The sequence below is a fragment of the Danio aesculapii genome, chromosome 24 (genome assembly GCF_903798145.1).
Source record: "Danio aesculapii chromosome 24, fDanAes4.1, whole genome shotgun sequence".
Lineage (NCBI taxonomy): Eukaryota > Metazoa > Chordata > Actinopteri > Cypriniformes > Danionidae > Danio > Danio aesculapii.
Window position 1 is genome coordinate 38,602,666 of NC_079458.1, and position 126,625 is coordinate 38,729,290.

Sequence of the window (126,625 nt, forward strand, 5' to 3'; positions counted from 1 at the left end):
CGAATGAAGCACAAGAACGTACGTGACCCTGGATGACGTCACACGCAAAATCACTGGGCTGAAAGGTTTTGAGTTAATGAAACTTTAAAGAGACATTTTGTATAAATTAAACACAGCAAAATCGTTCACCTTACTTGAAAGATTTAATTTTTACAAACTCAAAAATAAGAAAAAGTTCTAAATACTCATCTAGGTTAATTAAGATTAACGAATTTTAATGATTTAAGTTAATACAACTCAGTTCAATTAATTAGTTACAGCATTAGGGTTTACAGTGTAGCGATAGAAGCTAAAGATGGAGACCAATTTGATTCTCCCTAGCACATCCTGAATGAATCCCAGACACCTTCTGATGAAGCAGCCCGCGGCGTGGAGCTGCGATCAGTCTCATCTTGCCCTGACTGGCCACATCGTCACCACCGTCCGGGATGAAGAGACTTTTTATTTCTGTCCAGGCCCTGTAACATAAAAGCAGATTTATATTTATATACAGCGTGGGAAATAAGTATTGAACATGTCATGTTTTTTTTTTCCTGGGAATAATATTTCTGAAGGAGCTGATGACATGGAATTGAACCAGATTTTGGTAAAAACCCAAACAAAACAAACATAAAACTAAACAAAGATAATCTGAAAAATTAGTTTAACAATAGAACGACACAAGAAGAAAGTACTGAACTGCTGAAATGTATTTAATACTTTATATAAAAGGCTTTTTTGGTCATGGCAGCTTAAAGACGCTTCTCATATGGAGAATGAAGTCACATGCATTGCTCAGGTGTGATTTCAACTGAGTGTAAAAACCTTGATGGTTCTGTGGGTCTCGTATATCAAATCTGATCTTTATTTTGTATTTTCAATTGGATTCAAGTGAAGTGATTGGCTAGGCCATTCTACAGCTTTATTTTCTTTCTCTGAAAGCATTTGAGAGTTTCGTTGGCTGAGTTTCGTTTGGATCATTGTCTTGCCGAAATGTCCAACCTGGTTTCATCATCATCATCCTTATAATGTAGATCAGAGGTGTCCAAAGTAAGGCCCGCGGGCCAAATTTGGCCCATGGTAACCTTTGGTTTGGCCAACCATCCCATCTGTAAAAATATCATGATCTAATCTTAGTTTATTTGTTTAATTGAGGAGCTACAAAAAATGAATATTTTTAGACAGGACCATGCACAATAGATAGAGGACAATGCACAAGACAACAGTGAGCAAATCAAGGCAAAAGCTGAAGCAGCTCGACTAGTGAATTCAGCATTGGACTCCATTTGGTTATAACTGGGATTATTTATGTTTTTACTATAATAAGTTCATCATAAAATATTAAAAAATATACTCCATCATTATTTAATATGTTTTAAAGCAAAGTTTTCTAGTTATTTTCAAATATTAGCCAATAAATTAGAAAATTTCCCATGGCAAATTTAATGTAATACGACCTATAACCCTCATTCAAGTTTAGTTTTTGTACCTTTATAAGAACAATTTTGGGCACCCCTGATGTAGATGCTGGACTTAAGCAGCTGATGTTCATTTACACTGAGGAAGAGCAGAGGGTTGCTGAAGAACTACTGAGAGATTTCTGCTGCTGTCTGGGCTTTTACTGCCTTTCTACACCTCTCTTTCTTCATGTGTTCAATACTTTTCCCTTTGTCATTTAATTTTATTACACAGAACTCTTAATCAGCTAACTAATTAGTTTTGTTTTCTTTGCATAAATGGATTTCTTTGGTTGTTACCAACATCCAGTGAAATCTTCAAGTCAACAGCACCTTTAGAAATATGTTTTCTGACAAAAACGGTGTCGTGTTCAATACTCATTTCCCCTGCCAAATCACCATCATGGATGCGTCACTGGAATTGCTCAGTCACACTTCAAGTGAGATCAAATTTTAATACTTGTTTAAACTCCTATCCCGACCGATTAGTCTTTTGCAGTCATTCTGTTACACTGAAAAGCTTTTATGATAAATCTAGCAAAGTTTTTTCTTCTTCTTCTTGGAAGAAGAGTGGAACGCTGCACGTGTGATGCTGACATGATCATGAGTGTTTGCAAAGAGATTATGAGCTAACACTGATATTCGCTGACGCTAAAGAGACTTTAGGAGAAGTTAAAAACGTGCTTTGGGATTTCTCGTCATGCAGAAGATCTCAGTGCAGATGACAAACTTGACGTTTAACAGTGATCGCTTTTGTTTGTGTATTTTTTTCTTCATGTTCCCCACATAAAATGTACCTTTAATAACTTGTAATATCTGAAATACTTTTTTCTTATGTCATTTTTTAGAAGTGTGTTAAAAAGTATGTTTTTTTTTTGTGATGAATAGCTTAATGTTCAGCATCATTACTTCAGTGTACGTATTTGTTGTTTAAAATATCTACTATTATTATTATTATTATTATTTTTATTTTTTTTATTGTGTATTTCTTAAATTGACTGATTTAATAATTTTTTGAATAAAAGCATCTTCCGTGTTTCCTCTAGGATTTTTTCCTGCTGTGGCGGCAGACCTTTTTTACACAGATCTACCATCTACCTGTGGCATTATTTTGTATGACAAATGTCGTGAGCGCAGTATTAGAAGTCGAGATCGCATTTATGTAATAGCCTTTGAGCATTTGGATCTCTTTGCTTGCGCGCCAATTTTTTCTGCTCGTGCACACACAACTTATTGCACACGCCCCCTCAAATATAAGCCACTTTAGGAGCGCGCAGATCTTCTTGTGCGCTCTCAAATAAAATGTTTTGAATGAGAAGCTGTAATGTAGCCATGGTGGGATGAATCTTGGCGTGGCGGCCCGCCATGGAGGAATGAATGTAGCGGAAACCATGAGCTTTAATAGACATTATTATTAAAATTTTTATTCTTGAAAATAACCAGCTTTTCTTACTTGACTTTTCTTTTATTAGGCGTTAGAGTAAAATCTAATTTTTATTTGATTCTATGAATGTCAGATCACATTTATTACCAAATTTCAAATTAAAGTTTTAATTATTTAAGCATTTTTTTTCCAAAAAAATTTATAAAATAAAAAAAACAATAAATAATAATAATAATAATAATAATGCATTTTCTTTAAAGGCACCTTTCTTGACACTCAAGGTCACCTCACAAGACAGCAAGGACAGTCAATTAATTACAAAATACTCGTTGAAGATAGATTCTGTAAGTTATTTTAAATTTATAACAAGTGCTGGTATTGCTGAATATCTCATGGCTATCAGCCAATCAGATTCGAGAACCAGACATAACTGTTGTGTGTGTGTGTGTGTGTGTATATATATATATATATATATATATATACATGACCAAATTTAAAATGTTAAGGTCCGTGCACACCGAGACGTTTTTTTGCTCGCGTTTTCTGTCGACGTTTAACGCCTTGTGAATAAATAAGAGCCGTCGTGCACATCAACGCGCAAAACGCCAGGCGTAAAAGCGTTATTTTTAAAGAAAAGCCTCATGCTCATTTTTTTTTTTGTTTTGACGCGCCACGTCAAAACCTTCTCCTCCAATCAGATGGGCACTTTTGTTCATGTGCATGGAGCTGCTGAAGTAAACAGTAAACAGCACTTGGAGGCGCTCAAGCGCAAAACTGCGAGCGTACATTGAAGAAGATGCCTAGAGACGATATGAACGTGGAGCTGCTTATTGCTCTGTGAACAATAAGACTTGAACCATGCATGCTTGTTCGAGTTACTAGTAACTTTAACAACAAGCATGTGAACTTCCTCTCTTCCTCTTCTTCTGTGTTAAGCCGGGTGTTAGAAGCTTAAAGTTGTGTAGCGCCATCTAACGCCAGTGAAAATCGCTTGAGTTTGAATTCGGAGAAACGTCTTGTAAAACGCCGACGATAAAAGCAAACGAAAAGTGTCCCGGTGTGTACGAGCCTTAAAATTGTTTAATATATGCCATAAATCTCACTGACCACAAACATTTGAACAGATATTTGATTGTTTTTCTGCAGAATCTGCCTCATAACCACCTTTGTAACCTCTGTGCTTTTGCCAGACTTCAGTCCCAGCCGTTCCTCTGACACATAATGCCAATAAGCACAAAAGCTGATCTCGTAACGTTAATTTAATCTGGTGTTGGACGGGTTGTCTGTGCCCACAGCTGTTGTGGCGGGCGATTAGGATTGGTGCCCGCGGACAGTGGCGTTAGCAGCAGCTAGTATGCTAAACCTCTGTCTCTGGCATGGAAAAGAGAAACACATGTAAAGCAGATGGCCGCTGCACTATGTCTGCTGTTGGTGCTAATCGGGTGCTAAATATCACTCCGTCTGCTCACTCAGCCTGATCACAGAACCTGTATTTGCTTGCTGTGTCGGCCTGTATTGGTATGGAGAAGTTAATTTCAGCTTGTTTTTACTACTACAATTGTTGTTGTTTTTAAACTGAATGCGTTATAGATTTTATTTTCATTTTTTCCCGAAAGTTGCTTTATTTATATATTGCCAAAATGATCAAATAGGTCATTTTGCTTATGTACTTAATTTACTCATAATTAATTAATATTCACTTTGCTTGTATGTATTTTTACTATTTTAAGTATTGTTGTTGTTGAGCATAGTATTATGTGAATTTAATAATTAATTAATTAATTAATTAATTTATTTATTTATTTATTTATCAACTTGTTAAATATATATAAACATATTTATTCTTTATTTAAAGGTGCTGTATGTAAGTTTTCAACTCTTGTAAAGCATACAGATATCGTAATATGTTTGCAAATATTTAAGAAACATGCTAAGTGAACACTCTTTTTTATCTGGAAAACAATGCTGTAAATGTGAGTTACGTGCAGGAATGCTATCATTGTTTTGGTTCTTTTAACCCGCCCAATGCCAGTTTAGCCTATTATATTTCAGCACCCCAGGTTGCCTTGATGGAAAACAGAGTATTTGATTCATTTAGTCATAAAGGCTTTCAGAACATGCGTCCGTGACCGAAAGGCAACCTCCGGTGGACAGTTGCAGCCTTAAAATGAGATGCAGGTTCAGAGTTCCACATAAGGTGGTTATTAATTAGCAAATAATATAAATATTACGAACGTAAATTGGGTTAGCAGGTTACGTTGTAACTCTGTGTCCTAACAGCACGCTACGTGATGAGATTTACAGTGATACGCAATTTGGCTGTTTGCACCAAACAAATCACGGCAGAAATTTAAATACAGCCATTCAGAAGCACAGAATAGTGCATATTAATACATATTAAACCTCTTTATTGTCATTAAATGTAGATGCTGAATCACTGATATGTGTTGGCTTGCACTGAAGTTCCATTTTAAACAGTTTATTTTGTTGTCAAGATCTGAGGTGAACTATCTGCTGCTGCTTTCAGTAGTTTGGCAATAAATATCATGTAAAATGGCATTCAAACTCACATTATTAGCATTTAAGACTGAATAAAGGAAAGAAAAAAAATAAAGAAAGAAAGAAAAAAAGAAACATTTAGAAAGTAAGAAAAAATAAAACAAGCAAAGATAGAATAAGAGAAAGAATGAATGAATGAATGAAGAAATACATAGATGGATAGATAGATAGACAGACAGACAGGCAGGCAGACAGACAGATAGATAGATTAAACAGTTTGAAAAAGTATAGATAGATAGATAGATAGATAGATAGATAGATAGATAGATAGATAGATAGATAGATAGATAGATAGATAGATACATAGATTCATAGATAGATACATAGATTCATAGATAGATACATAGATTCATAGATAGATACATAGATAGATAGATAGATAGATAATGATGGACAGACGGAAAGAAAGAAAGAATGAATGAATGATAGATGATGGATAGACAGACAGAAAGAATGAATGAATGAGAAAGAAAGAAAGAATTTATAAGATATATCCTTGGTTGTCCTCAAAAGGAGATTTTGTTGCATTTAGCAAAATTTTAGGGTCCAATTAATCTCCAGACTTTAACTAAGTACACCAACACACACACACACACACACACACACACACACACACACACTCACACATCTGTGGTTAGCACACAAAAGGTGTCTTTCCCAGTCTCCAGCTGAGCGGTCTGACAGAAATCCGTTTGCTAGCGTGATGGCGAGACAATACGACCTCCCTCATTTGCCACTTCACCAGTGTTTAATCGCTGATCTCCTGCGCAGAAAGAGTGATTGAAAGAAAGGCAGAAGAGAGAGAGAGAGATAAAGAGAGTCAGTGATTTCCCCACTGCCATTCTGAATGGAGTCTCCAGCGTCTCGTCTGACCTGCCGGTTATGAGGGCCGTGGGGAGATGTGATTGCCTCATTACCTCTGCTTCGCTCCTCTTCTGCATTTACAGCGTTTCTCTGCTCTTCTGTCTGCTCACAACACGCCATTCCTTCACTTCTGACCTGACACCGCCTGCTTTATGTGCTTTAAAGTAGTGTCAGATATACTCAGAGTAGTATAGAAGTGTCAGATATACATATTTAGAAAGAGCGAGTAGTATCAGATGTATATGCACTCAAAAAGTAGTTTTGCTTCTTGTTCAAAGTACTTATTTACTTTGACAGCATCCATGAATTTTTTGTAACTCTTGGAATTTTTACCGTGTGGCTACCTGCCACAAAACATGGTTCACAAGATGGCGGCAAACAATCAAAAACGCTAGCTGACAGAAACGAAACCGGCTGAGTGAAGCTGGAGTATCAACTAACCTGCGTATTATTCAATTGCAAGCTGACAGAAACGAAAACAGCTGATGGAGTATACACTAACATGCGCATTATTCAGACACAAGATGGCGCCAAACAGTCAAAACCACAAAGCTGACAGAAACGAAAACAGCTGATGGAGTATACACTAACCTGCCCAATATTCAGACACAAGATGGCGCCAAACAGTCAAAAACACAAAGCTGACAGAAACGAAAACAGCTGATGGAGTATATACTAACCTGCGCAATATTAAGACACAAGATGGCGCCAAACAGTCAAAAACACAAAGCTGATAGAAATGAAAACAGCTGATGGAGTATACACTAACCTGTACATTATTCAGTTACAAGATGGCGGCAAACAATCAAAAACGCAACGCTGACAGAAACGAAAACAACTCATGGAGTATACACTAACTATATACTAAAAGCTTCTTGTTACTTTTTTATATACTTTCTCTACTAACAACTATTAATTTATTTGCTAGCATTTCTGAACAGAAACGTATAAATATTAACATTTTAAATGAATGTTAAATAAAGTTTCAGTCGCTGGAAGAAGGGGGAAAATTACAGGATTTAGTCATTATTCAGTGACAAGATGGCACCAAACAGTCAAATCGCAAAGCTGACAGAAACGAAAACAGCTGATAGAGTATACACTAACCTGTGCATTATTCAGTCACAAGATGATGCCAAACAGTCAAATCGCAAAGCTGAAAGAAACGAAAACAGCTGATGGAGTATACACTAACCTGCGCATTATTCAGTCACAAGATGGTGCAAAACAGTCAAACACGCAAAGCTGACAGAAACTAAAACAGCTGATGGAGTATACACTAACTTGCACATTATTCAGTCACAAGATGACCCCAAACAGGCAAAAATGCAAGGCTGACAGGAACTAAATCGTCTAAGTTAAGCATATACTAACCTACGTATTCATTCACAAGACAGCACCAAACAGTCAAAATAGTCAAAAACTGCAGCGTGACAGACAAGCAGATACATATGAACGCAAGTATGTAAGTATATGCATATGTATTCGCTGACGGTCAAGGGGATTCGAAGTTCCTGGATGAGCCTGCGTTATTTAGCGGTTGTTATCTTGGACTAGCATACTTTGGAATGTCGCGACTGACCAATCAGAATCAAGTTGTGTAATATTCACTTGCAACAACCTGTAAAACTAATAAAATGTCATTCTCTTAAACTGTTTCCATTACCATTTATCGACAACAAAAGACTAAATGAAAACTTTAAGACCCAAATTAGAATATATGGCCTTTAGAATAACTTCTAAATGGTATTTAAGTGTTATAATCGGGGATCACCTAAAATCAAAGCAAATAACACGACCACAGAACGGGGAACCACAAACCAAACCGACAATTTAGTGAACCGTCCCACCCCTACATGATCCTTTACTTAGTTTGTAGGAATGCGTTGAATAATATACTAGTTTTTGTGTTGTTTGTTTCAACTGCTGGAATCTGTGAATCGTGACAGTTGTAGTTTCAGAGAGAATAATGATTCATCTTTCCTCAACATGGCAGCAGTAATGGATTGGTTTTTAGAGCTCCAGCTAGTTGCTCATTTGTTTGTATCCACCGACAGGCGAGTCAAAGCGCTTGAGGGTGTCGTGACAAAACATCCAGCGGTGACAACTGACTGAGCAAGAGGCCGCTTATTGTGTCTGGCTGATGTGTGCTGCTCGTCTTTTGTTTCTGTTATTGATCCTTTCCCTTAGTTACTATCAGAACCCTTACTAAATACGTTTCCTCATATTTCACTGTGTTCATAAATGCATCTGTTGGGCATTCTGTTGACATCTGGGCCTTTCTACTAAATGATACTTTTCAAAATGCTACTACTTTTATACTAGGGGAACGTTTACTCTGCCATTGTCATCTTAAAATGTAAATAAAGTACTCGCTTTGGCTGTTCACAAATGTCAAATGTCAAAAAATGCCCAATCAATAGTAAAAATGTGGTGTATAAATATGACCAGGTATATTGTTTATCTGATCACGAGTGGTTAGTCGTGATCCGTTACTGTTTCCACCTCACTGTAAAAAACGAATTAGTTCTGATTACTTAAAACGTTTGTTGTAACTAGTTACCTCATAAAATTTAAGTACATGTAACGCTCGAATATATAATATAATATAATATAATATAATATAATATAATATAATATAATATAATATAATATAATTAATAATATCAAATATAATATATACACTTCTGCTACTTGTTCAAGCTACTTAATTAGAACGAGCTGAAACAACACAGGGTGGCACGGTGGCTGAGTGGTTAACACTGTCGCCTCACAGCAAGAAGGTTGCTGGTTGAAGTCGCAGCTGGGTCAGTTGGCATTTCTGTGTGGAGTTTGCATGTTCTCCCCGTATTGGTGTGGGTTTCCTTGGGGTGCTCCAGTTTCCCCCACAATCCAAAGACATATAAGTGAATTGGATGGACTAAATTGGTTGTAGTGTATGAGTGTGTGTGTGTGAATGAGTGTGTATGGGTGTTTCCCAGTACTGGGTTGTGGCTGGAAGGGCATTCCCTGTGTAAAACATATGATGGAATAGTTGGTGGTTCATTCCGCTGTGCCGACCACTGATAAATCAGGGACTAAGCTGAAGGAAAATGAATGAATGAAACAACAAAAGTCTTCAGATTTTTTGGGGGACAACTTAATTCTTTTATATTTAATCCACTTAAATGTCTAAAAGAAATTAAGTTGTAACTTAATCTATTTGTGTTGGCAGGGACAGACTATTACCGAATATTAACCGAATATTAACCGTTAACCAGTCAGATTAATATTGACTTATTATTTAATTAAAAAAAAATGAATTGATCTCTATTTTGTGTGTGACACATTAAATACTGCATTTTAAATTAGGCTCTACTGATTTATTTTAACATGTGAACAACAGCATACAGAACATTAATTCAGAACATCTTCACGCATCTGCGTTTCCAACAACATAAGAACAAAATAAATAAAAAGAATAAAATAAAGAGGCCTGTCCTTTATTTTAATAACATTAGAATTTTTTACGGATATAGACAGATTTTACAACATATGATAGAAAATTTATAAAAGATCTTTATGATTAATATAGGCTTCTTGGCATTGGTCTGCGGCCCCTAATTCCCCGTGGCCCTAAGTGGCTGCTTACCTCGCTTATTGGTTAAGTCTGCCTCTGTGTGTTGGGACAACATGAATGAATTGCATGAACCCAGCATTTTTAACAGTGTAATATAAAATGTACATGCATAACTCACTGGAAATACATGCTTCAGTATATTTTTTTGCGATACATAAATCCATTGCTCCAGGTGTCTTTTGTTGCAAGTTTCAGTTGGCAAATCCACAAGAGGGCGCTGTCTATGTTATAGGTAATCTGAAACACAGTGGTCCCTCGCTATAACGCGGTTCACCTTTCGCAGCCTTGCAGTTTCGCTGATTTTTTCAGTGTAATTTGATATGCTTTTTTACAGCGCATTGTGTTCTGCGTCCTGATTCGTGCATTGTGTTCTCTGTCCTGATTGGCTGTGGACTATTGCCAATCAATCATGCCATGTCTCCTGTACAGTTCTTCTTCCTAGAAGTGGAAGATGCTAACCATCGCACAAAAAGTTGGATTTCTGACCATGCTAAAGAAAGGTAGAAAAGTGTTTGAAGGGCACCTATGGTAAAAAATCTACTTTTCAAGCTGTTTGGACAGACATATGTGCATGTATGGTGTATAGACTGTCATATTGGGGTGATATAAGCACACCCAGTGCTTTTTTTTTCAATTTAACAACATAAAAAACGGTGGACCAATTGGAGCTGTTTTCAAATCGACCGCTACTTGACGTAGGAGAGCGGTCCCCCCCCCCCACCAATATTGATTGACAGGCGCGTCATCATATCCTCAGTTTGTTGATTCACCTCCGCCATTTTCAGCGTGAGTTGAAGCAATATCACTAAAGGAACACGCTTGCTCTATTTTTAGATGCAAGGCTCATTGGGCTCAACACAAGATCAATATTCTCCACATTATCGCTCTAATCGGAATTATTGGTTGTATCTTTAGGTAGGTTTGCAAACATGTGTACTTCCCATTGAGTCTACCTTATACTTCAGCCGTTTGCATTTCTCGCGATCCCAGAAGCGCCCTGTGATCTTAACTAGCATGCGTTTTAGAATTCTAAACATCGGTTTCTATCAGGGTACACTCAAGTCGATGGCTGGGCGCCGCGGACCGCTGCAGAAACCTATGTTTAGAATTCAAAAATGCGTGGCGCGACGATTCGGGACACTTCATGTTTCTGCTGCGCCACAGAGAGTGTCTGGTGTGCCGTGTCACGGCTTTGAGCGGCGCATCCGGTGCCTCAGTCAAAGTTCATTCAGTGTGCGTGGTTATTAGTTTCTGTGTACAAGCTCGGCACTTGAAACTAGCACACAGTTGGCTGTAAAACTGTACAAAGACACAAATGATTTTGTATTCTCTGCTTGGTCTGTGTCAGAGTCGTACATGTATGACTGAATGGTGATCCTCTCTCTCCTTCTCCGTCTGCCTGTCAGACTCTGTTGCAAACGCAGAGCGGGTGAGCTCATGGCCCCGCCCCCTTGTTACGGTGGCGGGAAGCCGAAACTTATTTACATATGAAGCAACACACCCATAAATCAGCGAACTGTGGACACGCCCCCAACATGACACTTTTTTAACACATTATAATAAACAAATCTGAATTGTGTTTTAAACTGAACCTAAACTGGCACACTCAGAAGAACCATAATATATAAAATCATAAAAAAGAAGTAAACTATGTTCCCTTTAAACAAGGGAGAAAAGTGTGTGAATGTTAATTGAATGTTAAATGCCTGTCTGAGAAAAGTGTATAAAGTGTGTAGTAAAGGGTTTTACAGCCTTTAAATATCTATAATGATTGTAAAAAATAAAGTGGACTACTTCACGGATTTCACCTATTGCGTGTTATTTTTAGAACGTAACTCCTGCAAATAACGAAGGACCACTGCACATTAATCAGGAGACACTTTTTTGTACATTTCAGATGCACTTTCTTCTTGTACGCGTATAAGACAATGAGGGGCTTGTCATACAGATCACCTATAGCGAGCCGCTGATCTAAACCCAACCAATAGTGTTTTCAAAACTAAAAGTAAGGGGAAAGTGCACTAAAAGTAGTTTGACCTTAATTTTACATTGCTTTTATCTCTTTTGTTGAACCAGACTCAAACCCTATATTCATTTGTTGGAGTTACGCAAAGAACTGCACTGAAATGATATTTCTTTTATCAACATTATGTCTATGTAAGTATCATTAGTGTCAAAAGGAACAGAAGTTATTTGTTTTATTCTGCCCCCTAGTCTTCATTTTACCTAGGAACTGCCGTCAAACATGTTAAAGATGTCAGTTTCACAAAAATAATGTAGGCTAAAGCACATATTTTCCATTTTTTTTGTTCCTTTGTTGTTGGTGCTCATATTTGTCATGGATCCAGATTCTGTCACTCCACCCTTTAAAGTAGCTGTGTATTCTGTCTAAATTTAGTAGTACGCCTTACCCTTTTCTCGTTTGTGAGATGAACCGGCTTCGCATGTAATTTCCTGTAGGCCTCGGATGATCCTTGGTGTTGCGTCAAGCGTGTAACCTTCATTGGCTCTGAGCCTGTTAGATACCGCTGAACTTGGAGAGACCTCAACATCAGTATGAGTGTCTGTCTCAGCACTTTTCGTGATTGGTTGATGACAGTGATAGCACCTCCCATCACTTATTCATGCCCTCTGCTCCTCGGCCATCATTCAGGAAGTGACACACAGGAAGCGCACAATGCAGCTACCGTATCTGCTGCGCTGACATTCAGCACTTGGGTTTGTGCTATATGTGACCTATAAATCCTCACACTCTTCTGATGGGTGGAAAAGAGAGAGAGAGAATCTCTTGACCACTACTGCTCGGGAAAGCAAAATAATTGGATTCCTGCTCCTTATCACACTCAACACATTACGAGTTGTCAAAATTCCCCGCTGCCAGGGTTTGGTCACGTTTCAGTCAAGCAAGAGGGATTTCATATGGCTGGCTGATAGGTGAGGCTGTTTTAGATTGTGTTATTGCCAGTCATCGGGGGCGGTGGGGGCGTCCGACACGTGCCTTAAACTCTCACGTGATGACTTTTCACCAAGCCATTATTCTGTTACCGTATTGACTTCGTCTTTTTTTTGTACTTAGTGAAGTTTTCAAACTAATTTCGAGAGGAGCACGTGATATGATTGACTGCAGCTGGCCACTCATCTACATTCACTAGTTAGCCAATCAGATTAACCCCAACTCACTATAAGTAGCCTAGCTAGAACTACTCTCTTATCTTCGTTTTCCGAAGAAACCCCCCATCCACCCCTTCTCCTCCTTTCTTCCTTTACCACGGGGAGCTCTCGAGTACCACCTGATCTCGTACTCCCCTCATATGCTCTATGGACCAGGCGGGAGCCCTGGGCTCACCTATCTCCGAGCTCAGGGTTCTCTCCCGGGACAGCATGCCAAACCTGCTAACAGTTGTTAAACAATATCTAAGTGTGAACTCTTGAATGTGATTTTGTCTAGGGTGCCACAGTGGCTCAGTGGTTAATCACTGTCACCTCACAGAAAGAAAGTTGCTGGTTCAAGTCAGAGCTGGGTCAGTTGGCATTTCTGTGTGGAGTTTGCATGTTCTCCCTGTGTTGGCGTGGGTTTCCTTCAGAGACTCCGGTTTTCCCTACAAAGACTTGCGCTATAGGTGAATTGGATGAACTAAATTGGCTGTAGTGTATGAGTGTGTGTGAAAGAGTGTGTATGGGTGTTGCCCAGTACTGGATTGCGGCTGGAAGGGCATCCACTGCATAAAACATACGCCGAATTAGTTGGCTGTTCATTCCATTGTGGCGACCTCTGAAATAGAGACTAAACCGAAGGAAAATGAATGTTTTTGTCTAGTTTTTAGTCCAAATATCTAAAAATTCTTGAATCGAGAAGCATTTACTTGACAAGTATAAAGTATTGTCTTTGTTTTTATAAATAATTAGTGCTGGGCAAAGTTTAACGTGATTATTCGCATCCAAAATAAAAGTTTGTTTTGATATAAGATATGTGTGTACTGTGTATATTTATTATTTATATATAAATACAAGTATTTTTAAATCATCTTTTAAAACTTTCTTTTTTATGGTAGCTTTTATTTGATTTTATTGGACCTTTATAGGATTTTTAGATATTATTATTATTATTATTTTATGTGTTTTTAGTTATTTTTAATTATAATTTTTTTTCTTTCATCCTTGTGTCTTTTACTGCTACACATTTTATGTCTGTAAAGTGCCTTGAGGTGCTCCTTTTAAAGGCGCTATGTAAAAATAGTTTGTTATTATTTATTCCACAAAATTCCTTCATGTTGTCCTAACACAAATCGATTAAGTAAACTTGACTTGAATATAAAACAATTAAGTTGTCCCCCGAAAAAATCAAGAATTGTGTCAATTCAGCTCATTTAAAAATAGTAGTTTGAACAAGCAGCAAAACGAATTTTGAAGTGTATTTGAGAATGTTATTCTTTTATATTTTATTATTTATATTTTTAGTATTTGTGTATTTTTATCTCTCTATATATACACATTTAAACATCTATGCAACAAAAGTGTTTAATAGTTTTGCTTTTATATATATGTATAATTGTGTTTTATATAATAAACACACATATCAAGCACGTAACTTATACACAAACCTAACTTTTATTTTGGATGCGATAATCACAATTTAGCTTTGCTTAGTACTAGAAATAATATATCAAATATTAATAATTAACATAAAAAAATATATAAAAATTAATATTTTTTATTAAAACAATCTAAATAATCAGCCAATTGGGCGAGCAAAGTAATCTTGTTTTCACTTTGAAATACAGTTACCTTATTGGCAGATTATTTTGCTTGTTTTAAGGAAAAACTCACTTAGTTTTGACATATTATTTTTTAAATTCAATTCAATTCATATCATGTTTATTTCTATAACGCTTTTACAATGTAGATTGTGTCAAAACAGCTTAACATAGAAGATCTAGTAAAGTCCAGATTTCTGAGATGAAGATCAGTTTAGTTCAGTTCAGTGTGGTTTAATTTTCAATGTTGAAAGTCCAAACAATGAAGAGCAAATCAATCCAGCGCAGCTCCACAAGTCCCAGCCAAGCAAGCCAGTGGCGACAGTGGTAAGGAACAGACTTCACCAATTAATGAAGTGAAGAAAAAAAAAAAGAAGCTGCAGGTGTGAGTCGGTCACTGGCAGGTGTTCAGACTGGCCCACAGGATCAAAGCAGACACTCGTCTGTCACTGGGGTCTTTCAGGAATCAGTGTCATGCTCACACAGCATCAGCTCAGGGTACGGCCTGGTCCAGGATTATGGATACCTTGACATAATTTCTTCACAGGTCTAGGATCGCATCAAGGACGCTGCATAATCTCTAGGGCCCTCAGGATGAGTATCCCCAGGTGGAAATAGAGAATAAAGAAAATAAAAACAACACACTTTTTTTACTTGTCTAGAAAATGCTTCTTGATTTGAAAATGCTTCTTTATTCTTGATATTTGGACTAGAAACCAGACAAAAACGAAAAGCTTTTTTTTCTGCAGTGGTGGCACTCTCTTTTATTTGAGTGGTTTCACTTCCTTCCGCTTACAGTAAGTGCTGGAATTGTTTTTGACTCTTCGCTATGATATGGAATAGACAGCAAACCGTTTCCGAAGCGTGCAAACAGATCCTCGTAAGCATGTGATTGAAAACCTGGCCACAAGATGATGAAGTAGGTTTTTCGAGATGTGTTTGCGGCTGGACTGACAAGCGAGTTTGTTTTCTGTGTTTTTCATGTCTCTCAGATTGTCTGCACATGGCTGGTGCTCCCAGATGCCAGTGACATTTTTAAGAATATTTATAATATTATTTTAAATTATCTCCTGTTTTAGTAACATATGGTACCTAGATATATAGACCCCTCAGGTGCCTCTTTACATTGACTTGAGTTGCAAGAGCCTATCTTTGTTTCTAAGATAATCGGGCCCCTAGGGGTCTCGAAGAGCTCCCATGTGCTAACATTATTCAGGTGTCTAGAAATGCCCATACACGTCAAAATGACTCGCCTCCAATTTTCTATAATATTTTAGAGGATATCTAAGCTTTGGATCCCATTGTGCCTCTGTACATATGCATCTTAAAAAAGAGCTAGTTTCTGAATTTCTGTCTACTGCCCTCGTGCCGAAATAACATCACCCACAAGATTTAAAATAAATAAAACACTGGTGCCTGGCTTGGTTTGGGACCTCAAGGAGCCTCTGAACCCTACCCTCGAGCAAGAGATCTCACTCCCTTATGCCTACATTAATCAGGTGCCGAGATATGGCAGGAGCAATATTTCTTTACACTAACATCAAATTAGCCACCTCCAAGTTTGTATAATATTCTTCTAGGTCTATGGCCCCAAGGTGCCTCTGTGTCAAAATGACTCAGCCCCAGGTTTCTTTATTTTGGTGCCTAGCGAGGGTTGAGGCCCCAAGGTGACTCTGTACACTACCCTTGGTCAAAAGCACTCGCTTTCATGTTTCAACAAAAATCAGGGGCTTAGATATGGTTGGGGATCCATAGAGGATCTCTGCAGACTGCTCTAATGGCAAATGAGATGTGCTACATGTACATACACAGACATGTACAGAGAAACATTTGTGTAATGTTAATAGCGATTTCATTATTTTATTGTCATTCATAAGTTTTTTTTAGGTTTAGTTTCTTTATTAATCTGGGTTCTCCACAGTGGAATGAACCGACAACTTATCCAGCATATGTTTTACGCAGCGGATGCCCTTCCAGCCACAAGCCAACACTGGGAAACACCCATACACACTCTTTCACATTCACACACTACGGCCAATTTAGTTTATTCAATTCAGCTATACAGCATGTCTTTGGACTGAGGGGGAAACCGGAGCACGCGAACATGGAGAGAACATGCAAACTCCACACAGAAATGCCCACTGACCCAGCCAGGGGTCGAACCAGCGACCTTCTTGCTGTGAGGCGATCGTGCTACCCACTGCGTCACCGTGACACCATTATTCCATTTTATTTGATTAATTTATTCTGTTTTTTTATTGCCAATTTTAACAAAACCAATATAACCCTTTGACCTTTTAATGTTTTGAAACATGGAATTTATTTTCTTAATTCAAATCAGCATAAACCGAAAGCTGTTTTTTTGTTTTGTTTTGTTTGTTTGTTTTGGGTTACATTTTTCATATTGTGGCTTAGTTCCAATAGAAACAGAATGTTAAATGAGAAAACAGTGGACTTGTTTTTTTGTTCTTTTTTACTGCGAGCTGATTGGATGTAGTAAAGTAGGTATTTCCTTCAGATAGATTGGTGGAAGGGTTTGGGGAGAGTTATTACAACCTAACAGACTCCACCTCCTCAACATTTCTGTTTGTTGTTAAAACTGACAGTTGGAGGAGCGTGGTTAAGTATGTTAGCCACACCCAATACTTCAGACAGACGTAAATTTAACTAAAAACAAACAGAAAGTCCATTTTCAGATTTTAATTTCAGATTGCAAGGACAAACCATTTTTTGTCTTAAAGGGCACTTATTTGACCTATTTTTAAGATTTAATATAAGTCTTTTGTGTCTTCAGAATGTCTCTGTAAAGTTTCAGCTCAAAAAACCCATCAGATTATTTATTAGATCTTTTTAAATCTGAGAAATTTGAGCTTTTAAGTCATTGTAGACGTTTATGTTGCCTGTGCCTTTAACATAAATGAGCTAGTTCTTCCCACCTACCATTCCCACTTGTGTCAGAGATCTGTTTGTATTGCTCTGGTGCGTGTAGCCTTCACTTAGATAAACAGCACAGTGACAGACAAGAGTGAAGCAGATCTCCTTTTCTACAGTAAGAACTTTCTCAATGGTTATTGGCTATATTTGTTGTGGAGTTAATTCAAGCCTTTCTGCAACGACGAGTCACTCACAGTGTCATTACAAAGTTTGCATGTTTAGCTTTGCACTGTTTTTGCACAGTAAATGTGACAGGATACACTTTAAATCCGCTGCTCTATGGATATCCGTTATGTTAATATACAATATAAACCTGATTTAAGTTCACAAACCGAGATTGAAGCGACGTCTTTTATTAGTGTACCGACACTATTTACAGTCTTTATTGTAAGCATGTCTGTTTTAAAAACGTTTCAAACTCTTTCTTGAGCTGCAGATGATCACAGAGAGCTGAACAGATCTTTTAATCCCATTTGCTTTGTGCACGTCCTGTCTTGTTGATATGATTATACGTGTTACTAAGGTAAGACAATTTAATATGCAGCTGGCAATCAAATCGGTGGGCGAGGAAAATCACACTCCTACATCACATTGCGGTGGGCCTCAAAATGGGAGGGGTTTGGATCCTATTTTAACGTCAGGAATGTTTGATGAATGATGTTTATATCACCCCAATATGATTATGGACACACTATACCTACGCACAATTCTGTCCAAACAGCATAGGTGCCCCTTTAATGACATGCACAGATGAATTGTTCACCCCAAATTTAGTAATGCGAGCTAACAAATTAAGCATAGTACATTTAACAAGTTAGAAATCCACAAGTTAATTTGCTTTGTTTCCTGGACAGATGTTCTATTTTGACTTCAGGTCCTCTAAACTAGGTCAAAATGCAAAATAGTTTAATCAGAAATTGCCAGTCTGAAGTAGTCAGAGGCAGAAAAAAATGGCGAGCAGGCTCCTGTTTCACATCTTTGTTTCTATTGTCCTTATTTTTTACTTTCTACTCATTTTACTTGTCAGCCTATTAACATTACTGATCATTAAGAGATGCTGGGAAAAGGTGGGAAGTAATTATTAGTCCAGGAGCTTTGTCAGCCACAGTCTGGGTTGAGCCCAGGAGAGTCGCTAATAAGAAACTGCTTTGTTAACAACACACTTGTGGATCTGGAAGAAAACACAGCTTTGGTTTATCAGGATCAGAAATTACGTTGCTACTGTTTGCCATATATTTCAGCTCATACAAGTCACGTTAAATCTTTGTGCTGTTCTTTAATGACTTTTCTTTTGTTTTCTTTGTTTTATCTTTTAGAGAGAATGAACATGTTGTCTGCATTGATCGCCCCCTTCAAGTACATGACCCCGGTGGCCAACGGCACAGAAGACGAGGACACACTGAGTCAGTATACAGCAAACTCTTTTCTATTTTTAAGTTTTTATATATGGATGATTTACAATATCTACTTAAGAGTTGAAGGCAGACAGAACATTTCAGTCTTTTTTTGCTGACAATTTAGGCTTGCATCCATGTGTTGAAGTTTATTTTCACAGATGAATTTCATTTGGTTCCATCACAACACAGTTGGGGTGTGAAATAGAGGCTTTAATGTGTGATCAGACTTTCACACTCTAAAATCTCATAACCGTCTGCTCTCCGGCATTACAAAACAGCGCCTCCTTTGCATTGTATATGGGAGAGACGATTTGTACCCACTTTAAGTATGGACTCCAAGCCAATTTTGTGGGAGATTATGGAGTGATTTGCTAGATAATGCCCCATTTTAGAGGATTTGTCCTCAGATTTTTGCAACAGTTAAGTAAGGCCGGCTTTGTCGTACGGAAACTGTTAGGAGCAGCTGCTTTGGGGATGGAAATGAGAGTTTATTAACTAGTATATGAACTTACAGGCTTTTCATCATAGGCAGAACAGAGTAGAAGAGGTCTCTGACTTTTTTTTTGGCAAAATTACCTCTTTAATAATACAAAATTTCTGCTTTCAACATAGGCACCAGCAGTGCTGAGGTCAAGGAGAACCGTAACACAGGAAATCTGGAGGATTGCGCCATTGTTACATCAGACTGTCAGACACTTTTCTTCACGGATTCACCCAGGGATGGGGCTTCTGGCCTCAAAAGAAAGCGGCCTTTGGAGGAGGACAATAACGGACACTTGCGCAAGTTGCGGCTGTACTGCAAGAAACTTGCATGGTCTGATGCACCAAAGAATGCTCTGGTCCAGTTAAACGAGCTGAGACCGGGCCTACAGTATCGGATGGTCTCTCAAACAGGACCGGTCCACGCACCACTCTTTTCCATCGCAGTAGAAGTCAACGGACTCACATTCGAGGGTACTGGTCCAACAAAGAAGAAGGCTAAGATGAAAGCCGCCGAGATGGCCCTCAAATCATTCATCCAGTTCCCCAATGCCTCGCAAGCTCATTTGGCAATGGGGGGCTTGAGCAGCCCCACAGCCGACTTCACCTCAGACCAGTCCGACTTCCCGGACACTCTTTTTAAAGGTTTCGAGCCTGACGGCTGCCGCTCTGCTGAGAACGAGTTGTTATCTAGTGCTCTCCGATTGCGCCACACATTGGACTTGATGGTGGTACAGGCCAGGCAAGAAGACCCCTGCGTTCCACCGGTTCCAGTTTCCCCGCCCCAGCCTAGCCCAGTCGTCCTGCTCAATGACCTGCGGCCTGGCCTGCGATACGCCTGCTTGTCAGAGCGCGCCCAGGGCAAGCGGGCACACCGCAGCTTCATCATGGCAGTTCGAGTGGATGGCAGGATATTCGAGGGCTCGGGTCGCAGTAAGAAGCAGGCAAAGAGGCAGGCGGCCGTGTGCGCCCTGCAGGCACTCTTCAACTTCAGGCTGGCACCTGAGGCGAGAGCGGGACACCGGCCCAGTAGGATCAAATGCCCTCATTTGCCCCAGGTGAGTATTCCGGTCCAGCTGCTGGCAGGCCACCCGCTCCATACGGCGGGCCTTAATAACCAAAGCAGCGGGAACACGGGCATACAGAACAGCCAGCCAAGACTTAATTAAGAGGGAGGAGATAATGTTTGGGGAGGCATGGGGCAGTGCAGATGGATTATGGGGGAGAGGACAGAGCAAAAGGTGGAAGCATTTTATGTTAGCACACAGGCTTTAACATTTGCTTTGGGCAGGACAGGACGGCATATCTAGTGTAAACACACACATGCGTGTGTACTTAGGAAAGCAGAGGTAAACAGAATCTATTCACAGATCTATTCAGACGGAAAAAGGATGTAAATGAGGCAAATTATCATTCGGGAACCTCTGACTCCAGAGAGAAAGTCGATGCGGCAACAAATGCTTTTTTTCTTCTTCTTCTTTTCACTTTGGATGTGTTTATAGAGCTAAATTGCAAAAGTATTGTTATTTTGCACAATCTCTAGTTTCCTCATGTATGACATGGCAGTGTCTATAAACATTAATTCAATCTGTTGCCCAAAGGAGATTGAAAAAAGCACAGAGCAAATCGACAAACAATCCTCAGACCCATTCTTTTGTTATTTAGTCAAATATGTAAATAGCAATCAGACTAGGGAAATGGTGTTTATTTTTTTCCTCGTAGAGAACTCTAAAGTATTTTCGGGCCCTTGTGTGTCCAGATGGAGTCGAAATTTAATCAGCATGGAGAGAGAGTTATCAGTCATTTATTACGTTTATTTGAATGGTGTAATTAATTAATTAGTTAATTAATGAAATGTAGTCAATACACTGAATACCACATAATTAAATCGAAAGGCAAAATGCAGATTAACTTGAAGATGGGATTGTAGCTATTGTATATGTTCCATGGCTTTATTTAGGTTGTTGCATAATATTACATGCCAGTAGAATTGTTCAGGGGTGTGTTTACCAAACAACAATGGAACTCGCGACTGAACTATCATAGTACGATAGTCACAGTACATAGACGTTTGGGGAAAGAACGATGTAGTGACGAGTGTTTCCCAAAACTGTAGTTGCTCTGTCGCAGATCCAGCATTTAAACCACGTTAGTTATAACTTAAAGCATCTGTAACTATGCTCTAAACGGGGTGGAGTAACAACTTTTTTTAAAGAGAAAAAAAAAACTAAAGTTTTGTGCAAATTATATTGCTTTACACGCACCCGCATTTTTAAAATCCAATATTACGCTAGTTTTGGTAAAAACATACATTCATTTTCCATATTAATTGAAATATATGTAAACGGAACATATAGTGCCTATGTTTCCATCACAAATATTATAAATATTGTATTCTTAAACATAAAAGCACTTACAAAAAGCTAACACGTATAATTTTAATAATGTAAATCGTTAATGTTCGTAATTTACAGTAGGCTTTTTATTAGGAAATTAAAACAAACCTACTTAATAATAATAATAACGATAATAATAATTATTATTAGTAGTAGTATTAGTATTTTATTATTATTCATTTATTATTATTATTATTAACTCTCTACTAGCCGGGCTTCCAGCTAATTCTATCAAGCCTCTTCAGCTGCTTCAGAACGCAGCAGCACGAGTGGTCTTTGATGAACCCAAAAGAGCACATGTCACTCCGCTACTCACCCGTTTGCACTGGCTGCCAGTTGCTGCTCGCATCAAATTCAAAGCTCTGATGTTTGCTTACAAAGCGACCTCTGGCTTTGCTCTTTCTTATCTGCTCTCACTTCTGCAGATATATGTGCCCTCCAGAAACTTGAGTTCTGTGAATGAATGTCGCCTCGTTGTTCTATCCCTAAGAGGGAAGAAATCACTTTCCCGAACTCTCGCTTTCAATCTGCCCAATGAATGAACTCCCTAACTACATCAGAACAGCAGAGTCACTTACTGTCTTCAAGAAACGACTAAAAACTTAACTATTTAGTCTCCACTTTCCTTCCTAATCTTAACTGCCTCTCAGGCTATACCACTAACTGTACCCTCTCTCTCTCTCTCAAAAAAAAAAAAAGTACTAATGCTTAGCTTCTTAGACTTTACACACCTGAAACTTGTCTATAGCACGTGTTCACTGCTGCTCTTATAGTTGTGTAAATTGCTTCCTTGTCCTCATTTGTAAGTCGCTTTGGATAAAAGCGTCTGCTAAATGACTAAATGTAAATGTATTAAGTAGGATTTTTTTTTCATTTCTTAATAAATAGCCTACTTTAAATTAAAACAATTAACGTATGCTGTGGTTGTATCGTGGACGAAAATGAAGAGTGAAAGTGTAAATGGGTTGTGGAGTTCTGGAAGAAAGTAGCCTAAAGAGAGTGTGAGAAGGGGGATAGGTAAAATGAGATGAGGGTTCAGACTTCAGAGGTGCTTGTTCCGGCACAAATTAACTTGGGACAAGTTAACACTAATGATATTGGAACGTTCGAAAGGAAAAGGGCATAAGGTGAGTAACTGGGCATAGAACACAGCCAGGAACTATGCTTCTGACTACAGCTCTAGAGGTGTAGTTGCAAGCGTACAAGTTTGCGATGCAGTTCGTTGGAACGATGTATTTGGGAAACGCCAAATCAACGAGCTATGTTTGTAACGACTGAACTTGCGACCTTAGTTAGGTAACGATGGTTTTTGGAAATGCACCCCAGTTTGAGACTCGCCTCTAACATTTTCCTCAAATTATTTACCTTTTGTCATAAGCCAATCATGGTCCTTAACCTCTTAATAATGGAGTTTTGCCTTTCTTAGTTTAAAACATCACGACTCTACAGTTCATTGGGTGGTTTATAACTTACTTGTGTTTTTTTCCCTCAAGTATGTGAATGTATATCTGTGTACTGTATGTGAGCAGCAGCTCTCATTTGTGTGTAAGTGCAAGAGTTTCATGCACTGCATTAGTATTCATCCCCGTTCCTGCACAGAGCCGACAGGGAGAATGTTGTCTTTCCTCTCCTACTACAGCAGCCAAACAACCTGCACATGTTTGCCGGAGAGAAACTTCTCCTTTCTCCTGCTCGCTACGCTCTTTAAAAGGATTTCTAAGAGGATTTGCCTCACTAGTTTAGTTCCAGAAATGCACTTCCTTCTGGAAATTCTTGAAAGTCAGACTATACGGCGTCTGCAGTCGAGTCTCTCAGAAACGATGACGGAAACATGTACATGAAATCAGAAACGATTCTCCTTCTCCATCACAGAATGATCCAGCAGCATCTGGTCAGTGAAACGTGAGTTTGCGCTTGTGTGTGTTTGAGCTTGTATGACGGTTTCTCAGTAGTCTGGAGATCTAAGGGTTGGATGGCGCTCAAACCACTGCCTGTAGGGTGTCTTCCTGTGCCGCAGGGCCCTGCTGATAGCAACCGCTGCCAGCTCTGCCGCTGTCACACTGCTCTCAAGACCCCAGATTTTTCTCTTTCTTTCTGCTTTGCTTTAATGACATTCAGTGCAGCAACTAGTAGTAGCAGCTTTTCTATAGGAACAGAATTTCTGTCTATAACGTGGATATGTGGAAGCATTTCATTTTTAGTTTTTATGCTACGCTATCTCAAGGCAATTCCTAACTTTTTGATTTTGTGCCTAATTCATATGAATTCATCTCATTTGTACAATTTAGATTATACAATTTGCCTTGCCTTGCCTTGCCTTGCCTATGATTTGCTCATCCCTCAGTGATGACTAGGTTTTGGGGTGGGGTTTGGTTCCACGCCTCCTTAAAAAACAAAAAAACTTGTACAATATAGCCACTAAACTGACAAAATGTAAAATAGTTACTATTCCTTGTGAGATCAGCCTATATTTGTGATATTTTAAAGTGTAATTTTAAATAAGAATAACTAATAATAATAATAATACAACATAGACTCGTTCTGAAAATGTCCCCCTATATACAGTTGTTGTTGTATATACACTGTTTGTTTGTTTACCACAGTGAAGGAAGTCCCGCATTTCACTCAGATAAGCCAATTGTCATTCTTTACAGCCCCCTTAGTTCTTTGGGGGAGGGGTCTCTACAGATTTGTGGGTTTGTTATGACAAGTCCTGTCATTTGGCGTCTACTGTGTGCCTGCGTAGATTTTGATCGGAGAAATCACATCACATTATATCCCATCACACAATGTGCACTTTCCTTAAAAGGGACTTTGATGATGATGATGATGATAATAATTATAATAATAATAATAATAATAATAATAATAATAGTAACAATTGAGAAAAATTGACTGATTGATTGATTCTTTTATTTTGTTTCATTTCATTTTGTTTCATCCATTCTTTTATTCATTCATTCATTTTTTGATTTATTCATTCATTAATTCTTTGATTCATTGATTCATTCTTTGATTCATTCATTCGCTCTGATTCATTCATTAATTCGTTCTTTGATTCATTCATTCGTTCTTTGATTTATTCATATATTCTTTGATTCATTCATTTATTCTTTGATTCATTCATTCTTTTTTTATTCATTCATTTATTAATTCTTTGATTCATTGATTCATTCTTTGATGCATTCATTCGTTCTTTGATTCATTCATTTGCTCTTTGATTCATTCATTCATTCGTTCTTTGATTCATTCATTTGCTCTTTAATTCATTCATTCATTTGTTCTTTGATTCATTCATTCGTTCTTTGATTCATTTATTCTTTTTTGATTCATTAATTCATTCTTTGATTCAGTCAGTCTATCAGTCTTTGATTCATTCCTTCGTTCGTTCTTTGATTCATTAATTTATTATTGGATTCATTCATTCATTGCCTCATTCATTTTGATTCATTCATTTGTTCTTTGATTCATTCATTCGCTCAGTCGTTCTTTGATTTATTCAATTATTATTTGATTCATTCATTCTTTCTTTGATTCATTCATTCATTCTTTGATTGATTTATTAATTCAGTCTTTGATTCATTCATTCAGTCAGTCTTTGATTCATTCATTAATTCATTCTTTGATTTATTTGTTCATTCATTCTTTGATTAATTCATTTATTCTTTGATTCATTCATTTATTTTTTCTTTGATTCATTCATTTATTTTTTGATTGATTCATTCATTCTTTAAATTCATCTATTCGCTCTTTTATTCGTTCAGTCAGTCTTTGATTCATTAATTTGTTCTTTGGTTCATTTCTTCTTTGATTCATTCATTTTGATTCATTTATTCATTCTTTGATTCGTTCATTCATTGATTTTTGTTGTGTCTCTGAGGCCTTTTTGTTAATTTAAAATATTTTAATCAAGTAGTCATTCAGTAGAATGTAATGTGTCCAACAGAAAAATTAAGTAGTTTGTTGATAAATGTGAAAATAATGAAATAATGAAATAAAAAATAATTAAAACTAGTTTTCCCTGACCTCTGGTTAGTTTCTGATCCAGAAGCATTACAGGATATTGAGATAAAATGAGATGATGGTTAACCAGGATTTCCAGTGAAACAAATAAGCTTTGGAAGATTAAAATGGAGATGAAGAAAGAGTGCCATAGAGAGAGTGAAATAAGGGTCACCTTTGGAGTGGAATAGAAGGACAGGGAGACTCTGGTGGGTGGCAGGCATTTCTGGCACAGATGGAATATTCTGTAGGAACGGCCGGCTGTAGAACTGTGATGCCCCAGGCAAATATGAACAATAACTTGCAGGCTACCCTTCTCCACCACCTCTTAAATGAAAAATTGAACCGTCATGGAGGCTGCATGCCTTGTTGCTCACATCCCTATGCTTCTTCACATCTCTAAATAATGACACACTTACACACACACACACACACACACACATGCACACTCCCCGCAGGGATTTACCTGCATGCTCTGTGAAAGTCAATATAACATTGAAGAAGTAATATGAGAACCAGGTACGAAGCAAGACTTATTAAGTCAGCCCCAAAAACATCCATCAATCACGGGATCATAATCCCCTAGTGTTTCTCTAACTTCGTTTCCTGCTAAAAAGGACGTGTACAAAGCCATGCCTTGCATCAAGGTTATTTTAGTAAACTATTTGTCAAAAAAAAAATTTTGTTAGCTAAAAAAAATCATAATAAATGCAAACTAAAGCTAACAAGTCACTGAACTTGGCTAATTAACTGGTAACATTTTAGTTTGGGGCACAATTCATGGTGTTAACAAACCATTAACTAAGAAGTTAAGCTCTAAACTACTAATTAGCTGTTTTTTAATAGTTAGTAAGGTAGTTGGGTTTAGGATTAGGGATGCAGCATAAGATCATACATTAACTACTAATGAACAGTTAATATCTTAATAAGAAGCAGCTAATAAGCTAGTAGTTGAGAGCGACATAAACTAAAGTGTTGCCAAATAATTATTAGCAAAAATAAATAACCTTTATCAGAATTAATAAGCATTCATTTAGAGAAACACCTGTAGAGTGTAGAGTAGACCTGTGCTTTTACTGCCAAACACATCACTCAGACACATGATTTTATATATCTATATATATATATCTATATATACATCTATATCTATATATATATATATATATATATATATATATATATATATATATATATATATATATATATATATATATATATATATATATATATATATATATACATCTATATATATATATATATATATATATATATATATATATATATATATATATATATATATATATATATATATATATAGATATATATATATATAGATATGTTTAACTGCATAATACAGTGTTATCTAATATATGAAGAAGATTGTCTGAATTCTTTGTTTCACTATTATTCATTGCATTTGTGTGGTTTTGGATTCATTGTTTGTTCAGTTATTTTGTATTTATTACTAAGAGGTTTGTACAAGAGTCAATGTTAGCAGTGCAAACATTAAACTTTGATATTTTTTTCTAGAATTAGACTTTAACTAACCGAATAAAACCATTAATGAAATGAACTAAAACTAATCTGATATTTACAGAAAAATAAAAATACTAATTTACAAAATGCAAACACTATAATAACCTTGCCTTTCACTATATATAATATCATCACACAAGTAGCAGTGCAATATGGCTGTATATCGGCACTTGTGAGAGGCGTGCATTGTCCCTCCAGTGACGATAAATAGCCATATTGTACTGCTACGATTGGGATATCGCATTTATATAACAGTTTAATGGCATAATCATGTGTATAAAAAAAGGAAAGTAAGCACGGAGAGTCTAAAAATCCTTTTGAATGAAGAACTACTTTCCTCCATTCATTCTCATCTGCAGCTGACATCAGAACAGCAGAAGCCGTTGCTCATTTCACTAACGTTACTTTGATGTTATATGTTTGATATCACATTGAGAACAATGATTCTCTAGCGTAATGTCTAAAGTGATGACAAAACTGGTGATTTTGCTCACATTTTAAGATTATAAGGCTGAACAGTATGAAATGCCATCAGTCTACAGAGATTTCCTAGTGTTTCTGTTGCAATAGGGAGATCACAATGATTACCCAGAAAAATCTAAATGTAAAGCAAACACTAGCAGATTATTGTTCTGTTTGCGATAAGGAAAAATGCTAAACACTTGCAGGCATTTCTACTTTCTTTCTGTTTATCGAACTAGTTTAGAGTATATATATATATATATATATATATATATATATATATATATATATATGTGTGTGAATGTGTATATATGTGTGTATGTGTATATGTATGTATGTATGTATATATATATATGTATGTATGTATGTATATGTGTGTGTGTGTGTGTGTGTGTGTGTGTGTGTGTATATATGTATAAGTGTTATTATTTTGTTTTTAAAAAATTTGATAGTGAGTTTTTTTATTTTTGCTTTTGGGGGAAAAAAGTCTGTTAATGTTTAAACAATATGATTTGTTTTACATATATTTGCAAATTATAATACTAATGATAGAATAATACAATAATAATTACAAATAAAATAAAAATAAAGCATAAAAAAATAAATAAATGAATAAATACTGACCTTCAGTTTTAATCTAAATTAGTTTAATCCTCTTCAATTGAACCATTTCTAGTAGAAAGTATGTCTTGAAAATAATTGATAAAAGGTTGCAAGATTTATTAGAATTTATCTTCCTTTTTTAATGCAGAATCTGATTTGCAGTCACACTTTCATCAAGATATTTTTTTTCTGTTTCTTAGAAGTATAAATGCAGGACAAACTGATTTGGCATCAGAAGTCTGCCCACGTTATATGGTGGAATGATTGCAGTGCATGGTTAGGTTGATTGGCCACTTAATCTCTCAGCGCAGTCACAAATATCTGCAGCGTTGCCAAGTCAACGCACAAACCCTGTTTAGACAGGAAAAAGCCAGAGTCTAAGCAAAAGGGGGCGACGTCGGTGCAACCGCAGGTCCTGACCATGTCACTGCTATAGTTAACCTTATAGACCACAGAGTATTTGACTGAAGAAATTACCACTGAATGCTGCTTGATATCAATCACTGTCTAATCAGGAGTGTGCTGAGACCAGTTATGTGCTTGAATTCTGCAGCCGGCATTTAAAAGGCTTACAGAAATGGAGGAACTAAAGGGAGAGTTTTAAAAGAGGAAAGGGAGATGTGTGTGAAAAGGTGGAGTCAGATAGAGTGTTAGTGGAAATATATCGCAGGGGAGGGGAGATATTGCAGAATGAGTTCAGAATGAGAACAGGTTCATCAACAGAAAGGTGGAGTTGAAGTGGGAGGTCATTGGAAGTAAATGTTAAAGGGATAGTTCAGCCAAAAATGAAGATCTGAGTTGGTTGCTTCTGTTGAGCAGAGGATGTGTTTTACAGTAGCAGGGCTAGAGATGCTCATGAAAACAGATTCACCATTAACCGAAAGCATGTGTTTCATTTTTAATTGATTAATGGTATCAGTAATGATTCATATTTGTAATCACATGTACACACATATTTGTAACTCACGAAATGGTACCACGTGCAACACATACTTTGCCAAAGAACCAAAATGAAAGAAGAATATTGGTCACAGTTTGACACAGACGAGTTGATGCTAATCCAGCGCTGATGCTGATTGTCTCTGTCCTGGATCCGCATCATAAACACTTCTGTTTATTTGCACAACTGGAGAAAGAAGCCGCAAAACAAAACTCTCCAAAATGTGCGCTGCTTTGGAAACAAGCCGGCCACAAATCAGAGCTTCATGTATGCAAATTAATGCAATATCATATGCAAGGAACAAAATTGTAATATGCTCTAGTAGCCTATACTTTACAAAAGTATGTATTTCATCCCATGCAGCACTTGCACATGAACCGTGAGTGAGAGTGAAAATGAAAGCACACAAGCTCTAAGGTAAAACCAGACCCTCAAGACATAATCTTTAAAATAATGGCTTTTATTAAAAATTAGGACAGAGGTTTGTAATATATTTATAAGCATTAATTAAATGCATATTTTGTGTGGAGCGATCGATTTGAGCCTGCTGTTTTTATTTGACAGAGAAAAAAAAAACATATGATTGGAAAAAGACAGCCGATGCCGGTCCTTAAAAAGGATTGAGTCAGTGTTTTCGTTTTGTAATCTAAATTTAAGTCATTTAAGTGAAAAATATCTAGGGCAGGCCTATTTATTTTATTATTTTTATTTAGTTTATTCTGTTTTTCTTTGCTATTGGAAACACTGCAGGTGCGTGAAGATGTCCTGTTGTTATGTTCTGTAATTAATATGTTTGCATGTTAAAATAAATCTGTATTTTTAATAGACACAAAATACACACGTAATCTATTATTATTATTATTATTATTTAATATTAATCTGACCAGTTAACAATTAATATTAGCTTAACGAGTGGCGGTTGGCAGTTGGCAAAGTTAACCGAAATCAGCATCTCAAGCAGGGCCATACTGCAATTTAATTTTACAGTAAAATATCCTTACCCTAACTTCTATAGTATGCTGATTTAGTTACTGCTGACTTCTGAAACTCATATCAGACTCCAGAATAACACCAAGATAACACTTTCCTAATCATAATAGTTTTAATAACTCATTTCTAATAACTGATTATTTTCTCTTTGCCATGATGACAGTACATGATATTTGATTAGATATTTTTAAGACACTAGTATTCAACTTAAAGTGACATTTAAAGTCTTAATTAGGGTAATTAGGCAAGTTAGGGTAATTAGGCCACTCACTTTACAGTGATTATTATACAGTATTATACAACAGTAGTTTGTTCTGGAGTCAATCAAAGAATATTGCTTAAGGGGGCTAATAATGACCTTGAAATGGTTTTAAAATTAATAACAGTTTTTATTCTAGCCTAAATAAAACAAATACGACTTTCTCCAGAAGAAAAAATATTATCGGAAATACTGTGAAAATTTCCTTGCTCTGTTAAACATCATTTGGGAAATACTTGAAAAAGAAAAACAGTTTCACAGGAGGGCGAATAATTCTGACTTCAATTGTATATTGCGCACCAACATCGAAACATGGTCTTTAAGTCTGTTTATATTTTGTCTGGTCTGCTTCTCGTGCCTTTGAGATTTCTCATTGAGAAGCGACAACATGTAGGTGTCTCGTTTCTGCTCCAGCGAATTATGCTGCTCTTTTGATATATGGATTCCGAAAGTATGCACGGACTTTGACTAATCTAGCATGGTAATTTCCCCAGCAGAGTGAATTAAGACTGTTTTCACACACGTGAAGGTGACCTTGTCCACCAGCCTGCCATTCGGTGATTATTTTTGTACTCCTTTCTCTTTCTCTCTCTCTCTCTCTCTGTTTTTAACCCCTTTGACTTAATCACACCAGATATAAACAAGCCTCCAGCAGCCACGAAGCAAAAATCATTAATTAAGACTGCCACAAAAAATTAGAGATGGCAGGATGGTAAGAGAGTGAGAGAGAATACAGATTGCAAAGTGTGAAACAGACATTATGAGCATAATTGATTAACATTATCAGCGTCTCCTAGAGACTCTCCACATCTCAGGCGCCGTTTAGTTATTTTTAAAAATACTGTTAGGAAGGAATATTGGTTAAATATGCCGCCAACACTAGTCTCAAAATAACTCCATTGTCATGGGCAGACTTTAAGCGTATTGATTAAATTCATCAACTTTAGCTGAGTCTGATAGTTGACAATAACAAAGGAATGTTTTACAGAATGGTGTACTCATTTAAAGCTTCAACAGGTAAAAAAAATTGCTCACAGATAGTTTTTGCAAATTTTTTTTTAAATATGAAGGTGACTTGTAGCCATCTTTCTGTGTTTTTGTGTCCTTTCCCACAAAGCAATCTCGTATATGGAAATATTTGCATATTTGGACTATATGCTACATGTATTGTAAAAATAGCCACTTGCATGTTTTTTTTTTACCATTGGAATTATTAATATGTACATACATGTTTAAATATATTAGTTATCAGTTTATATGGGTGCTCATATATGGCTATATGTCTAATACATTTTAATTATATACATATTTTTATAATTCGAATGGAAGTAAAATATATGTTTGCAATATTTTGAAAGATATGTTGCATATTATATTATATTATATTATATTATATTATATTATATTATATTATATTATATTATATTATATTATATTATATTATATTATATTATATTATATTATATTATAATATATTATATTATATTATGTTATATTATATTATATTATATTATATTATATTATATTATATTATATTATATTATATTATGTTATATTATATTATGTTATATAATATTATATTATATTATATTATTTTATACTATATTATATTATATTATATTATACTATATTAAATTATATTATATTATATTATATTATATTATATTATACTATATTATATTATACTATATTAAATTATATTATATTATATTATATTATATTATATTATATTATACTATATTATACTATATTAAATTATATTATATTAAATTATATTATATTATATTAAATTATATTATATTATATTATATTATATTATATTATATTATATTATATTATATTATATTATATTATATTATATTATATTAAATTATATCATCATAAATTATATTATATTATATTGTATTATATTATATTATACTATATTATATTAAATTATATCATAATATATTATATATTATACTATATTATATTATATTATTTTAATTTATATTATATTATATTATATTATATTATATTATATTATATTATATTATATTATATTATATTATAATTTAATTTAATTTAATTATATTATATTATATTATATTATATTATATTATATTACATTATATTAAATTATATTATATTATATTATATTATATTATATTACTTTATATTATATTATATTATATTATATTATTTTATACTATATTATATTATATTATGCTATATTATATTATATCATATTATATTATATTATTATACTATATTATATTATATTATATTATATTATATTATATTATACTATATTATATTATATTATATTATATTATATTATTTTATACTATATTCTATTATATTATATTATATTATATTATATTATATTATATTATTTTATACTATATTCTATTATATTATACTATATTATATTATATTATATTATATTATATTATTTATATTATTATTATATAACATTATATTCATTAGGGGTGTCAAAAATAATTGTTTCTTCTGTGCACCGCAATGCAGATGCGGACAATTTGGTATCAATTCAGTAATAGATCCTAACCAGTTATTCCATACTGATGTGATTTATCTCATATGCGCTATATTACGGTAGTTTACTATGACGAGGGAGGCGAGCGCGAGTAATTAAAACACTCCAACTACTTATAAAACGCAGAAATTGTGCACGATTCACTGTGTGATTTATCAGTGTTTATCATCAGTGAACAGCACCAGAGCGTTAGAGCCAATCGCAGCCCTTTCTGTTGAGCGCGTGACCAATCACGGGTGAATTTGCTCAACAAGGCTCAGAAAGCGAGCAGGATATGTACATTTGTTTATTTTCTTTAATTGCTCATGTTGTTCTGTGCATGTGCTTGAGTTTTTAAAGGTACAGTTCATATATCTGACTGATTGTATTAAAGGACAAAATTGTATTACAAATAGTTTATAAATATATTTATACTTGTTAATACAAGAATTGTTGTGCTGTGATGTAAAATATAAAATTGTGTATGGAAAGCATCGTCAATCCACTGTGATGCACCGAGATATCGAATTGAACCAAATCGATGACATGATAATCACATCCGAACTGTGAGACCAGTGTAGGTTCACACCTCTAATATATATATATATATATATATATATATATATATATATATATATATATATATATATATATATTAGAATTTTTTTGTTTTTTTTATTATTAATTTATTTATTTATTAAATATATTTATTTATGTACAATTTATTTTACATAAAATATAGAATTTTATATCAATTCCAAATATAAACTTGTATCTCATATATGTAATTTGCATTTCCATGTATGAGTTTTCTATATAGGTTGTGTTGTGTCATAGCAGCTTTACAGTTGGGCGTTTATCCATCATTATTTTTTTTTTCTAAAGCCATTCTTACAAATTTGGTGAATCTGTATTGAAAACACAAAGGGCGTCATGGTGGCGCAATGGGTAGCACGATCACCTCACAGCAAGAAGGTCGCTGGTTTGAGCTATAGGTGAATTGAATAAAGCTAAATTGGCTGTAGTGTATGTGTGTGAAAGAGTGTGTGGGTATTTCCCAGTGTTGGGTTGAGGCTGGAAGGGCCTCTGCTGCATAAAACATGCTGGATAAGTTGGCGGTTTATTCCACTGTGGTGACCCCTGATTAATAAAGGGACTAAGCCGAAGGAAAATGAATGAAAACACAAACTGTAAATGTCTCAACACATTAAACTTGCCTAAATCACATCAGCTTTAAGTGCAGTTTCCACATTTCTTGTGGTTCTATGATATTCTGAAATGGGAGCTCTTTACACATGAAAGGTTATCATCATCATCAGAATGGGCTCATCCATATGCAAAGAATGACCTATGAGACTACTATATCCTTTCCATTCTGTCAGCACAAACACAAGACACTACGCATACAGTTTAACTTTTATAAGCTAGATACACTATTATCTGACAGAAAATATGTATTTTAAAGGTGCCATATGCTGCATTAAATCAATAATTGTTCTCTGAGGGGGAGTGTTAGAGAGTGGAGTCAGAATGAGGGGGAGTGTCAGAGAGTGGAGTCAGAATGAGGGGGAGTGTCAGAGAGTGGAGTCAGAATGAGGGGGAGTTTTAGAGAGTGGAGTCAGAATGAGGGGGAGTGTCCGAGAGTGGGGTCAGAATGAGGTGGAGTATACGAGGGTGGGGTCAGAATTATTGGGAGCATCAGATGGTGGGATCAGAATGATTCGGAGCATTAGAGGGTGGAGTAAGAATGAGGAGTGTTTGAGGGTGAAGTCAGAATGAGGGGGAGTGTCCGAGGGTGGAGTCAGAATGAGGGGGAGTGTCCGAGGGTGGAGTCAGAATGAGGGGGAGTGCCAGAGGGTGGGGTCAGGATGAGGGGGCGTGCCAGAGGGTGGGCTCAAAATGGGGGGGAGTGTTTATGGAATAATTAAGAATGAGTTGGAGCATCAGATGGTGGGGTCAGAATAATTCGGAGCATCAGAGGGTGGAGTCAGAATGAGGAGGAGTGTCCGAGGGTGGATTCAGAATGAGGGGGAGTGCCAGAGGGTGGGGTCAGGATGAGGGGGAGTGTCCGAGGGCGGAGTCAGGATGAGGGGGAGTGCCAGAGGGCGGGGTCAGGATGAGGGGGAGTGCCAGAGGGTGGGGTCAGGATGAGGGGGAGTGCCAGAGGGTGGGGTCAGGATGAGGGAGAGTGCCAGAGGGTGGGGTCAGGATGAGGGAGAGTGCCAGAGGGTGGGGTCAGGATGAGGGAGAGTGCCAGAGGGTGGGGTCAGGATGAGGGAGAGTGCCAGAGGGTGGGGTCAGGATGAGGGAGAGTGCCAGAGGGTGGGGTCAGGATGAGGGGGAGTGCCAGAGGGTGGGGTCAGGATGAGGGGGAGTGCGAGAGGGTAGGGTCAGGATGAAGGGGAGTGCCAGAGGGTGGGGTCAAAATGAAAGGGGTTGTTTATGGAATAATTAAGAATGAGTTGGAGTGTCAGATGGTGGGATCAAGATCAGGGGGCGTGTCAGGGTGGGGCAGAATGAGGGGGAGTGTCAGAGGGTGGAGTCAGAAAGAAAGAAGGGGGTTGTTTATAGTTAAGAATGAAGAGGAGTGTCAAGAGGTGGGATCTGAATTAGTGTTTATGGACTGGTTAAAACTGACAGGAAATGTCAGGGCAGAGTCAGAGTTAAGGGGGAGGTTTATATATATGGTTATATATGTTTATTTATTTTATTATTTATTTAACTGAACAGGACACAGGATTTGAAAAAAAAAATATTGAAGAAGAATTTTGATGTTTATTGTTTGTAAAAACAAAAAAAGGTAAACATCATCTAAAACTAATGAAATATAAAACAGCTTGTGTGATGTTTAATTTGACCTCCTGATGCTTTCAGTGCCATATGGAAAAGCAGCGAGTCTAAAGGTCTGTTTCAGAGTCTGACTCTGCTCATCCACTTCCCTCTTCCCCTGTAATCATCCGGATTGATGACAGTCTTAAACACACACACACACACACACACACACACACTCATCATCTCTCGCACCTGACAGTCTCCTGTGATCAGCGCGCATGCTCATAATCACCTCCCAGCGAGATGCTCACACTTCATTAAAAGCATAATCAACTTCATTACAGTGCCATAGACACTCAGCTAGCTAACGGGCTCCGATAAATCACAGGCGCTGCTTCAGTGTGTGTTTATCTCGCTGAGCCAGGTGGAAGAAATAGCGGCCAGAGGAAACTATCTGAACACATGTGGCCTTTTACACGACCTTATGCCTAGTTAGACTGTATATGTGCTTGTAGGCTACATCCAGTTACCGCTATCCATTAACAATACACATATTGCCAACTGTCCTGTGAGAAATCACCCCCCCTCCCCCAGTTTAAATGTGTGTCCCCTCACTAACCTGAAGCCTTTCTGCTTTTTAGCAAAACTGAATATTTAAGGAGGTCGCTCAGTAACTACAGTAATGGGAGGCTGTGCAGTATAGTTATTCTCCCAGAGATAAGTGATGGTATTAGGAATGAAGTGAAGCAGAATTTTTTGCAGTGGTAAGTAAATTGCACTGATCTTCTGATTGCTTTTATAAAATGAGCTGATGTTCATGAAGTAATTAAATGTATTGTCATTAACATACATCAACCAGTATAATTCTTAGCTACAGTAACTACATTAAAGCCCTTAATATTGAATTGATCGTGCTCACTGATGTATGCGCAGCTTATTATCGCCTCAAACGTTGCTCATTATATTAGATTCATATATGCTTGTTATTGCCAGACACTATTATCATAGTAGCATTCTGTTTTTTTTTTGTTGGTAGTTTAGATTTGTATAGCGGTTTTAGATGCTTTAGACCTTATTTCTGACCCACAAAACCAGGGATGTTTTCTGGCAGTAGCCAAAAACTACATTTATGGGTCAAAATTTGTGATTTTTCTACTCTGCCAAAATCTTTCATTCTTTCATTTCTATTTCGGCTTAGTCCCTTTATTAATCTGGGGTCGCCACAGCAGAATGAACCGCCAACTTATCTAGCATATGTTTTACGCAGCGGATGCCCTTCTAGCTGCAACCCATCAATGGGAAAATGCCAATAATCATTACTGAATATTAAGCAAAGGTCATGAAGATATTTTGTCAGTTGCCTACTGTAAATATAGTTTGATTAGTAAGGTGCATAAAAAAGTCAAGACAACAAATATTTTTATGTTGCTTTAACTTGTTTTAAGGAGTTATTCAGGTTTCAACTAAATTTTATTAGTTATACACAGTTGAACTTAATTTTAACCAGTTTGATTAATGTAAGCTGAGATGACTAGATAATGTGATTCAACAAAAAAAATAAGGCAGCAATATTTGTTTACAGTGTACGCACTACATTTAGACAATGTTATAGTCACGTTCGATTTTGTGAACCCTCAGATTCCGGAATAGAGGTTAAACAATGGATTGGTTAAATAATAAATCAAATATTGTTGTATCCCAGCAAAGTATACGTCTGTGGAAAGCTTATTCATTCAGCTTTCATTGTGATGTAAAAATCTCCATAGATTAAAAGTGACTTTGTTAAACCATAGAATTGAGATCGAACTCCCATAATGCAATTCACAACCATATATATATATATATATATATTTTTTTTTATGTATATATATATATATATATATATATATATATATATATATATATATATATATATATATATATATATATATAATGTTTGTGTGTGTGTGTATATATATATATATATATATATATATATATATATATATAATGTGTGTGTGTATATATATATTATATATATTTTTATATATATATATATATATATATATATAAGTGTATATATATATATATATATATATATATATATATATATATATATATACATACATACATATATACATACATACGTATATATATATATATATATATATATATATATATATATATATATATATATATATATTGCTTTTTATTTATTTATCAGTTGGCAGTTCATTCCGCTGTGGTGACCCCTGATAAATAAGGGACTAAGCCGAAGGTGAATGAATGAATGAATTTAACAGTTATTTTTTACAGTGTAGAGAATAACTGTACATGCACAAAATACGAATTCACCCAACAACTGTAAGAAGGATCACATTAAAACAAATGACCGTTGTTTCCACTCATGCCCAATATTTCACACACACACACACACGCCTTCAGGCTCTGGCCTAACACAAATGCAGTTTGTCTACAGGCTAGAACTGATCTGGCGTCATCGTTTGAGGAATGAGCAGGTAAGGAAACGGACCTAAAAAGACAGGAACTAGAGCGGGCTGGAACTAAAAGACCTTCAGGATTAATTAGGCGTCAGATTGCTTGCGGGGCACAGGCGTTTTCGTGCATGCAGAATGTACTCTCGGCCTGTTGGCTCATAATTCAGCTCTTTCGCATTTCTGGTTCATTTCCTTATTGTGTTTTTCCACAGCTTGTTGATATTTCAGACAGCCCTCCTCAACCCGGCACGAAACAGTCTCAGACTCATAATTGATTGCAGGATTTCTGCAGGTTCAAAGGAGTCAAATTTAAGACCTTTTTAAAACCATTATGAGTAAAGTTTCAGACTTATATAGAGGTCAGCATGATGGTTCGGTGGTCGCCTCACAGCAAGAAGGTCACTGGTTTGAGTGCTGGCTGGGCCAGTTGGCATTTCTGTATGGAGTTTGCATGTTCTCCCTGTGCTGGTGTGGGTTTCCTCCGGGTGCTCCGGTTTCCCCCACAGTCCAAACACGTGCACTATAGGTACTAAGTATTGGGTAAACTAAATTGGCTGTAGTGTGTGGATGAGTGTGTGTGGGTGTTTCCCAGTACTGGGTTGCAGCTGGAAGAGCATCCGCTGTGTAAAACATCCGCTGGATAAGTTGCCGGTTCATTCCGCTGTGGCGACCCCTGATGAATAAAGGAACTAAGCCGAAAGTAAATGAATGGATAGATATTTACATGAACAGAGAACAAAATCCATTTAAATCAGACCTACAACCCAATTATTGTTTTCTTTTTGTGAATTTAGGACTTTTTAGGGCCTAAAATAAATTTTTTGAAATGTAAGACTTATTAGGACCCTGCAGACACCCTGTGATTGTTTCTTTGAGGTTTTTTTTTTCCGCGCTGCGCCTCTGTGCTGGCCGTCAAACTGTATCCGGAACAGATGCAAATGATTGTGCATTAACTTTTGCTGCTGAATTCAGGTCCCATAAGAGCCTTTGACCTCATTCAGTTGTATTTTTAGTTGTGTTCGCAGTCTATCTTCTGCAGCAGCATATCAAAAGCTGTCAGAAAACAGCAGAGGATTAGTCGGTCACCTTTCCACCTCACACATCATGTCATTTCCTGAGGCACAGGAAGTGCTCGTCTTTGAATACCGATTGCCAATATAAGACAGATGGCCGTTATGAGCTTAATCTTCATTCCTGACCAAGAATGACTGCAGTCACTTTAAGAGAACGTCGGGCCGTTGTGACTCACAAAGCTTGGCTTCTATTTGAATTGATGAACTGGGTACAGAAGTTAGCCAGTTAGCGTGGTGCAATGACTCGCGCTTTAAAGTTCTGAAGGAATCTTATATTGTTCATTCATTCATTCATTCATTCATTCAAAAAAAACCCAGAAAAATCCTTTATTCTCACATATCCATGTGCTTATCATGCTTCTGTGGATTCAAAATGAGAAGTGGAAAAATGAAAGTGTAGCAGTCACTACAGAGCAGTGTGTTTGTCTTGTTTTCAAAAAGACTAAACAAATAAATACTTAAAAGCAGAATAGATATATGTGGGTGAAGGATGAATTTTCTTTTTTAAAGCAAGCATCAAAATAATACGTTTATTACATGTTTAAATGTATTTAATTTCCTTCATAGCTTAGAATGTGTTTTATTTATTTATTTATTAGATTGTTTATTTATTTGATGATGATAATAATAATAATAATAATAATAGTTGTTGTTGGTGGTGTTGTCATTATTATTCTTAGTATTCTTCTTATTGTTATTAAAAATAACATTAAAATAATACAAATATTTTTATTATTATTCATTCATTCATATTCCTACGACTTAGTCCTTTTATTCATCAGGGGTCGTCACAGCGGAATGAACCGCCAACTTATCCAGCATATGTTTTACACAGTGGATGCCCAACCAGCCGCAACCCTGTACTGGGAAACACCCATACAGTATCAGAAAGAGCTTTATTGCCAGGTATGTTCAAACATACGAGGAATTTGTTTTGGTAACAGAGCTTCTACAGTGCAACAGGATAACAGAGACAGGACAAAAAACAGATAATAAATATATTTAAAAAAAATAGAAGTAGTGAGTGCAAATATACAGATTGACAAGTGTATGTACGTGTTTATTACTATATACAACGTTATATGTGCAGCTGTTATGTGCAAATGGGCATGTAAAGTGTGTTGTTAAATAAGTGTATATGTGTATAAAAGTGTATGGCAAGTAGTGATGTTGGTTTCGCAATTATTATCATCAAGTGTTCATGAGATGGATTGCCTGAGGGAAGAAACTGTTTCTGTGTTTACACATATCCTATACACATGAGCGCGTGTGTGTGGAGTGTGTATGGAGGTTTCCCCATACTGGGTTGCGGCTGGAAGGGTATCCGCTGGGTAAAACACATGCTGGAATAGTTAGCGGTTCATTCCGCTTTGGTGACCCATGATAAATCAGGGACTAAACCAAAGAAGAATGAATGAATGAAGCGTTGAAGCATGCGTTTAGTGGTTATACTTAATAAAATAAATGTATATTGGTAAATTGACATTACTAAAGCAACTTTATAAATTGTTGTATTCCTGTTAGATGAATAAAATATACAAATGAATGACACGTTTATTGATTTGTTTGTATTAAGCAGGGGCAATCTTGTGAAAATGCTTTAAAATAACAAACACATTGAGCATTTCTTCAAAGTATACCTTATAAAGTCTTGCTTTACAATTCTCATAATATACATAAAGCTGGACGGCACGGTGGCTCAGTGGTTAGCACTGTCGCCTCACAGCAAGAAGGTCACTGGTTCGAGTCCCGGCTAGGTCAATTGACGTTTCTGTGTGGAGTTTGCATGTTCTGCCCGTGTTGGTGTAGATTTCCCCCACAGTCCAAACACATGCGCTATAGGTGAATTGGATGAACTAAATTGGCTGTAGTGTATGAGTGAGTGTGGGAATGTGAGAGTGTATGAGTTCAGGGAGTACTACAGCACACTGTGAGTGTATATTAGAACAATTAGCTCCCTTTTAGGATCTAATGGAGCATGTAGGCACAGAAACTGTTGTTGCTCTGGTTATACCTTTTAATATGTGGTATTAATATGAGTTTTGGTTAGTCGGATCACAAGCACACAGGGGAGAAATGTTTCTACCTACACCTGATATTTTAACCAATCTTTTCTTTTCCACGGTTGTCCACTTTGTTGGCCAGTTTATACTATACTCCATCCCGGACGAGCCCCCGTTTTTTCAGGCCCGAATTCAGCACACAAACACAGATGCAGAGAAAATTAAATACATTACAGCTAAAGGGATATCACTAAAGAGTCTGCATGTGTGTGTGTGTGTGTCTATGGTCTGATTTTTCAATCTACTATTGCTGAAAAACACACAAAAAAACTGAACAATGGGAAGTAATACGGAGAAGTACTTTCATTTCTGCTGTCCATACATAAAAGCCAAACACTGAAGGTTACTTTTTAAGATAAAGACTAATAAGAGAATATTAGGGCTGTGCAAATTGGGGAAAATATCTAATTGCATTTATTTATTTATTTATTTTTTGTAGTCAGGCTTCAGCTAAATATTCTGTATCGTAGCTTCTTACTGCTAAAATGCAGTGAGTGTTAGTTAAAAGGAATTGGAAAGATATTAAATTAATCCAACCTATATTCACATTTGTTTTGAAACATTCAGAAACTACTTTTTAAACACTACTTCATTAAACTGTAGTGAGTTATGACGTTAGTTATTATCACCTGGTGCCTCTGATGCTTGTTTACGTGCTGGTTGTTGTATTTCCTCGTGCTGTTGCGTCAATTCTGCGATTACATGTCTTTGTTCGGGGTCTGTAACTTTGCAAAACATGTCAAAAACACCATAAATGTGTTTATATTTTTATAAGTGTTTAGTGTAATGGCACCTGAATATCAACAAAAGGTACTCTGAACTCATAAGATCATGTTTTTTTTAACGGTTAAACCCCTTCATTGGCTTTAAACATCACATGCATTCTTATTACAGGCTTGGAGTCTCACAGATAAACTTGCTGCATTTACTGTAGACCAAATAAGTCATCTGCGCTATTCATTTTATGAACACATTCATAATAAATTGACTCAAATCTGCTCTAGCGTGCCGTTTTTAGCCCTTTTTGCATTCTAAATAACGTCACGCTATGTATATTGCAGCATTTGCGGTAATCTGGTTTGCCAGCTCCTCGACACATACAGGGAAACTCCATTTCCCTGCGTTTCTAAAATCAGAGCTTCAGTAAATCAAGCACCAGTAAACGCGGCGCTGACAGCCTCAAAAGCTCACCTCCGCTAATGGAGATCACACTAGTGTACGTCCCCCCCATGCAGACAGATAAATGAATAATGACAGCGTGCTTTTTAGTCCAAGGAGAGACCTCCGAGACCTCCGTTCAGCTCCCTCTGCTGGTGCACTTATGAACTTACTTGCAAGGCCATTAGGATGTGTTGGTGCGAGTGGGCATGGAAATCTTTCCCCATGCGTGTCTCAGTGACTGCCATGTCAAATTAGGACTTTTCGATTTTTATACAGCGCCCCCTTAATGACAGACATAACTGTCAGCGCACAGTTCGGGGGCCGAAACACACTGCCTGCTAAAGAATCCCCCTTTTCTTTCTCTATCACCACACACACACACACACACACACAAGGAAAGAGAGCCATTAACCGGAGTTGTAAAACATCCAGTAGAAGCAGAAGTCTCTCCCAGAGCGAGCTGGAGGCTGGGTTAGCGAGGTCTGACCGCGGCAGTTAGCTTTACACATGGGCTAACACCCTGTGATTGTAGGTGTAGCCGCTGGGACTGCAGATCAGGGCTGTAAATCAAAGCATCTGCTGTACAAGCGCGTATTAGGATGCAAAGGTCTAGTCTCATAACAGTGACACACACATCCCTGGGAAGTAGAGAAGTTGCGATACTGTTATTGACTTAGCATGTCGCTACATTGGTGTGGTGTTATTTGGGTGTCTCATACTTATTTTAGCCTCAAATGTTCTCTAATATCGGTATTAACACTGAGATTTTGATTACTCACTTACAATTCCTCACTATGCAGACTGATGTATAGCTGAAGTCAATTTATTAGCCCTGCTATTAATTATTTTCTTTCTTTTTCAAATATTTCCCAAATGATGTTTAACATAGCAAGGGAATTTTCACAGTATTTCCTATAATATTTTTTCTTCTGGAGAAAATCTTATTTGTTTTATTTCAGCGAGAATAAAAGCAGTTTTTATTTTTTAACACCATTTTAAGGTCAATATTATTAGCCCCTTTAAGCAATATTTGTTTTCAATTGTCTACAGAACAAACCACTGTTATACAATAACTTGCCTAGTTAACCTAACTTGCCTAGTTAACCTAATCAACCTAATTAAGCCTTTTAAATGTCACTTTAAGCTGTATAGAAGTGTCTTGAAGAATATCTAGTCTAATATTATGTTCTGTCATCATGGCAAAGATCAAATAAATCAGTTATTAGAAAGGAGTTATTAAAACTATTATGTTGTAATAAATGCACAAGCACAAGAAATTTGTTGAAAAAAATCTCTCTGTTAAAGGTTCAAGACATCCTGGAGTACTTTGTTATTATATTTTAACAGATTTGTGTGTGTTGAGCATCAGTTAAGACACCGTTTTAGCACCTGTCAGTTATAATTATGGTGGAAAATTGATAATTTTGAGCTTTTGTCAGCTATTTTCATCTTTCGGGTTTAAAATGAAAATCGATGAGGTATCGCGAATCTGCTAGTGGAGTGATGACGCCTCGGTTTCTCATTATTATTCATAGCTATCCTATGAGAAGACCCTGCTTCTTAATTATTCATGAGAGCATGTGCTCTCCGAACTGCAGACCTGCAAAGCTGTGACTCAATGACTGGGTGAGACCGCGTCTCTACAGCATGGCTTGTATGTGTTTTTGTCTATGATCCACGAGGTTTGTTGCATGTTTTTGTCCACGATACAATACAGCAAAGCTGTTGTTTTGCAGCAAGCATTTTTGTCGAGAGAGCTGTACAATAATTAAAGAATGGTGGAGTTTGTCTTTTATCAGTTGAGTTTGTTACCATTCAGACACATCGCCTATATCTGTGCTGCCGTGTTCACCTATGTTTAAAATCTACAGATTACCAGCAGGGCAAATGGTTGAAATGGACAGGCCAAGAGACCTGCTGCACTGTTCAACTGTGCCTGCTTTCAGTCCCGGGGATTGAGGAGGAAAGATGTCCTCCTCATCTATAGTGTTTATATAAACATGATAATCTTTATAATGATATAACAAATTGTGGTTATACATTATATGAAATTATGAATAACACATGTAGCAGGACATTACATTACTTCATGTTTATTTCTTTGCATTTTAACTTTGTAAACTCGTGGGTCTCCTAACGGTTTGTGTCTCAGCCAACTGCCAGTTTTCGCTCCCCTCTTTTGCAGGCCATGCCCACTCCTCTGCTCACAGCGCTCCACGCGCATTATGATGCTTTTTTTTAATCTGAGGTAGACTTGAACCGAAAGAGAGAGGGGTTTCATAGCCCTTTAAAAAGAAATTGGGGAAAAATAATAATTCAGGAGTGCTAATACTGTAGCATCTGTTCTGTGTTTTACCACAGTGAGTGGTCAAACTTGCCTGAGTATAATCAAACTGTTTTGGAATTGACCTCTTCTAGTAGGCCTGGGCATGGTTCATTGTGCTGTGCCTGACCACACTGCGCACAGCGATCACACTAGTTAAATGAACCAGACATTGGGGGTCAAACGTGTTCGGGCAGGGTTCAGACTGCCCAGTGTGTGTACACACTTAATGAATTGTGCAGTGTGATTCACAGAGGTTTGGAATAGTCGACCAGGCAACTAAAAACACTGCATTATCCCTGCCAGGGCAATATCTTGAGCAGCACAAGCACAGTCCTGTAGTCTGCCGTTGTGGTTGTTAATACAGCGTGATGTAAACATACCCATCGAATATTTTTCACACACATCAGCACTTTAATGGGATTGCAATCTCACACTAATGTGTTGTAAATCTGCTAATGTATGATGAATTGTATTAACATCTGCTACATGCATACATTGGGGAAATGAGTATTGAACATGTCACCGTTTTTGTCAGAAAACATATTTCTAAAGGTGCTGTTGACTTGAAATGTTCACCGGATGTTAGTAACAACCTATGAAATCCAAATATGCAAAGAAAACAAAACTAAGTAGTTCACAAATGAAGTGCTGTGTAATAAAATGAAATGATGCAGGGGAAATGTATTGAACACATGAAGAAAGGGAGGCGTAGAAAGGCAGTGAAAGCCCAGACAGCAGCTGAAATCTCTCAGTAGTTCTTCAGCAACCCTCTAAATGAATATCAGCTGCTTCAGTACATCTACATTATCAGGATGATGAGGATGAAATCAGGGTGGACATTTCAGCAAGACACTGATCCAAAACACAGCCAAGAAAACTCTCAAATGATTTCAGAGAAAGAAAATCAAGCTGTGGAATGGCCCAGCCAATCACCTGACTCAAATCCAATAGAAATACAAAATAAAACCTTTTATATTAAGTATTAAGTACATTGCAGTAGTTCAGTACTTTCCCTTGCGTCATTTCATTTTTTACACACAGCAAATTTTTCATAATCTTATTGCTTTGTTTTATTTTCATGTTTGTATTGTTTGGGTTTTTACCTAAATCTGGTTCATTTTCATGTCAACAGCTCCTTCAGAAATATTATTCCCAGAAAAAAGCTGTTCAATACTTATTTCCCCCATTGTACACGTAAATGTTCACTAACGTCTCCGGGCTCACAGTGTCTCAGACACAATCTTTTAACCATTCAGGAAAGATGAATTATTGTCTGGCCACCTGAGATTTCAGTATGGAGATAAAGCTTAGGATAATGATATTTCAGGGAGTACTACAGCACACTGTGAGTGTATATTAAGACAATTAGCTCCCTTTTAGGATCTAATGGAGCATGTAGGCAAAGAAACTGTTGTTGCTCTGGTTATACCTTTTAATATGTGGTATTGATATGAGTTTTGGTTAGTCGGATCACAAGCAGACAGGGGAGAAATGTTTCTACTTACACCTGATATTTTAACCAATCTTTTCCACGGTTGTCCACTTTTGGCCAGTTTATACTTGCCTCCATCCCGGGCCTGTGTTCTCTGCGAATTCAGCAAACAAACACAGATGCAGAGAAAATTAAATACATTACGGCTAAAGGGATGTCACTGAAGTGTCTATATGTGGGTGTGTGTGTAGTCTTTTACTGATTTATCTAATATTGCAGAAAACACAGAAAAAAGGGACAATGGAAAATAATACAGAGAAGTACTTTCATTTCTGCTGTCCATACATAAAAGCCAGACATATAGGCAAAAAACTGAAGGTTATTTTTTAAAATAAAGACTAATAAGAGAATATTAGGGCTGTGCAATTCGGGGAAAATATCTAAATGCAATTTTTTTTAAACCGATATTGTGATTTCGATTTGATTCGCGATTTAGTTTTGTAGTCAGGCTTCAGCTCAATGTTTTATATCGAAGCTTCTTACTGCTAAAATGCAGTAAGTGTTAGTCAAAATAAGGAATTGAAAAGATATTAACTCCAACATTTGTTCACATTTTTTTAAACGTTCAGAAATGAAACGTTTTTCTCTAGAGCAAACAGAAGAGAGTTATGATGTTTTTTATTACCTGGTGCCTGTGATGCTTTCTTAGGTGCTGGTTGTTGTATTTCCTCATGCTGTTGCAGCAATTCTGCGACAGCTCTTACAAATTGTTTTTTTTTAATTGGATTTTTCAAAATTAGTTGTATGTACACAGTACTGAGTAGAACATAAACAGTATACATTATTTTAAGGGGAAAAAAAGAGAAAATAGAAAAGAAAAATAAATAAATAGAAATGATAAGATAAAAATTTAAATAAAATAAAGATTAATAAATAAAACTAAATAAATGAAATTAAAAACAGCAGTGTGGTGTAATTCAAAACAATATTTCAATATTGTGGTGTGTACAATTAAGGATAAATAGTAGAATTATAATCAATGCCAAGACAGTTCAAAGGAGTTTCCCACATTTTCTGGAATGATTTGGATTTTCCTTTTAATATATGTCCAATTTTTTCCATCACTATGGTTTCTTTAATCAGGATTATCCAGTCCTTGACAAGAGGGGGTTCTGTCCCGACCCATTTATTCATAATTATTTTCCTCCCCAAAATTACCCGGTTTTGTTTGGTGTCTGTAACTTGAAACCAAAATATTCCCATATTACCGACATGCTGATTTTTTCTGATATGAATTCATCTATTAATGCTTATGAAGCGGCAGACGCCATCATCCCACTGGTCCACGATTTCCTGTTTGTTTTTTATTGTGGGCGTTCCGCATAGTTCGGTTGCACAATTCTGATTGGGCAGAACAAAAGTGAGCTCACTCAATTGGCTAGTAAGACGGTCACACACAAACGGCAGTCATGCATTTGCTCTGAGCGGGGGAAATTATATAATACATAAACACTCGTATCGCAGCCTCTTGCGATTAGCTAATTGCAACGTTTCAAATCACGATTTTGATTAATCGCACAGCCCTAGAGAATACCATGCTTTTATAATTTTGATCTGCAAACCAAGCTTCATACATTGAAGTTCATACAAACGTCAGATGTATGACACTTCATACAACAAAATATAACTCTCATCTGTCTAGTCCACTCAAGGTAAGCTTTAACTCACAATAGTTTTCTGCTAGAACACTTACATAGAAGGCTCGATCACACATCAGTACGTTTTAACCAAATGACTTACTCGAGGCGTTTTGGCTTTACCAATCTCCAACGCACATTTGACATTTCCCTTTGATTCCTTGTTGACTGTTTAGAATTTAAACAGAACACCTGAAGCTATGAATCAAATGTCAGGTGTGGCAGTGTAGTGGAACTATATCAATACCGAATGATATATGGCCTGCCGGAGGGGTTTTTGCAGGGCTAGGATCAGCGCTCAGGAGTGTCCAGATTATTGGACCATGACAGAAAGGGCACCCCAATGTAAAGGTTTGGTGCTCTTGCTGTACCCAAGGGTTAGACAGTGGCATGACTGCTCGCTCCTTTTCCAGCATCTGTAATTGCTGAAATTGTCCTACTTTTTTCAAACATATTTTCTTTTCACTGTCTGGGATTTCAGGCAGGGTTTTGCTAGCAGCCAGGTTTGGCAGCCGATATGGAGGGTCTGTTCAAAGCAAACAGGCTGGGTTTGAAGTGATGTCTGGGATGGTGCGCAGTGCTCTGGCTGGTATCTTCAAGAGACGCAGAAGTGATAGAGTTGTGATGTTTCTGGTTGATGGTCAGAACATTCTCCCTCAAAGATGACAGCAAAATGCTTACTTCACAGGCTTGTTTGAATGCGTCTCATCTCTGGTAGCACACGCAAGGTGCTTGTCGAGGAAATATTTGAAGTACAGCGCATGCTAGTTTTGCCTTTTGGATTTGTTTGGAAGCTATTCTGCTTAACGCCTCATCCCATGCAGATGCGAGCAATGCAATGCTTCAAAGAAGTGACCGTGAGTAATTTTCTGTCTTCCATGTTGAAAACATATTGTTGTGGTGGTGGTAAGGCCATTGGAAACGTAATGCATATTTTTTAATAGGAGCTTAATTGTAAGTATTCCAGTATTTTCTTTAAGAACCACTTTTCCAGCTTCATATCCGATAACTTGGGTGTCGAAAGAAAAATAACTGATTTGAAACTAGGCTTTGTCTCAGCTCTCACGGTGGCTTTATAAAGAGGTATACACTCACCAGCCACTTTATTAGGTACACCTGTCTAACTGCTCGTTAACGGAAATTTCTAATCAGCCAATTACATGGCAGCAACTCAATGCATTTAGGCATGTAGACATGGTCAAGAAGATCTGCTGCAGTTCAAACCGAGTATCAGAATGGGGAAGAAAGACTGATAGAAAGGCAAAAATAACTCAAATAACCACTCGTTACAACAGTGGTATGCAGAAGCGCATCTATGAATGCACAACACGTCCAACCTTGAGGCGGATGGGCTACAGGAGCAGAAGACCACACTGGGTGCCACTCCTGTCAGCTAGGAATAGGAAACCGTGGCTATAAATGCACACAGGCTCTCCAAAATCAGACAGTAGAAGATTGAAAAACGTTGCCTGGTCTGATGAGTCTCGATTTCTGCTGCGACATTCGGATGGTCGGGTCAGAATTTGGTGTCAACAACATGAAAGCATTGATCCATCCTGCCTTGTATCAACGGTTCAGGCTAGTGGTAGTGGTGTAATGGTGTGGGGGACGTTTTCTTGGCACACTTTGGGTCCATTAGTGCCAATTCCATCCCTTTATGACCACAGTGTACCCATCTTCTGATGGCTACTTCCAGCAGGATAACACACACACAGGATAACGTGTCATAAAGCGAAAATCATCTCAGACTGGTTTCTTAAACATGACAATGAGTTCACTTTACTCAAAGGGCCTCCACAGTCACCATAGCTCAATACAATAGGGCACCTTTGAGATGTGGTTGAACGGGAGATTTGCATCATGGATGTGCAGCCGACAAATCTGCAGCAACTACGTTTTGCTATCATGTCAAAATGGACCAAAATCTCAGAGGAATATTTACAGTACCTTGATGAATCTATAGGACAAAGGATTAAGGCAGTTCTGAAGGCAAAAGGGGGTCCAACCCGGGTTACCTAATAAAGTGGCTGGCGAGTGTATGTCGGCACCCTGTATTGTGGGGCCAATAAAAACTGACCATGACTTGCTAGAAGACCAGTCAGATCTCACAAGATTTTATGCTACAAGTTTTTGTTGGGCCATAAATCCAATTAATATGTCCCTTGCTGTCTTTGTTGTTTGTTGTAGTGAAGGGTTTGTCACTGTTCATTTTCTTGCTCCAGCGCTATTAGTCACAGCGTTTTCAGCTCAGGTGATTGGCTAGAATGAAGATTTGAAGATTTCATTTTAAATACTTCTAGGGGCTTCTTGTCCAGCTAAGCAACTGCCATGGTGATGAGTAGTAATGCTAACCAGTAGTGGAAAGAGTACTGAAAAAACATACTCAAGTAAAACTACCATTACTTGCCCAAGAGTGTAGGGCAGGTAGAGTCAAAGTATCTGTTGTAAATATGACTCAATGTTTGAGTGAAAAGTAGCCCTTTTAAAAGTACTTGAGTAGTGAGCATTAACTGTGAAAAGTTGAGGCGTTTTGTACATGTGTGTGAAAACGTAACATTCTGTAGTGCGTTTAGTTATTGTTTAAGGCCATTTCAGTCATCAACAGTAAACATCCTTCATCTTCTCATCAGTGATATGTACAGTCTAATGTGTGTAAAGATTTTGGACATCTTCTTGGACACTTTTAAAGCTTCCAAGCGGTTAGATGCATTTATGAAGCATCCATGTCTTGAGGTTGTTCTGTATGATTTAGTTTCTATGTGCGATTTGATTGGATGGGAATCACAGAACTGATTTATACTCAGCCAATTCCCAATAGATTCCCAATTTATACTCAGCCAATTCTTGTCAATAGACAAGAAAAAATAAAGTAGTGACTGCTGATTGAAGGAACATAGTGAAGTACCAATACGGCTCTAAAAGTGTGCCCGAAAGTACACATTTTTAAAAATACTTAATAGCAAAAATACTTGGTTACAATTCCTGTGGAAAAACTACTCAATTAAAGTAATGTGAGTGTTTGTAATTTGTTACATCACTGACACTAACGTACAGCTTTGTCCCAAGACCATATATCTGTCTCACAATATTTAGCCAGTAGCATTTGCGTAATGTTAGGAATAGTGATGACAGTGTTCTTCGTGGCCTTTCCGTTAGCCGAGCTCTTCATGATCAGGAGTGGATTAATGAGCGACGCATGAACAGCCCTCACGGTCAGACAAGGGTTGTCCTGAGAGCGCTTGTTAAGAGAACATCACACTCTTCTTCTCCTCTCGCCGTCAATCTTTCCTCTCATCTTCCCGTACCTCCTCACTCTCAATCCTTCCATTCACCCCCTCACGAATCTGCTCTAAGGGGTCAGGTCATGTTATGCCTTTCAAGGAGCCTCTTTGCTGTCCTCTTTATTTGATGCATTATGTATAAAGGCCCCGGTGTGTGTTTTACACCCTCCTTGGCATTATTAAGCTATTTTCCCTCTTATCTGCGCCTTTCTATCTTGACACGAGGGTTAATCAGGTGGGATTGATGCTGAGCCTTTAAAACAAGATCACACTTACTGGGGCCTTTGCTTTTGCCACACTTCTACTCTGGAAAATAGGCACCGTTGAATATGGCCTGATTTATTAACAGAGTCCTCATACAAGGAGCTTCTATGTTAGAGTAAGTTTTCTAGAACCTATTGGTGGAAGTAGCTTCTTTTCTGCACGTTCGCACTGCTGGAACTAGGAATGATTTTAGTCCCAGGGTCTAACCTAGCATGATAGGAACTACCATTGAATATGGTCTTATTTATTAACAGAGTACTCACAACAGGAGCTTCAATGTTAGAGTAACTTTTCTAAACCTATTGGTGGAAGTAGCTTCTTTTCTGCATGTTTGTACTGTGGAAATTAGGACTGATTTTAGTTCCTGGGTCTAACCCAGCACAATAGGAACTACCAATAAATATGGCCTTATCTTCCTTAGCTTCTATGTTGGAGTAACTTTTCTAGAACCGTAGGTGGAAGTAGCTTCTTTTTTGCATGTTCGCATTGTAGGAACTAATGATTTAATGATTTTAGCCCCAGGGTCTAGTCTAGCACAATAGGAACTACCATTGAATATGACCTAACTTAACAGAGTTCTCACAAAAGGAGCATCCATATTGAAGTAACTTTTCTAGAACTATTAGTGGAAGCAGCTTTGTTTCTGCATGTTGGCACCGCAGAAACTTGGAATGATTTTGGTCCCAGGGTCTAACCCAGCACAATAGGAACTACCATTGAATATTGCCTTATTTATTAACAGAGTACTCACAAAAGGAGCTTCCATGTTAGAGTAACTTTTCTAAACCTATTGATGGAAGTAGCTCATTTACTGCATGTTTGCACTGCAGGAACTAAGAATGCTTTTGGCCCCAGGGTCTAACTTAGCACAATAGGAACTACCATTAAATATGGAGTTAGTCCTCATAAAAGTAACTTCTATGTTTGAGCAACTTTTCTAGAACTATTGGTGGAAGTAGCTTCTTTTCTGAATGTTAGCACTGTAGGAACTAATGACTTTAGTCCCAGGGTCTAACCCAACACAATAGGAACTAGCATTGACTATGATCTTATTTATTAACAGAGTCCTCATAAAAGGAGCTTCCATGTTGAAGTAACTTTTCTAGATCTATTGGTGGAAGCAGCTTTTTTTCTGCATGTTCGCACAGCGGGAACTAATGATTTTAGTCCCAGGGTCTAACCTAGCACAATAGGAACTACTATTAAATATGGCCTTATTTATTAACACAGTCCTCAGAAAGGAACTTTTATGTTGGAGTAACTTTTCTAGAACTATTGGTGGAAGCAGCTTCTGTTTCCATTGCAGGAACTTAACAATAAGCAACAATTAATAGCAGAATCAACTGATCCCCAACACATTTAATGCATTATTTTACATTGATAATGGACTAATTTTACTACATTAATGGAAAAATTATTAATTAATAAAAAAATTATTAATAAATTAATAAATAATTAAATTAAATAGTTAATAATTAATTAAATTAATAAATAATTACATTAATAATTAATTATTGGCTGTTAAATTTAGCAAGTTTCCATAACTCAAATCTTTAAACTACCCATTGTGAAACTCCTAGATAACCTAGATAGTTACAGTGCAGGCACAGCACCATTGAATTATACAGTAGCACCTCTTGATGCACAGGTTGAATGCACAAGGAGAGAGAATTAAACCCATGCAGAGCAAAACTTCCATGGTGCCGTGATGGTTTTTGGCATGGATTGAATTGATCCTAAAAGCTGCTTTTATATCTGTTTGCTACATCTGTATGATCAGCTGGACAGTTATTGGACTACAACCTAGCTATGCACATGAATGCATCCACACTTACACACTATCCTGAACAACATCTGTTTTATACGGCTGCAGAAGTGCATGATGGGTCCATCTGCAGTATGATTACGGTTCTCACTACATCTGCGTTATGGCCTGGAAATTTCAGCTTGTTTGGTTGTTTATGTGGTAGCTAAATCATTCATGCTAACACTGTTTCAGTTTTTATTTGGTCCAAACTAAGTTCACTTCTGTTACCCCTTTCAGGTTGTCTGGTTTGTGTAAACAAATGCAGATTCATTCTGATGGCACTGCACTGCACGATGTTAGCCCAGATTATTCCTTGCACACAGTTTTGTGTAAATCCCAGAAACACTGGGTTGTGCATGTGCTCATGCAGAAAAACTCTGCTTGCTCATTTGAGTGACAGTTGTTTAGTGTATATTATCAAAGACACAATCCAAGAGACGCACTCATGTGTTTCCAATGCCCATGACTCAGAGAATTTCAGTGTAAAATGTGTTTTGACTGGAAACTATGACTTACAGCCAATATGAGAGCTAATAGCGCACAGAAAACTTGGATTGCAAATTTCTTAAAGGTGCTGTATGTAAGTTTTTGACTCTTCTAAAGCATTAAAATACCATAATATGATATTTAAGATGATCATAATTAGCATTCTTGTTTACCTGAAAAACAATGCTGAAGTCAGATATTCTGCTTTGAAAATGTGCGTTTCCTGCCGGAACAGCTGCCTTTGTTTTGGTCATTTAACCCACCCAATGCCAGTTTAGCTAATTAAATTTCAGTGCCCCGGGTTGTCTTGGTGGAAAACAGGGTATTTCATTCATTCAGTCAGAAGGCTCTCAAAGTGTGCATCCACGACAGAAATGTGACCTCCGGTGGACAGTAGCAGACTCCAAAATGAGACTGATTCAGAGTTCCAAATGAGGTGGTTATTAATTAGCAAATAATAACATTGGGTAAGCAGGTTATATTGTAACCACATGTCCTAACAACACGCTACATGATGAGATACGCAGTGATATGTGATTGTATTGTTTGCACCAGACAAAACATGACAGAAATTTTAAAACAGCAGAAGCTCAGAATAGTGCGCTCACTGCACTCCAACAAAATGGTAAGGTTTATAATCTAATTAATACATATTACACCTCTTAAACATTATTAAATCTACATGCTGAATCACTGATATATGTAGGTTTGCACAGAGTCACAGATCTATTCAATTTCAAACAGTTTATTTGATAAACGATAAGATCTCAGGTGAAATATCTGTAAAATGGCATTCAAACTCAAATTATTAACATTTAACACTGAATAAAGCACATGAGGTGTACCTGAGATAAACATTGTCAGTATATTATGTTGTTCAGCTCTAAGAAATAGAAGCCGTTTCTAAAATATAAATATCAGGTGTTGGTTAGGACAAAAACTCCTTTTAATATAAAAAATATGCTTTCTAACCTTTGCAGTTGCTTGCATTTATATCACAACTTAAATCAGCCTTAAATCAGCCTTTAGGCACAACAGTCAGGCACACTCGTCAATCTGGCAACCTGCGCTTTCATTCGTTTTGAACCAAGTGTGCAATATCTAGTTCAACCACTCGATGTCAAACTTTGCATATTGCTACTATAAATGGTTAGTTTATGCAAATATTAAAGTTCTGTCATCAATTACTCACCTTCGTTTCATTCCGAACAACTCAGACCTTTGTTTGTATTAACAAAATAAATTAATATATTTTAGATGAAATCGGAGAGCTCCCTCATCCTCCTTAAACAGCAAAGTTCTGACTCATTCAAAGTCCCTTAAAATACCCTCCTCAAAAAATACAATATATCTTCAGTTATTCAATTTCACAGTAACAAGATATTTGGAATTCTTTAAATACATACCCTGTACATCAAGATAAACAGTGCTGTAAATGTAAATACAGTGTGTTTGTTGTAATTGATTTACAGTAAGTTACTGGTGACCTGCTGCCAGCGAGTTACTGTCGATTCTACAGGAAAATTGTTAACAGTGTACTTTAGTTCTTACTCTTCATGCTGTTAGATGCTGAAAAAACATCAGCAGTCACTCATTGATGTCTGACTGACTTTGACATCTTTTTCATTCATTTATTTTCCTTCAGCTCAGTCCCTTATTTCTCAGGGGCAGCCACAGCGGAATGAACCGTCAACTATTCCAGGATATGTTTTACATAGTGGATGCCCTTCCAGCCGCAAACCAATACTGGGAAACACTCATTCACACACATTCATACACTACGGCCAATTTAGTTCATCCAATTCACCTATAGCGCATGTGTTTAGACTGGGTGGAAAACCGGAGCACTCGGAGAAAACCCACGCCAACACAGGGAGGAAACTCCACACAGAAATGCCAACTGGCCCAGCCGGAACTCAAACAAGCAACCTTCTTGCTGTGCTAACCACTGAGCCACCTTGCTGCCCTAACATGTTTTTGTTCCTCTCTAATAGACGCCACCTTTCAGTAGTTAGCTTGCATTTTACATTCCATCCTAGAAGTGAGCTTCAATAAAATCAGGCCACTGCTTTATCAGGTCGACTTATTCCTCTATGACCTTTTCTGATAGTGGAGGTCATTTGTTCCGAGCCACAAATTTGTCACGATCCCCGTAGGCTATGGAGTCAGGTGCTTTGTCCATCCCTCAGGTTAGGTGACCCAACTCTCCTTTCTACCGTGGAAGGACCAGAATCAAAAGTATTTTGGGGGAGGGCATTGGGAGTTTTACAACAGACAGATGAGGAGGCATTGTTTTTAACGGCACTGGTGGCCCAGCCAGGCTGATCTGACTGACAGCTCCCCGCTGATAGAGCAGAAAGCGTGGCCGGCTGAAAATCTGTCTTGCAGGCTGCAGGGCCATCTGGACCTTCTGCACGCTAAAAGGTTGGACACGGTTTGAGGCGACATCACAAAGCTGTACACAGTTCGCTATTGTAGGGGCGGGGGCCTCGTCAGCAGTTTTCCCGCTCTTTTTGTTCACGGTGAAATAAGGCAAAACAAACTGTAAAACAACGCAAAACAGAAATGAAAGCATGGCATCGCTGTAAAGCCAAGGTGAGAGTAAAAACAGTTTAATGGCACGGGTAACAGGGAACAAACAGGAGGGAAATGTGTGGCACCGTGGGTACCTGCCACTTTGAGATTTCTCCAAAGCTCCCGAGGCAGGCTTCTGAGGGATATTGATTTTCAAAGAACTCACCCTGGGCAGCGGGGCGGAGGATGATATAGCCGTGGAAAGACACTATTAAAACTTGGTGAATGAATTGTTAAATACCTCTATAAAGAAATAGAAGACATGGCCCCATTTCTTCGCCCGCACAGCTGCTCTGTTGGGCCCTGATAAGCCGTGGGGGGAGGTTTCTGGAGAGATGGCCCTCACACGCGCAAATCATCGTATGATTGGATTCTCTCAAGCCGGAGATTGTGAAGCACACAAGTCGTCATGGCTAGGAAATATACAACTTTTGTGTCATGTGACAGAAGCTATTACTTAAGGAATTGTTACTCAGAGTTTGAAGGATGTTGAGATTTATTAGCATTAGCTGTTTGGTTTGTCGTTCATCAGTTCACATCAAAAAGCATTAGGATACTTATGGATTGTAATGTATATAGTAAATCTGTTGTCTTTTTGTGCAGAAATGCGTTAAATTGCTATATATTTTAGCATGCAAAGACAGTCAATAAAGGAGAGTCATGGAGAATACTGGAGACTCGCTCTGAACAGATCATTTGAATCAGTGAATCGTTTACTGGAGTGACACATGTACAGTGTTTTGAACTGTAGCCTACCACAGTAAAGTACTTCAATTAATCAGTTGTGGTAATACTATAGTTGCTATGGTAACACAAGTGTAATATAAACAAATTACCCAGTGTTGTGTTTTTTTTTTTTTTTTACAATATAGGGTATACTATACTACAATTCACCACACTTTACTGTAGTAAAACTACACTTTGTATTTAATTTTATCAGTTCACTATTCTTAATACAACAGTATGCTAAAGCATTCATTAACAAGTTGTAAATAATACTAGCCTAAAACATAGGCAGTATACCTAACACTCAAAATCACTAGAATTTATTATAGAATTGACCTTAACCTCTTAGTTTTTAGTGTATTGTTAATACATAGTGTAGCAATATAGAAACCATATCAACATTCTTGAGATAACCAATTTAACAGGAGGATCTCTGGAGAGCAAAACGCAGAGAGACCGAATGTACGCACGCAAGAGAGATGGGAGTATTGGCGCGCGAGTATTGGCTCGATCTCTCTGCGTTCGCTTGACTTTTGTTTACTCCGGTGCCTCATAGTAGTCACGTTGGACGCTGTCAAATCAAAACAATCTATGGTGCTTTGATTGAATGTCGTGCCGAATGCACTCATGCTCTCTGTCACACGCATACAGACACATAGAGAGAGAGAGAGAGTGGTCCATGTCAACATACTTTTTATCTTTGGGCTTTTTATGGGAAGTAGCAAGTCTTTACAAGTCAATAGGCGCAAGTCCAAGTGAAAGTCCAATTCATTTATGTTAAAGTCCAAGTCGAGTTGCAAGTCTATTTATGTTTTGTCGAGTCGAGTCTAGAGTCATCAAATTTATGACTCGAGTCTGACTCGAGTCCAAGTCACATGACTCGAGTCCACACCTCTGTCAATTATTATGGAAGTCAATAGTGATTAAATGATGACATAATTGTCATTGTTGGGGGAACTGCCCCTTTTACTCTAGGGGATTTGTAAAACATCCATATTTTCCAAAAAGTGGATTGTTCCTTTGAGCAGCACATGTTTGGCAAGATGTCTTGTTGTAGAGCAAAATTCCTGTCTGTTCACCTGAATCTGAAAGCAGGCAGCTGAATTTTCTGCATAGTCCGTTCACTTTTCCCTGCAGAGCAAATCGTGCATTGCCAGGACATTTTTGTCAGCAAGAAACCCCCCAAGGGACAGCCTTCTGGGTCAGGGATCATTCGAGAAAATTTCCCTGTTGACATTTATATTCTGGCACAGTATTGACTTCTGAGGGGAGATGATGGCAACAATGCTACTGACATTCTACATAGGAAATACAAGTTCTGTACAGAGAGTTAGAGTGAAGGTAAAATGTTATGCTATTGGTAGAATATCTGTACCTGTGCATGTTAACATCAGGTATACTTCACCTTTTATACATTCTGTGCATGTGATGCAGATTCCATCATCAGAACAGTATGTGCAGTGTATGAGTAGCTCAAACTTGCACCTGGGTTGTTTTTGCATCATTAGTTCACAAGACAGAACAAAATCATGAAGAAAATTCTGAAGATGGCAGAAACCATTTACTGGAGACTCACTCTGAACAGATCTTTTGAGTTTGTGAATCATTTACTAGAGACTTACCTTGAACAGATCATTTTTGATTCAGAGAATCATTTACTGGAGACTCACTCTGAACAGATCATTTGAATCAATTAATAATTTACTGGAGACTCACTCTGAACTGATCATTTGAGTCAGTGAATCATTAACTAGAGACTCACTCTGAACAGATCATTTGAATCAATTTATTATTTACTGGAGACTCACTCTGAACTGATCATTTGAGTCAGTGAATCGTTAACTACAGACTCACTCTGAACAGATCCTTTGAATCAATTATTTATTTACTGGAGACTCACTCTGAACTGATCATTTGAGTCAGTGAATCATTTACTAGAGACTCACTCTGAACTGGTCATTTGAGTCAATGAATCATTTACTAGAGACTCACTCTGAACAAATCTTTTGAATCAATGAATAATTTACTGGAGACTCACTCTGAACTGATCATTTGAGTCTGTGAATTGTTTACTAGAGACTCACTCTAAACAGATCATTTGAATTAGTGAATCGTTTACTAGATACTCACTCTGAACAGATCATTTGAATCAATTAATAATTTACTGGAGACTCACTCTGAACTGATCATTTGAGTCATTGAATCGTTGAATCGATCATTTGAATTAGTGAATCGTTTACTAGAGACTCACTCCAAACAGATCATTTGAATGAACCAATCATCTACTTGTGACTCACTCTGAACAGATATTTTGAGTTATTAAATCATTTACTGGAGACTCACTTTAAATAAATCTTTTAAATCAGTTAATTGTTGACTACAGACTCGCACTGATCAGATCGTTTGAATCAGTGAATCATTTACTATATACTTACTCTAAACAGATCATTTGAATAAGTAAATCATTTACTAGAGACTCACTCTAAACAGATCATTTGAATGAACCAATCATCTACTTGTGACTCACTCTGAACAGATATTTCAGTTATTGAATCATTTACTGGAGACTCACTTTAAATAAATCTTTTAAATCAGTTAATTGTTGACTACAGACTCGCTCTGATCAGATCATTTGAATCAGTGAATCATTTACTGGATACTCACTCTGAACAGATCATTTGAATAAGTAAATCATTTACTAGAGACTCACTCTAAACAGATAATTTGAATTAATTAATCATGTACTGGAGACTCCCTCTGAACAGATATTTTGAGTTAGTAAATCATTTATTGGAGACTCACTTTAAACAAATCTTTTAAATCAGTTAATTGTTGACTACAGACTCGCTCTGATCAGATCATTTGAATCAGTGAATCATTTACTGGATACTCGCTCTGATCAGATCATTTGAATCATTTACTGGATGCTCACTCTGAACAGATCATTTGAATCAGTAAATCATTTACTGGATACTCACTTTGATCAGATCATTTGAATCATTTACTGGATGCTCACTCTGAACAGATCATTTGAATCAGTAAATCATTTACTGGATACTCACTTTGATCAGATCATTTGAATCATTTACTGGATGCTCACTCTGAACAGATCATTTGAATCAAAATATCTTCTTTATTGTTCAACAGAAGAAGAAAAAACTAACTTCCACCTCTTTTTGGGTAAGTAAATTGTAATTTTTGGGTGAACTATTCCTTTAAGGGTATAAGGGAGCAATTTCAGACTGAGTGAAAATTGAATTATTACTGCATTTACAAGAGGGAGAACACAATGGTTGAAGCTGAATATAGCAATAGCAGGTTTTAGTGTAGTGTGTCATGTTGTTACATGGGTTTCTTGTCAGCGGAAAGGACCACTGCACATCACAAGATGTTCTTTTTGTCTTGTCACATGATCAACACCTCTCAATGCGAAAGGAGATGGATTGCAGTTTTCTTTCCTCTGATTTGACAGAGCTGTCTTTTTGCTCTCTTCCTCATTAACATTCAACACCAATTCTCTGAGCCCGAGACTAAATCACAAATTTTCTGCTTTTGATTTTGTCCTCTCTTTTCATGGCCCCTTTCAAGGTATTAGAGTCCCTTTTGAGTGCTCTAAATATTTTATCCTTGCCTTTGATAACTAATTTCAGTCCATTACCTGCAAGAGTTCTCCCCTTTTTGCGAATCAGTGTGACATTATTCCGCATTCAGGTTTGTGAATACAGATTTATGCAAAAGACTTCATTATTGTGGCATATCTTCAAAAGGAATCAAATGATTTGATTGCCATTAATGGTTCGTGTTGAGACAAGTCTTTGAAATTTTAAAAGCTCATAATGTGCTGTTGGCATGTAGCAACCAAGAGACAGAAGCCACTTAATTATCCTGAAATGGCCAAACTGAGGGTTGTTTTCCCTTCAATTTATCTTGTTCCCCCTGTTTCTTTCTTTCCGTTTGATATATAATCCACATGCTTTTTTTTTGTGTTTGAGTGTGTGTTTATTAGTGTTGCTTCACATCAAGCATCACAATTACTTCTCCTCAAGTAACCCTACATGTTGTACTATGTTTGGTCAGTGGACGTTTCTGTAATAGTAAAGTAAATTGTAAAGACAGCAGCACGGTTTGCAAAAAAATGCAGCTGTGTTTCCAGTCATCCCCAATTCGCTCTCAGCAGAGGTAAACGTGTGATCATCTTCAGCACAGTGAGCTTTGAGCGCCATCCCTGATCTCGGGCATCAGTCCAGTGACAGCTCACGCCTCTGTCTTTGAAGTGTGGAAATGTTTGGCATCCCTCTTAATCCTTTTAATGTCACCAATAAAAGATGTTTTATTAAGGTGACATTGGGATTAGTGTTTAATTACCACCGAGAGGCGTTTAAACATGTCTGCCGGCTTGGCAAGCGCTGGCTAAAAGAGCGCTTTACAGTGAGTTACTGCTAGTTTAAGCAATCAAATCTTGGATTAATGAAGTCACAGTTTATTTTGGTTATACAGTATAGCACTTAGAGAGAGCTTTGCTGAGGTATACGCTTAAAGGGAAAGTTCACCCACATGTTTTCACTGTTACTGCTAAAATGCTCCAAACAGTTCCTTTATGTTGTCCCAAGATGATATGTAAGTATCAGTATTGATAGTTTTTAGGATATCTATAAGCTAGTCTGCCCCAAAACAGTGACAAAATTTGCATTTAGAAGATATAAAACTGATATAAACATGTAAAGCTGCAGTTTCCACCCAAATGGATCAACGGTTTTATTCACATTAACTCACACTACAGTTTCTCATCACATCACATGGTTTCCGCTACATTCATTCTTCCATGGCGGGGCGCCTCGCCAAAATTCATCCCGCCACGGATACATTACAGCTTCTCATTCAAAACATTTAATTTTTTTAATAGCAGGTGATAATCGCACCAAAACGTATTACAGGGTAAGTGAATTATCACAGCGCAAACTTTTCTGTTACCGTAGTAGTGCTGTGCGCCATTTGTTTAACCCTTTAAGGTTACGTGCTGACTGGCTGACTGACTGGCTGACTGACAGGTGCGTGAGGCCAGCTAACACGACGTATAGCCGTTTCACTTTACTTCAGGATGCATTAATATCGCTCTGTAGGTCTAATGAAGAAGTATTCCTAGCAAATGAAATAAATGTGGGAGACATACTCGTTAAATCGCACTTCAGCGACGCTTATTTGAGAGCGCACAAGATGATCACCCTTCCATTTATGGCGCTCAGTGTTGCTGACTGTTTCCAGCCCAAAAGCTGTCGAGATCACAAGCATTTACGCACTGTTCCAAGCATATGTATGCGAAGAACGGGGGCTATGGCATCTCTTTGGGAGATCATAACAGGTTTATGAGGGCAGACTGGGGCTGACGGGCACGCCGTTGCAAAATCGCCCAAATTTTCACTACCCGCCTATGTCACTTTTTACCCGTAAAAATAAATTCAAAACTGCCCAATCTGGCAACACTGTCTGCACTTGAGCAGCACATATATGAGGGCGCGCAAGAAGCTTTGTGCACGAGCAGAGGAAATCGGCACGCAAGCAAAGAGATTCGCATGCTGTAGGGTATTACATGAATGCGATCTCGACTCGTAATACTGCGCTCACGACATTTGTCATTGAAATAACGCCACAGGTAGTTAGTAGATCTGGCTAAAAAAGGCCTGCTGCCACAGCTGGAAAAAATCCTAGAGGAAACACTGCATCATAACCAATCAAATGCTCTTTAGTATCTGATATGCCCCGCCCCCTTTAAGATGCTTCTCGTTTGCTTTTCACTTGATGCACTTGAGCTCAACCACTCTCACTGGCAAAGCGGTGATTAAACAAACTACTATTGGCCGTATTTCGACACTATGTCCCATCCTCTCATCGTGTTTCTGTTGAGATTTCATCAAACATTGAATACAAATGTTTTTTCAAAGCACTTCACAGGACTTTTAAAGCAAATTTAGGTTTTTGAACATTAAACAATTAAGTTGTATCCCCCAAAAAACATGTATTGTTTCAACTCATTTTAAATAAGTAGTTTGAACAAGCACCAAAAGTCCTTTTTTGAGTGCATCTTTAAGTGGTTTGATAGGTAGGTTCTATGGTTCTATGAGAGGTACTCTCTCTCCAAAAAAAAAAAAATTTTTACTAATGCTTTGCTTCTTAGACTTTACACACCTGAAACTTGTCTATAGCACTTGTTCACTGCTGCTCTTATAGTTGTGTAAATTGCTTCCTTGTCCTCATTTGTAAGTCGCTTTGGATAAAAGCGTCTGCTAAATGACTAAATGTAAATGTAAATGTAGGTTACAATGATAGGTTATATGATAGGTTACAAACTGTCAGAAAGGATGTCATACAAAAGTGCTTTTTGGTTAAAAGAGCACTGTATTTGCTTTCACTTAAAATTATTAGTTTTTTATGCTTGTTCAAACTACTTTTTTTAAATGAGCTGAAACAACACAATTTTTGACGTTTTTTGCCAACAACTTAATTGTTTTATGTTAGGGATGCACTGAGATTAAAATTATTGGCTGAAACTCAAAACCAAAAAAAAAAGAGGAAAGCAAGGCCGAAAACCGTAACACCGAAAGAACTTATTATTAGCACCCTACCATTTATGGCTATGACTGTGTGCTAACCTTACTATACTAAAGGCATTGCATTTGCATAAATACATATTGTAGTTTAAAAATAAAATAAATGTTCATTCAGTTTGTTTTGTAGTTACTATGGGTTATTACAAAAGCATAGTAAAGCCAGTTTGACTGTAGTTTATTTTGTGGTTACTGTAATTCACTACAAAAACCATAGTAAAACTATAGTTCGTTTTGTGTTTACTATGGTTTTGTAGTAACAATGTTAGGGAAGATTGGCTCTTAAATGTTTATTTGCCACCCTTCAGAGAAAGACTGGAAATACGGGAGAAATACGGTAAATACTTTTACGGGGTGATAGTGAGATATAACTGAAAAATACCAGAGAATCCCGGGAAAAACGGGAGGGTTGACAGGTATGATGTAATCCCCTACCTCAGGGATTTTTTCCACCTTTTAGATAAACCACTTAAGCACTTTCATGCTATTGGGCACCAATCTCTCTCTCTCTCTCTCTCTCTCTCTCTCTCTCTCTCTCTCTCTCTCTCTCTCTCTCTCTCTCTCTCGCTCTCTCTCTCTCTCTCTCTCTCTCTCTCTCTCTCTCTCTCTCTCTCTCTCTCTCTCTCTCTCTCCTGCTCCATCGCGGTCAGAATCATTTTGTGTGTGCACTGCTTTATTTCCGCATCCAAGTAATGATCTTTATATCACGGATCAAGTACAGTCATGATGAAGTGCAGAGGATCTGAATAGAGGCTTCAGTAGAGCATGTGCAAGCCGCGGTTTCTGTTTGTCATCACAACATAGGCTACTGTTTTGGTAACAAAAATCTTTTAGCTTTAAAATAGATTTTTTGGGCCATTTTTGGTAAAAAAATGTTCAGTGGCTGAATATTCGGTGCATCCCTATTTTATGTTCAATCCACTTATATGTGTAAAAATGTATAAGTTAACTTAATTCTTCATGTTTTACTGCTCTGAATGTAAACATAAAGATTCACGCTTTAAACCAAAAACATTCTCATTTCATGCACTCAAAAAATTATGTTTAATGCCCAACGTCTTATTTAGAATAAGTTAAACTCAATTGTTTTAAGTTCAATCCACTTACATTTTAAAAAATGATTAAGTTAACTTAATTGATTTGTGTTTGAAAGGCATTAAAAAGTGTGTATTAGCTGGTATTCATGTAAATCTAATGCACATATTTTTAATAATCAACATGCAGACGATCAAGAACATAAACCAGCTCACATCTTTACTTTAAATGTAAACATGAAGATTCACGCTTTAAACCCAAACATAATAATTTCATGCACTCAAAAAATGTCAAACGTCCTATTTAAAATGAGTTGAAAACACAATTCTTAAGTTTTTTCAGGGCACATCTCAATTGTTTTAAGTTCAGTCCACTTAAAATTCTTAAAAATGATTAAGTTATTTTAATAGATTTGTGTTGGGACAACATTAAGGAATTGTGTGGAGCCCAACACATTTTTCAGTGGACACTCAAATAATAGCGTTTGCTGCTTGTTCTAACTACTTAGTTGATATGAGTTGACAAATACGAACAACACGATTCTTGAATTGAACAACACGATTCTTGAGATTTTATTGTGGGGACAACTGAATTGTTTTATGTTCAATTCACTTCAATTTGTAAAAACACAAGTTAATTCCTTCATGTTGTCCCAACACAAGTCAGTTGTTTGGAGCCCAGCATTTTTTTACAGTGTAGATAGATTTTGTTGTATTGATGCACACCCTGCCCTGCATTCATTTGATTTAGTGTCCGTTCCAATATAGATATAGTACTGTGTGCAATGTAGGAATAATACCATCAGTGTTTCTATGCTAAATGCCATTCAGGCAAATGCATATTGTGTTATGACTGTTCTCCAATCAGCTCTACACACTGTAAACATCCTCAATGAAGGGATTCATCTGTTTTTGACCTCAAAACTCTTGTATTTCACCCAGACGTCCAATCGACCCCTTAGAAGTCATAATTATCATCTGCGTGTGTGTACTGTAGAATATGTGTTTGCCTCCATAAGCCTCTAATTGCCACAAACAGCATCAGTTGTGGCTGTAGTTTTAAATAAATCCTCTTGCGCAGGTCCAGGAACAGCTGTACAGGGCAGGACGGCCCGTCTGGTGAATGCGAACGTAGCGTCCAGGTTATTTTTCAGGCTGGCGGCCTCAACCCTGAGCTCGGAGCGATGGACAGATGGTCCATTTGAGACGCCACCAAACTAATCATGCTGTTCCATTAGCAAAAGTGTCTCAGATAAACGGCTGACCATGAGCTCGCCCCGTGGTCTCTTCTCTTTCCAATTACTCTATTGATGGCCCATGTTTTGACACAAATTAATTGGGTCACCATGTTGGTGTGAGGAGAGAGAGAGAAAAAAGCGCCACGGGCAAAGTCATTGTGTGATTGGAGTAGCAAAGCTATGCTCTGGATTTAATTGATTTTGAATTATGTATGCGCGATGTATATGATTTATGGCCTGTTAAAATCTCTATTATGCAATACAGTGGGGGGAAAAACACTAGAAAGTGTTTTCATTTCGAAACGGATGCTATTACATTGTGGAGTTACAAATTTAGCTTTGCTTTAAAGGGCACCTATGATGAAAATCATGTTCACAGTTATATTAGTTTGATATAAACCCAACAGGTGTCTTTTTTTTTTATTTCCTGACGTTAAAATAGGATCTAAATCCCAGTAATTTTGATGCCTACTGCAACTTGACGTAGGAATGCGGTTTTCCCCGCCCACCAAATTGATTGACAGGTGCCATGTTTCTATAATAGCATCACATGTCCACAGAACATTTGTTTTGCGAATGAACTGGGATTAAAATATCTGTTCCAACTCTCTCTGATTTGTAAAAGTTTAAAACATTTTTAAAACTGAGCATGTTTGTAATAAAGTAAAATTGCCATGTAATTCTTAACCGCTATAATCAGCACGGCTGTATGGTGTCAGTAAATGCTAATATGTGTGTGGGACTCATCATTTCAGAGAGGCTTCAATAAACTCCACCATAAATGCATCAAATAAACTTACCTGGTATTTTTGACCAATGAGCTGTATTTCAGCTTCATTCGTGTCTCTCAATCTATCACTGACTGCTGTTTATCTAATGTAACGCATGATAAGCAGACACGCCCGTTGGAATGGTGTGTGGGAAGAAGCAGCTCATTTGGATTTAAACCCACAGGCTACAAAAACAGCTACTTTGTACTCAAGACAGCAAAATGGGCAGATTCTGGAGGCTATAATAAATAATCTGATGGGTGTTTTGAGCTGAAACTTTACAGACACATTCTGGAGACACCAAAGACTTAATTTAAATCTTGAGAAAGGGGTAAAATAGGTGCTCTTTAATGTTTTGTTTATAGCTAAATTTTTTTTGTCATCAATTTCTCATTATTTGCTTGTTTAAAAAAGGTTTTTGAGTTTCTTTCCTCTGTTAAAGACTGAAGAAGATATTTTGAAGAAAGCTGAAAAGCCTGTCGCCATTGACGTACATGGTTTTTTTCCTACTATGGAAGTCAATGGCTACAGATGTTTAGCTTTCTTTAAAATATCTTCTTCAGTGTTCAAAAGAAACTCATAAAGGTTTGGAACCACTTGAGGGAGAGTAATTAGTTACTCAAAAGAGTAAACGGGGAGTACGCTGGTCTAAATCAGAGGTGTCAAACTCAGTTCCTGGAGGGCCACAGCTCTGCACAGTTTAGTTCCAACCCTGCTACAACACACTTACCTGTAGCTTTTAAACAAGCCTGAAGGACTCAATTAGTTTGATCAGGTGTGTTTAATTAGGGTTAAAGCTAAACTGTGCAGAGCTGCGGCCCTCCAGGAACTGAGTTTGACACCTGTGGTCTAAATGCTCTGAGATTCTAGAAGTAAACAACAAATTGTAGTAATATTAGGTCTGCAACTAACGATTATTTTGATAAATGATTAGTTGGACTATACTGTATATGTTATATTTTGATTAATTCATTAATCAGATATGAGTGTCACGGTGGTGCCATGGGTAGCACGATCACCTCACAGCAAGAAGGTCGCTGGTTCGAGCCTCAGCTGGGTCAGTTGCCATTTCTGTGTGGAGTTTGCATGTTCTCCCGGTATTGGCGTGGGTTTCTTCCAGGTGCTCCGGTTTCTCCCACTAGTGCAAAGACATGCGCTTTAGGTGAATTGAGAAAGCTAAATTGTCCGTAGTTTGTGTGTGTGTGTGTGTATGGATGTTTTCAAGTGATGGGTTGCAGCTGGAAGGGCATCCGCTGTGTAAAATACGTGCTGGATAAGTTGGCGGTTCATTCCGCTGGGGCGACTCCAGATTAATAAAGGGACTATGCCAAAAAGAAAATGAATGAATTATTAATCCGATAAAAACAAAACCCTTTTTAATTTGACGTTGTTTTATTATAACTATATAAAACCTTAAATCACAGTATTATGTTTGTATAAAAGTGTACTTTTAAATAATGTCACTTATTGACTTTAAAGATCTTTTTAGTTTTGACATTTTTAACCTTGGCCATCTTTAAAGAGCAAATAAAGTGATTCTTTTAGTGATTCTTAATAAAGTGATTCTATTATAAATAATAAAAATATTGGTGTGGAGACTGTGGAGAACACAATGTTTTATTAATAGATTTACTTTAATGTGTAACAAAAGCAGGACATAAACAGCTATTGAGATGTTCCTAATTCAGACTAGAAGATGCATGGATGCAGAAACAAGACATTTGATTATATATTTTTATTATTTATATAGTTTTGAGGCTTAAAATGTATTGTGATCTATATATATATATATATATATATATATATATATATATATATATATATATATATATATATATATATATATATATATATATAGATCACAATACATTTTAAGCCTCAAAACTATATAAATAATAAAAATATATCATCTATATATATAACACAAACTAGAGAGTAAATGATAAATAACAAATTATAACTTCATTATATTATATAGCTATATATTAACTATTTATGTAAAACATAGTGTGTAATTGTATTATTATTATTATTATTCAGCTGAACTCTATTTTAATTATATTAAAATGTTTTAAAAATAACTATATAATATAATATAATATAATATAATGTAATATAATATAATATAATATAATATAATATAATATAATATAATATAATATAATATAATAGATAACCTCTACCAGTCAATGATATTTGCTTTTTAAAATTATTGTTGGAAGTAACTATACATTGTGATGTAAATTGCAGATATGGCACAACCATTTAGCACATGAACCCCAAAGAAAAATAATCCATGGGAACTTTTAGTTTTAATAAGGCGTCAGACTGACCTGGAGCCTGTTGTGTGTTGCAGGAGTTTGCGGACGGGATCTTCCAGCTGGTGCGAGAGAAATACAGCGAGCTGGCGGGCTGCTCTTCACTGCTGCACGCGCGACACAAAGGCCTGGCGGGCATCGTCATGACCAGAGGTACGGAAAAAAAAAACACATCTCCACCGGCCGCTGAATTATTGAAGAAGTTCAATAAGCTCCTGAAAGTCTCTGTGTGTCCTCTGAGTGTAGAGCTTTGGATGAAATATTTAGTGTTTTATCACCTGTGAAAAAGAAAGGGACAAAGATGCACATATATATTAGAATGGATTCAAAGAGCAGTCAAAAGACGGACTAAATGATTTGCTGGCAAGGGAGTCTTTCTTATTATTATTTAAGAAAAATCAGAAAATATTGAAGGTATAGAATCTTGCCACAGGAGGGACGTAATAAGGTAACAAATCTGGGGTGCGTTTCCGAAAACCATCGTTAGCTAACTATTGGCCCGTTTCCACTGAGTGGTACAGTACGGTTCGGTTTGGTACGCTTTTATGGCCGTTTCCACTGTCAAAAAGCGTACCGAACCGTACCGTACCACTTTTTCGGCACCCTTTCGAAAGGGTACCAAACACGAGAAAGGGTACCATAAGGCGGAGCCACATGCGCAGCTGAACTCCATTGGTTTACAGAGATACGTCATTCGCTTACGCAACAAGCCAGAATGAAAACAAAAAACCCGCCATGTTTGAATTACACAGCCGAGACATTACAGCGGAATTATAAATACATATAATAATGAGCCATGGTCGATCTGGGCTCAAACAAACCTTGTCGTCGTCTTGATAAACAGCCACAAAGCCAAGAAGAAGAGCAGATTTACCCTGTGCCCCGTAGTTTTTTATGAGAAGCCGGAAAAAAAGGAGCACATTATTTTTCAGCAAACATGAACAAAATGCCATGTATAACTAACTTATTATCTTCACCTTTTGGACTAATGTGAACTGGGAATGATGGAATTACTGTCTAACAGAGGCTACATGTGCTGCTGAAGATTACAGACACAGATGAGAGGTTTTCTCTGACTGTAGGCTATATTTTGTGTTGTTTTGAACCTAAATACTGACAAAATGTCTGCTATATGTAGTTCTTCTGTAGTTGGTAAAATATCGGAGACTGTAAGGGGATGTTTCATTGTTTCTGTCATTGATCTGCAGTTATAATCAACTCATGTTCATTGAAAAGTTAGTAATAAACATTTCTACACAAGTATTTATGTGTATGAAGCATCTGTTTTGTGAGAAGTGCTTCTCATATGATATGTAAGTGACCCATACAGCTTTATTGTAGACATTTCCTCGAGCGAGAATGACGTCGACTGAAACTTTCTGTCATACACCACGCCCACCAAAAGGGTACCCTTGTTAGTGGAAACGCAAGCCTGATAAAGGTGACCCGTACCAAACCGTACCGTACCGTACCAGTCAGTGGAAACGAGCCATAAGGTGAAAAGTTGCGTCGTTACAAACATAGTTTGTTGATTTGGTGTTTCCCAAATCCATCGTTCCTATGAACATTCGCAAACTGCATCACAAACTTGTACGCTTGCAACTACACCTCTAGAGCTGTTCTATTCCCAGTTATCCCCCCTATGCCCTATTCATTTCAAACTTTCCAACATTTAAACTTAGAATGATTAAAAAAAAACATTGAACTCATAGCTCTTAGGTGTTATTTGCTTTCAAAGTATTTTTCAGATATTTTATTATTATTTCAGTTTTAGCGATCTTCATATCGACAATCGCGTTCCCTTCGTAGTGCACTTTGAAAACATTTAAGCCATTTTAAACGCAGCCATGGCTCATGATCAAATCTATAGAAGTGCTATTATTTAAAAGCGGAATTTACTTTAGGTCTCCAAAGCTTATGAAAACAAAAATATATAGCATACACTAATGCTTTTATTTTATAGTAACTGACAAAATCTGAAACTTTTCAGATATTTTATTATTATTTCAGTTTTAGCAATCTTCATATCGACAATCGTGTTCCCTTCGTAGTGCACTTTGAAAACATTGAAGCCATTTTGAACACAGCCGTGGCTCATGATCAAAGCTATAGGTGAGCTATTATTTAAAAGCGGAATTTACTTAAGGTCTCCAAAGCTCATGAAAACAAAAATATATAGCATACACGAATGCTTTTATTTTATAGTAGGTTGTTTATTAAGAAATGTATCTGTACTGCAGGCCTATATGACATGGGCCTGTTGGCTAGAACATTTCTGCAGTCATTTGAATGTGACAAAGTTGTAAAAGTAGACTTTTCAAAAAATATTTCCTATGTAGTAATAATAAATTCAAAATAATAAAATTATTATTATTATTAAGTAGGATTGTTTTCATTTCTTAATAAATAGCTGAGTAGCAGTAACTTAGCAGAAATAATCTTATTGCTACTAATAATCTTAGTAGCAAAAACAGGCTTTTCATGAGCTGCAATATTCGTTTAATCAGTGGGCCAATAAGAAGAGCTCAAAGCTGGGGCAAGCATCGCGGGCTTTTGTTAACTTTAGCAAGTTCACAACTGTTTCATGTTCTAAGGTGCAAAGATGCATTCTGCATGAACGTCTCCTGAATCTGCGCTTGCGGTGAACATTTTTATAATGAAAACTGGCCACACGGTCATCACTTACACAAATGCTCCCAAATATATTTTGAGGTTGCATAGACACAATTTTGAGCACATATACGACCAAAACGCAATCTCAAGCCCTGATGAATAAACAAAGTTAAATAAATTAAGTGTTGTTCATTCTTAGTTTGTGTTACTAAATGTATAAACTAATTGTAAGAATTGTAAAGTGTGACTGTTTCTAACAGCCAAAAAAATAAATGTAATATAAAAAAGTATAATGATTATAAATTCATAAGTTCATCAGAGTTTATATCTCAGTTCATCCTTTTTTTTTTCTAAACTTTAACTTTATTTCATGTAACTGTGAGTTTGTAGATTTTCCTGTAAATCTAAGTGCATATCCGGCAACTCTAACTTTTTGTTTTAAGCTGCAAGGAAAAAAAGTCATAACTGAGCAACAAATCTCATGTAGCAACAGCTCAGCCAATGACGTGTGCTTGTGGTCTGCTAGTCTGACCAATAGCAGATAGTGTTTGGGAAATCAGTTTGTAAACGTGCTCTTTTATGCACTTTATTTACTGATAGAGGAACAACAACAACAACAAAACTTTTCAATATTGAGTTCTCTGAAGATGTTTGATTTGTCACCTGTGCAAAACTTTATTCTTATAATGTGTTGCTATGTGGTTACTATGGTGGTTGAAGAGGTATTGTAGGTAGTTTCTGGAACTTTCTCAATCGGATTACCATTAATTCAAATAAGACAATTTTGTTCTTGTTTTTTTGTCTTTCTTTCTTTCTTTCTTTCTTTCTTTCTCTCTTTCTTTCTATCTTTCTTTCTTTCTGTCTTTCTTTCTTTCTTGAAAGCGAGGTGTGTTCAGGCATGTTATTGGCACGTTGCTATTTTGAGGCATCTGAATCTGACGAACTGAAACCTGCTCTAAAGTGAATGGCACAATTATTTTAAAGAGTACATTAGTACTTTGTGCCTTGCTGCACAACACATTTACACTTTGCTCATTATACACACAGGATGCACAGCAGCACACACACACACACACACACACAAAGGATTACAATGTGTACACAATGTGTATGTATGTCTATGTATGTATATATATATATATATATATATATATATATATATATATATATATATATATATATATATATATATATATACATATACATATATGTGTGTGTGTATTCATACAATGTATGTTTGTATACACATAAAAACAAAACTATACATAACTTTTTTGTATCCTATACAGTACATATATAATTTATATCTAAATATAAATATTAGGGGTGTCAAAATTAACTGTTTCTTCGGTGCACCGTGATGCAGATGGGGACAGTTTGATATCGGTTCAGTTATAGATCATAACCGGTTATTATGTACTGACATCATTTATCTCCTATGCACAATGTCGCAGTAGAATACTATGGCGAAGGAGGCGAGGGTGAGTAAATAAAACACTACTCCTACTACTTAAAAGGTAGATAATTATGCACAGTTCAACTGCTTGTGAGTTTGCTGGAAAGTTTTTCATTCAGGCACAGCACAGGGGCCGCTATTTCACTACTAGAAAGAGATGCTGTTAAAATCCATTTCTGCCTCTCTCTCACTCACTTTGGACATTTGACCCAGGGGCATGTTTTTCTCTTGGCTGGCTCTTCTCTTGGCTGTTAAAGCAATACTTGTGGATCCAGACACGAGCGTGCCTGTGGTGCGAGTTTTCTCCACTGTGTCAATTGTACTATGCGCATATAGACAGTAACCATGGCTGTTCTTCCTGCGTCACTCATTGGTGAACAGCACTTTAATTTTAAAGCCCTTTCTGTTGAGCGGTTGAAGACAATGACCAATCATAAGGGCGTAAGACCTCGCATGACAGCGCTCAAAAAGCAAGCGGGATAATATTTACATTAGTTTATTTCCTATAAATGCTCATGCTGTCTTCTGTACATGTATTGGAGTTTTGTTTGATATTCAAAAAGAGTGTTTTCTTTGAGCAGGTCAAATTAAAGGTACAGTTCATATATCTGACTGCTTGTATTAAAAGACAAAATGTATTAAAAATAATATATAAATATTAATATATTTATAGATTTTAAGTTCTTGTGTGGTGAAGAAAAAATCTAATTATGCATAGAAAAGCATAGTCAAGGCACCGAGATATCAAATAGAAGTGAATCGATGGCATGATAATCGTAACTGAACCGTGAGACCAGTGTAGATTCACAACCCTAATAAATAGACATTTTCTCAAATGTATGCATGCATGTGTGTATTTATATATACATAATAAATATAAACACTTCACACACTTATAAATGAGGTGCCATGTCAAGACACGTGCATATACTCCTACTAAATGAATTACTTTCATATACACCTATACTATTGGACATTAAAAATATATATATGAAACTTGTGTATATACATGTAAACTCAATGCTTACGTAAAGAGCCACATTAACACACGCACACACATATGAACTCGCTGCATGCAAGCACATATATCCTCGCATATACCTTTAACTTGATCTATGCATATGCGCCTATAAACTGTCGCACATCAATATAAATTTGCACATCAACATAAACGCAGTCTCATGGCAATTCGTAACTTTTTGATATAGTGGCTAATTCGTATGAATTCGAACAATCTCATTCATACAGTTTAGTACGATTTGCCTAGCCCCCCGATGACTTTTGGGTTTAGGGGTGGGGTTTGGTGCCACGCCTCCATTTTAAAATCGTACATTTTCGTACGACCGAACTTTTCGTTACGTTTCCGTTATGTTACGTTTCCGTTATGTTACGTTTCCTCATGACATCAGGCTAGTATAAATGCCCAAATAACGCTCGCGCAAACACAAAATAAAAATGTGTGTATATAAACATATATGTGTATATATAATAGTCAGCATTTGAAGTGGATCAAAAAAGTTTACCCTGTATATCACGTATATAAAAAAAATGTTTATAAAACGTTTATTAATTGTACCCAGCACTTATAGCACTATATAAATGTATAGGGGGTTTCCTTTATATCACTAAGCCCAAACACAAGCCCACTCTCTGTATCCCAAATAGCTATTTAACGGTTCATTCTTGCTAAAATATACAGTATTTATCCACCAAATTGTGGAGTAGTGGAGCCGAGACAGGCCGATGTGCCGCTTCAGTGTGTTTGTGTATAAACCACGGCCGCCGCTGCAGGCTTTCAGGAGTCATTGCAGGATCAGTATCAAGTTTTTCTTTTGAAGACCACAGCTCATCAATTTAGACTTCAGTGAGATCTGACCTAATCCCTGTCCTCGCTGCTCCGTCGCTCTCTCTTTCTCTCCGTCTGCCTCACAGTAATTGCGGAGCATGTTTATTAAGACTGTTATCTTCAAAGATCCAGACATCGGTGCCCAAGAATCTGTGGCAGGCGAGCAGACACGCAGAACTTGACAGAAACACTGGGGGTTCTGTTCGCTGCTCTTTGAGCCTCTATTGAATCTTTTAGACTGGCACGGGCACCGCTGGAATATTAATGCGGGTCCGACTTTGAACGGCAGGACTTTCGCAGAGGGAGTCGTAACCTGAGCGAAAGTGCTCCTCGCAGGACTCTTATTGGATTATTTCATCGGCTAACGTTAAGAAACAGACACCGCTTGAATCAGACGCCGTGAATAATCGCATTTCAACCAGCGTGCTGGAAAATGCTGGGGTTTGAACATTTGAAGGGCTGGTAAATGTGTTTGTTTCCACATTTGGAGAGCTGATGATTGTGTTTACAGCAGTCAGACAGATTTTCTTTGGTGGGGAAGAAAGTCATCCTGGAAAGTTTTCTTCCGAATATGATGTTATGTGAGTTTTGTGACAACATTGCAACCCAGGCTCATTCTGATTACGTACCCCTATGTACATTTCTGGAGAGCGCCAAATACGTCCCAGGAGGTACGTCTTTTTGCAGTTTTTGTTTTCACGAATCCACCAGAGGCCGCTGTGAGATCTGAAATTTCTCTTGCGAGTGCCTTTCGTGCCTGCTGTTCTCAAATAAATCCACCAGAGGCTGCTGTGAGATCTGAAATTTCTCTTGTGAGTGCCTTTCGTGCCTGCTGTTCTCACATAAATCCACCAGAGGCCGCTGTCGGGTGAATGACTGACTGACCGCCTAATTCCCCACCCACTTTCCTAAACCCAACCGATAGTGTTTTCAAAAGCACCGATTGACCAGTACCCACCCACTTCCCTAAACCCAACCGACTGTTTACAACAGTGTTGAATTCAGAAAAAGAAGTTTAGGGAAGTGGGTGGGCAGGTCAATCGGTGCTTTTGAAAACACTATCAGTTGGGTTTAGGGAAGGAAGAGGGTGGGTCAGTCGATCACTCAGTCAGTCAGTTGACAGCAGCCTCTGGTGGATTTACGTGAGAACAGCAGGCACTAATGGCACTAGCGAAAGAAATTTGAGAACTCAAAAAGCATACACAGCAGCATCTGGTGCATTCCCAAAAACAAAACCTGCAAAAAGATGTAGCTCCTGGGACTATTTGGTGCTCTCTAGAAATGTACATAGGGCTACATATTCAGAAGTCTGGGTTGGGTTAATCCGTTTAAATAGGCAGATTAGGTTAGGCAGGCAAGTTAGGGTAATTAGGCAAGTTATTGTATAAAGATGTTTTGTTCTGTTGACAATCAAAAATATATATAGATTAAGGGGGCTAATAATTTTGACCTCAAAATTGTTTTAAGAAATTTAAAACTGCTTTTATTCTAGCCAAAATAAAACAAGTAAGACTTTCTCCAGAAGAAAAAATATTATAGGAAATACTGTGAAAATTTCCTTGCTCTGTTCAACATCATAGGGAAATATTTGGGGGGAAAAACTCAAAGGAGGGTGAATCATTCTTACTTAACTGTATACCTTTGAGGTACCAACATGTACCACTCAGCCCGTTAACCTTTTAATTTCTGAGAGTCCATTACAAGTCATCTTTTTTAAAATTTGCTTCATATTTGATATCATTTTAAAACAAACTAGCCGAATTTACACAAAAGTTTTCATTCAGTGGGAACGATCATGGAAACACAATTTGTTAAACGCTGATGGTGCGCTCCATTTTGACCTCATTTAATATTCAAACGTTTTAACATGCAAGAGCAACTTGTAAAGGATCAATCGGCGAGCCTCTTTATTCCTAATGGCATGTAAATTGACTTGGTTAGACGACGACCTCGGCCATTTGCTTTACACCCTGAAGAAAATGTGTTTAATGCAAATTCATCAATTTTCAGAAATAATCCCATTTTTTTCTCATCCCCCCCCCACTACAAAACACACAATGTCCTTTCCAGCCAATCCAATAGGGTCTTTCCTAGACCTCCCCAAAGCAGAGACGCATAAAAGCCCATCTAATGATTTCCTTATGATTTGATGGCCTCATAAAGGAGCTGATGAACTGCATTCTTTCCTTGTTTTTGCGAAACAAAACTCATTTAGGAAATGTGAGGGTAATGATGCTTATTAAGCTCATATCAGCATATGGGCTTCCCCTGACAGACCTGCACTAGACTGACCCGACTGCTGATTAATAGTGTCTCGCTTATGATCACATACAAAAGACCGCACTGTATGTTATTGCACTTCCTTTCGAGGACTATTCATGTCTGTTGTGTTATTTTGAGCATATGTTTTTGTTGATCTGGTATTGTGGAATTTACAGTTTTATTTTGGCTGTTTGCTGAGGTTATTTCTATATTGAATTATAACATGAATTACATATGAATTGATGTGTAACAGTATATGAATGGCATATTTGCTGTAAAAAGAAGAGTTCATCTGCAAAATACTTAGACTTTTTAGTGTGTATTTTAGAGTTCCTTTGTAAAAGAAAATACAATTTCTGAAAATGAAGTCAAAGTAAATTAAACAATTAGTAATTAATAATAAAAGGTGTAATTAGATTCAGTACAGTCGAATTTCCAATGACTATATCTATCTATCTATCTATCTATCTATCTATCTATCTATCTATCTATCTATCTATCTATCTATCTATCTATCTATCTATCTATCTATCTATCTATCTATCTATCTTTTATTTTTTTATTTATTTTATGATCATTTTGTTTTATTATTAACACTACTATTGTGCACACATTCACCATTAAATGTGGCCTTTTTTGATTGATTGATTTATTTGTTTATTTATTTATTCAGCTATTTATCTATTTAATTATTTATTTATTCAGCTATTTATCTATTTAATTATTTATTTATTTAGGTTTTTAATTTAATTTATTTTAATTTTATTTAATGTTGTTTTATATATAACACTTTATTATTGTGCACACATTCACCTTAAGCTGTGACTTTTATTTATTTATTTATTTGTTTGTTTATTTGTTTTTATATTCGTCTATTTATCTATTATTTTATTTATTTATTTAGGTTTTATTTTTTATTTTAATTTATTTTAATTTAATTTATTTTATTAATAACACTTTATTATTGTGCACACATATTCACTATTAGCTGTAACCATTATTTATTTATTTATTTATTTAATTATTTATTTATTTATTTATTATTTATCTATATATTTATCTATTTGTTTATTTATTTAGGTTTTTATTTTAGTTACATTTTATTTTATCAATAACACTTTATTATTGTGCACACATATCCACTATTAGCTGTGACTTTTATTTATTTATTTATGTTTTATTTGTTTATTTATTCATCTATTTATCTATTATTTTATTTGTTTGTATATTTAGGTTTTGTTTTTTATTTTATTTATTCATTTTATTAATAACGCTTTATTATTTTGTACACATATTCACTATTAGCTGTGACCTTTTATTTATTTATTTATTTATTTATTTAGTGTCTGGGAAAGTGTCAGAGAGATGAAAGTGTTGAATAATGTTTGCATAATGTTTTGAGGTTGTTGTGTGGTGTAGTTGGGTTGGAGGGAAGAGGGGCTTTGCTTAAAAGCACCAAAATGTATTGTCTATACTCTCAGAGAAAAAAAAAACATTATAAACAGTCAAAATTATTCGCTCTCCTGTGCGTTTTTTTTTCTTCTTTTTGAAATACTTCCCAAATGATGTTAACAGATCAAGGAATTTTTCACAGTATTTCAGATAATATTTATTCCTCTGGAGAATGTCTTATTTGTTTTATTTCAGCTAGAATAAAAGCAGTTTTTAATTTTTTATAAACCATTTAAGGACAAAATGATTAGCCTTCTTAAGCAATATTTGTTTTCAATACAGAACAAAGCACGGTTATACAATGATTTGCCTAATTACCCTAACTTTAAGCTAATTAACCTAGTTAAGATTTTTAATGTCACTTTAAGCTGAATACTAGTGTCTTGAAAAAGATCTATAACAATATTATCTACTGTCATCATGGCAAAGATAAAAGAAATCAGTTATTATTTCTAAAATTCATTATTAAAACTATTATGTTTAGAAATTTGTAGAAAAAAAAATCTTCTTTTCGTTAAAATATATTGAAAATATTTTAAAATATACCTGAGGTCAAATAATTCTGACTTCAATTGTGCATATATAAATATAAACATACATTTTAAAAGGGGTGTACTCTCTACATTTATGCTTTGAGTTGTTCCTATAGCGTGTGTGTTTTAGCGCACTCATCTTGATCTTCTCTGCGAGTTCTCTGGCTGTTCTTCACCCAGTGGGGGTCACTGAAGGCTACACAGAGCTGCAGTCATGCTCACATCCAGGGTGTTTGCCTTTGTGCCCACCTCACTGGCACAATGTGCTTTCTCTGAGATGTTGATGATTATTGCTCTTCTAAAAGCCGCGGTGCCCACAGGCCGCACACCCCCACATGCCGAGAGAAGAGCCTTTACAACAATTTCATGCCACTTCAGAGAGAAATGACTACACACTCGCGTCTCTGTCTCTCTGCCATCACCAGATTGATCTAAACTATCATTAAATGGAACAGCATGGAGAGAGCGGGGGCTGGTTGCGGCCTTTTAACTTGCGTTGTTTTTTTTGTTTTTTGGGAAGAAAGTGTTTTTGCTGTTGGCGATTGTTGAATAAAGATGCCTGAACACACAAACCGGGCATTCTGGGACCCTGCTGGGCTCCAGAGCAGTGCATGCTGGGATGGATCAGGTATGGCAGGTGGAGATTGGGCAGAACCGGCTGGCGTTTGTCTTTAGAGGAAGGTTTGGGACATTCATTGATTGATGGAAATGTGGAGTTGGTTTAATAGTGTGCATTTTTAAGATTTGTGCGGCACCGTAAAAATATTTGAATAAACAGTTTCCAAATTTGGTGATTAACAAGTGTGAAAAATGAGATCCCATGACATTATAGGCCTATGTAAAATAACAAAAAAACATATGCTGTACTTGGCATCATCAATTTGAATGACTATTTTAAGGATGGAAAAATACACTCTGTGCCCTGGTGCATGGTCTAACGGGGTTGTGCCTATTCTCTTAATGAGCATAATGTGCATTAAAACAATCAGAGTCTCATCTCACATTCTCTTTACCAGTCTGTTGCGTCGCGCCATGGTGCATTTGCTATTTACATGGCGGATTTTGTAAGTGGAAAAACTGAACGCCTTACTAGCGAGAAAACAGTTAAACAAACCATCTGCAGCGCGAGGATAAAGAACCAGCCTCCTCCATTCAGCCTCTTTACTTTCTCTTTACTTTACTTCTTTACTTTGGTTGATAAGGAAACATTGTTGTACGCACTCCACTGAAGACATCCATTAGCCTACATATTTAATTTTATTTGTTAAGCGCAAAGGTTTGTTTCAAAACTATTTCTACATTCAGTTCTAATTTTAATTAAATTAACAAATTAATAAACAATAATAATGAAGTGTGGTCAAAAAACTGAGTTATATCCAAACACATGTCCTATGCTCCGATATGCTCCAAAAGCTGACAGATGGACAAATCTAAGCTTGTTTTATTAAAACAAATCTAAATATCCATATATTAAATAATACTGCTAATAATAACGATACTGTAACATAGAAAAAAAGCAAGTTGTCATGAATAAATTGAAAAAAGCCTCCTAGGCATGGAGGCAGTGGTTTTCATATATATGTAGAAATTAATAATATTTATATTTTAATCCTTTAATTCTTTTTTATTTGTGAATATATTTCTTATTTGTGAGCATTGCTGTACATCCTGTGTGTATTAAGCAATGTGTACACATTTAATGCGCACAGCTGAGGTGCTCTGCGCTGGACTTTTGACCTGCTTTCAGCTGGTCTATTGCACAGTCTATTTTAGCTCCTCAAAGTAGCAACGTGCCAACATTGCGCCTTAACACACCTCCTTTATAGACCTGCACACCCATGAGTCCACAAAGTGCCGCAAATGGATTTGCAGTTTAAACAATGTGGTGCAAAATAGGAAAATTATGGTTGCGCTGGTCTGAAAATAGCAACAAATAAAGAAAAGAGTAAAAGTAAAGAGGCTGAATGGAGGAGGCTCTGTCTTTATTCTCGCACTGCAGATGCTCTCTTTAACTGTTTCTTGCTAGTGAAGTGTTCAGTTTTTCCACTTACAAAGTCCGCCATGTAAATAGCGAATGCGCCAAACACGTGTTGCGCCTTATTGCGCCTGGTGTATGATTGGGCCCATAGAGAGAATAAAAAAATGATAGGCTACATGACGAGGATATTTATTTTGTTGAGTGTATTCCTCTCACAGAAGCACTGCAGGTAAAATTAGACAATGAGATTCTGTTGTTTAGGCTGCTGTTGTTTGTGCATGTAAAAATAAATTTTCAGGGGTTAAAGAAAGTAAACCGAAACCATCCTGGTGTTTTGGCAATTTAACTTACTTTGTAATATGAGGTGCAATTATAGAAAAAATAGTTTTATATTTATATATATATTAATGAATGTATATGGTAATTTATTAATTGTAGGTTTGGCTATAGTTGATTTTAGAACCTCAAATTGTGAAAGTGCAATCAAAATACCTTTAAATTAGACTCCTCCAAATACATCAAATGTCTCACAAAATAAATGATACAAATCTTGTTAATGTCTAAATAAAGTTAGAATGTGATGCCTCTTCAAATTATATACAGTACAAATAAAAGAAAGATTATATATATATATATATATATATATAATATATATATATATATATATATATATAGAGAGAGAGAGAGAGAGAGAGAGAGAGAGAGAGAGAGAGAGAGAGAGAGAGAGAGAGACGGTGTCGCAGTGGATAGCGATGTCGGCTTACAGCAAGAAGGATGCTGGTTCAAGCCCCAGCTGGACCAGTTGCCATTTCTGTGTGGAGTTCTCATGTTCTCCCCGGTGTTGATGTGGGTTTCCTCCGGGTGCTCCGGATGCGCTACAGGTGAACTGGGTCAGCTAAGTGTCCATAGTACAATTGCGTTGAGCTAACAACTGACCACGTAAAAAGTAGATGCTACGAAACACCAATATGGTGTGGCTAAATATCAACTTGGGTATAAAATGGCCCTGAAGTAAGTAAGTGTATATACACCTCAAATCATTCTCAAATATGGTCATCAATATCATAAAAATAGGACAGAGGTTGTGTGATTTTCCCCTGTAAACCTTTAGTTTAAACAGTAATTGGGGGAAAATATAAAAGAATTAAAATTAAAGAGGAGGGCTAATAATTCTGACCTCAACTGTGATTCATTTACTACAAAAATTAAGGCAACAGATTTACACATTTTTTGTGTATTTAATTAATTTAAGTCAATTAATTTAATTTAATTTAAGTCAATTAATCCTTTTTACAGTGTACAGAAATAAGAAAGATATGCTAATATGATTATTAAGAAGATAATGCAAGGGAAAAATATTAAATAATATATAATAATACTAATCAAGTACATTAATAATAATACAATTATTAATAATGATACATATAAAATACACAACTGTACAGTCAATAGTTTAGATGATGGTTTGTTACTCTCTCTTTTTCTCTTTCTCTCCCACACACACACACACACTCTCTCTCTCTCTCTCGGTTCAGCAGGCAGTGAAAGGTGGAAGAATGGATTTCAAAGGCTATGCCTTTAACCCCACCTCAATATTAGTTTTTATTATTGTTATTGCTAGGCAGCCGCGCTGGTGGCGGCCGGGCCATGCCGTGCAATTCCGTCTGGGTCCCGACTGATAAAAGCTCATATGTTGCCTCTAGCCTGCAGGTCTACACGAGGCGGTGAACACTAAATTTTTGAAGCGATGGGGAGATATATATTCTTTTCCAGCACCCAGAGCTTTATGGCTAAGCATGCTGAGACATCGGCTCACACGCTTGAGCTGCTCTCGGTGCAGAAACCCTGTCTGTCCGTATCGAGACCCAGCAGCTGTGGGACGGGCACGCTGGCAGCTGGAGACGCTTTGTGCCGGGCTTGTGGGTTTGGTCTTGCTGTGGCTGATGAAAATGTCACAGAAAAGCTTTGTGCACTGATGACCAGTTACTCATCCTTGTGTGGAGAACGTCAGCAAGAACCGCTTTTACTGTGCTGCACAATTTATGGCTATAGCCGTCTTTATAAAACGTGCGTACTATATGCTGCTTCATTTTAATGGTCACATGCTAGTATGAAAAACAAATGGGGTAAGACTTTATGATCACTTTATGATCTTAGGTCATATAATAACATAATAATGGAAACAAAATTTATGATGTAAGATATGAGCTTTCAGATTCATTCATTCATTTTCCTTCGGCATTGTCTCTGATGTCTCAGGGGGTCGCCACAGCGGAATGAACTGCCAGTTATTCCAGCATATGTTTTACTCAGCGGATGCCCTCATCGCATTCACACATACATGCACTACGGCCAATTTAGTTCATTCAGTTCACTTATAGCGCATGTGTTTAGACCAGCATGGGCAAACTCGATCCTCGAGGGCCGGTGTCCCTGCAGAGTTTTGCTCCAACACTAATCAAACACACCTGAACACCCTAATTAGTGTCTTCAAGATCACTAGAAAGCTACAAGCAGGTGTGTTTGATTAGGGTTGGTGCAAAACTATGCAGGGACACCGGCCCTCCAGGATCGAGTTTGCCTATCCCTGGTTTAGACTGTAGGGGAAACCAGAGCACCCGAGAAAAACCCACACCAACACCAAACTCCATACAGAAATACTCGGGACTTGAACTAGCGACCTTCTTGCTGTGAGGCGACAATGCTAACCACTGCGCCACCGATTAATGCATCCACGTAAATGACTGTATACTGGCTCTTTACATATTACATGTGTGATGCCACTGAACTCCAGTGTTATTATGCTGCTGTGTGTTGACTTCCTGTGTGTTTGTTTTGATCAGGTTTGGATCTGAGACATGCTCAAGTGGTGGCGCTCTCCTCCGGTACCAAATGCATTAATGGAGAGTACATCAGTGACCAGGGGCTGGTGGTCAATGATTGCCATGCAGAAATCACCACTAGACGAGCACTGCTGCGCTTCCTCTATTCACAACTAGAGCTCCACCTCAGGTAAAACACATCTTTTAGAGATACACCAATGTCTATTTATGCTAGCCATGCGTTAAACACATTGAAAACAAATTATTTAAAGTTGAATCGGATTAGATACATGTTAACAAAAATGCTAATGATATTGTTACCATATAGCAACAGTGTTAAAACATGTAACAAACTTGCTAGAAACATACTAGCAACATGTTGATTCATGTTACCACCATGTTATAAGAAGCTAGCAAAGGTTAAATACATAGTAGCAACATGTACAGAGTTAGAACATGTTATTAGCATGCTATTTTGTGCTAACAGTGTTCCAAAATACTAATAGCATGTTCATTTATCTTCATAATGTACTAAACATGCTAGTATCGTGTTTATTAATGCAAAACCATGTGCTAATTAAGTGAACATTGTAAACATCTTAGAAACATGCTAATGTATGCTAGCCTAGTGGAAAAAGCATGTTAAAAACTTCATCCTAGTAACATGTCTAATATTACAGAAACACACAAGCCTGTTAATTCATATTAGCACAATGTTATAAGAAGCTAGCAAAGGTTAAATACATGGTAGCAACAGTACAGAGTTAAAACATGTTATTAGCATGCCATTTTGTGCTGATGGTGTTACAGCTTACTTAATTATCTTCACAGTGTACTAAACATGTTGGAAACATGCCAGTATCATGTTTAATAATGCAAAACATGTGCTAATCAAGTTATCCCTGTGTTGAAACATTCTAAACATCTTAACATAGTGGTAAAACATATTAACACCACACCACTTCATCCTAGAAACATGTGAAATATTCCAGAAACATACTAGCAACATGTTAATTTATGTTAGCACATTGTTATAAGAAGCTAACAGAGGTTAAAAATATAGTAGCAACATGTACAGAGTTAAAACATGTTATAAACATACCATTTTGTGCTAACAGTGTTAGAACATACTAGCAGCATGTTAGTTTTGCTTCACAATGTACTTAACATGTTGTAAACATGCTAGTCGGGTATCGGTCTTATTAATGTAAATCACCAAGTTAGCCTTGTGTTGAAAACATTTGAAACATGCTAATGTATGCTAACCTAGTGGAAAAACATATTAATGACATACCACTTCATCCTAGTAACATGTCACTTATTGCATACTTGCAACATTTTAATTCATATTAGCACAATGTTATAAGAAGCTAGCAAAGGTTAAATACGTAGTAGCAACATGTACAGAACATGTTATTAGCATGTTATAAACAACGCCATTTTGTGCAACAGTGTTACAGCTTACTAGCAGCATCTCCTAGCAACATGTCAAATATTCCAGAATTACCATGGGTTAAGATATGCTTATTTATGCTAACATTTGGTTTAAACATGCTAACAGCATGTCACTTCATCCTGCTAATATGTAAACGCGACAGAACAATCAAACCAACATGTTAATTCATGCTAGCCATTTGTAACAACATCAAATCTAAATGTTCAAACATACTAGTAATATGCTAGTAACATGCTAATAATATGTTAAATAATGCTAAAAACATGCTGCTTCATTCTAATAAAGTAGACATTGCAAGAAACATGCTAGCAACATGTAAAGTCATGCTAGCCATGTTGAAACCTTTATACATGTTTTAAAAACTGGTTAGAAACATGTCAATTTGTGCTAGCACACATCCCTTTCATAACATCCCAATCCAGTATACCATACTAGAAAACATGCTAAAGCATATTGCTAAAATGTGATAATAACATCCATGCTAACCTGCTGAACAAGCTAGCAACAAAAACACTCTTACTATTCAAGTAAAGCAGGGTTCATGTGTTAAAGCATGTTACAAACCAGCTAACATGCTAAAAACATAAGCAACGTTTGAAATAGCTAACAACACATTTATTTATAACAGACTTTCCTATTTATTTAGGAAAATAATAATGATAATTGCTACAGACTGGGACAAATCCCGAAGGTAAACTTCAAAATTATTAAAAAGACAACTGCATGAATTAATAATAAAGAGGAAACATTTACTTTATTTATGAGTCATTTTTAACTTGCGGGGTTGCTCCCAAAGCGACTTTGACAGATTTAGCTAAATTTTGAAGACAAGCTTGTATCAAACATAAAATAAACACACACACACACAGAGAGAGAGAGAGAGAGAGAGAGAGAGAGAGAGAGAGAGAGAGAGAGAGAGAGAGAGAGAGAGAGAGAGAGAGAGATGAAGAGAGAGAGACTACAGTAGCTTTACACTCTAAAAAATGCAGGGTTCCACACAATTGATTCATGTTGTCCCAATGCAAATCAGTTAAGTTAACTTAATATATTTAAGTGGAGCTGAACATAAATCAATTAAATTGTCCTAAAAATATGACAGAGACTCACAGGCCATGCCCTCCGCATTTGCCAGTATGCCTAATTTGGGTCGTTCGTCCGGACCTGACAAACAGCCGCACAACGCATATGCAACTCTGAGATATAGCAACAGCTCTGAAATCAGATAATATGCACGCCTCAGGCTGCATTTGATTAGCGCAAATGTTCTCTAGTGATACGTTACAGCAATAATTTCCTCTCTTAGTCATTTCAAGCGTTATATTTCCCTTCACTAGTATGTGAGACTTTATTTTGAAAAACGCGAGCGCTAGTTTGTTTACTATGCGTTACTGGGAAACCGCGAGCGCGAGGCATGTTCAAACTCGTCCCAGGACGCAAAATGCAGATTTACAGATCATACATCTTCACTCCGAAGGGCATAAGGTAGTGTTTAGTTGCATCTTTTGTTCATTCATGGTGTTTACTGTGAAGTTTGCGCGTATGTTTTAACAAACACGTCTAAGTAGTTAGACTGCTGAATCGTGTCAAATCACTCAGCTCAACTGTCATGTCTACACAAGTTGATACTAAGTCCTGGCTGTGTTTTCTTTCAAAATATAGCTTCAAATACAACGTGATACTCCTCTATCACTCTCTTCTGTCAGTTTAATTATGATTTAGCCTTTATCTACATCTGGTGAGCAAAAAAGGTTAATGTTACCCTGATTGGGCTTATATTTGTCTGTGTGTTCAGCGTTTTTTTATTATTTAAACACACCTAATATACATTAATGTTAACGTCTTGTGATTGTTGTGTGCCTGCTGGGGTGTCAGGCTAAATAATTCTAATTAAATCATTGAATCAATCATACTGCTCATGGTTTCCGCTACATTCATTCTTCCATGGCGGGGCGCCACGCCAAAATTCCTCCCGCCACGGCTACATTACAGCTTCTCATTCAAAACATTTTTTTTTTTCATAGCGGGTGATAATCGCATTTAAAACGTATTAAAGGGTCAAGTGAATTATCACAGAGCTGAAGCTTTTCTGGTTACCGTAGTAGTGCTGTGCGTTCATTGGTTTAACCCTTTAAGGGTGACGTGCCGGACTGACTGACAGGTGCGTGAGGCCAGCAAACACGACGTATAGCCGTTTCACTTTACTTCAGGACGCATTAATACCGCTCTGCAGGTCTATTGAAGACATTCATAAATATTCTAGCAATCTAATAAATGCTGGAGACATACTCGTTACATAAACGAACTAAAATCGCACTTCAGCGGCGTTTATTTGAGAGCGCCACAAGAAGATCTGCGCGCTCTTGAAGCGGCTTATATGTGAGGGGGCGTGCAAGAAGTTATGTGCACGAGCAAAGGAAATCGGCGTGCAAGCAAAGAGGTCTGCATGCTCGTAGGCTATTACATAAAATGCGATCTCGACTTCTAATACTGCGCTCACGACATTTGTCATTGAAAATACGCCACAGGTAATTGGTAGATCTGTGTAAAAAAAAAGACCTGCCGCCACAGCTGGAAAAAATCCTAGAGGAAACACGGCTGCTGTCTTCATCTGATTCACACAGATTTCTGTACAATTTGAAACAGAATATTTGGATTTTTTTTCTGCTGGAGATACTGTTGTCCTAAACTTACAAAAAAAATGTAAATAAAAAAAATCATACACATACCTTGAATTTTGGTGGTTTAAAACCTTTACTTTTCCAAACCGTCGGTATACCTTGAAAACAGTTATCATACCATGCCTAATATAAAGTTGTATAATTATGAGTTATAAAGTCATAAAGTGTGGGATATGAAATAACCATCTGTACGTAGAGATACCGAGTCATATTTACCAGAAATAACGGCAAATTGATATATGCTCAGTTTTTTTTTTCTTTAACAGGGATTTACACCACTGACTTCCATTATAAGCGCATCATTTTAAATGACATATTTGCGTTTTTTCTCAAGAAAACCTTAAAATATTCTCTCCTGCTCATCAGCATGACATTGAGGTTATTGAGGAAACTCGACACACTAAACCTGAATAAGCTTTATACTAACAACACATTTTCCTCACATATCACACCTAACAAGGACTTTGGGACTACTTTCAGAAGTGCTAATTTCAATTGATGCTTCATAAAGAATCCGCATTAATCATTTGAGTCTGCTGCGGTGTTGGAGAAATCATTGTGCGCCAGCGACGAAGACTCTAAATGTCTTCTCCGATTGTAGCAGATTGTTGCATAGAAAGGCCTCCTGTAATGTCATATTGTGCATACTCGTCTTCCCAGAGTGCATTATCTGCAGCTAAATGGGCCCGTTTGCCTATGTCTGGGAGTCTAGTTTGGAAGATAAGTCATTATGTTGGGCAAATTAAAATATCACAAACGGCCCATCAGCACCTTTCTCAATAGACAGATCTGGAGCAGCCGCTTTAACCCCCCATAGCATCACAGGTCATTTGTGTAATTAGCGCACTTAGGTGCCAATTAGAGATGCTAATGTTGCGTATGTAATGTCCACCCCATGCACTGCTCCCAACGGTTTTTTGTAAGATGCCACCGTGAGGCGGTAATGACATGTGTACAATGGGACAGCTCTGCTTTTCTGCATGCTAACATGCTAACACAACAAACCTAACTCCTATGAACCGTATAAGTTGTTCAGCATATTTCAATTGTTTTTTAAGGCATATTTCACCCAAAAGGGCAATTCTGTCATCAATTACTCACGGCTTGTTTCAAAACCAGTCTCAGTTTTTGTTTCTGTTAAACACAAATTAAGATATATCGACTGCTGGAAACCTGTGACTGTTGAACAAACGAAAAATACTCAAATTGGTTTGGGTCAAGTCAAGGGTGAGTAAATCACAGTGTTGGGCAGTGGCGTCGCTACTAGAATTGACGCTAATAGCTTAACTACATTCTCAGATGGCGGTAGTGTCGCTACTTTTTAAATTAAATGGCTTTTCAATAGTGAAGCTATTACTTTAAGCAATTACTGCCGTGGTGTCCACACAAGAGCTACATTTAACCGATTGGGCAGATGAAAGTAAATCCATATGAAAGCGAGAACGGCAAATTCTTCTTTGTGTTCTACGGTGGTCGAAAACAACCTTTTTGGCGAGTTACTGCCACCTCTTGCTCCGGTCAGTGAAATTGAATTTTGCTAATTTTCCCAGTATGATGCAGCTCTATAAATTACTATGTTTAATATTACTATGTACAGTATCTATAATACACTTTACTATAGTATAGTTCAAAAACACTATAGTATTGACTATTAATTATTAGGCATATAGGATTTTTTTTAACATATTTTTGCATATTTTCTTAGTGTCATGCAGCTCTATAATACTATGTAAATACTAAGTATCTATAATACACTTTACTATAGTATGGCTCAAAAACACTATAGTATTTACTATTAATTATTAGGCATATAGGATTTTATTTGCATATTTTAGCATTTTTTTTTTTTTTTTTTTGCATATTTTCCCAGTATCATGCAGCTCTAGAAATACTATGTAAATACTACTATATACAGTATCTATAAATACACCTTTACTATAGTGTGGTTCAAAAACACTATAGTATTTACTATAAATTATTAGGCTCGTAAGATTTTTATTTGCATATTTATTTAGCATGTTTCCATTATTTAGCATACTTTTGCATATTTTGCATCTTTATTAATAATATGTAAGTTACCAAAGTGTCTATAATACACTTTAATATAGTATAGTTTAAAAAACACTATAGTATTTACTATAAATATTATAGGTCTATAGGATTTTTTTTTGCATATTTTTGCATATTTCTTTAGCATGTTTTCCATTTATTTAGCACATTTTTTGCATATTTTGCATCTCTATAAATAATATGCGAGTACAAGTGTCGATAATGCACTTTACTATAGTATAGTTCAAAAACACTATAGTATTTACTATAAATTATTAGGCTATAAGATTTATTAGCATATTTTTGCATATTTGTTTAGCAGATTTTCCATTTATTTAGCATATTTTGCATCTTTATGAATAATATGTAAGTACCAAGTGTCTAATATACACTTACTTTAGTATAGGTTCAAAAACACTATAGTAATTTACTATAAATTATTAGGCTTATAAGATTTTTATTAGCATATTTTGCATATTTATTTAGCATATTTCCATTTATTAGCATATTTTTGCATCTCTATAAATATCTAAGTATTAAGTAGCTATAATACACTTGACTATAGTATAGCTCAAAAAGCACGATAGTATTTACTATAAATTATTAGCTATAAAAAATTATTTACTATAAATTTATTAGAATTTTTTTCAGTGTGAGCCCACTTGGCATCGCAGATCATTTGCATAATAAGCACACCTTAGTTGCCAATTAGAGATGCTGATGTTAGTGTATGTAACGTTCGACCTCATGCACTGCTCTGAAACATCTTTTGTAAGAATCACAGCGAGACACTAATGCTATGATGATGATAAGTGTAAACCGGCGTGTCCTCCCTACAGCCGACTAGGCTACAGATCGATGTGGGTTAAAGATTACAGCTCAGCCATTTATACTCGCCTCGTTCTGACAGAGTATGATTTGAGATTGTCTAGCTAGCGAGCGGGAATGTGACAGTGACGAACTAGCCTTCGCCGCGGCAAGGCCAATATTGTCTCTTTGTGTCTTCGGCCCATTATTAGCTAGGACTGCGTTTCAGACGGGGTGTTTTTCTCATGTCTGCTTTTCTCTGTTCTTTCTCTTTCTGCTCCGCCTGGGGTCTGCGATCACTCTAAAGCAAAAGGAAGAGGACTGGAACAATCGATCTTCGTACGGCACAAAGATTCGTGCTTGAGACTGAGAGAGAACGTCCCTTCCACATGTACATCAGCACTTCACCCTGCGGGGACGCCAGAGTCAACTCACCGTAACAGAAATCACCTCTGATTGTAAGAGGTCTCTGCTGTGTCTGTATCAGCTGTGCATCTGTGTCGTGTGTCCAAATGCTAGCATGGGTCAGATCTTTGTTTTCGTGGTGGATTTGAATAGGTTGTATTGGATTAAAAGGGGTTAGTTCACCCAAAAAGGAGATATTAATGTTAATTTAGCTACTTACTCACAGGTCATTCATCAAGTTGTACAGTTGAAGTCAAAATGATTCGCTATCCTGTGATTTATTTATTTATTTTTTATTCAAATATTTCCCAAATGATGTTAAACAGAGCGAAGAAATTTCCAGTATTCCTATAATATTATTCTTCTGGAGAAAAGTCTTATGTGTTTTGTTTTGACGTTTTTTTTATTAGTAACATAGAGGCTAATTCAGGACGGCTAATAATTCAAGCTTCAACTGTTGGATTGACTTTTTTTCCTCAGTAGAACAATTAAAGAACAGTTTCATTAAAAAATATGGCGAAACCTCAACTGGTTAAGCTCTAGTTTAGTTAAGCTAAGCTAAGTTAAGGGAGTTGTAAAATAAGCCTATTTTCTTATGGCCCGTTTCCACGTGAGTGGTACGGTACGGTTCGGTTTGGTATGCTTTTTTAGGCCGTTCCCACTGTCAAAAAGCGTACCGGTACCACTTTTTTCGGCACCCTTTTGAAAGGGTACCAAACACGAGAAAGGGTACCAAATGGCGGAGCCACACGCGCAGCTGAACGCTATTGGTTTACAGAGATACGTCATTCGTTTACGCAACAAGCCAGAATGAAAACAAAAAACCCGCCATGTTTGAAATACACAGCGAGAGATTACAGCGGAATGATTTATACATATAATAACCGAGCCATGTCGACCCGGGCTCAAACAAACCTTGTGCTGCTGAAGATTACAGACACAGATGAGAGGTTTTCACTGACTGTAGGCTATATTTTGTGTTGTTTTGAACCTAAATACGGGCGAAATGTCTGCTGTGTGTAGTTCTTCTGTAGTTGGTAACATATCTGAGACTGTAAGGGGCTGTATGTGTTTATATATGTTCATTTATTTATTTATTTAATATAATTACAGACGTTACAGTAGGCTGTTTCGCACTGTCATTGATCTGCAGTTATAATCAACACATGTTCATAGTAAAGTTAGTAATAAACATTTCTACACAAGTATTTATGTGTATGAAGCATCTGTGTTGTGAGAAGAGCTTCTCATATGATATGTAAGTGACCCGTACAGCTTTATTGTAGACATTTCCTCGAGCGAGAATGACGTCGACTGAAACTTTCTGTCATACACCACGCCCACCAAAAGGGTACCTTGTTAGTGGAAACGCAAGCCTGATAAAGGTGACCCGTACCAAACCGAACCGTACCGTACCATACCAGTCAGTGGAAACGAGCCATTATAGGCTTATAGGACCTTTGGTTTTGTGTGCATTTGAATGGCCACTGTTGTAGCCGGGACTCGAACCAGTGACCTTCTTGCTGTGAGGTGACAGTGCTAACCGTCACGGTGATGCAGTGGGTAGCACAATCGCCTCAGAGCAAGAAGGTCATTGGTTCGAGCTTCAGCTGAGTCGGTTGGCATTTCTTTGTGGAGTTTGCATGTTCACCTCATGTTCGCGTGGGTTTCCTCCGGGTGCTCCAGTTTCCCCCAAAATCCAAAGGACTTGAATTGGGTAAACTAAATTCTGTGAATGAGAGTGTATGGGTGTTTCCCAGTGGACAGGTTGCAGATGGAAGGGCATCCGCTGCGTAAAACATAAGCTTGATAAGTTGGCGGTTCATTTCCGCTGTGGCGACCCCAGATTAATAATTGGGTTAAACCAAAAGGAATGATGAAGATAAAAGCATCACATTATTGACCTTATAACACATTTGGTTTCCCGCAGTGCACAGTAACAGACACTTGGTGAAGAAGTTTCACAGTCACCTGAGGACGAAGATTGAATCCGGGGAAGGAACGCTGCCCGTCAGGTCTTCCGCTCCGGTCCAGACGTGGGACGGGGTCCTTCAAGGAGAGCGGCTCATCACCATGTCCTGCACAGATAAGATATCCAGGTCAGCCTTAAAAACAAAACAGTCACATTTCAACCTTCTCTGATTAATGCAGCTCTCAGATTAATGTATTTCTCCATATTCTTGCATCTAAAAGACTTTAAAGGGGACCTATTATGCCCCCTTTTACAAGATGTAAAATAAGTCTGATGTCCCTAGAGTGTGTATGTGCTGTTTCAGCTCAAAATACTACACAAATAACTATTTGAAACTGCCCCTTATAGGGTTTGATCCAAATTATGCCATTTTGGTGACTGTCGCTTTAAATTCAAATGAGACTGCGCTCTTTAAAAAAAAAAGAGGGCGGAGCTACAAACACCTATTCGTCAGCATAGAAGAAGGCAGTCTATGGAGATTACAGTGTTAGTCGATGACGTTACAAAATTAATGGCGAATGGCAGCTTCCACTCAGGGCTGTTTATGCTAATGAGGGAGGAGATGGTCACTAATGAACGAGGCTTAAGGGAAAATGTTAATGTAAAGTGTTTCTGCAGACTGTTTTTAGCAAGTCTGATTAATGGTAAAAATTAATTAACTATATATTTTTATAGAGGCTGGTTATATTCAATTATATATTGTTTAAACCCCTTATAAAAGTGATTTTAGCTTAATTTTTGAATAACGTGTATAAAGATTGCCTAAAATTAAGTGATTGTGAATCGTAGAGCCATATTTGCTATTTTTCTGTTCAAAAGTGTTCATGTTCAGTAGATCTTAGCTATTTATTCATCATTTATTCCGGTGATGTGAAGCTGAATTTTTTTAACGGTGATCTTCCAGAAATCATTGATGGAGAAGGGATTTTCATATTACTGTTAAATGTTAATAACAGTTGAGCTGTTTTATATTTTAGTGGGCATTGAAAGCAGAGCAACATATGAAAAAGAAATGAAATGTATTTGTGATATAAAAAATCACTATAAATGACTTTTAAATTGATACTGATCGATAGTATTAAAATAAATTGAAGTATTTTTAAAAATCACTGCAATGTTCATCTAAAAGCTCATATTAGTACATCATAAATTTAGTTTGCGTTATTATGTGACACATTCAGGATTATCATATTATTAGTTAACAAGATCTTAAACTATAAAACAAAATATATTTTTACTTAAAATAATTATAAATTTAATATAAATTCACAAACACACGCACCTGCCGGTACTTGATTGTATTGTTGTTGTTTTTGTAATTTTGTTATTGTTTCATTTTCTTTGTATTTGCATATCTCAAATTGTGTACCTTTTGTATATTCTAATAAAAAAAAAAAAAAATATATATATATATATATATTAGTTACATAAAATGCAACAACATGCAAATAAAACTCCTATCCTGTTGATTAGCATGATTTTTTTTTCGGTTGTGCAGTTTAATTCACAGAATTTCTACAAAGCACGTCATCGACTTGCAGACTTTTTGGTCACATCCATAATGCATGTTCGTTTTCCTCATGTAAAGTACAAAACACGTTTACAGATTGATATTTTTCTGATGCCTTACCTCTGTGGTTAGTTGCTCTGGAAAAAATAAATAGATGTTTAAAAAAAATTTAAATAAATATAAATTGTAACTTAATTTTATCTTTATTTTCATTTAAATTTTAATTAAGCTTTATTATATATACAGGGTGGGCCGTTTATATGGATACACCTTAATAGAATGGGAATGGTTGGTGATATTAACGTCCTGTTTGTGCACGTTAGTATATGTGATAGGGCTTGTAAATAACTCATGAAAGAATAAAGTTACGTTAAAACCAAGCACACCATTGTTTTTCTTGTGAAATTCCCAATAAGTTTATTAAGGTGTATCTATATTATTTATTTATTTATTTATTTATATATATATATATATATATATATATATATTATATATATATATATATATATATATATATATATATATATATATATAATATATATATGTATATATATATATGTATATATATATATGTATATATATATATATATATATGTGTATCTATATATGTATATCTATGTATGTGTATATATATATATATATATATATATATATATATATATATATATATATATATATATAATACAGCACTACAACATGCAAAGAGAGAGATCAACTTAGAATGTCACTTACCTGTTTTATAATGATTTGATAAGCTGTTGTTTTAAAATGTACACAAGTTTTTCTCCCTAAGGACTTATTATGTGGCCTCTGTCACCATCTTGTGGCAGAACATCTACCGTCTTTGCTGTGCTCAATGACTGATAGACAAAATGCATAGTTTTAATCTAAACAACAACATTCTTGCCTAAAAAAGCCTCAAAAGTACATTATGTTGTCCAACAGCTGCAATATTTATCAAACTGATGTGATATGTTTGTTTTGTAGCCAATCGAAAAAAGGGGGCTAATAATGTTGACTATAAAAATAATCTTTATAGGAAATACTCCAAAAAAAACGTCCTTGCCCTCTTAAACACCACTTTGGAATTATTTGATAAAGATTAAAAATATATTTGATTGCATATCCTTTTTCAGGTAGTTGGCAATGCAAGGAAATGTTTTTGTTTAGTTTAACCTAATCTACAAAATGGTGGCTCAGTGGTTAGCACTGTCACCTCACAACAATAATAAAAACTACAACAGCACTTCAGAAAATACCACGAAACACTTCAAACATTTAGCTCAAATCAGTAACATGATTGTGTAAACTGTAAAAAAATGAAGTGTGAACGTAGCCTCGGTGTCCAGTGTAATATTACGCTATTTACAAACCATTCCACTAGACAGAAATTGCCTGCTGTTTTGCCTCCCGAAAGTAAGCTGACCCTCTCTGAAGTGTGATTTGTGAAGCTCAAGCGCCGGACAGTGTATTGATTCAAGGTTTATCTTTATTGGAGGATTACTTTTATGAGGGCGCGTTAACTTCGTTTAAGCAGGGCGACTTTTATATGCTCTTATAATGTCCAAGGGAGAGGCTGCTGTGATATTTACCTTTTGTTATCCAAACCCCGTGTTCTCTGGGACTGAGGATTATCACTAATATTGTCTAATGATGAAACCTGAACTTCGATAATCCTTCAATAATTAGCTTGTGTATGGGAAAACGTCACAGTGTTAATCTCCTGCTCAAGCCAACGGCCATTGGACACCAGAATAAAACTGCTATATTTTTCTCATATTTCATAGATCTCATGTTATTTTAATATTTTTCTACTCACCTTTATATCCCAGGTGGATGAGATTCAACCTAGAGAGAGATTTACTCCAGTTTCAGACATTGTGTCACTTTCACACACATCTTTTTGTTGTTGACACTCAGTCCACACCTTTCTACGAATGTGCGAATCATAGTGTCCAGAGATCTCACACACTCAGATGAACACACACACACACACACAGCTGTGTTGAGCTGACTGCCATATGCTTGATTTAATTACCACCATCAGTCGGCTTCTGTTTGTTTATGTGCGCTTTGACAACCTGCGAAGTGTGATTGTGAACATCTCCTATTGCTTGTACTGTTACTCATATCTAAGCAGGAGGCTCTGATCTGTTAATACCATGAAGAAGAGAGGTTAACATTCAGGAAATATCCTCAGGATGATTAAACTCTGCTTACTCCTGCTAATCATTAATAAATGTGTTGACAATAAGCAGCTATGTGTCAACTAGCTGTCATCCAATTATTACAATAGTCAGCAACACTCATTCTGCTGGCTATAAGTAACATTTTCAATATTAAGCAAATTTGCATATGCTTTACATGCACTTTTAAAATAATGATCCTGAAGAAGTGTTTTTGCAGGGATGCCATATAGGAACCATGTTTGGTTCCTCAAAGAATCTTCAGTTAATGGTTCTGAAACATTTATTTAGAGTGAAGAACATTTTAGAATAGAATATAATCTCTTTATTGTCATTGGAACATGTGGGAAGTGTAATGAAATGAAGTGTTTATAGCACACATATTACACAAGATACAAAATTACACTTTATACACTTAACATAAGTTATGGGAGAAACTAGCTATGCATATGGCACAAAAAATTACATATATTGCACAGAAAAGTTATATATATATATATATATATATATATATATATATATATATATATATATATATATGTATATATGTGTGTGTTTATATATATATATATATATATATATATTATATATATATATATATATATATATATATATATATATATGTATATGTATATATATATATATATGTATATATATATATATATATATATATATATATATATATATAAGGATATATTTCTTTTACCCATGTTGAGCATAGAATGACCAGAGTTAGGCCCAATCCCAATTCTATTTCTGTACCCCTACCCCCTTCCCTTGGCCCTTAATAACCAGTGTGAAGGGGAAGGGCTTCAAATTTTACCCCTAAGAATTGGGACAGCACCTGCACACGTCAACATATGTCATCGCGATCTCATGCTTGATATGAGATCAGACGATCGCGACTGCTGTAGTTTTTGCAGTTGTGCTATGTTTTGGTATTTATCTTCAGGAAATCACTGAAGGCATATATTATGTTATCATAACCAGTGTTTCCTCAAGGATTTTTTCCAGCTGTGGCGGCAGACTCTGTTGAGCATTTTACACAGATTTGCCAACTACATGTGGCGTTATTTCATTGACAAATGTCGTGAGCGCAGTATTAATTCGAGATCGCATTCATGTAATAGCCTACGAGCATTTCAATCCCTGTGCTCGAGCGCCGATTTCCTCTGTTCGTGCACAAAACTTCTCGCGCTCCCTCAAATAAACGCTGCTGAAGTGCGATTTAGCGCGTTTATGTAACTGGTATGTCTCCAACATTTATTAGATTTGCTAGGAATAGTTATGAATGTCTTCAACAGACATACAGAGCGGCATTAATGCGTCCTAAAGTAAAGTGAAACGGCTATAAACTCCAGCAAGATAAAGTCATTGCATGCAGAACCACAGACCTTTGTCTATAAATAAAATATAATTATGGAAACTGTGTTCATCATAACTGAAAGCTACGCCGTGTTTGCTGGCCTCGCGCATCACGCACCTGTCAGTCAGTCAGTCAGTCTGTCAGCACGTCACCTTAAAGGGTTAAACAAAGAACACACAGCACTTCTTCGATTACAGAAGTTTGCGCTGTTATAATTTACTTACCTTTTAATACGTTTTGGTGCGATTATAACTCGCTATTTTAAAAAAACGACCGAATGTTTTGAATGAGAAGCTGTAATGTAGCCGTGGCAGGATGAATTTCGGTGTGGCGCCCCGCCATGGACGTATGAATGTAGCGGAAACCATGATAACGATCTGATGTGGCAATAAGATCGTAACCATACTGTGCATTTAACACAGTGGCCATATTCATCAATGTAAACACACCAAAGACATTAACATTATAGCAGACACTGTAAAAAGCTCATTCCTAGCCACTGGACTTTTCTGGCAGTATTCGAGTGTCATCGAGTGTCAGAATGTTGTGGGGTTGCTATACAGGGGTTGTTAGATGTTAGATGATTATAGATAGCCAAATTTAGCGGGGTTTTTTTTTATAAAAGCATGACGGTAAAACACGAACGCGGTTATGATTGTATTAAAGCATGTGCTTGTTTGTTGTAAAAATTCGTAATAATGACAAAAAATACTAATTTGTGAATCTCCTTTCTTCCGGGTGCTACTATCCTGCTAGGTTTACCTAAAATATTGACTAAACGGAACCCTTTTAGATCATAGTACAAGCTATAATCATTGATAAATAAATTCAAATGTATTCTGGGTATTCATAAAATACAGCAATTTTAATGTATTCATAACTTTTATGATGGGTTCCAAACAGTTCCTTCATTTTGTCACAACACAAAGTAGTGGGCTAGTTGCACAAGATGGCGCCGATGAGTTTAGGGAAGACTGAAAGCAAATCAGTGCACTGAGGTATGCAGGAATGTAGTGAGCATGTCCTCTCCTGTTGCTGATAAACTACTTTGTTTTTATTTTTATTTTGAACATGCTTATTTTTTTTTCCTTTATAGTTCTTTGCGATAGGGAAGTGATCACGCATACACTTTCGTCTCGGAAGCTCACTGGCGCCATCTTGTGCAACTAGCCCATTGAATTAACTTAATAGTTTGTGTAAATTTAAGTGGATTGAACATAAAACGATTGAGTTTCTACACAAAGTCTTAAAAATGAGACCCTGGGTGTTTCATGAATGATGTTGAATGTGTGTATGTCACACCAAGGTGAATCTCTGTCCTCTGGGTCATTCATTTGACCAATCCGATAACATCGTCCAGGACCACCAGTGTCTGATTGTATCACGCTGGGTCATCGTTCAGGGTTAAAGTCATTTCTTTAAAAAAAAAACACACCAAATACGACAGAATAGAGCTCCCAGATCTTTTTTCTCTCCCCTCTGAGTATCACTCCTTTCCCATTCTCTATCCCGTAGAGTTCTCCCGCTCTTTTGTTGAGCCTCAACTCAGAGTTCTCCGTTGATCAAGGTCAGGCTGGAAAACACTGTTAAAGTCCTTATAGACCCTTATAGACCAACTCCATTCATCTCCACTGCCCTCACCCAGCTCAGCCTGTTTTTCATCCTTAGTCAAGCAATTTTTTTTCCATCCCTTCATCATCTTCCCTGACCTCACATCATTATCCTCCATCTCCCCCTCCTGCGCTCCTCCAATCGGACACACAGAAGCCGCTCAGGGATAATGGCCCACCACTGACAGCAAAAGCAGAAAGTGTCCTCTTAATCTGTGGTTTCTTTACTGCAAGTGTTTATATGACAGGATTTCAAAATCAAATTGTAATATACACAGTAAAAAAGGAAAAAATTAATTAATTATTATATATTTTGAGAAAATATATAATATATTAATAAAAATATATATTATATAAAAATACATTTTATATATTAAATAAAAATTATATATATATATATATATATATATATATATATATATATATATATATATTATTTTAATATCTTAAAAACAAAATTAAAATATCAGAAAAAGATAAAAATAGATATAAATAGACTGAAGATAGTAATAGACAATGGTTAATACACACTAAGAAGTAAAGAAATAAAAGCTGTCACTGGGGTGGTATCTTTTCAAAATGTACACGTTTGTACCTTACAGGTGCACATTGGTTTTGTACTTGTAGGGTATACTTTTGTACCTTTAAGGTACTGTGAAGTACACAGTTGTCATTTTTAGGTATAAATATGTAACTTTATGGTACAAATGTGTATCTGATAAAAAGTGTAAAACCTTTTTGAAAAGGTACTGCCATAAGTGACAGCTTTTATACCTTTATTTCTGAGAGTGTGATGTTAATAAGTTAAAATACAGTTCAAAATTCTAAATTAATAAAATAAAAATTGTCAAATCAAATATTGTTTTAAAAGAACATATTGATAGACCTTGAAGTGGAATAACACAAATAGTAATATCCACAAAAATTCAATATAATATATTTTGAGAATACAAATATGTTTTAAAAATAAATTTCCAAAATTGCAATATGATAAAATAAAAAGACAAGGTTTTTGCCCAAACAAATATTGGCTAAAATAGAACATTGTAAAGCATTGTAGAACATTGTAAAAATTACCATATAACAAATTATAAATAATAATAGAGACCAGGTATTTTTCAAATCAAATATTTAAAAGAAAAGAGGGAGATTGAAAATAAAAATAAAAGAACGTAAATGAGATCAAATTCATTTATAGGCCTGTAATGCGACATTATAAAACATTTATTTATATATATATATATATATATATATATATATATATATATATATATATATGCAGTGTTGGGGAAAGGTACTTTGGAAATTAATGCATTACAATATAGAGTTAAATTGAAAAAAAAGCACTGGGTGTGCTTATATCACCCCAATATGACAGTCTATACACCATACATGCACATATGTCTGTCCAAACAACTTGAAAAGTAGATTTTTTACCATAGGTGCCCTTTAAGTAATGCATTACTTTACTCGTTACTTAGAAAAGTAATGTTGTTACGCAACTCGAGTTACTTGTAATGCGTTACCTCCAACACTGTGTGTGTATGTATGTATGTATGTATGTATGTATGTATATTAAATTAATTTAAAAAATGACATGGTATTTCTCAAACCATAATAGTAATTTCACAAGGAAAAGGGGTGTCATTATGTGTCTGATTATTGTGACGACGAACTGGATGAGGGAGAGTTATGATGGGTGTTATTATTGTTCAGAGGCAGTAAGGTATGCAGAGATGATTGAGTGGAGTGGATGTTTAATTAAGTTGATGAGTGCTTTAATTGAAGCCATAAATGGCATGGTTGTGAATATGATCCGTCATATTGCATTTTGAGTTTTATGTAGATGAACACATTACTTTAATGGGCCAGCATTTTACAGCGCTGGAGGGGGGTTTTGGGATGGAGCGATAGAGATGAAGGGTCTTCCCTGTTCACTTCTACAGCAGCCAGATGGAAAAGAATTAAAAGACGCTTTAATTCACAGCACTGCCTCCTGGGGAAATGAATATTGCAAGGCCGGGTCGTTTCTGTTTTTGCCAGAAACCGAGAGAGAGAGAGAATAGAAAATAATTTAGTCTGGATGAGCTGGAGATCCCACAAGCAGATTGAAGCTCAGGTAAACGGATCCATTCTATTCTTAAGGAGTGAGTGACCCGTGTTAATGGACTGCTGGAAAAGCTGAAACTATAATGGCTTATTAGACATGAATAGAGACGAGCCGAGAGAGAAGGAGATGAGGCTGCAATCATTACTGGCATGATAAAAAGACATTAATTAAGCCAAAGAACAATGGTGTAAAAATGAGCCGTTTAATATTGGTAAATGATTGCGCTTTTCACCGATTCATTAGATTACAGTCTGAGGTTAAAAACAAAATGTGTCTTCTGTCTGGTGAGACTCTGCGTTATTAAGTTAGCCTCCGTCTGTCTGTTTACAGAAAATTTGTCTGTATGTCAGTCAATCCATCCATTCATCCAAACAAAACGAAAAATAAATAAGAGACCACTTCAAAGTAATTATATAGAGAGAATATATATGAATATTATGAATGTTGGTTTATTAAAAAACCTAAATGGAAACTTTACTGAAGTCAATACCAAAACTTTTTTTCTCTGTTAACTGTCCAAAGACCACATGTTGCATTTGTAAGTAAGGAGGTAGGTAAGTAAGTAAAAGGGAGTAAGTAGGCTGGAAATAGAAGGAAGACAGGAAAGAAGGGAGGAAAAGTTATTAAGATGGAAAGTAAGTAAGGAAGGAAAAGGGAGTAAGTAAGATGGAGAAGGAAGGAAGGATGGAAGGAAAAGGGAGCAATTAAGATGGAAAAGGAATGAATGAATGAAGGAAGGAAGGAAGGAAGGAAGGAAGGAAGGAAGGAAGGAAGAAGGGAAGGAAGGAAGGAAAAGGGAGCAAGTAAGATGGAAAAGGAAGGAAGTAAAATGGAAAAGGAAGGAAGTTGGAAATAAAGAAGATGAAAAAGAAAGGATGATGGAAAAGGAAGAAGTTGGAAAATGAAGTAAGAAAGATGGGGAAGAAGGAAGGAAAAAGAAATTGGAAAAGGTAGTAAGGAAGGAAGATGGAAACAGAAGGAAGATGGAAAAGGAAGAAAAAGATAGAAAAGGATGGATAAGTAAAAGTATGGAAAAGGAAGGTAGTTGGAAAATTAAATAAGAAGAGAGGGGGAAAAAGGAAGGAAGGAGGAAAGGAAGATGGAAAATGTAGTAAAGAAAGAAGATGGAAACAAAAGTAAGGAAGTAGTAAAAGGAAGCAAGATGGAAAAAAGGGGAAGTAAGATGGAAAAGCAAGGAATATGAAAAGGGAAGTAAGATGGAAAAGAAGGGAGAAAAGGAAGAAGGGAAGGAAAAGAGGAAGGAAGAAAGAAAAGTAAGTAAGATGGAAAAGGAAGGACGTTTGAAAATTAAGTAAGAAAGGTGGGAAGGAAGGAAAAGGAAGGAAGATGGAAACGGAAGTAAGATAGAAAAGGAAGGAAAAGTAGGTAAGATGGAAAAGAAAGGAAGGAAGGAACTGATACCTCAGTTTACATTTTGTGAAAGGTAAAATATGTTAGTCCGGGTAAATTTTATTTATTTATTTTTCTTCTTTGCACGTTTCAGATGACAAATCCACTAGAGGGCACTGTCTACATGTTTGTGAATCAGAAATGTGTTACTCCGATTCACATCTATCTTGTACACTTCCTGATCAAGGATCAGCTAGACCGGTGAACCACTGAGCTAAACCCTTTCCTAAACCCAACCAACTGTTTTCAAAAGCAAACATAAGAGAAAAGTGCACTGTGACCATATAGATTTACCTTGATTTTACAATTTTTTACACTCTTTTGGTAAACTCGAGTGCTCTGCATTACAAGTACAGCACCATACAAAATGAGCTACAGAGCAAATTGAACACTCCTGAAAAGCACATAGGGAGATAGATAGATGAGAAAAACGTATTCCCTTACAAATCATAGGCACTGTTAAGCTGTTTTGTGGTATTTATTTGGTGTTGTGCGAAGAACTGCACAAAAGCAATCCTCTGTTCATCAATATTATGTCCCTGTAAATATCAGTAGTGTGAACAAAAGTTGGCATCATACCGCCCCATAGCATTCATTTAACCTAGAAACTGCTGTACATTTTACATCATGAGCTTAGAGTTTTGCTAACTCGTCTGAACTGTCCACAGGTGGAATGTGCTCGGTCTACAGGGGGCGCTGCTCAGCCATTTTGTGGAGCCGGTGTATCTGTACAGCCTGACGGTGGGCAGCCTGAGACACACAGGACACTTCTCCAGGATGATGAACCACAGGATGGAGAAATCCGGCCCTCTGCCCACCTGTTACCGCCGTAACCAGCCATTACTCAGTGGTATTTACCTTTCTTCATTAACGAAATGTTTCATAGAATCAATAGTGTGTATCGTCCCTGCAGACTGCTAGTGTAATCAGTCTTACTTGCACCACTCAGAGGAAGATTTGAACCAGCGCTAAACTGTATTTGAGGTAGGGCTGCGCAATATTGGGAAAAAAACTCACATTGTGATATTCTATTGGATATATATGAGCAATATGACACGAATGCAATATGGCTGGATATCAGCACTGGTGGGAGGAGTGCGTTGGCCCGAGGCCACAGGCAGAGTGCCTTAGTGTCCCCCCAGTGATGCAGCCATATCGCACTCCTATGATATTGCATTTATACAGCAGTTAGACAGCATAATTATGCATATAAAAAAGAAAATCAAATATAGAGAGCCTTAAAAACCCTTTGAGGAACTACTTTCTTCCGCCACTCACTCATCTGCAGCTGACGTCAGAACAGCAGAAAGCATTGCTCATTCACTCAGTCACTTTAGAGTTAGTATTTGAATGATTATAATGATTTGATCAGCTGTAGTTTGAAATTGTGCTGGGTTTTTCTCCCTAAGGAATTCTTATGCGGTCTCTGTCGCCATCTTGTGGCAGAACATCAACAGTCTTTGCTTTGCTGATGGCCGCCAACGTGATGAATCTTTGAAATTATACATATTTTTAAAAAGCACTATATAGTTCAATCTGAACAACTACATTCTCACAGTAAAAAAGTGTCAAAAGTACATTATGTTGTCCGACAGCAGCAATATTTGTTAAACTGTAGTGAGTTTATTTCTCTGCTGTCATGGGAGCAGAGTAATACACAAGGGTAAAGAGGCTGTACAAATGCTGATATTGCACGGCTATCAGCCAATCAGATTCGAGAACCAGACAGAACTGTTGAATAAATTGCAATATGAGCATAGTTAGACAAGCTGACTATTTGGAGAGAATTCCTACTTTTATATTAATTGGAATGATTTGTAGTTGTAGTGTAAATTGTTAAATGAAAAGAACTTCTCTGTGAGACTATTAGTGCTTTAACAGAGGCCAAATAGTAAAATAGTAACTTTTTGTAAACCTCACTCTCTATTGACTATTGAGTTATGCAAGATCCCAGTTATAAGAGCAATAAATAATAACTTGATTTCTAGTTGATCATTTGGGGAATGTGACAGAAGGTCGATTTTTCTGATGAATCATCTGTTGAATTCCATCCCAGTCATCATAAATACTGCAGAAGACCTACTGGAACCAACATGGACCCAAGATTCTTACAGAAATCAGTCAAGTTTGGTGGAGGGAAAATCATGGTTTGAGGTTACATTCAGTATGGGGGCGTGCGAGAGATCTGCAGAGTGGATGGCAACATCAACAGCCTGAGGTATCAAGACATTTGTGCTGCCCATTACATTACAAACCACAAGAGAGGGCAAATTCTTCAACAGGATAGCGCTTCTTCTCATACTTCAGCCTCCACATCAAAGTTCCTGAAAGCAAAGAAGGTCAAGGTGCTCCAGGATTGGCCAGCCCAGTCATCAGATTTGAACATTATTGAGCATGTCTGGGGAAAGACGAAGGAGGAGGCATTGAAGATGAATTTAAACAATCTTGATGAACTCTGGGAGTCCTGCAAGAAGGCTTTCTTTGCCATTCCAGATGACTTTATTAATCAGTGATTTGAGTCATTGCAGAGATGTATGGATGCAGTCCTCCAAGCTCATGATGGAGTCAAACACAATATTCATTCTGTTTCCAGTGCACCATGACTTCATTTCTTTTAAGTGACAAGACTTTTGTCTAAGCAAATCAGACCTTACTATCCTAATGAAATCATTAAAAAGTCAAGGCATGATCATATTTTATTTTGGTCAAATAAGTGTAATCTAGAGACTTTTGCCTTTCGTATAAGCCACTTCTGTTATCAATGATCAACTAGAAGTGAAATGATTATTTGTTGTTCATAAAACTTGGATAGGCGACAAGACTTTAGTCAGGTAGTGTAGCAACTCCAAGGTTGTGGGTTTGATTCCAGGGGAACACCCATATTAAAAACCATGTAAAGCTTGAATGCACTGTTAAACCTCTGACCAATGCTGTAGCAGACGTGACCTTAAGCACACAGAGGACACTCCGTCTCACTCTGTCACTTTGTTATACTGCTCTCCTGAGCCTCAGTATGGCAGACGCACTGCTCTATTGGATCTACCCATCCTCCAAATCAATCTCATCAAACACCTTATCACTGGGACAGAAGAGGAGAGAGATTCATTCAGTCTTCCTCTCACGCCCAGTGGGCTACACGTCTCCACCACGGCCCCTTTCACCCCCCATTGATGAGCTTCTCTTCCTTTGTCTGGCTTCTCTTGTTGGGGAAAATGGCCTGGTTATTTTAGGCATCGCCATCATAAAGGGAGCAGAGTTCCCAAGAAGCGGCCGAGATCTCTTATCATAAGGAAAGCAAATGACCCCTTCAGTCAGGAAGCTGAAGCTGGGCTGTCCACAATGCTCATACCTGCACAAAACACTCGGATGCTTTAGCACAGTATATATTACATTACAAAAGCCTGTCTGAAAAATATAAGCATAACATGAAGTAGATTAGCGACATTCTTGTGTAAAGCACACTGCATGATGGATAGACTATATCATTAGGGACAGTAAATGAAGACCGCTTTAGGGAAAATACAAATGACTGGTAATTCCTTCTAACTTTTCCTGAGACTCATTATTTGTTTATTATTCACTCATTATTTTGTCTGACTTAAAGCACAGGGGAGGTCATTAAAATGCATTTTACTATATGCAGGTTGCATTTTTATTATGCAAATTTTAGATTGAAGTTCCAAACAACTGTGTTTACAAATGCATGTATGGAAATACATGTATAATAAATGTGCAGACTATGAAGGAGCTTAAATGTTCAGAGTATTATAATTATGTACATATCCTGTACATGAGATGGACGTATTAGTTTTAAAGAAAAAATACTTTATTCTACATTAAGGAGGTCACAACCTCTTGAATGACACCATGTTGAGATAATCTAGACAATTTCTGTTAAGTTTATGAGATTGTAGTGTTACTTTAGCTTCAAGTAGGATTTGAAGCTACAGTGAAAGCGGCATTATGTCATGAACGTAGCATTTGTTAGTGGGCCTGATCTGAAGCTCCAGCAGTATGTGAAAATCTGTTTGCATTGAGCTTATGGATCCATAATTTGGTACAAAGGTATAAAATAAAATACATAAAAAGGCACAAAGAAAAGGCCATCTAATTTATCAGGCAGGAGCAACGAGGGCAGTAGTTCTAGGAACTATACTCTCATTCTGGTGTAATAATCAGGGAAATACGCTGCAGTACCAAGGCTATAACATTTACAAATTAGCAAAACATTATAATCAAACAAGAGAAAAAAACATTTCCTTACCCGATCACCCGTTGATGCTACTGGGCCCAGACATACTGCAACAAACAAATCGCGATCACAACAGTGATCAAACATTCAAACAAAAAGAGAAAAAAGGAAACCCCAAAACAATTAGGCAACTCGAGCGCCAAAAATAAAAATAAACACGCTCCTCACTCCACAAACAAACCTGAACGCATGATACGTTCACCACGCATCGTAAACAAAACCTCCGCCAAAAAATAATAAACTCTCCCTTTCATAAATGTCGCTGCACTAACGTCCGCATCAAAACACAAGCATACAATCGCACTTTTAATGTCGCGCCTAACTTCAAGGAACTCTGCCACTCCCTCGGAATAAGACTAACTAGTACAAAAACTCTATTTTACTATTTTACAAAAAACGGACAAGTAAACCCCTACGCAGCGCGCTCTCTTACAAACACACAGTCAGCATTACCCCGTGACCCGGAATCACCTGTATGCTGACTGCGTGACCAGGATTGAATGAGAGAGAGATAGAGAGAGCCAACCAAGGCGCTCTAAATAGCATTGAATCAGCTGACAGCTGTCATCCAATCACACAATCGCTCATACCATAATAAGGAAAAACCTAAATGTCAACCGTCACACAATTATATTAGGAAGCGAACTAACACCGTCCCTGTGCAAGCAAGTGGTCACGTTAGAAGTTACCTAGATGGTAACTATTTCCAGGTGCTGTGTAATAGGCATGGGCCGGTATAAGATTCTGACGGTGAGATAACCTTGGATAAAATATCACAGTTTCACGGTATTGTGATTACTGCTCTAAAATATATTCTTTTTAAATGTCTGGGTAAAAAACAACATTTTTTCCCCTTTAAACACAATTACTTTTTGAGAAACATCTATAATATTTTAAAGGAGTAAACATGTCCGGCTAAATACTTTAAATGAATCATTGACTTCTGCTGTCTTCATTAGTTTCTAAAACACAGATTTCTACACAATTTAAAACGGCATCTTTGAATATCTTTTCTGCTGGAGAAACTGTTGGCCTCCAAAACGTAAATAAAAAACCTTACACATACCTTAGGAACGGTATTACAGAAAATGTTGGTTTAAACTTTGGTTTTAAATCCTTGACTTTTCCAAACTGCGGTATACCTTAAAAACGGTTAGCGTCCCATTCCTACAGTGTAATATCATTGTTCCTGCTGCAGCCATGGTTCAGCAGAAAAGTTCTTTGACTATTACACAGGAAAGAGTATATGTAGTTCCTAGATATGTCTAGGAATATAGTTCCTAGACATATCAGCCTTGGAAATGGCAACTTTTAATTTTTCGTCTGTCTTAGTCCATGATTTAACTTAAAAGCTTTAAATAGGAAAATTATCAAAACTCTTTGGGTCACTTTTGACCGAGGTTCCGATTCATTGAATCAGATTCATTGATCTATGCCAGGGGTTCCCAATTTTTTCAGCTTGCGACCCCCAAAAAAACAACTGCAGTGACTCGTGAGCCCCAGTATCCGAGGTGGTTATAAACATACAAACATTGCACACAACGGTGCACACACACCAGTAGGAACCATATAAACAAGCTTATTGACAGTGTAACAACCATATATTGAACTATATATTGTATTATAGTCATTATTCAGTTGTTTAATTTAATATTAACCTCACCTAATGAGAATGATGGGCAATGTTTAAAGCACAAGACTTGCTTGGTTTAATTTTGGAGACGATCTATGGAGAGATACCTTAATTTTTAATGCATGTGAGTGCCGTAAAGGTTAAAAAAGTTTTACAAATCAATCTGCTGCAACTAACACTTTTGCTCTGTCATTAATCTAGCATAATAACCCAAGGGGTCGCAATCCAATAGAAAAAGAATTGAAAGGGTGATGGCTTTTTATTTGCATGTTGTTTATGTAATGATTAAACACAATTTTTTAAATCGTCGGCAGGTTATGGATAATACATGGTAATTCTAATAGTTTAATAACATATATGATATTTTTGGAAATCACCAAGCGACCCCCCCCCCCACCCCCCTCATTGTCTCGCGACAGCCCACGATTCCCGACCCCCACTTTGGGAACCACTGATCTATGCTAAGCTAAGATAAAGTGTCCCAGTTGAAATTGGCTGATTGGATTAAAATAATGGGACAACTTGACTGTTGAAGAGTTTTAAAATGAGCCTTTTTTTCCAAAATAAAAGTTGAGTGTTCCTTAAACCAAAGTGGATCCATTCTAAAAGGTCCATTCCTATGCATCAATCCCTCAAAGGGGTTAATCCAGAGGTGGGCAGACTCGGTCCTTGAGTGCCAGTGTCCTGCAGAGTTTTGCTCCAACACTAATCAAATACACCTGAACATGCTAAGCGGTATCTTCAGGATCACTAGAAAGCTATAGGCAGGTGTGTTTGATTATGGTTGGAGGTCAACTCCGCAGGACACCGGCCCTCCAGGACCAAGTTTGACAACCACTGGGTTAACCCTTGATCAGAGGGTTTACGGGACCAAATTAAGCATCATTCTGTGCAATAAATTAGACATGCTAAAGAATCGTGGGATCAAAAAAATGTCCATCAGCTTAACTTTTGCAATCCTTCATTGTGAAGGGCCATTTATAGGGCCACTATGGCAGCCATGATTAATCTCTTTACAAAGTGCCCTTTAGAGGCTGATTCATCCCATTTGTAACACACCACAAGACAACAACTAGCTTAAGCAGTAAGATTTAGTTTGTTCACCAACTAAACTAGTCAATTGAGCTGAAACTAGTCAAGATCTGACCAGCATAAACTAGAAAAGACCAGAATGTAAACACATGCAGTAGTGGTGAAGCTGTCATGACTAGATGGTGAACGTCCCACTGCAAAAGACTTGCAGGATTCACCCAAGTCTACACTTTATTAGCAAAAATGGGATTATAAGACATCACTGCGAATGTCCTTCAAATATGGGTCACACACTGATAGCGCTTTATCACTTTTAGAAGATACAAAGTGGCACTTAAGAGTAGCTGTATGTCAAATACAGCATCTTGCGTAAAATACTCCACATGATGGATAGACGACAACATTGTGACTGACAGTAAATGATGAAGCCCGCTCTAGGTAAAATACAAATTAAATGCTCTATTACAGACGTATAGGGATAAACGCAATGAGGAGTATGAAATGACACTGAATAAGTGAGCGAGGCTTTTGAGAAAGAAGCTGCGTTACGGCATAAAAGGATATGCACGTTATTAGAGCAGACAATTTACAGCACCTGCAAAGAGAATCTGAGATTTGCAGGGGGATTAAAGGAATATTTTATACCAAAAATGAAAATGCTGCTATCATTTACTGAACAAATATGACTTTCTATCTAACCTGAAAATAAAGACATGTTATAGGTATTCTGTGATAGGAGCTCCAGCAAATAGTAGTTAAAATTGAACATTTTTCCTCAAACAAAATTATTAAATGCTGAATATACTCAATAAAGACTCTCTGCATATCCTACAACCCGCTATACTGTATTAGGGATGCACCGAGACCATTTTTTTGGAACCGATCCGATCCCGATACCAAAATTCTGTGTATTGACCGATACAGATCTGATCCCGATACTGTGCATTTTTTTAAAAGCATAATACAGTTTCTATTGTTAATATATCTTCTTTAGTAAAAAATAACAGTCCTATAGGCCTACTGTATATGACAGACGACACAATCTAACTAAAAACATGATGCTTGCTGTAAACAAGGCTACATTATTTGAGCATTCGTTAAGACATTGACTTGTTGTGGTCCAGCTTATAATATGTTTTAATATTAAGATTTTTCTTTGAAATCTGTAATAAGCTACCACTATTGACCCTAATCAAAACACAAACTGGTCTGTTAAATAAAATGTTAGTATAAGTAAAATGACAGTGAAATATTCACAGATTTAGAGTAGCTTATATTAGGCTAAATCATTATCTGTAATGACAATACATATTGTGCCCGTCAGTTTCACTTTTATTAATTTAATCAACTACCTTGGCCACATTGAGCCAGGCTTTACAAACTATTCACAGCACTGAAAGTATTCCGCTCAGAAGAATAAACTCTGTCGGAAGGATGAGAGAACAGAAACCCTTAATACTACAGAATAATTTTACGGAGCAGCGCACATTTCGTCTGTGCAGCTGGTGCGTGTATGAAACGCTTGATGCATCACTGAGACTCATTGCGTGACCCTCCGGTATCTGCGGACACTTTTAAAACTGAGCAGCACAAAGGGAAGAAATCAGTGCGTTGAGGATCTGTCCAATGTATTTTTGAGCCTTTTTTTTTTATTAAAATTTTCAGGTAGGCCTACTTTGTGTGTAAATAGCAGGTAATAACCCTCTCTACTCCAGTGTTGCGAATGCGTTCTGCTGATCTACAGAAACAGCACATGATTTAAAAACCGCAATGAACTCCTTGTTTCAGGTCAAAATTAACCCATTTTATGCAAAACTAAATGCATTTCTCCACTGATTACTTACATTAACAGGAACAAATAGCCTTGGAGAAAGTTTTTCGAGTTTAAAACCGTGACATGCACAATTGTGAAAGACTGAAGAGTGATTGACAGGCACAGCGGCGGGAAGCGCTGAAGTGAACATGAATTTAACCACTTGAATATTCATCAGTACTTCACATTAAACTGTAGAATGGTTTCAGAACAATTGGGATATATTAGGTCTGCCTGACAACTTTAATGCGCTACCTTCATGGAGACAGATGTCATTTGCTTTTCATTTATACAAAAATATTACTGCAAAACCCAGTATTATTTAGATTAATATCCAATATTAAATAGATTGTAAACCTAACCATTTCGCTGGAGTGCAGTGAGTGCACTATTCTGTGCTTCTAAATGGCTGTATTTAAATTTCTGTCGTGTTTCATCTGGTGCAAACTGCCCAATTGCTTATCACTACGTATCACGTAGCGTGTTGTCAGGACACAGGATTACATTGTAACCTGCTCACCTAATGTTTACGTTTGTGATATTTATATTATTTGCTAATTAATAACCACCTCATGTAAAACTCTGAATCTGCGTCTCATTTCAGAGTCTGCTACTGTCCACTGGAGGTTTTATTTTGCTCTCGAACACATACTTTGAGAGTCTTCATGACTAAATGAATGAAATACGCTGTTTTCCACCAAGGCAACCCGGAGCACTGAAATTTAATTGGCTAAACTGGCATTGGGCGGGTTAAATGACCAAAACAAAGATAGACGTTCCAGCATGTAACGCACATTTTCAAAGCAGAATATCTGACTTCAGCATTGTTTTTCAGATAAACAAAAATGTTCACCTAGCATGTTTCTTAAATATCTGCAAACATATTATGGTATTGTTATGCTTTAGAAGAGCCAACGTACATACAGCACCTTTAAGCATTCACAAGTCCGCAGCTTAGTTCATGGGCATGCCATAATATTCTCCACTTTAAGAAAGAAAGAATACCATGCTAATTGGTGTAGCGATGCAGCAACGATTGAAGAGCCCGAGAGATCCTTTGTGCCTGGAACCAGTGTTTACTTCAAAGATAGCACAGACGACACACAGACATGCTCGCCTGCTAATGAAACACTTCAGCAATCACATGCTAAATAGAACCTCCCTCGAGTGCTCTTTCTTTCCCACCAAGTCTCCCTATCTTTTCTCACACACAGGCCTGAGCAACAGTGACTGCAGGCAGCAGGGGAAGTCTGTGTGTTACAGTGTCAATTGGACGGCAGGTGACGCTCAAATGGAGGTGCTCAACGCATCTACCGGGAAGAGGAAGGACTCCGGGCTCCGTCCAGACTTTGCAAGCATGCACTTTTTGCACGTTGGGTCAGACTGTATCGCAAGGTGAGCTCACTTGTGAATAGTAAGTTTATTCAACTCTATAGGCATTCTTTAATGATCCTAATTATTAAATGATTGTTTACAATGTAACAAGGGAAGCGGTCATTGTTCTCTTAAGGCCACAGTATACTGTTTTCGAACACTCCAACACCTCTGTGCTGCAGTAGGTGGGATTGTAAATGTGTAATGTACCTCTAAACACAACAATGGTGGCTGAGAGAGCAGAACAGCTTCATAAACATCTCCACGAGAAGCGCCAAAGCGGCATGCTACTTCTTTACATTGTTTTGTGTGCACAGCTTCATAGAAAAAGATGTCTGTGACCCCTTCTTTCTGCGAGCATGTGTACTAGCTCTGCTACTCAACCCTTCAGTGTATTCATCTGGCTAGTGTTTGTTGTTTTAGAAGTTGTTCTCCTGTCTGACCCCCATGGATTGAGATAAGAATTGCCCAAAAATCACATTTCAATGAAGGTGGAGTTACAGAACACACTCACTGAATGGGTAATTGGCACAGAGCAATGGTAGCTCAAAGGTATTTAGGAGCCAAAAAAACTCAAGCAAGTTTGCATTCTTAAGCGGTTTCGAACTCATGAGAAAAATGATTTGAGTTCTTCAATTTCATATGAAGTATACCAGGGCCTTTAAGGTGAGAATCACCATCAATATACTCTGTGCTTAATTTGTTAATAGATAATTTCCACACAAAACCAGGAAATAAAAGTTACCGTGACCGATGTCCACCAAACAATTTCAGTTTCTCGGAACATGATGTTAAGCAGTTATAGTGGAGAAAAAGCATCAAATTTTATAACGGTCTTTAATTATTTTGTGCAATAGAACGTTATAGGTCAGCTATAGGTAAAACAAAAAAAAAACTAACAAACACGTAGCTACAAACGAATGAAACAATCAAATGAAACATCACTATTCCGTTTACTAACACCACTGACATTCAGTTCACTTCACTATAACGTGCCAAGCGAAAATGACTTTGTCTAATCTTCAAGAAGACCCCATAGTTCCTCTTCCGTCATGTTTTATGGCTGACTTGAGATTGCTTTGATTTTGTCTACCGCTATCCTGATTCAGGGGCAGTTTCATCTTCATGAGATCTCTTTTGATCAGGCTCGATATCGGATTTACTCAAAAAAAAAAATTACGAAAAAAATACATACATACATACATACATACATATATACATATACACATATATATATATATATATACATATATACATATATATACATATACATATATATACATATATATATACATACACATATATACATACACATATACATATACACATATACATATACACATATATATATACACATATACATATACATATATATATATACATATATATATATATATATATATATATATATATATATATATATATATATATATATATATATATATACACACATATACATATATATATATATATATACACACATATACATATATATATATATATATACATATACATATACATATACACATATACATATACACATATACATATACATATACACATATACATATACACATATACATATACATATACACATATACATATACACATATACATATACACATATACATATACACATATACATATACACATATACATATACATATACACATATACATATACATATACACATATATATATATATATATATATATATATATATATATATATATATATATATATATATATATATATATATATATATATACACATACATACATACATACATACATATATATATATATATACATATATATATATATGCTTGACTGCTTCTGGCATTTTGAAAATACAAATATTATTTACGTAGGCCCCTATGCCATTATTTATTTTCGCTGCTCACTGCGCATGAAACAATAATCACCAACCAATGAGAGTGATTGTAAACGTAAGAAAGCTGATTGGTTGAAAGTGACGTGTGTACGCGCACACAATCCACACAACAGCTTTGCTCGCTGCTTTTTACTTGGACTCATTCACATTTTCTCACTCTCGCACATGCAGGTATTCACCACGCAAAAGTTAATGCCTGATCAGTTAAAATAAATACCGGAACGCAAAACACGAATATCTGACATTTCCCGGAACAGGATCCGGCAAGATCTGGCTCAAATTAGGCACTGGATATACCTGACATTGAAACCCACTTTTGACACTTGTTGACACTTTACAGGCCCCCCAAAACCCCCTCAGAATAAGAGGACTAAGAAAAATTGAAAAAGAAAGAAAGTTGGAGTCTCATGCCAAATCTCATATCCACAGAGACAGACATAAGTACAATATTGAAAACAGCAACACTAGCCACTTGAGTACAGCGCAGAGTTGAATAGCAGAGCTGATAGAGATGTATCCGCACCTGTATGATTGTTTGCGAAGAGATTTTAAACTCTCAGAGGGGGGTCACACACCGGACAAGAAGCAGGGATGTTGTAGTGTTTGAAGCCGGTATAGCATCACTCAGCCTTTTCAAACTGCTTTTGCCATTACACGAAAAACAAAAAATGAACTTTGTTTAAAGTATACCAAGCCTATAGAGTTCACTGTCTTTACAAGCAGTTTGAGGAGTCTTGATCTTGAGTCTTTAGTTACCAGCTCACATCCTTCCCAGGTCACTGTAACAAACTAGAATGAATAACTCTGTTTTTATTAACCACAACAGACAGCTCCATTTGTTATGAGAAGAAGAAAAAAGTCTTGGGCAAAATTAGGCCCTCATCATGTAAATGTATGGGAGAGATGCCGGCTGCTCTACCAAATGCTGGCAGTTAAAGTCTAATGACTGTGGAAATGGTAATCATCTTGAAAAGCACTTGAGCGGCCTCCCATGGCAAACGCTCAGCGCTCGCAGTCAGGGACGCAAGAGCACACACGCTAATCTCCAAAGAAACTTTTCTTTTCTCCGAGCCCCTTCACTCGCCGCGCCCCTTTTTGCTCGCACTGTTTTTTATTCTTGTGTGTGAGTGTGCGGCAAAGAAATGCACAAAAGCATGGAGAATGTTCAATTGCTTGTGAAATTTAAATGGAGAGATTACACAGCTGCTCAAACGCCACGTTTGTGCCGGCTCATTCGTTTTGTTTTGCACTCTCACCATCTCTTCTGTCTGTCTCATCCCTCTTTCCTTCATTCTTTTTCTCTCCGTAGCTGGTGGTCCGTGGGGCGAGTGGTACACTGCTGTACTGCGAAGCGAAGCAGGCGGCCGGCACCTACCAGACTGTGAAGCTGCAGTGGTTGAAGGGTCTACAGGAAGCAGGTTTAGGGACCTGGGTCAGAAAACCTCCCGAGCAGGAAACCTTCACTCTGACTGTATGAATGCAGGCCTGACCTCAGGCTTTATCATCCCCTCTTCACCAAAACCACCTTCACCTGCCAACCAGTTGCCACAGAAGATCTTTCACACTCCTGAAGTCAACACCATCCCACTGCCAAAAAAAAGCTTCATGGAGAGATGACAAAAGTTGAGACTAGGGAGTAAACCTTGTTCTGTCAAAATCTTGCAAAATTTGGATTTGTTTCCATTAAGTCATAGGTCTCAAACTGGATTCCTGGAGGGCCGCAGCTCTGCACAGTTTTGCTTCAACCCTATCAAACACAGCTGATCCAAATAATTGAGGTGTTGAAAAGAGTCATGAACACCTTCATTATTTGGATCAGCTGTATTTGATAAGGTTAGAACTAAACTGTTTAGAGCTGTGGCCCTCCAGGAATTGAGTTTGATACCTATGCAATAAGTGTTACACACGGCAGCCTTTCCCACATTTAAGAATGCAGATAGGACAAGTCAGCATACTAATTATTTGCAAAGGTGTAATCAAAGTATACTTCAGCTTCTATGTGCATACAGAAGATATGTACTAGAGTATACTGTATATACACTTGATAGTGTTTGAAACCTACAGGTAAATGTGTAGCAGGGTTGGAACTAAACTTGCAGAGCTGCAGTCCTCCAGGAACTCAGTTTGACACCTGTTCTCTAAACCTACCTGTTACTGGGGTGTACTACCATACTTAAGCGTACAAAGTGATGCATGTTATTTTGCCAATTACGATGCGATCCTGGATTAACATCTATGTTGTTCCTGGGACATAATATTTGATGGAAAATGTAATCCATACCTATTCCCTACCCCTAAACCCAACCATAACTGTTAAATATTCACAAAAACAGAGGGGAATAATAATTGGACAACACTCATGTAGAAGTGCTTAAATCTATCCGTAAGCCTAAACTTAACATATACGGTAGATGTACCCTTATTCTGATTGGCTGATTGGAATGTTGTTCCAGGATCACCATAGATGTTAATCCAGGAACAGGTCCTACTTGGGGAAATCAGGTTGGGGACAAAAGCGATTGTACAAATTCATAGGTATTCGACACCAAATTTTTAAAAATCAATTACGGATTGTCACAACATTGTGTTTAAATATGTTAAACCATAACATTTTAGTAGTATTGAAAGCCTTAATTACTTTGAGTTAAAATCATGTTTAGTTTAATCGTGTGCTTAAAGACGCACTGTACGAATTTTGCAATTAGATATTTAAAAAGCACAAAACAAACACACCCACGTTGCCAGATTGGGCGGTTTCCTGCCATATTGAGCGGTTTTGAATTTGATTGTGGGGGTAAAAAATGGCATAGGCGGGTAGACAAAATTTGGGTGGTTTTGAAACGTAAATTTTAGACGCAACTTATTTAACAAAACACAAGTGTTTGCTCCTACTCCATTCAGTTAGTAGTGACTAGTGCATGGCGCAAACCGCGTGGGCCTACCTGCAAGAGGAGGAAAGATGTATCAAAATCTGTCTCCCCGGACAAATCTGTCTCCCCTTCGCATGCACGTGCATCATGCAGTGACAGCAGGTAAACTCACAGCGGTTTATAATGACACTTTTATCGATCATTTTTCCCACAATTGACAGCAAGAACAAACTTAGAAGCGTTGTCTGTTTAACAAGCAGCACCTAATTATGTTCAAAAGAAATTAAAACACCAAAATGGGACGAATTTATACCCCATTTTGAAAGTAAAACATACTCTAATAGGTATTATAATCTACACAACATTAAGTGCAGTGTGTGAGAGAGAGGGGGCAGTGTTTTGATGTGATCTGGTTATGTTGTGGTTCTGTCACTGCTGGTGTTAGTTGCTATATGGTTAAATTAACAGTTAAAGTAACTAGATTAATTAATTAAATTTTAATTAATTTAATTTTTGTGCATTTTGGCTGGTTTTGGACAGCTTTTGGGCTAGAGAAAGTCAGCTATATCTGGCAACACTGCACGCCCATAACCCAAAAAGGCCTCGCTCCGTTCCTAACCAGGGTTTTACAGCACTATTGGGTTATTGTGAAAATGTAGTTGTGCACTTTTACACCATCCAGCAGCCGCCAAAAGGTTTTACATGAGAAATGCACCCCTGCTGTAAAATGCACCTCCTCTGAAATGTGTATATATTAATTTATTAAATATTAATTTATATATATATATATATATATATATATATATATATATATATATATATAGTCAGCATTGATCTCCATCGTGTTATAAATGGGATTGTTCATGTTTTTATTGTAAGTTCATTATAAAATGTTTGAAATTGTAAAGTTATTCATAAGAATGAAGTCTTTTATTCATTTATTCATTAATTTTCTTTTCGGTTTAGTGCCTTTATTAATCAGGGGTCGCCACAGCGGAATGAACCGCCAACTTATCCAGCATGTTTTACGCTATACACTATGAACAATAGCTAATTCAATTCACCTACAGCACATAACCTAAAGCACTACAGACTGGGGAAACCCACACTGAAATGCCAACTGACCCAGCCGGGGCTCGAAGCAGCGACCTTGCTGTGAAGCGATTGTGCTACCCACTGCGCCACCGTGGCGCCTCGAATAAATAATTTTTTTTCTATTTATTTGTTAAAATAAATGGTGACTTTAATGTAATACAGTTGGTATATTTAACTAACTATACTACCTGGACTATACTATATCTTATTTTTTTACATTTATTTGTAAACCTAGTGTGTTTTAAAATGCGTTTCGCTTCTTGTTCTGGTTTTATCCATCAAAATAATAATGAGATAACACTTAAATATATTATGGCTTTTGTTTGTTTTTTATGTAGACTTAATTAATTGTAGTGTAGACTAGGTGGTGCATTTTACGGCAGGGTTGCATTTCTCGGCACAACACACCTGTTGTAATCTGGGGGGTGCAATTTACGGCAGGGGTGCATTTCTCGGTACAACACCGGAGCTAAAGGGCTTGCTTCAGAGGACGGGACAGAAAATAACTCGAGCATTTCAAAGTTATTCAAGTCATTTCAAGGCTTCATTTACAAGTAAAGGTAAGACCAGTGTGGGAATCCACAGTGCGTGTGTTTGTGTGTGTGTGAGAGAGAGAGAGAGAGAGAGAGAGAGAGAGAGCACGTGCGGCCGCTGCGTGGCTGTCAGTAGTTCACCTCGGTGTGTTTGGGAGGCATATTGAACCGCTATACATTGTACATTCTTCCTTGGTCCACTCTACTATACCTGCTGTGTACATAAAGAAAGCTGATAGAAAACAATCGGTAGTTAGCAAATTTGTAAACCTGACTGAAAGAGTTAGTGCTTCACCAGCTGCAAACATCACTGCACATCACATTCTGTGGGAAACAATGAGATTTTTGACAGAACAAGGTTTACCAGCAACGACAAGAGGAAATGTGAGAAATGGTATTGAGGTAAAGTTGGTTGTAACGTTATATTCGCACGTTCGTTCATTTTAACGCCTATATTGTTTACCACGCTACTTTAAATATTGGGTCTGAAATCGCGTGTAAACATGACTTCAAGACAACATTAGTACTATTTAATGGACTATATGCTCAGCTTTTGTTTTTCAGCCACTGATGAACTTCCGGTTTACACGACTATTATTCAATTTACACAAGGTTGCTTTTACAGCATCAATGTTGTAATGTAATTCAAATATAATCAGTTAAATAGACTTAGACATCCATTTGGTTGTTAAAGCGTAAAAATTGATGAAAACCCGTTTAAGCGCAGTCATAGCGACAGGCTAGCACAAAACCCCATTACTGAGGTAATATTAATTAACATATTTTAAAAACATGGCGCGGAAAACTATAATTAATGCAGTGATTCTTGTTTGGTCTGATACCCACTTTATATCGTATCTCAGCCAGGCAGTGAAGATCGCTGTTTTTTAAAAGAAATTAGATCTTAAACGTGGCGATTTTGTATAAGCCCTGGCTGACAAATTAAAAGTCCGTGTGCACATACCCCATTGACTGAACAATGTTGTACTGTAATTAGTAATTGGCTGCAAATAGGATTTCCCTACTCAGAATTTGTAAAAAAAAAAAATATATATATATATATATATATATATATATATATATATATATATATATACTTTTATAAAATTATATTATGGAGAAGGTCAGAATGTGCGAATATAAAGCCAACTTTACCTCAATAGAAATGGGGACTTTTACTAAAACACAGGAGAAGATGGAAAGATGGTCACCTCTCTATCTCTCTCTCTGCCTTTCTCTCCTGTAACTGTCATTCAGATGTGTGTATGTGTGTGTTAACCTTCGCCAAAGTGAAAGGCAGTCGCCGTCTTGTCATTATCTGCCCGTTTCCGGATGGCCTGCCCCTGAAGAGCTCCGACACGCTGTCCAATTAGAGGTCCTGTCAGAGTGATGCGGCCCTCATTTTCCTCTCTTTCCCTCTCTCTATTTCACTCTAACTTCAAAAAAGGGAACGAAAAAACAGTAGGGTTTGACATTGCAAAGACAGGTTAATTCAGCTCCGTTTTTTTGGGTGGTAATGGTGACAAGCTAATGTAAATGGTGCCATTACGACACACCGGGTCTCGACTTTTAATACCTCAATGCGGCTCACAGGTGACGTGTCATTTCTGCTCTTTGTGTGCGTCAGCGCTGTATCTTCACAAAGGGGAACGTCGCCGGTTTGACGCACACACAAAAGACGAAAACGGCAGTGCCAGTAGAGATCCGTGATTATGGAGTAATTTGCACCTAATGTATTCATTTACAAACCGAGCACATTATAAATTGCCCCCCGCATCCCAAACGCGTGCCACTTTACTTGAGGTTTAACTAATGATTCATATAGACCTGCTTATCAAACTATTTCATGACTGTAATGAGGAAATTCAATAGGAACTTAATTCTAAAATGGCTATCATAACATTATTCATCAATATGTGGCTCTTATGATTCTTGAAGCTATAGAAAATAAAAATGTAAAGCAGGAAATACACTGGGATCATTGTTTTTGCTTGCATCCCTCAAAATGGTCCGATAATTTCATTCACAGCTACAGCGGTGGTGGTTCTAGACCACTTGTACTTTTAGGGAGCACTCTTTAACATGAATCTCAAACTACTTAAACAATTATTTAGTCATTTTTTTTTTCATGCATCATTCTGCAGTCTTCGTAAACAAGCTAATTAAATAACTTAAACTCAAAATAATTTTCAAGTTAATTTATTTGACTGGTAACTTTATATTGTAGTGGGATAACATTCAAGTACACCGACACACTTTTTTGGACATGTAAACTTTAACAGATACAGTTGAATTGTTTTGCCCTCCCATTAATTAAAAATAATGTTTATTTAAATATATTTAACAAACCAATGGGAAAACAACAACAGTATTTCCTATAAAACTAAAATAATTCTTCTGTAGTCATAAGTTATATCTCTTATAGTTTGTCTTGAATAAAAGCAGTTTTTAATTTTTTAATTAACAATTTTAAGGTCAGTGATTGGTTGGGTCGATAGACGATGGTATTGTCCATCGCAGATGACCGATAGACATCACGATCCTCCGCCCCCATCGCAGCAGCAACCCGCTCGCAAAAAATACACACTTAGGCCCCGTTTACACTAATACGTCTGTTTTAAATTGGCATTTTAGAACGAAAATGATCCACACTAGTGTTTCACGTGGCAAATCTGAAAATATCTCCGTTCACACTATACCACTGAAAACGCACATCATGTGACCACACACAGGTCACGTTTTGAGGTCAGACAGTTTATCAAGGATGTACCGCTGGATCGCGTCTCAGTATTGTTAAATGTGATTATTTAATTAATCTTGTCTTTATCTAACGACTCTTCGCTTTTGAATCAGGTAACATGTCACAGCATCAATACTACGGCTGTGTGATTTGGGGATAATATCTAATTGTGATTTATTTGACAGATACTGCACTTTAATTTTGTAGTCAAGCTTCAGCTCAATAATGTGCAAGCCGTGGCACCAATTCTGTGACGGCTCTTAAAAATGACCTGTTTTTGTTTGGTGTCTGTGACTTTGAAACCAACATATTCCCATATTACCAACGCTGTTTTTCTTTTTTAATTATTCATCTATTAATGCTTCTGAAGCAGCAGACGCCCACTTGTCTGCGCTTTCCTGTGTGTTTTATTGTGGCCTTTCTGCATAGTTCGGTTGCCCATTTCTAATTGGGGAAAAAAATGAAAGTGAGCTCATTCAATTGGCTAGTAAGACTGTCACACACAGACGGCAGTCATGCATTTGCTCTGGACGGGGTAAATCAAATACTGCAATACATATACATTTCATATCGCAGCCTCTTGCGATTTTTAACTACGTTTCAAATTGCGATTCGATTTAGATTAATCACACAGCCCTAGTCAGTACACTGCTTCAATCTTTCACTTTCACGCCTGTACTTAGTAATTTTAACGAAAACATCAGATACTGTTGGTTGTGCACCTTTTTTACCAACCAAGTTTGTCGACGCCATTATAACGACACAGATCACTCTGCCTATTCATGCCAGAGTCCTGTGAAAAAAGTGATTGACAGGTGGTAATATGTGTGTAACTTATCTTTATTTCTGATTTGGTTATGGGTAAAACAAAGACCATGCATGTCAGGTAGTTGAAACGGTAGGCTACAAATAATTCATTCGTTATTAATTAATTAGTTATTCATAAATAAATAATTCACCTCCGCCTATAAGGACGATTCCATCGTGATGTTTCACTTTAGACATTGTACGATGCCAGATTGGTCGACATCGCCCAACCCTAGTCTTTGACTTTCTATATTAAAAGTTTTATAATCAACATTTTGATAGTTTTTCACAACATGACCACGACAGACGTTGATTTATTTCTTATTATTATTTTATGTCAATTTACGGATTCACTTCTGACAAATGTGGGAAACTAATGCGCGCAGTATCGTCACTGACAAAACTCAAGGGAAAGCAGAGATAGTGAGTGCGAGTGAGAGAGCATGAGAGGCCTCAGTTATATCTCCACAGTCCTCCACTGATGGCTGATCTCGCTTCTTCATGGCGTTTTAGTTGACACCAAAATATGCGTCCAAATGTAGGGGGGCCAGGAGAAGGGGGGGGGGGGGGGCAGTTTGTTGACATGGGGGCACCGGCCGCCCTGGCTCGCCCCTAGAACCGCCACTGAGCAACAGTACAGTCTGTCATCTTATGTCCTTTATTTATGTTCAGTACGTGTGCTTTAACCTTGAGTTGCTTTATATATTAATACAAATGTTTATTGTTGTCAACTCAATCATTCTACTAACTGGCTGGCAACATGTTTAATGGTTGATACTTTTAGTTTGTTATTGCTTCTATTATTAATATTACATCCTTTCAGTATGTTTTCCAATGTCAATCCTTGCTGAGATGTCATGTGGCCAGCCTTTACAAACAAATGGGAGATGTTACAGGGACACCTAGTGGTTATTAATGGATCTTCACCTCTCTCTCTGACCCCTGCTTAGAGTCTCACTTGATGTTAAATATACATTTTATTCTTTAAATAACAAATGCATTCATGCTTAAATGTGAAATGTTGTCTACCATTAGAAATAGAAGATCAGTAGAAATTGAATCTGAGCTCTTCGTGATGCGACTCGGCCTCCTTTTTCTGTCTTATATTCTGGTTAATTGATGAATGCTGTTTTCATTTGCGTCACTCACAATCCTCGTTTCTGTAACTGGACAGACTGTTAATGCACGCGTCTTATGTACATTTCTTCTCTCTCAATCATGTTACGTTTAAGTCACGCTTTTTCTTCATCACAACACAAACCCCTGACGAGACTACGTCTCAAGTAGTTCAGTCGTAAGGCATGATTGAATGGCAATATTGTACTAATGACTGTACATTTTGTAAAAATTTGTAAGGAAAAAAAAAAAAGAAATACAGAAAACTAAAAGAATAACCTTGAGATCTCTCAATAAAGTGTACATTTTAACCTGAAGGCATATGCTGCTACGGTCTGTACATTGCACTTGAGTTAAAAGTGAATGTTTATGTGAATAAAAACAAAAATAACTATGTTGTGATATACTTGGACTTGGTTCTGTTTGATTTGCTGTCAAATGTTGAAGTGGAGGTATTTACAGGAAGGTTTTATTTTGCAAACATGAGCTATACATGAAATAATCTTCAGCTATTTCTGTTAATTATATTAATTTTAACATTTACTAATGCACTATTAAAATCCAAAGCATGAGCATACTCAAGCTAACAATAAATTATTCATTTTTATTATTAATAATATAATGATATTGCTCCATGTAATTAACTATTGGGAACTTGTAATTATATACAGTATTTATATACAGTGTGTGTGTGTGTGTGTACAGTTCTGACTTCAACTGTATATATACATACATACATACATACATACATACATATACAAGTCTGGCTTTTTTCACAGTTACTGGCTAATCTTGTTTATCAGATGTCTCCTTGATGCACATCTTAACAGCGTTCGCCGGAGATATTATTTATATATGCTATGAAGTTTGTCAGACCTCAGCAGCGGCTGCGCACTTCACGGTGTCTGTGCGCTTCACGGTTTATTAAAAAAAAAATGTCAGCATCTACAACAGCCAATCACTTTACTTTTTCAGGGTTGCGTAAACGTGATTGGCTAATTTCTGCTGTAAGGTATTTGCATGAAGCGACCTAACTGGCATTTGTTTGCCAATTTAAAGTTCACGTGAAGCTTTGACACTGACAAAAGAATAATAACATTTTAGTTCATGTAGTTCAGGTCAAACCACGTGATCTATGCAGTGTAACTAGTCGACGTCAATCAAAAATTGTCACAGCAGAGCATTAAAGTCGACCAGTCGGTGACCCCTAACTGCGTACACATCGAAAGCAGTGAGAGCGTCCAAGGTTGCTCTGGTTGTCCTGTTGTCAACGCTGTCTGCCTTCAGCTCCGGCGGCGAGAGCGTCAAAATTCGCTACATTGATCTAGTATTTAAAGGAGCCGTTGCAGCATATTAGTTACATTCCTGCATAAAACATGTTTTCTAGCGTGAAAATGTTGCGCACTTTTTAAATTCATTTAACAACGGAAGATCAAGTTGCATGTGGTGTGGCTTTGCTCCACTTAATTATCCAATGTGTCCATATGTCTGAAATATCCTGAAGCGGCATTACGGTTTTGTACTGTCGCATGAGATTCCCGTTTTTTTTTATAGATAAATATATTATGTTACAACATTAAAGCACATCAGTAACTTATGTAATGCATGTTCCTGTAAGAAAACATAGTAAATAATTGAAAAGCAGGCGACCGTAATCAAACCCTTGGGAACAACTGTGGTCGGAACCAAAGTTCACAGGTCTGTGTTCTCTA

The 126,625-nt window shown here is 36.8% G+C and overlaps 1 protein-coding gene across 1 annotated transcript; it reads left to right on the plus strand.

Moving 5' to 3' along the window:
- The first annotated feature begins 18,872 nt into the window (after positions 1-18,872).
- Positions 18,873-117,438, plus strand: adarb2 (adenosine deaminase RNA specific B2 (inactive)). Its single transcript, XM_056450655.1, is given in 13 exon segments — positions 18,873-18,953; positions 19,560-20,485; positions 69,273-69,387; positions 84,218-84,386; positions 87,393-87,400; positions 91,500-91,565; positions 91,568-91,622; positions 92,535-92,554; positions 93,522-93,690; positions 104,424-104,605; positions 113,700-113,819; positions 113,822-113,880; positions 117,062-117,438. Coding segments are annotated over 13 exon segments (2,133 nt in total). The 5' UTR covers positions 18,873-18,877; the 3' UTR covers positions 117,230-117,438.
- The last annotated feature ends 9,187 nt before the right edge of the window (positions 117,439-126,625 follow it).